The 111067-nt window shown below is 50.5% G+C and overlaps 3 protein-coding genes and 1 long non-coding RNA gene across 9 annotated transcripts; 1 reads left to right on the plus strand and 3 right to left on the minus strand.

Moving 5' to 3' along the window:
- The first annotated feature begins 1529 nt into the window (after positions 1-1529).
- Positions 1530-19516, plus strand: STYX (serine/threonine/tyrosine interacting protein). Of its 2 annotated transcripts, XM_086750049.1 has the most exons (11): positions 1530-1760; positions 11957-11989; positions 12789-12842; positions 13952-14049; positions 14771-14831; positions 16183-16219; positions 16790-16829; positions 16910-16960; positions 17406-17478; positions 18297-18390; positions 19007-19516. In XM_086750049.1, the coding sequence occupies exons 1-11, from the start codon at positions 1704-1706 to the stop codon at positions 19078-19080; spliced, it is 672 nt and encodes a 223-aa protein (XP_086606175.1). In that variant the 5' UTR covers positions 1530-1703; the 3' UTR covers positions 19081-19516. The 2 variants fall into 2 exon arrangements, with proteins under 2 accessions (XP_086606175.1, XP_086606176.1); XM_086750050.1 differs by lacking the exons at positions 11957-11989; positions 12789-12842.
- Positions 19517-23158: 3642 nt separating this feature from the next.
- GNPNAT1 (glucosamine-phosphate N-acetyltransferase 1) lies at positions 23159-29666 on the minus strand. 2 transcript variants are annotated; one of them, XM_086750051.1, is made up of 6 exons: positions 29596-29666; positions 27144-27331; positions 26383-26445; positions 25578-25705; positions 25005-25066; positions 23159-24624 (listed from the first exon to the last, which is right to left on the minus strand). In XM_086750051.1, exons 2-6 carry the CDS (start codon positions 27313-27315, stop codon positions 24477-24479), a joined length of 573 nt encoding a protein of 190 aa, XP_086606177.1. In that variant the 5' UTR covers positions 27316-27331; positions 29596-29666; the 3' UTR covers positions 23159-24476. The 2 variants fall into 2 exon arrangements, with proteins under 2 accessions (XP_086606177.1, XP_086606178.1); XM_086750052.1 differs by lacking the exons at positions 26383-26445; positions 29596-29666 and having other exon boundaries at positions 27144-28790.
- A 15251-nt stretch (positions 29667-44917) lies between these two features.
- On the minus strand, positions 44918-94953 carry FERMT2 (FERM domain containing kindlin 2). 4 transcript variants are annotated; one of them, XM_086748330.1, is made up of 16 exons: positions 94632-94953; positions 75580-75813; positions 62925-63059; positions 59328-59360; positions 58641-58866; positions 58407-58509; positions 57983-58090; positions 55926-56060; positions 53919-53968; positions 52302-52426; positions 51227-51333; positions 50649-50870; positions 48902-48922; positions 48266-48390; positions 47405-47546; positions 44918-46303 (listed from the first exon to the last, which is right to left on the minus strand). In XM_086748330.1, the coding sequence occupies exons 1-16, from the start codon at positions 94786-94788 to the stop codon at positions 46130-46132; spliced, it is 2097 nt and encodes a 698-aa protein (XP_086604456.1). In that variant the 5' UTR covers positions 94789-94953; the 3' UTR covers positions 44918-46129. The 4 variants fall into 4 exon arrangements, with proteins under 4 accessions (XP_086604456.1, XP_086604457.1, XP_086604459.1 ...); XM_086748331.1 differs by lacking the exon at positions 48902-48922; XM_086748333.1 differs by lacking the exon at positions 59328-59360 and having other exon boundaries at positions 94632-94951.
- On the minus strand, positions 89716-92688 carry LOC147600433 (uncharacterized). Its single transcript, XR_015258629.1, has 2 exons — positions 91028-92688; positions 89716-90584 (listed from the first exon to the last, which is right to left on the minus strand). It is a non-coding gene; the product is annotated as an uncharacterized LOC147600433 (long non-coding RNA).
- Positions 94954-111067: the final 16114 nt, after the last annotated feature.

Genomic DNA, 111067 nt, shown 5'->3' on the forward strand with positions numbered 1-111067 from the left:
CCTTTTCACTGGTTAGTATAAAAACTTCTTACCGTGATTGTGATAGGAGTGTGAAGATGCAAATCTCTGTTTCAATTTAGTGCAACGCCCTTTTGAGCACAGCTTGTATAGAGCTGCCAGGTCTGGGTGCTACAGCCGCTGTGCTTGGAATATTTAAAAATGCAATAGAAGTCAGGTTCTGAGCGCTACAGTGATGTAAACAGTGAGCTGAGCTTCTGGCATTACCTTGGAGAAGGGTAAAAGATGGCACAGTGTTTCCTGAAGCCCTGGGGTGAGCACTCATTTTTGAAGTTTGGGCCGTAAGCAAAGGCTACTGACACCCATCCCGGTCCCTGTTTTCAATGCCAGCTGGAGGTGGGAGCTGCAGTTTTACTCTTGCTTTCTCCTTTGCTGTTTCATTTTTCGTCTTTCACTGAAAGGAAATTGTGGTACTGAAGGAACGGTTGCTGAAACGTGATTGTCAAAGGTTTCTCAAGGGGAGAAATGAGCAAATAAGCAAAATGTTTAAATAGTTTGGGGTGATAGCTTAGCGTCTAGCAGAGTATGTGACCAGGGAACTTCCAAAAGTGGAAAAATAGGTTCCTGCCCCAAGACTGGCATGTCACAAGGCATCTCCAGTGCGCAGAGAGGACTCGTTTGAAAACCATAGAGTAACAGACTGGTTTGGGTTGGAAGGGACCTCCAAAGCCCATCCAGTCCAACCCCCCTGCAAGGAGCAGGGACATCTCCAACCGGATCAGGTTGCTCAGAGCCCCGGCCAACCTGGCCTGGAATGTTTCCAGGGATGGGGCATCCACCGCCTCTCTGGGCAACCTGGGACAGTGCTCCACCACCCTCAGTGTAAAACATGTCTTTCTTCTGTCCGGTCTGAATCTACGTCCTTCTATTTTAAAACCATTAACCCTCATCCTATCACAACAGGCTCTGGTAAAAAGTTTGTCCCCATCTTTCCTGTAAGTCCCCTTAAAGTGTGGAAAGGCCACAATGATCCTGTTTACGGTGTCAGCTAAAATCTGAGGCAGGCAGCGTCTTTCAGATGGCTGATAAAACGCGCGCCTGCTCGCCAAATTGGAAGAGGTTTGATCAGCATGCGAGGAGGAAGAGACGGCGAGCAACGGCCGGGGCGAGGGGACGGCGACGAGACCGACGCTGTTGGGCGCGTTAATGGCCGCCATGGTGGGGTGCTGCGGCCGGCAGCGTCCACCCATGGAGCCGGACCTCGGCCGCCGCCAACCTGTGGCGGGAAAAGCGCCCGTTGGATACGTTGTAATTAGGGTAGCGAGGCGTTAATTAACGATTTTGGGGAGCGAACGGCGCTCCCCGACCCTCACGACGGGGCCCCTCAACGCGGGCCGCGCGGGCGCCGCTCGGCGGGAACGCGCCCATCCCCGGGGAGGGCGGGGCGGGGTGGGGGCGGCGCTGGAGCGGAGCCCGGGGGCGGGCGGAAGCGGGAGGGGGAGCGGCGGCGGCGGCGGCGGGAGGAGGAGGAGGAGGAGGGGGAGGAGGAGGAGGAGGAGGAGGAGGGAAGAGGCGGCAGCGGCAGCAGCAGCAACAGCATGGCGGCCGGGCGCGAGCGGCTGAGCGCGCCGCCGCCTCCTCCTCCGCCGCCTCCCGCCGCCGCCGCTCCCGAGCCGGAGCCCGCGGCCCCGCTGCCCAAATAGCCGCCCTGCCCGGTCCTGCCCCCGCCCGGAGAGCGCCCGGCCATGGAGCTCGCCAAGCCGGCCTTCCCCGCGCTGCCGCAGGCCAAAGAGGACTCTGAGGTGAGAGGCGAGTGGGGGGAAGCTGCTGGGGGGCCGCCGCTCCGGGCCCTGCTGAGGGGATGGTCCCGGCCTCCCCCCCGCCCCCCCCCCAGCCCCGGGCCCCGTTGCCCTGTTCCCGCCGTGGGCTGTCTCCGAGCCCCTTCCCCGTACCCCCCCCCCGCTCCCCGTGGCCGTGGGATCCCAGCGCAGGCCGCGCTGCCCGCCCCCGGGGGCGCATCCTCCGCTGCTGCCTCTTGTCCTCTGCTCCCTTGCCGCCTCCATTGCCCCCACAAGACCCCCCGCCCCGCTCCCTCCGTCCCTCCTGCCCCTTTCCCTGCGGGAACCTCCGGCCTTTCCCCGCCTGCCCGCCCCCGGGGCTGTCAGCGAGCCCTGCCTGCTCTCACAGACCCCCAGCCCCGCTCCATCTCGCCTGCCCGCCGCCCCCTTGCCTTTTAGCCCAGCGATGGTGGCCCCCTCTCGGCTTGCTGTCCCTTCCTTCTGGGCTCCAGTGTGTCACGGCCTGCCTGTTAGCCGCCCTTTTGCTTTCCACTGCCTGTTCCCCCTCCTTTGTACGGCCGCCGGTCCAGTCCTCCGTCTGCTGCTGGCTGCCTGCTTGTCCCTTTATTTATTTATTTATTTATTATTTTATTTTGTACGTGCAGAAAAGTAATGAGGTGCTAGCAGTGAGTACCTGCACCTTCCCTTCCAAACAGTTGGTGCCTACTAACTCTTAGCTACTCAAGCAACAATTTGGCGCTCTGGTGAGTCTATTGGGGAGGCATTTCTACGCTTGTTCAAGAGCCAAGACTTCTCTGCGAACTAAGACAGGTGGCAATAGCTGCTAAGACTAAACTGCACCCTGCCCGCTGTCGGAGGAGCCGGGTCGGTGTGGTGTCTGATTTCTGAACTTGGTTTGGCTTCTCAGCCCTGGCCCTGGATGCTGGTGCTGTGTTTTCATCTGTCACAAACAGCCCCGAGTGTCCCGCTTTGATAGCGTCAGATATTTAGTGCGAAATGTCACAGCGTTCGTGCGGGGAGTTGATAGTATCTGAGCTCCTCAGAGGCTTATAGATTGTGATATATTTCATAAACATCAGCAGTTATTTCTCTTTCAATGGAGTTATTGTTGAATGCTGTTGTGGTGGTAAGTTTCCTGGAATATGAAAGTTATTAAATTTTTTTTTTTTCTTTTAGTTTAGTTGTCAAGATTTAATACCCTCATCACTTCAGATCTATGGAGGTGTTGACAAGTCCTCTTGGTTGTTTTCAGAAAGTTGTAATCGTTTTTTATCTCAACACAGATTACATAGCACCCTGTGAGGTTTATAATTTGGTTGGTTTTAAGTATCTTTTTTTTTTCTTTGGAGAAACCAATCATACTATCTACAGTTACTTCTGAAAATGGTTAGCTAAGTTAGGCTGGATGACTTTTCTGGTTATAACTAGAATGGCTAAAAAGGACTGTGTGGTTAAAATAGTTTTAAAAGCAGAGGTCACTGCAAATCTGACAACCCTTAGCTGATGAAAACTGGAATTATAGTACGGTGTCCTTCAGAGTGGATTTTGTTTTCTGCTTTTTTTCACGCTCTATCTCTCAATAGTACAATGTATAGAATGTTAGAATTTCACGTGCTATGAGACCGTAGGGGAGAACTTCAAGGACTACTTTTAAAAACTGTAAGGTTTAATTTTTTTTTCCAACACCTTACATTTGTGTCTGACTTGATCTAAATACACTATAGTTGTAGTATTTGGGGGAAACAGATAAGTTAAAGCTAATGTGACACCGTCAAAGTTCTTGTAGAGCTAACTTCTTAAGCAGCGTAAGAGGCTTCAGCCTTGTGCCTTCAGCCCGATCCTTAACAAGATGCTTTGGAAAAACAGAGTAAGGAAACTGAAACTGTTCTGCCCACAAAATGTAGTTATTCATGGAAAGCTGAAGATCGTCTCTTGTGTGTTTGTGTGAGGAGGCTCTTTAATGAGGAGTGCTGTCTAATATTATTTCAGGAAGTTGCTTATGTATGGTTTAATGCTGTCTTGGTAGATTTGATTCCAAGATATTGTGGGGGAAGTGGAGGGGAGAGAACTTGGGGAATACCTACTTTATTTTCAGATATAGGCTGCTCAAGAGTAAGTGCAACTTTGTGGTCGTTTTAAGGCAATTTAATTGCCACCCCCCAGCTCTCCCTTCTCCTGGCTGACAGTAGTAACCATGTGACAGCTTAAATCATGATGATAATGTTTTTTAAAAAGCCAAATCGGTGAGCTGATCTGGTGGGCTGCACAGCTTCACGCTGCTTAGTGGCGGCACAAGGAGAAGTTGGGGAGTGGGTAAGGCTGTCTGTTGAGGGGGTGACAGCGGCCCGCGGTTGGATTGACTTAGGCAGGCTGCAGAAATGTACTCTGGATAAACAGGTCAGCTTTCTGGCCTGAAGATGGTTTGCAATGTCCCTCATCCATATGTAGTATTACAAATTGCTGGATTTTTAAACTACTTGGCTTTTGGTACTTTTAGGAGCTTGTGAAATGCTGCGTTAGGAAATGCTGGTGATGTTTACTTGCTGGAGAGAGTTATGCCTTCTTTGCATTCCTAATCTGATTCCGTTTCAGGGGCTGGCAGACCAGAAGTTTGTTCTTCTGAGTACCCTTAGTGACACGTGCCACTTGTTTTTTCCTTGCAGTTTGTGTGTACGTCAGGTTCACTCAGGTGGTGAAACCAACTTTGTTATAGGTTGAGCACAAAGAGGTATTCGCCAGCGTCTGCCGCGCTTCGCTACAAGCGCGTGTCAGCGCTGGCTTGTGGCACTTCCTCCGGTCCGCTCTCGCGTGCTGGCTGCAGTCTGGGTGAATCGTCCAGTTCTGCAAGGTGAGCTAGCGAGGTGTGGGATCCGCCAGCTTCCGTCTTTCACTGGTGAGTCTACGGCTCCTGCCAGCTGAGCTCCTTTTTACAGGTCTTTTATGCCATCTGAGTGTTTTCTACTTTTAACTTTTGGATATTCAACATGTAACTCATCATTCCTGCAAAGCTTTTCTGGTCTGTGCCATGAATATCTGTAAACTGTGCCTGTGCTTTTGCAGGTTGGCGATACTGAATATGTCAAAGTCTTATGAGTAATAGTGATCCTACGTGGCATGGAAATAGCTTCTAAGCTTAGATTTGTATGTCTTCTTCTAAAATTGGCACATTTGCCAAGTTGAGGTTTCAAACTTTCTTAAATTTGTGAAGTGCTGGGTTGTTTTTTTTTTTTTTTCCCCCCGATATAAACAAACCTGCCTATAGATCTGTTAAAAGAGGCTCAGGTTAATAACAGTTGCTGGCATATTAGTACTGAGACACCTTAACACTCTGAAAAGATGGTGAACAAGAGATAATTCGGGGAATTTAATGGAAATTATTTTCCTATTAAAATTTAAACAAGCAAAAAGAATACTGATAGGATATATGTAATGGGAACACAGCGATAACTATCAGTTCATTTCTTTGCTGAAACAGCATTTTTGCTCGTAAGCAGACGAGTAAACGAATATTCATGATGTATTTAGAATTTTTTTAGGACTCTCCATGGTTTTTGTAATGGAATTACCAGCTTATTGACTAAGCCTTTTTATTATGCGTGTAAAAACTGAGCTCTCTGTAGCACATAGTTTTTGAGGGAATGTACATTTTTTTGACAGTGCTAATATATTTTTGACTGCTTTTTAAACTATGTGGTAGTGCAGCCCACCTAAACAGAAGTCTTCAGCTTTTTTTTACTTTTTTTTCATAGGAAACACAAATCACCCCCTTAACAAACACAAAGTGATTCTTCTTCTCTGCAGACTCTTTAAAATAACTAGGAAGCCTGTATTATAATATTTATTTTACCTGCCCACAGAGTAGAGCAAAAGAAATTTAGAACCGATGCTGGGAAATGTGAATCGGGTGACGGATTTTGATCCTAACTCCTGTGGGATATTACCAGACTAGTTTGCGTTTATCAAAAGCGCGCTGTGGCAGCTGAAGTTGAGCAGCCTTGTCAGTCGTGATTAACTCACGCCTGGCGTCCGTGGGAAACCTGTTGAAGTGGGAGCAGTTTGTAGAAGTTGGGACTTAAAGCCTGTTTATTTTTACCTCAATGAGGATTGTAAAGGGACCTGTGCAGTTCTTGGCTGTCTCGATATAGACCAACTCGCTTGGCTGTAGTAAAAAAAAAAAAAAAGCATGTAAAAGACTATATTTACACCATTATAAACATTTCTAATAATAATCTGAATACATACCTTAACTGATTACCAGTAGAACTTGTTCATTAGTGCTCATTCTGCAGATTCTTCGTAAAAAGTGAATCATCCAGACCTTTTCTTGTGGTGGGTAGAATCGCCGCGAGGTGGATGCAGGAGAAACGCTACTAGAAAAAATTCAGATGACTCTCAGCTTCTGTGCAAGTCTATTTTAAAAGAAAGTAATTCAAGAAGTGTGGCGGTCCTGCCGCTTGGCTGTGTGCTTCATATAAGGTGAAGAATTCTGCCTTCACTGCTTTATTGTGCTTTAGTGAAAGCCAGTGCTGATCCTGTGTGCTAATGGGTATTTAACAAGCTAATAGAGGTCTCTTTTTGGACCAGAGGTACAGAATGGAACCAAAACGAAACATTTGTTTCTTATCTGTATTATGTTTCTACTTTCCGCTTAGTTGCCTTAGTCTACCTTTTGTCCTTTTCCATGGCTTGTATTTCTCTTTGCCAAAATAACCTTTATTTTCCTGTTGTACGCTTCATCCTTCCTCTGTGTGCTCTGTCGCTGCCACCTGCTACTGTTTTTCCTCTCCGCCTTCCTGCTTTTGTATTCCTTTGTATTTTCAAAAGCAAAAATGTTTGTATGATCAGGACTTCCCGTTGTCCATGGGCTCTTTACAGACACACGGAAAACCCTGTTAAACGCCACTTCCCAGCCCGTGTTTGCCGTTATCGAGACCCAAGTGGGATCTGTGACCCGGGGGCGGACTTGCCGTTGCAGCAAAGCCCGTGTAATAGCTGGTTTTTCTAAAAAGTGGCTTTACGCACCCTCCCAGCCATCCAGGGTTGTCGCCGGCTTTGTCCCGGTGCTTGTCAGACCTGTGGTGACCTGGAGCAGGGAGCTTACTTGGTAGACAACCAGCTTTGCTAAAAAAGCTGTTAGTTTTGGGCTATTATAGTTTCCTGAGAGCGGTGACCATAGAATTAAGACAACTGTGCAAGGCTGGGAATGCAACCTCACCCTTTAGCCAGCTGCTGCTTTGGATTAGCAGGGCTGTCGCAGCTTCCTCAGCCCTGTTAGAACAGCTCCGTTCTTCCTAACGGCGTGCCCGTAGCTTGAGTGAACGAAAAGAGCGCGTTTCATTTTTCGTATTTTATATACTTGCATTAGGACTTGTACCTGAAAAAAAAATAATTTGAGTGGTTGTTGTAGGTCTCTTCCAACTGCAATAATTCTGAGATATAGAGAGATATTTGTGTTTCTAAGTGGAATAACTGTCCAAGAACATGAAACGTGACTGAAACTGAAGATGCAGCCTTTCATTTCGGTCTTGTTTGTAGCTGATTTTGAGGCCCTTGGAGTAGCGTGCTTCACAGTGATGGACATGACAGGTTTCAGTAATCCGCAAATATTTTTATTGAATTTGTTTTCAGTACTTCATATAATTTGTATCTTTTCTTATTAAAAGATGGCAAATGAGTATGCTCTATTGCTACTTTAATATTTAATGATTTCTTTTGGCAATTGTTTGTTCCATTTTACAAAGTCCATTGGTGTGGCTAGCTTTATTTTTTTTGTGCAGGTCTTTAATGATAACATCTCCCCTCTCCCTGCCTTTTTTTTTTTTTTTTTTTTTTTTTTTTTTTTTTTTTTTTTTTTTTTTTTTGGACTGTATCAGCTGCAAGGTTTTCTCTTTCAAAATATTGTCCAAAATACTTTCAAAGCCAAGGTGTGATCTCATTTCATTGCGTAAATTAGACTTAAAACTGCCTCAGAATTAAGCATAAAGCTTTTGTGTGAAGGTAATTGTTCAGGGATTAGGACCCATCCACAATCCACGCTGTAGCCCCGTAAGGGGAGGTGATAGTGGTGTTGGCCGTTACTGGAATCCTGCCCTCAGTCTGTTCTGGTGTAACACTGTTTAGGTGTAATTTTAATTTCCTGTACAGAGCAGTACAAAGGTACAGCCAAGGGATCAGCCAGCCAGAGCAGAAGGAACTGAAGCAGGTCAGCAGAATGTGTGGCTGTCATTGCCCTAACAGTTGTCTTCAGCTTTGATTTCACAGCTTGGGGAAGAATGTTGTACCGGGTTTAGTGGAGAAACTTTGAGCGTTAAAGCTTGGATGAGTATTCCACTAGATAGGGAAACAAACTTAGGCAAGAGGATTCTGACAGCCCTAGATTTTTGAAGTACGTGAGGAACGATCAATCATGCAGAAGTCTTGCTGTGGTGAATTGCGATGGGGAGAGAAGTCTGTACAGAGGGGTAAATGATGCTTTTAATCAACAGCAAAAGAGCTGCCTGAGTGTTAGAAAAGGGTCAGAAACCTGGAGTGGCCAGGAAGGTTTTACTGGGAGTTGCGTGCAGCTTTTCAAAAGGACCCGAGTTGGTCTTTAAAGCAGGAAAAGAGTCGTTGCAGGCGGTGGCTGATCCCCAGTAATCTGAGCAGATAAGGGGCAGCAGCTAAAATCCAGAAAAGAAACTTCTTGATATTGGATTCTCCTTCTCTAAACTACTGATTTGATTTATTTTACTGGTGTTTTTTTCAGGACATTTGAGAGCTTCTTCCTTCGTCTAAGGGAGTTCATGGTTTGCGGGCTCTGCTAATTGTAAGGCAGCAGGAGTTCAACCGTAGTAATGAAAGCACAGTACTGCGGATTACCTTTCGACCAAAGCTGAGCTTGAGCACAGGCCAGCTAGGATATGCCTTTTACATACACTTTCTTGACCATAGCCTCAGTGTGAGGGCTGTTAAACTAATTAAAAAATTCATAATACGAATTTTATATTAAGTCCTAGTCACTCTTTCAGGAAAAGTCCACACGTACGTGTATTTGCACATGTCAGTGTAAAGTATCAGGTTTTTTTGCCATTAGGCTGTTCTTCTGAGGGATGACAGGTATAGCTATGGCAAAATATTAGCAAAATAACCGTAACTGTTGGCAGAGTACCTCTTAATGTAGTCTGGATGTTGGTTACCAAGAAGGTCTTTGTAGTGTAGACAAGGCTTGCCTGTTCATTTGTGTCTTCAGTTATTTCAGTTAGAGATTTGCTGTAGGTCGGGAAGGGAACTCTTTGAAATCTGTTCTGTTCCCTTTTCTTCACTAGTCCCTTCGTTGTGGGAGGGTGGTTGGAGTGCTTAGAAGGTCCCTGCCATTTCATTTGCGCAAATCCGAAATACAGCAGATAAGTGCTGTGAACACCCTCAGCGAGGCAGCTGAGAGATCTTTTAAACTTGTCCGGCAGTGAGTTGCAGTCTAATTTGGGAAGACCTGTCAGAGGTGAGTGGCTCCTCTTTAAAATTTTGGGATTGTAGGAGGGGCGGGGGGAAGGTTTGCGTTGCCTCTTTACTTTTGTCTTGGGAGTATTGAAGATCGCCTCTTCCAGCGAGTTGTCACTTATTCTGTAGAACCTCGCAAATACTTAGCAGCAAGAAGTGCTTGTCCTCTGTCCAGTGGTTTTCTTAGCAAAATCATTGCGTTTAGTCTCATAAAAAAAGAGAAACTTGGCTGTTATTTGTCTGCTGAGTGCTTCAAAGAATGTGGAAGTCATGGCTGATGAATGAATTCCTTAGAATGAGACCCCTGCTTGGGTTCAGTCCACATTAATAGGTTGGGGTTTTTGCATAACTTTGCATTACATTTGAATAATCTTGCATTGTTAGTCTGAAAAGCCTTGAAGGGCTGTCAGGAAATCACCAGAATCACTCTTTCAGTAGTTTGCGTACTTGTCTCAGATTAAATGTTTTCTTTATACATCATCTTCCAGATACTTATTTTGAAGACTAAATCCTGCTGGAATCTGTACCTTTTTGGCTTCTTGAAGAACATGGAAGACCGATATTCGGAGCCAATACTGACATTTTTTTTCTTGTTCAGAACATCTGTGGCATCTGTTGTCTTTTGGCTTCTGGCTTCCTTTGGACTGTATATTGCTAAATTCTTGCCTATTTATTTTGCACAGCTTACAGCTGCTGGGACTAACACAATTTCCTGCTTCTAATGCATTTGAAAGGAATATTTACAGTATTGTTAAGTTCCCTTGACCGAAGTGCTGATGAATTTGTGTTTTCATTATGCTCCAGATCAAGGCTTTTAAATTCTACAAGTATATAAATGGAGTAGTAAACCCACCTAAGTGCTTGTATACTCCTGGACTATAGTTTAAGCTTTTCAGAGTTTATTATTCACAATATGAATTTTATACTTGGAGAAAACTATGTTTTTCTTGCCTTTTGATGAGTGAATTATGCCTTTGTGTACGCAGTGAGACAACAGGATTAGACTAAAACACTCTTAGGTCAACCTTCAAAGGATACAGCTCCATAAATATAATTCTTTTGTCACAGGATTTCTACTTTCTGCTACCAGGAGCTTTTATTATTACAGCTGGAACATGCAGAAATAATTTAACTGCCTCCCTGTGTAGCAAAGACCATTTCAGTGCATTTTATTTCCCTGTTTATACTACCATTTTAGGTAGTATTCAAAGAATTGTTTTGAGAGGCTTACTGCTCGTTTGCTTTTGCAGAAATGCTGTCCCAGATTCAATTCAAGTGGTTTCCAGAATAACTTTACTGATACTAAAATCCTTTCTAATTCCAATAACTAGAGTTAGTAAAATCTCACTACGTAACTGTGCGTGTGTTTGGGGGAGGCACTGGATTTTTCTTGTGTGTCTTAGAAGTAAAAAGGGAGTTAACGTGAAACAGACGCTACCAGTACAACTGCAGGTGCCAAGGTGGACAGTGCTGCGTTTCAAGGGCCTGGATCCTACTTGGTGTAATCCTGACCTCGCTTCAGAGGTGGAATATTTAGAGTTTAACTTTCTCATCGTTTTGAGGAGATTGGAACGTAACAAGAATGACATATGGCAAAGTTTTTTCTTAGCTGCTGGTGTGTGTGAAGCAAACAACAAAGTTATGTAAATAAATTTATGCAGACTATTTGATTCAATATGTTTGACTATTCTTTTTTTTTTTTTCTTTTTTTTTCTTTCCTCCTCTCCAGCTGGTAACTGTGATCTCAGATACAACTCCTTCATGTGTGAGGGTCAAAGAATGAGTAAGAGCCTGTTAATAGAGGACAGTGGGAGTTGTAAAGAAGGAAAGACAGGAATAGAGTCTGCCTGAGCATTTTTCTGTTCAGCTTTGGCAGTTCTGTAAAATGGAGCAAAGGATGAAAATGCTGATCCTGGCATTTGCTCTGGACTGTTCTGATAGACTGAGTTGGATGATAGTAAACAGTCAGCTGGGAAAGCGTGGTTCCAGAGGGGTGAATCTTCCCAAACTTGTGAGTCTGAGATTTATGGAAGGGTGCGATGTGTTAGCTGTCGATTAACGGACGAGGAGTATCCTGTCCTTGTGCCTTTACTGTGCAAGGATCCTTGCCAGTGTAACTATCTAGGATGGAGAGAAGTGGAAATTCACTCTAATGCTTGCTGTGTTCATGGAGACCGTAAGTTTCTAGAATTGTTAAAGCTAAATCCTGAATATTCAAAATGAATTTTGAATGTGTTAGGTGAGGCAGTGTGGATTTTAAGGGAGTTACCTGCTATACTTGTTATCTTCCAATTGTTTTCTCAGCGCCTGTAGGAATGTACCAGTCTAAGGAATTTTTTTTTTTTTTTTTTTGCTTCTGTGGCTAGTACAGAATGTTCTAAAGCTCTTTTTCTTTTCTGTCTCTCCCCACTCTAGCGGGAGGTTCCTAAGCAGAAAGCTGAGGTGTGGATGTACAACACAGTAGCTATTCTGCACAACCTTCATCGGTGATGTAGAGTACTTGAGGTTTCCTCACATTAGCTTCCAAAATAGCGTTCCCTGCACCTGAGTCTTACTGGTATTCGTGTGGAGAGTTAGCAGTCAGTGTAAGCAATGTGCCTGTTGCGTAGCAGGTAGCTCGTACAATCTGCAGAAAATAGATTTTGATTTGTTTTTTTTTTTCTATCTGAATTTTTTTTCCCTTTATGTGCCTATATAATTTTGTTTTGTTTGTTTATTTTAAGGATTGGACCTATCCCATGAGGAGAGAGATGCAGGTATGACACAATTTCATTTACCGTTCGAGCCAAAACCCATCGTGTGTTCGGTAAGAAAGAGAAAGTGCCCTACAGAAGAGCCGGTATCAAAATCAGTCTTTAGGGGTGAAGTGTCGGGCAGCACCATGGGAGAGAAAAAAAAGTAATCTTGTCCTTTACTTCAGAATCTCCAAAATACTGTATTTCTGTTTTCATTAATGTTTTTTTGGAGATCATTGCCAAAAATTTATTGGAGCCTTGCTTTTTAACTTAAATTTGGTTGAAAGTAAGCGTTCTCAGGTAGGAGCTCTGGACAACTAAAACTTTCCTGCAATGGTGTCAGCCAAATCTTATCACAAGAGAAAATCTACAGACCTAGATGTCTTTATTGGTGGGGAGATGAAGGATTAAAAATCGGTGTTTTCCTACTACTAGGGCAAAGCTAGAAGACTTACCATGTGTGTATCTTTTTCCATGAGAGCAATTTGGAATTAATTACAAGAAGCGATTCTATACAAAGTTAGAGTTCCCTTCGTTTGATGTGGGGCTGGGTAAGATGTAGTAATCAAACTGGAACTTGGTCCAAATAAAGGACTTGATTCCTGTTCCAAAACAAGATCTCCTCCACAAAGATCATGTTTCTTTTATTTTGCCAAACAATTTTTTTTTCCCCTTGTCCCGTCACAAGTGACACTTGATGACACATCTCTCACTAATCTGTAAATTACTTGTTTCCATGGGCATAGTCTAAGTTGAGTGCAATGTATGATTTCAAATAACTTTGAGTTGGTATTAAATGTCTGTTTTTCTGCCCCCCTAGGAAATTTTACCTGGGTTATTTTTAGGCCCATATTCTTCAGCTATGAAAAGCAAGGTACGATTTTCAGAACAGTATCTCGTAAGGAAACTTTGCTGTGATGATTTGTTACTGTGGCAGTATGTTCAAGTGTTATCTACATAAAGGTAAATTTGGTCGCAGTCCTGAACTGGAACACGAAAGGTGCCGCAGTAAAGTAATACGTGGTCTGTTTATGGGATGGTCCTTTTAGCCCGTGGGGTTGTCTGACTGGGACCAGTGTCGATGGCTTCGCTTGCCAGAGCAAGCCTGAACTGCTGCCTCAGCTGGGGCAGTTGACACTTACCAGACATCATTTTCCTGAACAGTCTTGTGAGCTAAGGGGTTCCTTCAGGGGAAAAAATGAAAAAAAAGAGCCCTGATTTAATTTTTTTGGTGTGGCTTGAAGTTCTGCGTGCATATGTTCATGTGCGTACTCTTCACTCCAGCTTTACCTACTCCTTACAAACCAGAGAAAAGTGCAAGTTTGAAGTGACTTGCACGCTAGTTGTAGTGAGTGTTCATGTGTGAGCTTTTTGTATTAAAATTTGAGTCTTACAGTTAAGCTTGAATATAATTTTTCTTAGAAAAAGGTAAACCATTTGAGACTCGCGTGTTGCCCATCGGGCAATCTATTTCCTTTGCTGAAGTGTTGCAACGCAAGTCAGGACTGGGAACTCACACGTGCAGTAAATAAAGTGAATTCCATCTGCAATGAAGCCAAGCACTGCTAAGACAAAGCTTGTACCTGCAAGCTTCCCTCAGAGTTTAAGTGATCGTACTTTCGATGGTCTGGTTCCAGCAAGGAATCCAACGCTAGCTGGAAATTACTAAGTCATGTAGTGGCTTGCAGTGTCAGGCAAAGTGAAAGGTGGGCAGAGACAAACAAGCTCATTGAATGCCTTCCTCACTACCTGTTCTTTTTGTCATTGTTAGGAATGCTTTTTCTTGCAGCTCCTAATGTTTGTGTTTTGTCTTTTTCAAAGGCAAAATTTTTCCCGCTATGCTTTGAATATTAGAAAACTAGCTCAAGTTTTCCTTGAGGACATGCTATAGCCCTGTTGTGTGTTGAAGTACTTTTTATTACTGTGCGATAGATGGATTCAGTAATTTTTTTTTTAAATATATATTTTTTTCTTTTTCCACAGCTACCTATACTTCAGAAACATGGAATAACCCATGTAATATGTATACGGCAAAACATTGAAGCAAACTTTATTAAACCAAACTTCCAACAGTTATTTAGGTGAGAAATTATTGTAAGACGCAGAACTGCAAACAGTGAAAAAATCTTGCTTTTAAATACCTTATTCTGTATTAATGAGAGGGGGGTTTTTTTGGTGTTAGTGTTCTTTCCAAATATTTTCACGTTGTCAAAAGTATTTGAAAAATGTGCTAAGGTGTAGGAAGAATCTTAAATCCAAACCGTGAAGTTTATTCATCCGTTCAACTCTAGACATAGATAACACCGCAAATGAGAAGGATCCATTCGTTCACAGTGAGCGTCTTCAGTTTTAAAGTTGTTAGTTCTGAGTACAGTTTGTCCTGCTAATAAGATGTTTGAAGCAACTTAATCAGCATCTGTGTACCTTTGCAAAAGTTTTGTAGTGCCCCAGGAGATAAGTGGCCCATATTTACAAACTGATGGGGAGCATGTGAGTCTGTAGTATGCTGCTTTCACAGTTGAGTCCCTTGTACCGTAGCACTTCTGAGTTTCTTCTGCTCTAAGAGGTGAGTTTGTCAGGCGATGTCGGAGAAGGTTCTTCACTTGCTTCCTCATAAGGACAGCTCCAGAGTTTCCTTGTTTGTAGATGTTCTGGAGCTTAGACCAGAAAGTAAAGCCAGGAGGGTAGTGCTGGCTTCCTTCTGCAGGGTTGAGTGCTGTAGCAGGGCTGAATCAGCTGTACGTGTACCCGTGGCAGCAACTCGGCGTTACTGTGTTCTCATAGCAACTGTTTTCGTTGTAGGTATTTAGTCTTGGATATTGCAGATAATCCAGTTGAGAATATAATACGATTTTTCCCTATGGTAAGTATTTGTGTGTTGATGTGAATGGATTGGGAATGGAGTTGCCCAGTAAGAGTTTTCTGAACTAACAGATACCAGTTTCAAATTTGGGATACCCAGCCTGAGGCACCTGGAAGGCCTGCAAACTCTTAAATTACCTTGTTATTGCCACTTTAGTAAGTGTAATTAACTGCTTTCTACAAGTACAGAAACTGAGGCAGAGTTTTAAGAGCTGTATATTATTATGGTCTCAAAAGAAGAAAAGAAAAGAAAAGAAAAAAAAAACAAAAAAACTGGGTCATGGGAGAATGCTGGTCTGTAGGAAACTTATTTTTTGAGCCTGAGAGTATTTACATCTCTTGTATCAAATACCAAACTCAACAGAAAATAGTAACTAGTTGGTGTGGCTACGTTTTTACAGCGCCTTGAAACATGTTTACTGTAGAGGAATTAAGTAGTAACTTGAAGTTAAACAGTACCCATTACATACTGATGTTTGGAAATAGAAACCCTTAGTTTTGAGCTGTGGTTTTACATCTTTGTTTTAGGTTAGTTTGCAACAGAGCAAAATCATTTTGTTCCTTCGGTCACACAAAAAATAAAACGAAGCCACCAAAAAGCTCCTCTGGCTTCCCTGCCCATGGCAGAGGTGGTCAGGTTTTTGCAGAAAAAGGTGGCGAATCAGTTGCCTTGTGGCTTTTCTGAAGTGTAATGCCGTTTGTTCAAACAACATCCTTTGCAAATATCACAGTTAGTGACATCTTACTAGCTCTGAGTTGGTGTATTTTTAAGAGTCTAGTCTGGGTTTTCCCCACAATAAATTATTCGGCTTTTGCTTTCCGTCTAACCCGGCAGTATTCCACCTACCCCGCTACGTCACGTCTCCCTTGTAGAGGGATTAGACCTACTTTTGTGACTGAAATTATCCGTGGAGAACTTCTAGGAAGCCACAAGTGTCAGCAGAGTGGCCCAGGCCACATCGCTGTTGATGTGTGTGGGTTTTGTTTGTGGTTTGGTTTTGTTGTTTGTTTTTTTTCCTTTCTAACTATTAAGCAAAGATGCTGGGAAGTTACTTTTTATTGTAGCGGTGTAGCATGTGACATAATGACTGGAAAAGGCAAACTTATTGGATTTTAATGCATTTTTGTTTCTGGCTTCACACTAGTTTTTTCAGTGACACTTTTATGGACAGTTACAAGTACAAGAGAAATACAAATGTCCCGTTGAAGTGGTGTCCAAGTCTGTATAAAGAGGGTGCATTATTGTCACTGTGTGTAGAGACAAAAATTCTAACAAATTTAAATGCAAGTAGCAGTAACATCTGAAATAATCTGAAACTTTGAGTCCTGTAACTTTTTTTTTTTCTCTTTAGACTAAAGAATTTATTGATGGAAGTTTACAAAGTGGAGGTAAAATCATACTAACTCTTTTCCTTTGTTTACTAATACCTTGTTGTTACAACTTTAAAAAGAACTTAGTGTTATGTATTAGAGGCTCTTAAGTAGAGGTTTTATTAAATTTGGGGTTTTATTGTGCTTTGCTCTCAGCTTGTACAATAGAGTTTGAGTCAAGTGTTCTCCTTTCCTTTTGCTTCTGACCAGAAAACAAACCTCTCTGTATATCTGAGTTGTTTGACTGGTTGTTTTTTTTCCACTTTAAACACAACTGTGTTCTGTGCCTGAGGGATTTTTGTCCCCTCTCTGATGTAGAGCCTTAAATCTGCATCATGGTCCTGGAGTACAGATTCTGTTACTGAAAATCCTCAGAAGAGCAGGAATCCCTGCTTCTGTATCCCGAGGCAGCAGTGAACAGAGCGCAGTTAGTAATCTAGAGTGCAGTAAGCCACACCTGTTATTCTTAGGATGTACCTTGCTGCTGTGTAGTTCTCTGTAACAAGGAAAAACTGCGTTGCAAAGAATTTTCTTCAGTCTATACAAGTATAGCTGGTTGGTTTTTTGTTGTTTCTTTTTCCTTCTCAGGAAAAGTTCTTGTCCATGGAAATGCAGGGATTTCTAGAAGGTAGGAAACTATCCATCCTGCTTCTTGATTTATTTTAAACAACGGAAATATATTTTACTATTTTATTCTTCTCTTTTCAGTGCTGCCTTAGTTATTGCATATATAATGGAAACATTTGGGGTGAAGTACAGGTAAGAACAGAGCGTGGTTGTGCAGTTTACCATTTGTCTGGGACGGCTGAAGTGAGAGAGTACTTTAGAGCAGATAACAAGTCCGGTATGTCTGTAGGTATTTTTAAAATTCAAGTAGTGTAAGTGAACAATAATTTTGGAGGGAACGTAAGCAGTTGTGTATTGATGCATAAGCCAGTTATTACCTACTGAGACTGAGTGAAGACTTTACGTGGGGCAGATGATTCCATTTTGCTCCACTGCAGGTGGAGGTGGGCAAATAATACGTTACAACTACTGCTTCCTGTTTTGCCCAGACAATTTCAGTTATATACACCAGTTCGGAGGAGTGTTTAGAGGCTGTGTATTTCCTAGGAACTGATAATCGGAAGAAAGACTCCTGAAACCAGAGACTTTTGTCACAGTCTGTTTTCCACTGAGGTATCTTCTCTCTCCTCTTTTTCAGGGATGCATTTACTTATGTTCAAGAGAGAAGATTCTGTATTAATCCTAATGCTGGATTTGTCCATCAACTTCAGGTGACTTTTTTTTTTTTCTTATTTCTCATCATAACTCAAAAGCCACTTGATGAATCATCTTCCTGCAAAACAGCTTTTTCTACTCAGGCTTAACATTTACTGTAAAAGTATGCTTCAAGTAAATGTCAGAAGCTGTAGCAGAGCTTGAGAGGAAGATGGGTGGATACCCTAGACTTAAGCTTTGCACAAAGCAAATCCAGGAATGGAGGAGAAATAAAAATCCTGTGTTGTACAGTGATTAAGAGGCTCTGAAACAGCTTGATTGGTGGCTAAGGAACTGCAAAGTGAGTGTTGTGGCACCTGTCAGTTGATGCTTCTTGACACTTGCATTCATAAGTGATGGGTTTTTTTGTTTGTTTGTTTTTGTTTTTTTTTAATTAACTCTGGTGAGAAGTTGTTGCCTATGTAGTACTGAAAGCACAACGGGTCACTAGAAGGCAACTTCAAGGCCTTGTATGGTTTGTCCTTGTAACAAATCACTGAAGTGACTGTGTTTTCAGTTTGGTTTGTTTCTGCTGTCTGAATTGCCTGCTGGGAAAAGCAATGAGTTCTCTGAACGTACTTACAGAATTTTTTAAATGAAAGAATTTTTAAATTTTTAAATGCCATTTCATGTCATCTTCAAGTATTTTTTGCTCGACCTTCCTGACAGTTTTTGTTGTTGTCAAAGCAACAAAGAACTCTCCTCCTCTAAAATCTCAGCCTTAGTGCAAGATCCTCTCTAGTCCATCCTAGTGAACTCTGAATTAGTCCTTCTCATCCTTACAGAGCATTATAGCAAATTAATAGCAGTATGTATTATTAATTTTTTTTTTCAGGAATATGAAGCCATCTATCTAGCAAAATTAACCATCCAGATGATGTCACCCCTGCAGTTGGAGAGATCCCTCTCAGTTCCACCCGGTACTACAGGTGAGAAGCCTCTCCTGTTGTGTGTGACTTCTTACCTGCTGTTGTGAGGTGATTTTTGCGCTCCCTAAGTAAACCTCCAGCAGCAGCGAATCCCAAACTTTTGGGAAGGGGATGGCTGCGGTTGGTGTGCAAGCTGTGTTCACACTTCAGTATCAGTACTTAAATATTCTGTTCTCCTGTGGCTGAACTTTCCTGTGGTGTTGTCTGCGCTTCCATGCCGTACTGGAGAAGGGCTCTGCCTCTCCCTGTCCTTCAAAAACCCCGAATTCCCTAGAGGAATCAAGAGTGACAGGTTGAATGAAGCAAATTACATAATTTTTGCTGTGCCTGTAAACGGATAACAGAGGATTAGGGCATGTAAAAAAAAAAAAAGTTACCTTAATCGTATAGAGATGGGCCAATAGCAGCCCCTGCTAAAGGTCGGTGAAAATGGAGTTTGGGAGATGCAAAAAATGGTGGATTCTAGGAAATTCCTCTTCCATGTGGAGAAGTGTGAGGCAGAAAGCTGAATGTCTTCAAGGGTAGAGTCCCTGCAAGAAGACAATAACAACTGCCCATAGTTCTGCTCACAGCTGTGTGTTGTTAGAGCTGTCCTCCTTCCTCTTGCCTTCTGCAGGGAGTTTGAAGCGAATGCACGAAGAGGATGAAGAACTTGGAACCATGCAAGTGGCAGCAGCACAGAACGGATGATATCCGAGGACAAGCACTGTTTGTATTGTGAATTCCTGCCAAGGAAGGTGAAGAAAACTAGGGAAAAAGAATTAATAATGCAAAATGATGAACACACACATAGCTTCTTTTCAATTACATGTTGCTTTCAGATGTAAATCTGCCTCTGCAACACACTAAGCATCATTTTTAAGATGTTGGACTTCTTGAATGAATAGATGGCACTGATTGTTTTACTCCTTTTTTACACTTTACAGTTTTATTCTAAACCAAGATTTTTGGACTTGCAAAGAGGTATTATTGCAATAATGCACTTTTCATACTTGAAATTTCTTTATTTGTATGATATAAAGTTATTACTTTAAACAAAATGCAAGCTGGGGGGGGTTTGTTTATAAAGTTATTTGTGTAATTTATAACAAGAGACTTTAGTAAAGAAAAAGTTTGCTAAAACTCACCTTGTTCTCCGTATGTATTCTGGTCATGCCTGCAGAAATGCGCTTTACCGTCTGCACTATGCACCGCTCCTGGCAGGTGAGCAACAGCGATGGTCTAATCAATATTTAACTCTTTACCTTGTTATAAAACCTCATTATATAGCAAATTATTTTGAAACGGAGACCAATTTAAGACAAAATACTGTTCTAAAAATCTCTACTTGTTTTATGCAAGTTAAATTTTAAGAGTACTGATTAATTACCTAATAAAATACTCGTGTGCTGAGTTAATATGGAGGGCAGCTACCGATTTTACGCATATCAAGACTGAATTATTTCAGCGAGCATTGTTAAATTTGTTATAGGTTGCTTGTTAAATTAGTTATAGGTTGATTAAACAGGTTGAACAAGCTGTCTGCTAGAGTAGTGTATTGTCAAACTGGTATTGAAGGAGTAGTTCTCCTTGTAAGACAAGAATTGCATCATTTGAGGTAAAAATTGGGTTGGTGTTTGAAAACTGAGGCCTGAAGTGCTGGCTGTAATATATTCAGACCTAAAGGAGTCACCTCAGCTCTTCTAAAGCTTTAGAGTCAATTAAGGGCACACACTTACCAGTGCTTTAAAGTTTTCAAATTGGGAATCGCCAAGGTGGTTTGTGCAGCTTTAACTCTTCTCCTTTCTCAGCGGCACGGTGAAAACCACTGGTTGTACGAAAGTGCAGTCTCGGTTCTGCATCACTGCTTTACTTGCCCATCAGTCTTGCGTAAAAGATAAGAATGAAATGATGGCTCCTTTAGAGCACTGAGGTGAGGGAGCAAATGACAAAGCTGTTAGAAGGACTTGTGTATTTGGGAAATCTGAGCTTGTAATTGGGCTGTATTTTAACAGGGAACGGCTGGGCTCGAGAGAGTTGAATCGATACGGAAGGCATTGGGAGATCTGAGCATCCAGCTGCCTCCCTGTGCTGCGACGGGGCTGTGTGCAAATGGCCAGTGTCCTCTGTCAGCCTCGGAAGGAGCAGCCTGCGCTGAGGGGGACTCTGAGAGCTCTCATCTTTGAATTTGAAGGCATGAATCCAAACAGTGAAGCCATTTTGTACAGTGAGGCTCTCTTCCGATGCTACCTCTTGCTGGAGGATCATCCAGCAGCTTGTTTACTCTGTAGGAGCCTGTTTACTTTGTAGGAGTTCTGCCTCGCTTTGTGTATTCGAGACAAGTTGACCACGCCTGTGACTCGCTGATCTTGGCTTAGTCACTGATCCTCTGCCCTCTTGCAGTTCCTGGGAAGGCTTGCTGAGGGGCAAGTCTGAGCTCCTGGCCTGTGCCAAGAGCCCCTACAAGCAGTTAGCAGATTCTGGTTTGAAAACTACTGCCTGGGTTAAGGTGCGCTGCTAGGACAGATGTTGGCGGCACCTGAGGAGGAAATCCTCCTGCAGGACGTCAGGGCTTTCGGCTGAACCCGGACGCCTTGGGTGAGGCTTTACAGCCTAACAACCTCTTCTGGGTGGAATGCGAAGGCCCTGGAGCTGAACCAGCATTCAGCAGCAATGAAGGGTGATTCACCCTTTACATCACCTGTGTCAGTGATGGATCTTTAGAAATGTATGATGCTTTAGGAAATCTTTGGCTCGAAAAAGGAAGTGTTACTGTTATCTCCTTAAGAACTCCAGCCTGGCAGTGTTCAGCTGACCGGCTCAGCACACAGTGCTGGTTTTGCAGTTGCAGGGCTGACGATGTGCTGTTAACTGACTCTCTCTAGAAGAATGCTTCTGAGGCTGTTGGGAAATCCATTCTGCGGTGTTTCACCACTTACCCCACGGCTGCAGTGGGGTCTGTGGACGTCTGTGCAAGGGGATCACCAAATGCTGCCAGCTATGAGCTTCTGATGAAACGAGGATGGGAACCAGAACTTCTGCATCAAATTGCTTTCTATTTCGGCTCCCTTGGGAAGTGGTAGAGCTGAACCACAGATGGAAGCACACTGTTGATTCATCTAACTCTCCCCTGCCAGAGAGGCTTGTTCATGTGTACTCTGGTTCTGCTGTCTCGCTGGGGTCCTGCTGCTTCCCTGAGGAGACTGTTTCACAAACAACTGACAAGCTTCACGACGAAGGATTTTCTACCAATCTTTTATTTTCATGCCTTCACCCCCTGCTGCCTTCTACAGTCATTCTGGTCTGTCTGCCTGCTGCCCTGCAGATAACAGCCTCTCAGATCCTAAGGGATTCTGAGATTAGTTTTCCTCATGTATCTATTATGAAGCCTTTTATTTAAAACTTCTTGACATCTGTCTCATTTAGGCAGGTATTTCAATTACTGTTTGTTTTCTGTGGCCTTAGAATTGCAGTAGAGGTCAAGGTTTTGTTTTGTTTTTTTTTTCCCCCCAGGTTTAGGCACAAAAAGCTGCAGTACCCAGATCCTGAGGGAGCCATAGCCCTGTGTTAAGGTGTTGAAGCTCTGCTTTCCAGCTTAGGGGAAGCAGAGTGAAGGAGCTGGGGATCTCTTCCTCATGGGAGGGGAGAGGTGTTACCCAAAAAATGAAATCCCAAGGAGGACATAACATTAAACATCTGGAGAAGCTGGCAGTTCTGGCTGACTTCTGACAAGATCCTGGGTTCCTTTGTTCCCTGGGGGAGGTCTTGCTCTCTTCTGTTGAGCCAACTGGACTGCAGATCAATGAACAGGGCTTCTTCAGTTTAGGAGATGCATAATGTATTTTAATACCACCTGTTCCTGTTAAATGCTGTTATTTGTGGCGTTTTCCTGGTTCCTGTGAACTGTGAGAGCTCTTGAAACATACACCTGTGTCCTAAGTGTTCTTCCAGCTGGCTGGGGCATCCCTGACACCACAGCAGCACTTCTAAGTCCCCAGTATCAGCTCTGCAGCATCTGCCTGCACTTTGCGGAGACATTCCCACTTTTCCAGGGCCGGCAGCGTGCTTAGTGCGTTTGCCAGCTGACCCTCTGCTGGTAACAGGCCAGTTTCTGCCCTGCAGCTCGCACCACAGCCCTTTCCTCAGGCAGGAGGAGTTCCTGGCAGCTGAGCAGGTAACCAGGTGTGACGCAGCAGGTGACAGTGCCCTTCCTCTCCACACCCAGCTGCTGTAGCTGCCAAAGTTGGGAATGTCACCTCCCCCGCACAACAAAGCAGCTCTTGGAAGCTGCAGGGCTGCTGGTGAGCTGGATTCTGCCCAGCAGGGCATTGTCATGCAGCCACAAAACCCAGCTTTCAACCCAATTCATTTGTTTTACAATGATCTAAGCTGGGTGCACAATCACCCGCTCCTCACTGGCACTAATCTTTTCATTAACTCTTAATGAGGGCCTGGAGCTGTTTAGATGGTGTAGATATCGTGGAATTCAAATCATCCACTTTATAGCAGTGGAAAGTCAGCATTAATTAAAACTGTGAGAGGCAAGAAAATCCAGCTCAGTCATCTGGTAGTAGCTGATTTTACACAATTAGTTCGGAGTCATATTTGTGAAAATGGAAGAGTGCATCAGACCCTTTACGTCAATATGGAATCTCAAGAAGTGTTCAACCTAGGGACAGGAAAACAAAGGTATTTGCAGCAGGTGGTACTGTTCCGAAAGACAAGTACGTGCTGACCCTGGATATCTACCGCTAGGCGCAACACAGCAATCTGAAAAGCAGATCAGAGATGTGGCAGTCTTCATTTATTCAGCTTAAACAAAGATTTAAAAAAAAAAAAAAAAAAATCAATAAATAAAACAGACATCCCCAAGGAAACACTATCTTGAGTGGAGTACCATCAGGACCATTAAATAGAACCCCCACCACAACTTAAAGTAGCTCTCCACGCCACAAAGAAAGAACGTTTTGTAAGGCCTAACTTCACAAACAAGACTGGCTGTTCTGTCCGAACCTTCGCGTGTCTATAATGCCCTATTCATCCACGCAGGATTTGTCACTCCCTTTGCACAAAACGCTGCTGTTGAAACCAGGGCTTTCTACGTTATTTGCTTGCCATCGATTGGCAAAAGTGCTAAAATCATTTATCCAATCTTACAGCAAGAGGGATGCTCCGAAGCAGCAACGATCCCTCGGGACCAGGACGAGGGCATTTCCGCGCTGAATGCATCACTGCCAATCCCAAATCCCGCTCCCACTAAGGACCAGGCAGAGCCCCACTCGAGCTGGGGTGTATTCTGTCTGGCAAACATTCCAGTTCCCCAGTTACCTTTGCCCTGTCGCAAACCATGGGATTATTCTGTCAGAAAACAAGTAATTATCCTGAAAACAAAGCGAGTTATCAGCTAAAGTGCAGGACCCCTGCAATGAGAAGCACGCATCCATTTTTAGACTTGGAACGTCAGCTTTAGCGGAGCCCGTCAGGGTTCTCCCCTACCTGCGCGAAGAGTAACGATTCAGAAAATACCGTTTCCGCTATTTGGGAAAACAGTGCCCGCAATACTTCAGGTACACTAACATCAACAGCACTGCAGTGAGCTTTCGTGGAAAGACCAGAACAATCGCCCGCTCTGAACCACTAATTCCGCACGAGAGAAGCGTCCCAGCCCGAGCTACGTCATCCTCCTGTGAAGTACGGACAGGAGCACGACCCCGCCAGCTGTACTTCAGCTACCGAGAAAAGAAGCGCAAACCTTTAGAAAAATACAATGCAAGAAAAAATTTTGACATAAAAATATATACCTTTGGTTAAAAACCTTCCCTTTAACGAGTCCTTTGTAACTCAGCTAGAACAAAAAAAGCTTCACTTAGACTGAACAGTAGTAAAAATTAGTTCTAAACGCTTATTTCCTAACCCAAAGGACCCTTCTAAGATGTCAGTTTTTTTTTTTTTTTGCAGGATTTACACATTTGATGTTCATTACTTATAGGGATCATGATATTTGCAGCGGTAAACTATATAAATTTTCCACGAAGAGAATGTCTGTAGCGCAAGCTCCTCCACCAACAGTCTTTAAGAAAAAAAAAACCAACCCAAACTAGAAGTTCTTAATTAAAGAACCGTTGAAACATGTAGTTCTCTTCAGATACCGAATAGCCAAACTTCTTATAGAAATCCACGTTCTTTGGCAGACACTCAAGTGTAATTTTGTAACAGTTCAGTCTCTTACTTAGCAACGTCAGGGTGGACGTTAATCTGAAAAAGACAGCAAACCAACAGTTAGATTGAAACCGCCCTGAAGGCTAGATGAATTAACATTTAATTAGCTACAGTTATCAGATCTCCAATACTGAAGTTTTACAGCACTCTGCATTTTCCTTCGCTACGGAGGATAGTTGCTACCCCAAGAAAAAAAAAAAAAAGAAGAAACAAAAGAAAAGAACTAAGGACCAGCCTCTTGCAGACAATTTTAGGTTACTGTTAGAAGAACCTCGGCTTGCACTCTGCCAGCTAGCGATACCTTCTGGCTAAACTCTTCTCCGGAGGATCCGCCCTGCAGCGAACCCACAGAGCTAAAACCCTGCTCCCCGGGGTCTGGCGAGCGCTGTTTGCTGGTAAGGTGGGGAAATACTTACAGCTTCCCAAGCTGCTTTCCTCTGCACTCCCCGCTTACTACGACATCTTCTATCCTTCCTCTCTGCGAAAACACAGGCAAGCGTTAGTCAAGCAGAACACGGTTTGGTTAGTTTCCCTACTGCTTTACATTTCATGCTTGGATTTTCCGCTGTCTGCTCAGATGCAGCTCTTCCAGTGGTCGACACACTTGTAACAGCCCTCCCAGCGCCCAGCAGGAGCGGCAGTCCCACCGCAGCCCTTCCCCGCCCAAGGGATTTGTCTCTCCAGCTCCCTGTTTTCGCGCGTCTAGCTGGGACTCCGCAGCAGCGAGATCCTCAGCCACCTGCTCCGTCAGAACCAAGTCTGACTAGCTCGAAAGCTTGCTGGGAGGGAGAACAGGACAGACGTCGATTTGCTCTTTCCTCAAGAAAAGCCAAAGCTTCCCTTTACTATTTAGCTGAGCGCCCAAGGATGGGAGATGATACTTTAAAAATGGCTTTGTGGCGGACTCAGCAGAAGGCACTTCACAGTAACACCATAAAGCAGGAACACGATCTTTTTCCTCACTTCACAGCTGCAGCGAGAGAACGTACCTTTGCACAGGAGTGAGTGAACTTATGTTCTATCACCAGCGTTGCTGTAGCAACAATCTGTCCCAGATTTGTGTCTTCTACGACAGTAACGTAGTAATCTCCAGATCTCTTCATGTGCTCAAAGGTTTCTGTGGGAGTAGACGCGCAGCAGATAAGGTACCGTTAATCTCAGATTAAATCGCTGCGAAGTCTAACGCTTGGCAACAGATTCCACACGCAGATCACTGCAGGGTTCAGGATCGCAAGGAAGATGCGCCCAAGAAACCAGAATCTGAAAAGCCTTGGAGTCAGACTAACCCAAAGACAGAGGGAGGAAAAAGCAGAAATTAAACAAACGCCTTTTCCTTAGCTGCCAGGAGAACCCTCCTGCCGCAGATGGGCACTACGACGAAGGTGGCAGCACCCCTCGGTTTTCTTACATCCCAGTTAAACCAGAGAAGCAAGCTCAGGACGCTGTTGAGCTACGATCAAAGGCAAGCCTCTGCCTCCCTACTGCTGCTGCAAAAAAAAAAAAGCAGCAAAATTCAGCCAAAACAACCCATCACTCAGTAGTCCAGGTATCTAAAGCTGGGTCTCAAAAGCAGGTATACAACTTAGGCCTGTCCCAGCCAAGCAGGCCTTTGGGATAGCTGCAGCTGGATCCAACGCTGAGCGCCAAAGGCTGCCTCGGGGGACCCGGACTAAGCAATCCCTCCGGCATCAGGCAGTCAGGAGCCTCACACCCAAGCAGATCTGCTGTCAGCATCAGTATCCTCTGGTTCCCAGCACCCTCTGCGGAAATGCCAAGAAATAACGACATACTCACTGATAAACTGCTCTGGACTCGCAACTCCAGTTTCAGTCAGCTGACCCAGAACCTTAAAAAAGCCTGTTATAAAAGAAGGGGGAAAAAACCCAAGCCTCAGTGAGGGGCAGACACACACAATCAGCTCCAAATAGCACAGAACAACCCGACACGGCTGTCTGGAGAGTTACCGTCCCCACGGCACCATCCAGTTCAAGCGTATGGAAAAGCCCGTGCTCTGCATATTCTAGAGCCAGACTGGAATCTTAAAATCCAACTCCCGCCTGGAGCGGTGCTGAAGGATCAGCTAATACACCGGCAGCAAACTGCAGCTTGAGTGCAGAAGGTGCATACGTTCAAGCAAGAAAAATATAAGCCTGGAATTACGCGATACTAAGCTTGTCCAACTTTCAGAACTGAAGAAGTCTGCAGGCACTAAGGAGAACGTGCTGCTTCACATCACTTTTATGTTACAGGGAACAGCACCAACAACTGCACTCCCTCTCTAAAGCCGTGGTGAGCAGGAAGCTGTGGATTATTTGAAAGACTGGACTTGAATTTTAAGATTGTTTTTGACGTTATTCAAACAGTAAAGCCAATTGTGGGGGTCACCCAACACAGCAGCACTCCATGGTGCCAAGTGCTCAAATTCCTTACTGATAAAAATGGCACAAATCTGATAAAATGAGCAATCCCCATCTATTGAGAGATAACGCAGAAATTTATACTCTCTAGCTCAGCGCCCAGCTTTCACTTGTGATGATCATTAAACCGGATTCTACCTCGATTTAAATCAGCTGTGCAAAGCGGTCTCAAAACCAGGCCGTCTCCTGGATCTAAAGGAGAAATAGCAGGAGAAAACGTCGTCGTGTTCTCGCTCCAGTCGAGTTCATGCAGAATACTCGGGTCAAACATCGGCGTGTCGTCGGGCATCACGGTTGCAACAGGCATCATGGCTGCGGCGGGTGTTCTGGAACAGAACGCACGCGGGTAAGGGGCGTTTTGGTTTGCTCTAGTTTGAATCTCTAAAGTATTTAGAGATTGCCCCCAGTTATATCACGCCACGTGATGTTCCTCGGGGATGCAAAGAAAGGTGAACGAAAGCAGGGCTGCTGTCCGCTCTGTCTGCAACTGAAGCTCCTCAGCCTTCACCGAACGAGGTCACAGGGGTTAAATAAAGAGCGCTCGCGCTGACACCGTGCACCTTATCTAAAGTCAACACTTGTGGCACTTTCCTGTTCGTCTGGGAAGGTTTTTTCTCTTGGGGGGGAAAAATAAAAAAAAAAAAAAAAAAACACAAACCCAAGGAAGACGGCGACTTGGATATTTAACCTTTACCGCCCTCAGAAAAGGCAAGCGTCTCACACTCTCAAGAAACCTCCCTAAAATACAGTTTAGTGAGTACAGAGATCGCTTGCATTAGTATTCCATTTAAAACCGCACGCTTGCAGCCCGCACCGCGTTCCTCGCGCAGCGCTGTTTGCTCGGTGTGTTTACAGAACCCAACGCCGCCTCAGCTGCGAAGCGCAGGACCGCCACGACGACGGTGAGACACCTGTTAATGATTAAAGAGAGATTTGGGAACGGCGGATTATCTGGAATTAGGGATAAGGGGAAGCAAAGGGATGTATTTTCCTGATTGCTAGATATAGGAATGTAATTCTTACTTTGTTACCCGGGGAATACTTGGCGTATGAACAGAGCCTATGATGGGAATTTCTCCTGAGACTAAGTTCTTTACATATCTTCAAATTAACTTAGCTGCACCATAAAAGACACGGTAGTCACACACTGTTGGACAGGCCAAATAAACATCAGAAAGAAAAACGCATTTGGGATGAACACTTCTCAAAATAAGACCTCTTACAGCCCTGTTAGGCTGCCCAGGGGAAGTACAGAGGATGTTAGCTACGGAGCAACTCGGAGTGACTGAAGCAGGCGAGCCTCAAAACTGAAGGTGGCTCTGAAAACCTAACTCAAAAAGCTTCTTTAAAAACAAACAAACCAAAAAAACCACGCAAACAAAAAAATGAAACAACCACAAAATCTCTTTTTATGCCACCTGTTGGCATACACTGGCCTTTAAATCCCCATCCTCATTTCAATCTGGCATATAAAAGCAAAAAGGAAATTGCGGTGATAGCAATACAAATCCTCATCCCGCGCGAATTTTCAAGACGAAAGAGCGGGAAAAATGAAGTGCAAAGAAAAAACACGTTGAGATGGGAGAGTCAGAAGCGAGAATTCAGGAGTCCCGGCCCTGAGCTTTAGCGATCAGACCACGCCGATACACGCACAGCACTGCAAGCCCATCACCGGCGTATTAATTACGCCGCCGCTAACGAAACTGAAGCCTCCAGCAATCCATTTGGCACCTCTGGTCCTAGACCTCGGTTACTCTAACGTTGCTGTTACCCCATCCCATTACAAAGCCTTCCTAGAACTCACGAGTGTTCATAACAACGTTCGGCGTCCTGGACAGAATAAAATAAATCTTATTCATTTCAGCTGGGGGGTTGCAGAATACCAAGCACACAAAGCAACAGAAAGCCACGTGAAGGAAATAAAAATTTTGATACTTTTCAAGCAGTTAGCAGTCTTCTAAAACAAACTGACAAACTCAAGAGTTATTTTTTCAAAGTACGCCCAGCACAGCTGGAGCAGGAAGAAGTTTGAAGCTTCCCGCATTTCCTGGAGTCAGGAATATGACTTACTCAACAGGGATGCGTTGGCAAATTTAAAAAAAAAATAAAAAATGAATGTATGGTGAGGAAGAAGACCTCTGGCCTTTTTTCCACGGGTCTCTCAGGCCTGCTGGGCCACGCCAGCCCCCCCGGGCCACGCCTGGCCCCCCTCTCCCGTCCCACCTCACCCCGGCTCGGCTCGGCTCGGCTCCGCTCCGGGGCGGCAGCGCCGGACACCGGGGGTCTCCCCAGCCGCCTGCCCCAGGGGGTGTCCCCCCCCCATCGCGGGTGGGGGGGGCGGTGGGTGCGCGGCCTGCTCTCTCCCGGCCCCTCAGCGGCGGGGGACCGGCCACAGCGCCCCAGCCCCGCCCCGGGGGGGCGGCGGACGGTCCCGCACGGCCCCTCGGTGGGGTCCCCGCCTGGAGCAGCCCCCGGGAAGGGGGGGGGGGTGGCTGGGCACACCCCAAGGGGACCCCTCACCCCACACCCAGCCCCTCGGGGGGGGGGGGGGGGGAGTGTCCCCGCTCCCAGCCCCCCCGCCCGCACTCACCCGCGCACGAGGCCGCGGCGCCAAACGCCGCTCGGACCGGCTCCGCCGCACGGACGTGGCACGGCGGTGAGGGGGCGGGGCCCGGCACGCACGCACGGCGGCGCGCAGCCAATCACCGCCGGCGCCGGCCCGGCGACCTCCGCTAACGGCTCCGCCCCCCCCGCGCGTGGATTGGGCGATGAGACGTGTGGCCACGCCCCCTGCCGATCGGAGGCTCCGCCCCTCCCCTCACGGAGCCGGGACAAGATGGCGGCCGCTGCCGTGGGGTCGGTGCCCCGGCGGGGCCCGGCCGCCCCTCCGGCGGAGCTCTCCCCTCGCCCCTCCCCGGCCGTGAGGGCCGTTTCACCGCGGCAGGGGCCTCGGTGGGCTCGGCGGGAGGAGGTCAGCGAGGCCGGTTGGGCTCCAGGGTTGATACTGAAATAAATAAGAGTCCGTTAAAAAGTTTAAATTCTTTATTGCGGCGCTGGACACGCGTGGGGGTGGCTCCGCCCAAATGTGCGTGTCTTTGTCCGAAAACAAAGACTATTTTGAGAGGTTATATATACGTATTCATTAGTTTTCCAAGAAATCCTTAGTATACTCCTCTCATTTCCTGGAACTGTTTATCATATTTAAAACGTCCTTTCTGCGGGTGTAATGAAATGGGCGGGCGGTCCCCGAAAATCGGTCTCCTTTACTTGGACTCTTCACTGGCGTGTGCTCGATACAGATCCTAAGCCTGTTGCCAGGTACCTACTGGCCCAAACTGGTTCAAAACCACCATCTTCCTTGCTCAGGCCTCGAGAAGAAGCTACTTATCTAAAAAAAAATATTGTTATCTAGCTAAGTTCAGCAAGTATTTAACTTATCATTGCGCTGCCCTTGCAGGGAGCCAGCATCTGTGGAAGTCTGGTGTCCGTCCCTCCTTCTCCTTTGAGGGCTCACGGCTTTCAGCTGCGATCCTCACTCTAGATTAATTAGAACAAAATTGGGAACGGCAGCGACAGCGTTGAATCGTTACGGAGGCAGTAACGCGCATGGCGACAACAAATCTCGTCAACAGAAATAGTTTCTTTAGCCAGCCCCTGTCGGGGAACCGTGTGAGGGTACCAGTGTTTCACGGTGGCTCCGTTTCTTGGTGAAGGTAGGCCACCAAACCTTTCTTTCGCGTCCCATTCTGCAGCTCAGGCTAACGAGAAGACTGACACGAACAGGAAGCGGGATTCCAATCAACGGCCACCTTTGATCTTGTCGAGACCGGGGCGTGTGAGCACAAATCCGACACTCTGTTCTGTTCAGGATTCTGGTAATATTTAGTAAGACTTCTCTACGGGCGTTGCTTTCCCACGTTTGGGAAGCTCTGTTTAAGGTTGAGGAGCAAAATTGCTTTAATCAGCCTGACTTTTTATCTTTAACCTTATCGGAGCTTTCTCTTCGGTGATCCACGGAGCAGGAACTTTCTTGCCCCTTGAAAAATGAATTCCTGGTCCTTTTCCTTCCAATTTAGTTGCACTATACGTAGTCACCAGAATTTGGAACGGACCTGTCTGGTTTTTTTTTGAAGTGATTCTGAAGTCCAGGACTTGACGTATACCCAGCCTCCCGGCTGGAACAGAGCTGGAGAATCAAGTCCCAAAGATTTATTCCAGACCATATATTCATTCGTTGTGTGTAAAACCTTTCCTAATGATATAAAATATTTCCTTTCGGCACTTCCTCCCTGTGCGTGCGCCTCCCCAGGCAGACCAGGCGCTTGATGTGGTCGCCCGTACGGGAGTTCATACGGACTGAGGTGCTGTCTGCCTCGAGGTTCTACTCTGATCCTCAGCAAAGCCAACGGTAGCGCCTGTGCTTGTGTAATTTAACTTTCTTGACACAATTTACCTAATTGGGTAATTCCTTCTTTCCACCCTACCGCTTGCTTGTGGATCGTAGGGTGTATGTAGAATTAATTCCTAATAATTTGTTTACTTGATAAACCACGATAGCTGTAAAATGGTGGCCTCTGTCTGATGATGTTCCCAAACGTATTCCAAATCTCGAGGTTATTTCCTTCAGTAGTATTTTTACTATTTCTCTAGCTTTATTGGTGCGACATGGAGAGGCTTCTTGGCCATCGATGGCTTTTATGGCCATCCCATAAAAGTGTCAACTAGAACCAGCAAATACTTCAGCCCTCCTTTTCTTGGGAATTCAGTAAAATCAATTTGCCAGTACTCTGCAGGTGATTGACCTTCCTTAGTTACAGAATCACGGAATGGTTTGGGTGGGAAGGGACCTTCAAAGCCCATCCAGTCCAACCCCCCTGCAAGAAGCAGGGACATCTCCAACCAGATCAGGTTGCTCAGAGCCCCGGCCAACCTGGCCTGGAATGTTTCCAGGGATGGGAACCTCTCTGGGCAACCTGTTAGTTATTCCAAATTGAATTCTATTTCGTGTTTTGGGGTTGTTTTTACAACACATCTCACGCCTTTCAGTAATCAATCCAATAATTTCAACCGTATTTCGACTGGTCGCTGACTTCCGTAAACGTTTTAGTAAGTTCTCCATTCCCCGATGCGCATTGCGATGTTCTTTCTTTCCTAAGCCATTCCCGAGAGAACAGGGCACCACCACCTGTCCTAAAGAGGCAACTGCCCCACCGTTTTTTGTGCTGAGGTCTTTGGCAGGTGAAGCCTTCGCTTCTATCAGTAGTTACTGTGTATCCCGACGCTCGCTTTGCGTCTTCCGTGAAACCGCGTACAGTTCCCGCTCTGGATCCTCTAAAGGAATATCCTTCAGACCTGATCAACCTCAACAACGTTCTCGATGGTCTGCAGGCAGTCGTGTTCAGGCTTCCCTGCTCCCTGCCGAGTCGAGAGGAGCACCGCAGGGTTTACAATAGTGGTTGTTTTCAGTCATATCGTCCCGCTCCAGTAGTACGTCCTGACATTTCAGCGTCCTGCTCGGAGACAGCCGGTGCCCTCCCTTTTGCTCCGACACCGTGACTGCCGTACACGGGACACAGGCTGTTATCTTCTGTCCCAGGGCGAGCTTTCGACCTTCCTGCGTTAACAACACAGTTGCTGCCACTGCCCTCAAATATCCAGGCGGATTTTAGCCTCCAGTTCCGAGGGATATTGTTTTAGTCTTACTGGTGCTGATCCTGGTTTAAGGTCTATTCTCACCGGTTCAGCATTTCTTGATTTTCCAGGTGCTTCCTCTGCCCGTACGGTAGGAATTACCGCGCCCTTGCTCATCCTTGAGCAAGAAGCTACGCACCGAAAGAAACATTCTGTTATCTAGCGAAGTTCGGCGACTGTTTAACTCACATCTGCGCCGCCCTTGCAGAGAAGGAGTAGCTGTCAACAATTTGCTCTTGTAGTCTGGTATCAGCTGAGGCGTTTGTGGTTCCCTGACAAGGTTTTGGCACCAGGAAGAAAAAAATGCCTCCATCTCACCTGTCCCCCCGCGAGCGAGGCGGCTGGCAGGGGAGCGGGCAGTGTCCCTCAGCATGGGAAAGCGATTTCTCCTTTGGCGGGATTTGGGGAGTCCTGCTCCTCGCGACGAGGGGATGTTTGCTGGATCACACCTTCCTCTCATCTGTGCCTGCTTTCTCCTTGCAGCTTGGCGGGGTTTTTTTTTTTTTTTCCACCAGATGCATTTCCCATAAGGATTTTGTTATTTGTTTTGACTTCTGGAGGAGAGGTAAAGCCGAGGCCCAGACCGCGTGAGGTCAGTGAAGGTCCGTGCGATGCTTCTCAGAAGCAACAGCTCACTAGGCAGGTGGCAGGGATAATCGCTTGCTGCTCTGCCTGCTTTTCCCTGCTTTTTCACTGGGATCTGGCCTCCGGAGTTCCTCCGGGAAGCTGCTTGGTGGCTTTGGAGGGCTGCTCTCCAATCCAGAGCTGGCCGCAGCTCAAGAGGAGCTCGCGGGTGGCTGCAGAGAGATGGCACAGATGAAAGGGCTGCACAACGGTTCCTCTTTCTCCTGAGGAATCGCAGGTGGCAGCGGCTTTCATCATGAAAGCGTCGCTCCCTTTGATGATTTTCATCCTTGGGGGGTTGTTTTTGGAAGCTCCGTCACTCCCCCTGGACAAGACCTGCTGTCCTGTGCTGGGACGGGCTTTGTTCAACCTCCAAGGCTGGCAGGGGGCACGAATGAGGGTTTTTTCTTCCTTTTCAATAATAAGAAGAAAAGATATCATCTTGAGAGACTGTTTTAGGAGTAGCTGAAGCCAAGGCACGCATGTAGCACGGCGCAGGAGGCCTGCTGAACGAGATAATTCTACGACGCGCTTCCGAGACGTGATTTTCATTTTCCGTGTTTTTTCCCCCGTTTTCTTTACCCTCAGAGTGAATCACTCTCCGTTACCGTGGAAACAATCAACATTACTTAGTTTATTTTACTTCTTCGGGCCCGGAGTGACCAGATGACACATACCAACCTCCCTGGGCTCAGGCACACCCCAAATCTGGGGGCGATGCTCGCCCCGAGCGTGTTGGCTGGGGGCTGCAGGGGTGAGTCACCGTGACCGTTAACCTTTCGGCACGAGGGAGAGGCGCGAACTGGGGGTGAGCTGTCCCCCTCCCCTGTTCCTTCTCTATTTCCTTTGTTTTGAGGGATAAAGAGGAGCGGAAATGTCCCATCCATGCTAAAAAATGAACATTTCCTTCTTCCACGCAGAAAAAGGAGCGGGGAAGTGCTGGTTTGGCTGGTTAAATGGGGAAACTGGGAGCGCGGACACGTTTCCACTGCGTGAAAAATGGCAGACGGGGGGGTTTAGCTTAACTCCCTCCTTGGTGCCTTTTCCTTGATGGAAAGATTTTACAGATGTGAGGTAGATTTTGCATCTTATCCAAGTAATTGTGAAAAGTCTTGGCTTTTTAAAACCAAAATCGTGCCGTATGAAAGCCGTGACCACATGGGGTCAGCCCAGCTCTCCCCAGCGAGGCTCGGAGCGGAGATCCTGGACCCGCACGAGGAACACGGCGGGTTTTGGCCAAGCCTTATCCAGACACATCCTCCCAGTTTCCTGCAATCGGCCCTGGAGGGACATCCTGACCCAGAAGGTACATCCGTCCCGTGGCGTTTAACAGCTGGACGGTGCTGTCTCAGCTTCTGACCTCCCGAGCTCCTGCGCCGCAGCCTCACGTTACAAAATGAGGAAAAAATCCTTTAGTTTGGTTAAACCTCTTGACCTGCCCCAGCAGGACCGTTTTCTGTTAATCCTAGAAACCAGTCCTGTCCTATTTACTGCCACAAGCACTGACTTCAGCTTGGCTTGGGGACAGAAACCTTTCTGCACCTGGGTTTTGTAGCAGCGTGTGTCTAAACCAGAGCAGGGAAATGATCTGGATGGAAAAAAAACCTTTCCAAGGAAAGGTGAATTTGCCAGGCTGTGGGTGGAGGTGGGAACGGACCCTCTTCAACTGGGTTTGCAAGCTGAGAGCAAAGAAACCTCTCACAAAGGTTTGCTCCTTACCACCCTCCCAGAGCCCATCCAAAACTCCCCGTCCAAACCTGGGCCGGCCGCACCGGCAGGGCAGAACGGGGCCAGCTGGTTTTCAGCCACCTCCCACCCCGTGCAGTGAGTTTTAAGCTTTTTCTCTAATTTTAACCCCATCAGAAGGAGATGGTGGTGTTCTTTTGGACTTTTAAAGAAGAGGTGGCCAGCAAGGAGGGACTGGCTGAGTGTACCCCGCGAGGGAAAACTGGATGAGGGCTCAGCAACTTTGCGAAGGCTCTGGAGAGCCCGTGCGTGGAATGGGCTTCGCTTCCTACCCAAAGCTTGGCGAAAGGCATGTGGTCGCTGGTGAGCTCTCACATCTCCTTGAGACATCTCCAGGTCCCAGCCGGTGGCTTTTTAAAGGTCAAGGGCCACAAAGATGCTGAGAGGGCTGGAGCAGCTCTGCTGTGAGGCCAGGCTGAGAGAGCTGGGGCTGTTCAGCCTGGAGAAGAGGAGGCTCCGGGGAGACCTGAGAGCGGCTCCCAGTGCCCAAAGGGGGCTGCAGGAAAGGTGGGGAGAGACTCTTCAGCAGGGCCTGGTGTGACAGGACGAGGGGTCATGGTTTTAAAGTGGAAGAGGGTAGGTTTAGATTAGACATTAGGAAGATTTTTTTTACACTGAGGGTGGTGGAACACTGTCCCAGGTTGCCCAGAGAGGCGGTGGATGCCCCATCCCTGGAAACATTCCAGGCCAGGTTGGCCGGGGCTGTGAGCAACCTGATCTGGTTGGAGATGTCCCTGTTCCTTGCAGGGGGGTTGAGCTGGGTGACCCTTGAGGGTCCCTTCCCACCCAAACCATTCCGTGATTCTATGATTCACAGCAGCCAACAGCTAAATCTCCCCGGTACCTCCGAGGCCAAGATTTGGTTGCTGAAGAGCAAGGGGAAAGTTGAGATGACACATTTCCTCTTGTGTCACAGATGTGTTCATCTCCTCGTTGCTGAGGAAAAACAAAAAACCAAACCAGCAAAGCGATCTCCTCGGGCTGCTCCGTGCTTGCCGGTGCTGGAACAAGGTGGTCACAAGGCAGGGAAATGGCAAATCTGTGACTGCGGGAGAGTCGGAAAGATGGGAAAGGAGCCATGCACTTGTTGGATGTAAATGTCGGAGTCTGAAACACGCCCTGCTTTATGAGGAGAGAAAAGCGCTCTCCTTTCCTTCGGCCGTATGACACAAGTCAGGAAGAACGAATAAATCCTTGCCGCAATAAAGCTGTTTGCGTTCTGTTTTGGAAACAGATGCTCAGGGCTCGGTATATCCAGGGACCAACCTCTTCGATTCTTTTTAACCTCTCGTAGGCTGTATCCAGCCACCAGTAAATCCCGAGCAGTGGAAATGTCGGCATAACCCAGCTCTGGGCACCTGGATTTTGCAGAAGACCAAGCTTAACTCCCATCTCTCTGCCAGAGGAAAGAAAGATGCTGCCCTGTCTGCCCAAATATTACCCGTGGATGGAGAGCGAGAAACTAAACACCTGCTCGAACTCGAGAAAGTCGTAGGGGAAGCCTGGCAGTCCTCAGCAAAGTTCTGCCGTCATCCAAATGGCCGCCTGGGACCTGGGAAACGGAATTTCTTTGGGGTTTCTGGTAGCGTCAGTTCTGAAAGGAGAGGTGCGTCTGGTGTCTACCTCGCTGGAAATAATTATCCCAGGGGTTAAAAAACATGTGAGCGCAGCGCCAGCATCGCCCTCCTTTGGATGTCATCAGCTCACCCCGAAAAACTGGAGCTGGGATCAGATCAGGCTCAGATCCAGCCTTGAGCTGAGACATGGGGAACCCAGCCTCAATGGTACCTCTGCTCCCAAAGGTAACCCCAGAGATTTACCGTCCCCGCGGGGAAATGGGTGTTTTCTCACCAGCACTTGGCTGGCAGATCTCCCCAGGCGTCCCGTACGAAATGAGTGCCCTGTGGATTCGATAAGTCATCTTCTCTGGGTGGATTAGGGAGTAAATAACAGCTTTTACCTTCTTCCCTTCCACTAAATACAGGTTGGTGGCACCGTGATAGCGTTTATCTAGTGGCTGTCCCTGCAAAGGTGCTGTCTCGCCCGACGTCCCATCAGTGGGCCAGTCAAGAAGGACCTTCCTGTATTTCCCGAAGATAGGCATGATTAAATTCAGGATCGAAGCTTCTTCAAAGGAAATACAGCCCTGGTCTCTTGTCCTCCCCTTCCACGGATGCTGGGGGACATTTAAGGGACCAAACTGGTTTCTCTGCAGCCATGGGGCACCTGGGGTTTGGGCATGGGTAAGCGTCCAGCCGGCACCGTCGGGTCATCCGAAACATGAAGGCAAAATCACCGCCCCGGCAGGATGAGCGGTGGAGAGGAGCCGTTCGGGAGGGAGCTCTCGCACCCTGGTTGTACGTGAGTCCCAGCACGGCGGCTCTGCTCGTGCCCGCCCCGGCTGAAGGCTCGGCAGCAACCCCCCGGCAGAAAAAGCCTTGACGCGTCCCTCCGCAGCCGGCTGCCGGGACAAAGTGTGCAACAGTTTGGAAGTAAGTGGTTAACAACCGGCGGAGCTGGGAGCAAGGGGAGGCTCTGCCCGGCCGCTGGACCCTGCACCGTGCCGGGGAACGTGGGGCCTGGGAAGAAGCCCGCCCCGAATCCGGGCAGCCGAGGACGATATTGCCACGTGAGCCCTTGGCGGGCTTGGTCTCTGTTTATCCATTGCGGTGGAAATGCTTTATCTTCCGCCCGGGCCGCCCTGTGCGAGCGGTGATAAGAGGCGGTTGTTAAACAGACGCCGAAGCTGATGTTCCCTTGATCTCTGATTTCCAAGGTTAGAGAGAAGAAAAAAAAAAAAACAAAACAGCGGCTGATTCCCGTGCCCAGAGCCAGTGCGGTGTGGGCAGGGGTCCTGCGGGAAGGGGTCTGGGAAGGGTGGGAGGAGAAAACGCAGGGGGTTTCTTGGAATTGCACAGCAGTGAACGACTGGGCACCTGCTCACACCTGGAGAGGATCAGCATGGCCACGAAAACGTCAAGAGTTTGCTCAGGTCTCTGCCATGCTCACACCTTCCCTGCCTGGGGTGATGGTCCTCCTGGACACCAACCAGACCTGGTGGCAGTTGGTGAACAGTGGAAAAGGTACCACAGTTTGTACCAGTGGCTTCACCCCATCCATCCATCCGTCCTTCCATCCGTCCTTTCATCCCTCCACCCATCCATCCTTCCATCCTTTCATCCCTCCACCCATCCATCCTTCCATCCTTTCATCCCTCCACCCATCCATCCTTCCATCCTTTCACCCATCCACCCACCCATGCCTGGGTGTACTTCCATCATCCATCCCTGACCACTTTTGTGCTGAGGTTCAGCCAGATGCAGCCAGGAGCGGGGAGAGCAGCCCCAAATTTCCCTCCCGAGGAATCTCCCACCCATCGCACGGGGTGGGGAGACTATGGCCAACCCACCCCCAGCTCTGGTGGGGTCGGTCCTGGCTGGAGATGGGCAGAGGGTCTGGATGGGGCAACAAGCACTTCCCAGCTTTTTTGACCAAACTGAGATGGATCTGCTGCTGAAAAGAAGAGAAATGAAAGAGAGCCACTTGCGTGGTCCATCTGGAGAGATGTCCGCATGCTGGGAAGAGCCGGGGAGGAGTGAAACTCCAGATGTCAACCAGAAAATAACGAATGCCCTGAGTGAAGAACTGGGATGGAATGGCCACGAATGTTGGGTGTGAGACCAGTGAGTGACGACGGCTGGTCCTGGGGTGGAAAGGGACAGCTGTGCTTGCGGATCCGAGCCGGCTGCGGGCTCACTGAGCACTGATGGTGGCTGATACACCCATGGGACCCAGCATCGTGCCACCGCCACAGCGAGTGATGCCCACTGTGGTGTCCCTGGGCCACCTGCAGCAGGGTGGCAATCTCTCCTTGATTTCCCGTGGCCCATCTCGCTCGTCCGTCCCTTTTCCCTCTAGATGGAGTTATTACACATCGCATTTCCATGTCCCTGCCGCCCTGCTTGCATCCTCATCGCCTGGGCGCTTCCCGGGAATTTAATGACTTGAGTTTAACAAAGCCCAGCCTATCCTGAGGGCCTGGCGCCTGCGTGTTGCGTGCGTGGGACAGGAAGGATGAGCTGTGCTTTGGGTGCGCGTGGGCAGGGGAAGAACGGGGGTCGCTCCAGATGAAGCGAGAGCGATGAGGCGGGGACGTGCCGCGGGCTCTGCGGAGCGTCATCCCTTAATTCTGCTGTACGAGCTTCTCCTCCTTCCTCTTACCTTGGTGGGGAGGGAGGGGGGGCAGGAAATCCTGCGGGGCTATTTTTGTGCTCTGGGTTAATTAACGGCGGCGTTAAGGGACTGGGATTGGCTTGGCCGCAGAGGGCCTGAAGGACAATTTGGGAGCTGAGGGTTCCAGATGTGCTCGTTCCCAGGCCGCGTGGACATCTGAGATAGCGCCGAGTTTGGCTGCGGGCGCCGGGGGAGCGGTCGGGGCCGATTCTGCACTGCGCACCACGCTGCGTCCGGGGCCAGGACCATCCTCGGGGCGGCGTCACCCTTCATCTCCACGGTGTGCTGCAGGGCTGGGAGCGTCGGTCCACTCATCTTTTAGGTGATTGAAAGAATTTTCTTCTTTTTTTTTGCAACTCTGCATGAAAGAAGAACACTCAAAGTGCTGGCCTGGTGCTCTCCCTGGTGCTCAGCTCGTTCCACGACGTTCCCTGCTCTCAGCATCTCTTCCAGGATCCGGCCCCTCCGTTGCTTTTGAAGATTTAACACCCCTCTCCCTCCCCCTCCGTCATTTCCCCTTCGGTCTCAAGACGTGTTCCCATCCGCTCCTCCTGTTTATGGGAAGGGAAAAAAAAAACATCCAGGAGACAAAACAGCCGCCCCCGGCCGTCACCCGGACCCCGCGGCGGGGCGGAGTTCAAGGGGAGCCCCTCGGCTGTAAGGCCGTGTCCTTTGAAGTGCCTGACACTTGATTTTTCAGCTGCGGGAAGATGGGAATCAGATGTGGTCCCTCCAGATGGCCACCTGGGACGGGGCACAGCGCGGAGAGGGGCTGGAGGTGGCCTCGGGGCAGCTCTGGGCGGGCAGGGATGGGGGTCTGGGCTGGCCGAGGGTGTTTTTACCCTGTGTTTGTTTTGGGGGGACATCTTGGGGTGTGTGTCACATGGGGGGACAGCCTAGTCTCATCAGCAGGCCAGGACCCAAGTTCTAGGAAGGGACATCTCTAAATATTGTAGAATCATGGAATCACGGGATGGTTTGGGTGGGAAGGGACCTCCAAAGCCCACCCAGTCCAACCCCCCTGCAAGGAGCAGGGACATCTCCAACCAGATCAGGTTGCTCAGAGCCCCGGCCAACCTGGCCTGGAATGTTCCCAGGGATGGGGCATCCACCACCTCTCTGGGCACCCTGGGACAGTGTCCCACCATCCTGTTGCAGTGGCCTCCTCCTCCGGCTTTGCCTGAGCCTCTGCATGGCCCAAGCTCCCAGCATTACGCGGATTGCGTTCGGCATGCTCACCCCCTCTCCCGCTGGCGTGCTGGTGGGGTAGAGCTAACGGCTGAGCTCGGCCGCAGAGCTCTGCCCCGGGATTAAGGAATTGCACGAGAAGGACAACAAAGCCACCGTTGTCCCCTCCCGTGAGCCCTGACTGGTGCAAGCCCAGTTTGGAGGGCATGCGGTGCCTCTCCCTGGGCAGACTGGGACCAGTGGGCTTTCTTCCTCCTTCGCGGCCCCTTATGCTCATCCCGGAGCGGATCCGGTGCCTCCCTCTGGGCTGTTCCCTGGGCAAGGGGAGCGATTCCCAGCCGGGCTCTCCGACCTGAGTCAAATTTCTAACCCAGCTCCTCTCCCATTTCTTTTACGCCCCCTTTCCCAGGGAGGAAATCAAAGCCCGGCTTGCTCATTCAGGGCTGACCAGCTGCTGACCGAAAGCCAAAAAAAAAAAAAAAAAACCAAAAAAAGAAAAAACCCAACTGCAGAGCAAATGCTTTATTTGCTCAAACCGCTCCTTTCTCAGGAGGGGGAGTGGGAGTTGTCCAGCCGGAGGCTTCCCACCAGCCCGGGATCTGCGGCTTCGCCCGCAGCCGACAGCGCAGGGGAGCTCCGCTTCCAGGTCTTTGTCCGACCTGTGGATCAAAGGGAGAATTTTCTGAATGATTTCGGTGTCTGACAGGTTCTCGCATATTTGAGTGGCTGTAAAACATGGAGTTGGCCTTTCCCAGTCGCTTGGGCTCCAGGAAAATATTTGGATGCTCCTGTGTCCGCCTAAAAAAAGAAACCCCTCGGTGTGCAGACACTGTGGCCTCCGACTCCGCCAGCTTTTTCGGGGCGAATTTGGCACGTTGGGTTTTCAAATTCTTCTTAAACCGGTGTTTCCCATCCCCTCCCTCCCCAGCCCGGTGGCACTGCAGCTCCTGGGTGAGTTTTCACCTCCCTTGGTGGGGAAGGTCCAGATTTGCACCCCCGGGGCCTCGCAGACCTGCGGCCTCCGTAACCCCCTGGGAGAAGGCCCCGTTTGCCATCTGCGGTTATGAAAACCAGACGGGGGAGCTTAAGAGAAACCGAAGGAGCGGTTCCTGGGGCCTGAAATATGTGGAACAGCTGGAGGGACGCAGGGGATTTCAAAGGGAAGGCCGGGATGCCGGTGGAAACGGGAGCAGGCGCGAGGCCGCGCTGCCCGGACCGCATCGCTCTGCTGCTTACGGGAAAAGATGCGAGCGGGAAGGCAATTTTTTACTGTTTTTTTTTTTTAAATCTATAACACCCAGCCTGTATTTATAGATCTTTTATCTCTTTAGTGCCTCGGTGCCGTGAATAAAAGCACACAGTGCTTTTATGATACTTAAAGCAAACAAATAAAAACCCCCCCGCTGGTTCCCAGAAAGGGTTTGAGCCGAGCGAGCATGGCCACCGATCAGTCTGAATTTAATTAGGCCGACGAAACCGCTCCTGCCGCCCGAGTTGCCGCCGCCGCCGAGGCCTTTGGCTCTTCACCATCCTCTCCGGCGTCGCGGGCGGGGGTTGGTGACACCCCTGGGAACACGCCCGGGAAAGCGAGGGTTTCTCGGCAGCCGGACCGAAGCGGGCGGCTCACGTCCTCGTGCGGTTTGGTCTCCGGGCTGGATCCCGGCTGGCGCTGGCGACGCCTGGCCTGGGGTTCCAGCGTCCCCGCTCAGCGCTGGGTGAATCCCGGCTGGTCCCGCGGGGTTGCGCAGGGCCCCTCTGCTCCGGCCCGCACGGGGCAGGTCAGGATGAAGGGTGCTGCTGGTCCCGGGCTCGCTGGGCTCCCTGCTCCCATCCTTGGCCAAGCGAGGGGCTGGGAGGGGCCTGACAAGGCAAGGGATGCACCCCCATCCCCTCTTCTTCCCCCCTGGCTGCACGGCCCTGTTTGGAGATTTTTCTTTTTTCCCTTTGTTTTAAAACCTCCCTGGGCCTGTGAATCTCTCCCCCGTACAAAATTCTGCCACTCCTGCTTTCAGACCGCTGTGTGACCGGCCCATCTGCGTCGCATTAACTAGCTCGGGGCTTACAACCCCGTACGAATCCCAGCCGGCCCCCGGGCCCAACACCGGCCTCAGGCAGGCGTGCGAATCCCCTGCGTGCATGAAGCGGAGTGGGTTGGGGTTTTGTTTTTTTTTTGTCTCCACCCTGGCAGCCGGTTTGCATCAGAACCTGTCAGTGCAGTGATTTATTTTTTTCCTTTCCTCCCCCAGGTTCCTCCAGCAGGGTCAGCAGAGGAGGAGCAGCCATCCCTCGGCCCTGCCTGCCGTTGTAGGGCTGGACTGATCCTCTCCTGAGGCACTGTTTTAGTTAAACTGGGGTTTAAGCCGCCCTGTTGGCTCTGAACCGCCCTCCTCATCAAGTGCTTATCAAAATACTTGGCCATATATTTTTTTTTTTTCCTCCCAGGGCAGCCACCCGTTTCTGGACGCCAGACGGTTACTGCTCTTCCTCGCCGAGGCTGAGTCACCCCAGCGGGCTGCGGCCGCCCACGGGCTGCTTTCTCTTTGGTTTTGGTTTTGTTTTTAGTTTGGTTTACTTCTGTATTTACCCAAAAGTGCCAACCACGGCCAGATTTCACTGCATCAGCACAAAAACCTCCGCATCTCCCTTCAGCGCTGGTGCTGTGGGAACTGGGATTTGCATTGCCTCGGCTTGCCAAGACCCTCCTCATCCTCCGTTGTCGGCTTTAATGCCCAAACACCCCCGAACCCGCCCAGATTTGCTGGAAACCCTCTGCACCCACCCCATCCTGGCTTCCCCCTTGACTCAGCATCACCCCCCAGTGATGTCTGGTGCCCACGGGATGAGCAGCGGAGCCAGCGCCTGCGCTCCTCCTCGCCCTCGGTGCCGCCTGTCCCTGGGGTGGCTCAGCCGTCCCCTCCCAGGGCTCCAGCTCTCACCACCTCCCTCCCCAAACCATCTTGCAACGCACTCCCTCCTCACCCCTGCGTCCCCCCTCGGCAGTTCCCATCCGTGCCGGCCCGCCCGGCGCTGGAGATCGGCTTCGTGCTCTGTTTTATCTGGTGTTTCTCCAGACTTTAGGTAAACCATAGATTTTTTAATTTTTTTTTTAATTTCCCCACCCTCTCCACTCCAACAGCTCATTTTCTTTTATTTTTTCATCCAAGGAGAAAGGAAAGACTTCCTAGAAAATTCATCAGCCTCCTTTGGGTACCCCAACACCCCTTGCGACCCCCTCGCTCCTTCCCAGCCTCCCGCACCGCTCCCCGCTTCCCACCCAGCTTCTCCCAGCTCCCGTCCTCGGGAGGGGACGAGGCTGCGCTCGGCAGCAGCCTCTGCCTTCCCATGCCCCTTCCCTGACCTCCTCTGCTTTTCTGCTCAGCGTTTCCTGCCTCACTGCCTCCCCCAGCTGCAAAATTGGGCCCCGGTTCGGCGTAGCAGAGCCCTGCAGAGATGGCTGGGGATGGACGGACGGACGGATGGACAGGACGCATCTTCTCCCCCCTTTCCTCTCCACGTCACACCTCCTACACTCAGGCTGTGAAAGAGGAAAGAAATATTTTTCAGTGAGCCATCCCCACCGCACGCCCAGCTTCCGTGCTGTTCCAGGCCAGGCACGTTTTTATTGCCGTGCCTCGCCCGTTCCCGCATCCAGCCAAAATCCCGGTGCCGCCTGCCAGGAACGTGCCCGCCGCTCCTCCGTTCGCGTGCCTCCCGGGGCCGCCTGGACTTGCCGGGGAGCTGGGAGCTGCCAGCACCCGAAAAACCAAGCCGGCGGCTTGGGCAGGGCTGGGAGCATCCCCAGCACCATCGAGCCACCCCTTCTTTTTTTTTTTTTGGGATGGAGCAAGGATGCAACCTGTCCAAGAGCAGACGGTGGAAAAAAATTAAGAGGATTGCCGCAGAAACGCAGCAGCGACGGGGAAACGTGTTATTTCCTCCAGGCACCCGCCTGCAAAGGAGCAAATTCAGCTCGTGCCCGGGGAAGATGCTGCAGGCGTTGCTGTCGCCTGTCCCTCTCAACCCAGGGGTGCAGGGGGGCAGCCCCCTCGTCCTGGCACCCCTTTCCCGTCCCTCCTCACTCTCCTCCGGTCCTGCTGCCGCTCGGGATAACCGGAGGCTGGGAGCTGGACCAGCTGTGGCCACGCAGTGTCCCTGACCGCTCCCTCGAGGTGTTTTTGGGCACGGAGCTCTTCTGGCAGGCAGCGCGTGGGTGAAAATACAACATTTTAAGCCCAGCTTACACACAGATCGATTTTCCTTCTTGCCACTGTAACCGAGCGCTGTGTGCTGGCGCTTTTTTTTTTTTTTTTCACCCCCAGTCATCAACAGCCTTCAACCGAGGCGACGGCACGGTACCGACCGCACGTGGTGTCCGGAGCAGCGTCCTTCCCCCCATCCCCCCCGCAAAAAGCAGGAGCGGCAGCTGAATGTTAAATAAAAGATTTGACTTTTATTTAAAATAAAATGCATTTGTACATAAGTCTTGAAACCACAGACCACAGGAACGCAACACTGGTTATTCCTCGGCGCTAGGCGGGGCGGGAGATCGCTCACCGTTAGCGTTGACGCCGCGTTGGCTTAACGAACGGGGAGGTCCCGGCCCCAGGAATCGGTTAGCGAGGGCGTTGTGGCGCAGCTCTGAAATCCCATTTAACTTAGATACAAATTCACTAGGCTGAAATTGGTTTTTTGGGGTTTTTTTTTTTTCGTGTGTTTCTTGGTTATTCCCCATCCTCCTCACAGGCATGCTATAGTTAATGCTGATACACCGGATCTATGCAATTATTCTAGCTGGCTTGTGAGACTAGTTTAAAAAAAAACTGTACAATTTTATAAAATTTGTGTTTTTTACATTAGTTACACAAAACCTATACTTCATAGACCTTTTACTTCATATTGTAATGAAAAAGTTTGCATATCATAGGCAGAACAGTGACTATGCTGGTGAATACTACAAGTGTCGTAATACAATACGGTGTAAAAATAAAATAAAATTTAAAAAAAAAAAGACAATATAAATGATTATCAAAAGGCAAGTTAACAAAGAAAACCGAGCTCTAACAGACTAACAGAAGATCATCTCCGAGGCCACGCGCAACTATATCTTCAAAAGTCATGTCAGGCACCCGTAGCAGCCCCGGCGCTTGTAGTGTGAAAGGAGAGATGGCAGCTCTACTTACGGGAAGGACGACTTCGAAACAGGTCAAATGTACAGAATAAAAAAAAAAAAAACACACAAAAAAAAAGAAAGAAAACACTCATGCATTAAACATGATAAATAGACTTCATATAGGTTAAGCCCTGGATGGCTTTACAAGAGGATGGCTTAGAGTTCTCGCAGAAAATCGGCTGGTTCAGGTCAGTCAACTCTTATCCTGATCTGCCCATCGGATTCTGTAGCGAAGGGCCGGCGGCGGGATCGCCCGGCCCGGGCACGGGCTGGTTATAGCAAATTAACAGAAGTGCTCATTAGTGCACACAGAGTAACTGGTCTGGTAATGCAAAAATTTTCATGATTAAAAAAAAAAAAAAAGATACATTTCAAGCTTACTTTATTAAGCAGCATATTTCAAAGAACAGCTTTTTAAAGTTAAATATTAATATGGCCATGGGGTTTCCTCTCGGCGTACAGTACGTGGCACTCACACCCAACCACTGGTCAGTTTGTAGAACATCTCTTCATCTAAACTCTCGTTCTGGTCTTTCGCTCGCGTCGACAAGAAGATGTAGCCGCCGATGAACTCGTGAACCACTTTGCAATCCACTTCCGTGCAAATGAAGGACACCCGAACGTCGTCCGCGAACTCCACCGTCACCTGGAGGGCAAAACACAGGGGTCAGCCCCACCGCCGCTCTTCCTCTCTCATCTTTCTTTTCTGTTACACCGCGCACCTTTTTCTGCTGCCCAAGCAAAAACCAGCGATGGGAATGATGATTTGGACTCCACGATCCTTACGGCTTCCTTCCAACTGGAGATATTTTATGATTCTCTGATGCAACCATCATTGCTCAAATTGAATTTTCTATTTATCTATTTATTTACCTACTGCCTGGAATTTCTTCCCAGTTTTCCCTGCGAGTGTATTCTGGTTTTACGTCAAAGTTTGGCTGCAGAAATGCTTTACGGGGGCTGGGGGAGCTCGTTTTGCAGTGACGGAGTAGCCCGTGCATTTATTGATGCCCATTATTTTTTTCGTTCCCCCCCCAGCAGTGACAGCTCTGCGGGAGGGAGCGGGATTCTCAGCGGAGTATCTGAGCTGGATAACCGGGATATTGGGTCAACTGGGTCAAAACAAAGACTCTGAGGCAGAGGGGAAGCTGAATCATTTCTCCAATAACTCTTAAGGAGCCACAAACCGCAGAACAGCCCTCACAATTTTCATCGGTGTTGTGCTGAAAAGAAGCATCCGAACGTAACGGGTGGGGAACAGCCCACCTCGCAGCCCAGGGAAGGGTCTGCCGTTGCTTTTCATTACTTACAGGAAAGTCAGAGCTGTACTGCCAATAAAGTGAATTTTAGGGTGGAGAAGGCCCAGTACGTTTCTGTTGCTGGTTCGGATCAAGCCCAAGCCTTGGGTCTGAAATTTGATTTTATTTTGCTGCCTTTCGAGGGTGTTCGGACCGGAGAAAATCGTTACGCGTTACGTGTGTAACCGGCTGTGTTAGAGATTTGGGTTCATTTTCTTACTTTTAAGGGTCACACTTGACTCCACCAGCAGTTAGGAGAACCTCTGCTAGATCTCCAAGGAGGGTGGAGAAGGGAGGAGGAGAAGCTGTATCACATTAACAGGGCCGGATGGGACAGGCTTTGGGCGACAGTGACGTGAAAACCTGACTTTTTCAAAGCCAACTTAAAAAAACCCTGAGAGCAGGGTCCGTCTCATGTAACGCGGCCGAGGTGTGAAACACCGGCTCACCATTTTAATCTCCCAGTTGACGTTCCACTGCTTCATGTTGCTGAACCGCCAGGTTTTGACGGCGTCGCCCGTGCTGGCGTCCATCCGTATCAGGCGGTTGTAGGCGATGCCGATCAGCTCCTCCTTCTTGCCCCCCTGGAACCTGCGACATGGCGAGGGATTCAGAAATTCACACCCACGATACGCGGCTGCGCGCGTTAAATTCAGCAGCTAACGGATAAAATCGGGTTTGTAAGTCGATGCAATTAACGCTTTCAACTTCAGTTCCAGTGCAATCTCCATCGCTAAGGACGCGCTGTGTATTTCATAGTATCATGGAATGGTTTGGGTTGGAAGGGATCTTCAAAGCCCACCCAGCCCAACCCCCCTGCAAGGAGCAGGGACATCTCCAACCAGATCAGGTTGCTCACAGCCCCGGCCAACCTGGCCTGGAATGTTTCCAGGGATGGGGCATCCGCCACCTCTCTGGGAAACCTGGGCCAGTGTTCCACCACCCTCAGTGTAAAAAATGTCTTCCTTAATGTCTCATCTGAACCTACCTCCCTCTATTTTAAACCCATGACCCCTCGTTCTGTCACACCAGGCCCTGCTGAAGAGTTTCTCCCCACCTTCCCTGCAGCCCCCTTTGGGCACTGGGAGCCGCTCTCAGCTCTCCCCGGAGCCTCCTCTTCTCCAGGCTGAGCAGCCCCAGCTCTCTCAGCCTGGCCTCACAGCAGAGCTGCTCCAGCCCTCTCAGCATCTGCGTGGCCTCCTCTGGACCCTCTCCAACAGCTCCACGGCCTTCTGATGGTGGGGGTATTTAACATATTCTACTTATTTATTCACAAAATTCCCCCTTTTCTGCCCAGCAGACCCACCGACCTTGCAATGAAATGCGTGATGCCGAACTCCGGCAGCGACTGCCAGGCTTGGATAAACCGCATCTTCGCCTCGATGAGACTCATCTGCGCCACGTTCTGGTGGGCTTCCAGGATGCGCGCCGTGATCTGCGGGCGGCGAGACACACCGGCTTTAGGCGAGGGGGCTCGTTAGCGGCACCGTGACTCCCACGCGAACGGGTAACGGCTCGGGAGGCGTTTGGGGAGGCAGCGCGTTCACGAACAACGCGGGCAATCGATAATTTCTACCCCGAGGCCTTAGTTCAGCTCAAAGCCTGCGACCACGGCTGATAAACGTGGAGCTGCTTGTGCTTCCTATCTCCAGACACGTAAAAGCAAATACAGATCTGAGCTGTCTGGAGGCAAAGAGCTGCTCAGGCTCGGTTCGTTTAAGACGCAGGATGTGAGCGAACGGCGAGGCGAGCTTCTGGTGTAGGGTTTCCAGTTTCGCAGCATAAATCACTGGGGACCATTATAAAAATCAAACGGGGCCCAGGTTTCTCAGGGAGGGTGTAGGTTTTGTTAGTCTTTTCATTGCTGCTCTCCACACCAAAGGGGTTCTAGACTATTTTAAGTTTTATCTTAAATTTATCTTAATTTTATTGTTGCTGTCACTTACCAAGTCTCTTACATAGCCTGGCTGTAGATGGCAAGGCGAAAACAAAAAAAAAAAAAAAAAAAAAAAAGAGAAAAGGAGGCAGAAAGAAAAAAAAGCAATCAGAAATATGGCAACAAAGCAAAGAAAAAAGTGTAAATTAACTGCAAACCAAAGTTCAAGCAAAAAAACCACGTGCACAATCTCTTAGGCAGAAAAGCAGCCAGAGTGAACGGAAGGACGGAGAGGGGACAAGCGAGCAGAGGTCTGCCCCTCGCGCCAGCCCTGCCTGAGCACCGCCGCGGTCCTGGCTGGCCGGCACCGCCTTGGGACGCTTTTGGTCCCGACGTAGCTTTGGCGAAGCAGCCGGCTCGGAGGAGAATTCGTGTCCTCACCACCCCAGCGGGTCCGGGGCCGGAGCGGGACCAAGCCCCTCCATAAATCCTCCGGCGAGGCCCGCTGCCAGTTCCCCTTTCGGCACCGTCTGTGGGCTGCATGGCCTCCTCCTCCTCCTCCTCACCCCACGCCGGGTGGCGGAGGGACCCTCGCAGCCGAATTCCTTGCATTCCCACAGCCTCCGGCCCTCCGTCCCTCCCAGCCGTGCCGCTGGGCCTAAAGGAAAAGCCTGAATCTGCCGTTTAGCCGGCGTCCGTAGGGGACCCGGCGTTTGCACGGAGGGCTCGTGCCCGTCCCCGTTCAACGGAGGCGACTTTTAACAACGATACCTGCACGGTAAGCGAATTCTGCGAGCTAATATTTTTCCAGGTGCCTCCATTTTACAGAGTTCAAGCCCAGGAGGTATTCCATACATTTAAACGATATATTTACGCAGCCTCTCCTCCATCCAAGTGGATATAAAGGCTTATTCAGAAGAATAATAAGGGCTATATAAAATGTAACTCCGCTGCCAGGAAATCATCGTGCTGTGCCAATAAAAAGTTATATTTTTCCTGCTTCTCTGACTTGCAGCCTTCTTCCAGGTTTGAAGGAATCGTCTCAAGCCGCAGCCAGCCTGAAAGCACACAGGCTGCGAAGCTACAGCCGAAACTTTAAGTCACTGAAAGGCCACGGAGCAATGCCTTCCTTATTTTGCCACCGTACTGACATAGGATGTCTCTCAGAAAGTCATGCGTTTATTTCCAGCGCAGAACAGCTCAGCCCTGTCATGCACGGATCGAATGCAGCGTGGAGTACAAGCACAAGTCACAGCAACTCAAAAATGAAGCGACGTTTTGAGGGCTGGCGTTTGGAAGTAGCGGAAAAGCAAAGAGAGAAAATACGCAAACCGCGTTACAGCCAAGTCTGGATAAAGCTCTGCAAGCAACTGCAACTCCGCTGATCCTGAGGATTTCTGCACGGACTCCGGGCAAGGGAAGGGGTTTTAATCCCAGCGCCGGGGACTGATTTAATCTCGTTGCTGGGAGAGATAGGGGCAGCTGACCTGTGCTCTGCTGCACTGCACCGTCGCTCGGTATCAGCAGGGGCAAAAACCATTCCCAAAAAGGACTTAAACTAAGTGTAAATAAATGTTAAGTGTATTTAAAATAAACGCTTCTCCGCTGCCGAGGCTGTGTACATGCACCATCGCGTTATGTGTGGTGTAATTAAGGTCACGGGTGCCATCCCGGGGTGCCGGATCGAAACCACACGTTTCAGTCTCATTTTAGTAACCGCGTGCATCCCGTTGAGTGACAACACCCAAAACCAGCGCGTGATCAGCCCGGTCCACACCAACACCAACACCGCGCCAGGAGGGTGGGCCAGCACGTACCTGCTTGTTCTTGTATTTTTTCAGGTAGCGAGGAGAAACCAGACACTCCGGATTAATGTCGGTGGTGATCTGTTCCGGGATCACCTGCGGGTCCGGGTTCAAATGCTGCATCTTCAGGAAGGAGAGGATGTTCTGCACTTCCATGCCGTAGGAGCTGTCGGCCATCGTCTTGCCCTTGGAGGCCAGGCGGCAGGCGGCCATCCAGCTGGCGTACTGCGTCTCCTGCGCCCCAAAACAGACATCCGTGCCCATCAGAGCGGTGAGGATGCCACTTTCCCCCCCTAAATAAAATTCCAAGGAGTTTTTCTTTCCCTTCCAGCCCCAGGATACTCAAGCATGCACAAAGACGGGCAGAAACCCAGCCAAGGTGTAGACTATAACCGTGCGACAAAGCCAAGGAAGAGCAGGGGCTGATCCTCTACTCCAAATCCACACGTGTGCTCCGAACATCGAGATCAGACAACTGTGAGCGCATTTTCTATTTTTTTTTCAATTAACGCCAGCTACACGGCGCATCCTAACATGAGCTGATGGCGGGCAAAGGGCGAAGAGACAGCCGGTCCCAGCGATGCACTTACGTTGTCACAGCGAAGCCAGATCTCATTCATTCCCTCCGCCACCGGAATCAGAAGTTTGATGTTAAACTTCTGACCGGAGATGTTCACATCAGGGGTAACTTCACATCCTGCAATGGGGGAGACGGTGTTTAACAGGAGTGTGAAGAAGTAAGCTTTAAAAAGAGGAAAAAAAAAAAAAAAGAGAAGAAAAAGCAAAGCACTCCAACTAAAGGGTGTCGACGGCTGGCAAACACCCTGTGTCCTGAAAATTTTCACGAAAGGGTAGGAAAAGGTGGCTGGACGGGTGCTGACTCTCACCCTGAAACCCCTATACATTATTTCGGTGCCGCTACAGTCAGCGGTGAGGTGCGAGCATCCCGCTTCCGGTGTCCGGAGAGAACTACAGGCAGTTTTACAAACACCGGGGGGTGATGAACCGAACCAGCCAAGTCAGCCCGGGCGCCGCTTCAACGCCGCCTCCGAGATTTTTTACAAATGCCGTCACAGCAGATCTGTCAAAAGCTCCCAAAAAGGTCCTGCGGGCCGGGCTTCGCTCTGACTGCAGCCTGCGGTCGCTTGGCATCACATCTGCTCCTGCCTCCACGGGGAAAAAAAAAAATGAGCTCGCTGGAGTTTGGTGGCTGCCGGAGCGGGAATGTTTAACTTGACATGAGAAAGGGCGGCAGCTGTAGGAATTTAAAAACTCGCAGCGAGCGCTTGAGCGAGGCTGCTCAGAACCAGCACCGGGGAGAGGAGGAAAAAAAAATTTAATGGCAGCGGAGGAAGAGAATGGTCTGTTCTCTCCGGCGCAGCGTGTGCTCAAAGTTATTCTCTGCTGTTGGAGTTAGTTCAATTCTTTTGGATAGCCGCCAAAAAAAAGGCGAACGGCAAGTTGTCTCCCCGTGTTACTGGAGAGCTTCCCCTTGGGGTCACAGGTACCACGTACTCACTTTCTAGAAGTCCAAGTATACGCCACGCTGTCAAACCCAGTCACCCCCAGTCCTTCAAATGTATTTACCCAACGGCCAAGGAGACAAATCAGTGGGAAAACAAGATTCAAGAGGAGCAGCCTGTTACTGGAATAAAACACTCTTACCTCTCAGGTTCATCTGGTGTGCAGGAGTCCCGTTGGATTCCTCTTTGCTTTTGTAGCAGGAGATGGAGGTATCTTTGAAGGTGCACCAATACGGCTTGTAGCCTTTCAACGTCAGCTTCTTGGGCCTGCCAGACAGGCGGAGGGACACTGCATTTGGTTTAAGCTCCTAAATCAAGCTGCTGCAGCGGGAAACTCATTTCACCCTTCAAAACTGGGCGTCAGCAGCCTGGGGTATGCCCACCCCCGGGGTGGTCCCTGCCTGGGAGGCTCCTGCCTTTGCTTTTCCTCCTCAATGAAGTGTGACAAGAGGCACGTCCAAAGCCAGGCCGGCTCCTAACATCACATTGTTGGGTTTCTGGCAGTAAAATACCACCTGGCCCTCATTTTTTTTAGGAGCAAATGGCAATTCTGTGCTTCCCCACCATGGCGGGACAGCCTCAAAACCCAGTCCCAGGGTTCAGAGCTCGCACCGGGCGAGGAACTGGCAGTTTCTCGCTGCTCCATCTCCTGTTCCACCAACTGGCGCTCCAATTTGCAAGCAATTAGCTCCCTGAGTTGTGCCTAATTTTATTGGCAAATAAGCACATCAAAGGAAAGAGCCAGTTTTTTGCCTGTTTATTTGTTCAAGGAGGGGAAAAAACACCCTGTCAGATGCAGGGCACAGGCTGCAGCCCTGAAACTTTGCCCCAGTTAAGACAGATTGCGAGCCCAGACGGACGCGGAGACTTTATTAATCTGCCTTTGGAGAGGGAGAAAGAGTTTTTCAGAGCAGAAGTGGCAGGTTCTGGCTCCAGAAGCAAACAATTAATAAAATAAAGGCTTGTTCCAGAGCTATTTCGCTGCCTACAGCTTTTCTTCTCTATCCTATAGCTATGCTGTGAAATCTCATCATTATTTCCAGAACGTTCACCATAACCCTCGCTGCAGCAGGCAATAAATTGCAAAAGACCATGGCGGCTGCCAAAATGTTACTCAAAGTCCAGACGCCGCTGTTCCCCGCTTCCACATACCGCCGTCCAAGTCAAAGCCAAATTAAAATAACCCTTAAATCCTGAGTGAGCTGGAAGAGGAGCGGAGTCAGCTTAACCTGCTCCTTTTGGCAAGGAGAAGGCAGACAGACCGGGATCCCGGCTGTTTAGAATTCATCCAGCCTCTTGCAAACCAGGAGAAGTATTTAAGCAAGGTTTCTGAGCTTCGCTCCTCATTTTAGGATGGTTTGGTTATCTCCTGGCATTAATGGTGTTCGAGAAATATCCCAGCACGCGCTGCTGGGTATGGGATGCAGCAAGCTCTCCCGGAGCGATGCGTACCTGCCAGGGCGGAATAGTGGGAAAACATCCCGTGTTTTATATTTAAGATGAACTTATCAAATGGGTTGGTTTGGAAGGGTGTGAAATACTTGGTGACTGCGCCACGTGCAGGAGAAAGAAGTAAAATGTTTGAATAGCAGGAAAGCGCAGATGGTCTCAGCTGTTCTGCGGCTTTTCACTAACGTAGCGGTGCGCAGCAAGATCTCAAGCCAGGAGATTTAAAAAAAAATGGATATTAGGTGGTAGGACCATTAATTATTCAGAGACATTACCAGTTTCGCAAGCACCTCTTCCCATCAGCACTTACTTGAAGACTTTAATGTAGTCGGCGAGCTCCGGGATGGAAGTGATGTCACCCTGAAAAGAAACGATGATCCCGTTCACCCGCCTGCTCGAGCGGAGCCGGGGCGGTGGCTCTGGGAGGGACGGGACGCCGCGCACGGGGAGGACGCTGGCGGCAGCTTCACCGCCCAGCGTCGGGAGCTCAGGGGTCAGGAAAACGCTCCTGAGAAAACCCCATCCGCTTCACGGGAGAAGCAAGCGGAGAAAAATCTATCGCACAGAAGTGCTGGTAGGGAACCAGAGGACAAGGTTTTATTTGTCTTTGAGGAATTCCTGCTGCTGCTGGAGCCAGTTCCCACCCGCCAGGTCACCGGCGGTCACATCGGCTCGTGTTCGCACGGGGATTTTTCTCCTCCCTTAGTTTTTCCTTATGCTCCAAACAAAAGGAAAAAGTGCTGCTCTGCACCTTCAGGGAGGACAATCTAGAAAGGTTTTTTTTTCCCTCCAGCTTTTTTAACATTGAATTTATCGTCACGTTTCGCACGTGTGAAATAGAGCGAGTGGCACTTTCAATTCCCACAAGCTGGAAGGAAAGGGTTTTGGAAGGACAGAAAAAGCAAAGATCGCTCCAACAGCTCCCAGTAGCAGGACAGTTTACTTTCTGTCTGCAATGTTTACAGATACCACGGGATAAAAAATGCAGAACCTAAACAAACAATTCAGTAATTGCCCATTATCCGTATCCAATTACTCGAATGCATCTGGAAATGGCTACCGCCAGCAACCCCCGCGGAAGGGGATGGGGTTTTTTGATGAATCACTGTCATCTTCACTCCCTATCTGGCAGGGACTGTTCCTTCGCACTGCGTTTCAAATCTGGTTTTGCAAAGAAATTATAAAAGATCTCTCGGCAATGAAAATTTGTCATTATTTCTGTGGCAACCGAGCAGCGCTGCAGCAACCGGTTAAAATTCCAAAGCTCTGCTGTTATTAATGATGGCCAAGCAGGCTAAGTATGGATGTTAACTTCAAAAAAGCCCTTCGTAAACGCTTAAAAAAAAATTATATGAAGTGCAAGACTGGAAAATGTCAAGGATTTCAGGGTTTGAAAGAACTTGAAACGAAACTCAGGGATGGTATAAATGTGCGAAGTGCCTGGAAAAGCTGCGCTGTGGCAAGTGTGACCGGATCGACTCCCTTTTCAGCAGCTTAGTTTTTGGGTTTTACATTTTTAAAGGTGGAAAAGCAGCATTAAACGAGTATATCAGAAAAAAAAAACCCATGAAACTCGCTGAAATACAGTCATAGCCCACTCCAGGTTGAAATCCAGTCGAATAAAAATAGGGTTTCATAAGCAGAAGTTATCTCTGAACATCACGGCAGCTGTTGAAGGTACTGTCAGACTTTGCCATGAATTAGGAACGGTGGAAGAGAAACCTCAGCGTGAAGAATTCAGTATTTTGGAAAGTTGGTAGTGAGAACAGAAACCAAATTAATTTTGGTGTCGTTTTCCGTGAATTCACCAGGAAGGTGCAAGAGGGGGTTTCAGTAAGATCCCAGCTCCTCCAAGATTTCTCCAACACTGTTTCATCTTACGGTCCCAGCGGGAAAAAAGCGATGTTGCACTTGACTTCTGCAGCAACACAGAGCTGGGCACGCGGGATGGGCTGAGCTCTCCCTGCTAAATTAACTGCAAGCTCCCAAAAACCAGAAGACAGAGGTTTTTATGCCACGGTCAGGCTCAGAGCAGAGCTCGGCGTTGGGCCCGCACCGGACGCTGCCCGGGGTCCCCTGCCACCAAAATTACCCCTCAGTATTTTAAAAAAATCTATTTTAACAAAATAGTCTGTGTTCTGCATTGCTCCACTGGGCTGTGGGCAACTTTCTCATTCTGTAAGAGCAGAAATTAAAAAAAAGGAGAAGGAAATAAAAAAGTTTGGATGCTTGGATAAATCCCCAGCTCGGGATGATTATTCCTGCCTCGCGTAGGTGAGGAGGGATGCGCAAGCCACCCTGCCGCTGTAATCCTTACCAGGATCGTCGACGTTTTGCCACCCTCCAAAGTAATTTCCAGATCCGAGAGCGCAGCATCCACCTCATCCACCTCCTTGTCGCTGTTGTTCAGGTGGTTTTCCGAGGACATGATGGACAGCTTGTTGATGTGATACTGAAAGGCAAGGGACAGCGTTTCACTGGGATGCCGGGTGACCTGCCGGGCGCCGCGGGTTCATCACGACACAGCCGCAACGTTTGGAGAGCGGTGCGGAAAATCGCAGCTCCCAGCAAGCGCTGAGACCTGAGCGCAGTTGAGTCAGGAATGACCGGCTCGGCTGTTTTCAGCCCAAGCAGTCAGTGGTATGAACCCTGAAGGACCGCTCTGGACCTCGCAGGGCAGAGCTACTCTTTTCAGAGCATCACAGGCTGGCTGAGGTTGGAAGGCACCACTGGAGGTCATCTGGTCCTGCCCCCTGCTCAAGCAGGGCCACCTACAGCTGTAGTCCATGACCACATCCAGAGGGCTTTTGAGTATCTCCAAGGATGGAGACTCCACAACCTCTTTGGGCAACCTGTGCCAGAGCTTGGTCACCCTCATGGTAAAATAACGTTTCCTGATGTTCAGAGGGAACCTCCTGTGTTTCAGTTTGTGCTCATTGCCCCTGGTCCTGTCACTGGGCACCACCGAGAAGAGCCTGGCTCCATCTCCTTGACACCTCCCACCAGCTATTTATACACAGCAGTAAAACCCTCCTGAACCTTCTCTTCTCCAGGCTGAACAGTCCCAGCTCCCTCAGCTTTTCCTCATAGGAGAGATGCTCCAGAACCTTCATTGGATTCTCTCCAGTCTGTCCATGTCTCTCTTGCACTGAGGAGCCCAGAATTGGACCCAGTACTCCAAGGTGTGGCCTCACCAGTGCTGAGCAGTAGGGAAGGATCATCTCCCTCGACCTGCTGGCCATGCTTTGCCCAATGCAGCCCAGGACACCATCCACTTTCTTTGCTCCATGCCCTTCTTTGCTGGCTGATGTTCAACTTGGTGTCCACCAGCACTCTCAGGTCTTTTTTTATGAAGCTGCTTCCCAGCTGGGTGGCCCCCAAAACATACTGGTCCATGGGGTTGCTCCTCCCCAGGGGCAGGACTTTGCACTTCACTTTGTTGAACTTCATGAGGTTCATGTTGGCCCATTTCTCCAGCCTGCTGACGTCCCTCTGGATGGCAGCACGACCCTCCGGCATATCAGCCGCACCTCCCAATTTGGGAGGATGCATTGCATCTGTTTTTACCCCAGAAAACCAAAATAGCAACCTGATCTGGTTGGAGATGTCCCTGCTCCTTGCAGGGGGGTTGGACTAGATGACCTTTGAAGGTCTTTTCCAACCCAAACCATTCTATGATTCTACGCTTCTAAACCAAAATGCCCATAAAACCCCACACTAAGGACCATGCCCAACCAACTCTGGATTGCTCAGAGAGGTAAACTGAGCCTTTATATTTATTTTCATTCTTTTTTTCCCTAGGAGGGGCCCTAGGAGCAAACAGCCCTGCTCTTGATGGGGCTATCTCTGCATCCTGCAGCGACGAGGCGCGCCAGACCACACGTAGTAAATGGCCCGCCATCCGTCTTACAGAAGTCAATAGTAGGTGCAGTATTTATGCCAAATCACGACGAGTATTTCATAAAACAGATAAATAAACAGTTCTGGGAAACCCACAGATTATCACCAGCTGTTTGGGGGGCAGCGTGCCAGAAGCGCACAGTTCAGTAACCCAGCGTACTTACTGGGGTTTTTTAGGAAGGGCAAAACGACAAGGAAAGATCGACATAAACACGTTCGGCCAAGTTCCTTTTCGTGAGAAGTCAGCAGCAGCAAATATTTAAATTACCTAATAAACACAAGTGAGGATGAGGAGAGGGGAAACAATCCAGCTCCTACCAACATGAGAAGTCCAAGCTCCCACCAAAGACAAGGTGAGGCTTGAAACACCAGTTACAGCAGATTCCCCTTATCGTGTTAATCAGCATTAATCAATAAAGAAGTCCACAAAGCTACAAAATCAAGCTTAACCCAAATTGTAAGGCCGTCTCCTACCTGCAGTGCCGCAAACATCATCATTTCTTCCTCCGTGCACTCGATCTCCTCCAGCAGAATGGCCCACTTGGACTGCTCGTACAGCTGGTTGATCCTGATGGCGTCGTACTACGGCACAGCGCAAAACCACGTTAAGGTTGCAAAACGTACGAGACCAGCTCGAGAACAAACCACTTTGTCTTTTATTTCAGTGCAATGCTTCACTCCGAGACTGAGAAGCCTCTGCCACCGCAGCAGCGTTGCGTAGAGCATCTCTGGCAATACCGAACCGGTACGTGGGAGCACGCAAAGCCAGGTTTGATGCCTCCAAGACCGATTTTCAAAGCGGTGGAGGATTTACCAACACAACAGCAGATTAGAGACAGAGGTATCCTTTGCTCAAAGCCTTCCCTGTATGATGCAACTGAAATAGACAGCTCTGTACCTTTGGATTCAGGTCAAAAAAGCTGTAGTACTTGAACCGGAGCAGCAAAGCTTCGTTTTCTTTCACCTCCTGCTCCATGAGAGATCGAGACGAATCCAGCCATCTGTAAATTGTCAACACAAAAAGCTCCGCTGAAGTCGCGATGACGCTTGCAAGAACACAATTTAAAACCCCATATTGAAAAAAAAAAAAAAAAAAAGAATAAAAGAGCAGAAAACCAAATCCTCAACTCACCCTTGGTTGATTTTGGCTTTATCGAGCAGCGCCTGCGGCTTGTACATTTTTGCTAAGGACTCCGGGGAGGTGACGGGCTGGCTCACGGCCAGGATGCCCGGGTTCCCCTCCGACAAGGCGCTGTCACCGAACCAGGCTGAAGTAGGTGACAGGGGACTGCCGTCGTGAGCGTCGTAGGTCGGCGTCATCGTTTTGCTATACAGTCCTGGGCTGGAATATATGTTTCCTACCGGTAAGAGGAATAAAAGCCGGGAGTTAGCTCACGGCCAAGCCCTGCCTGCTCCCAACCAAGCCAACTCCGATACAAACCCGAAGCCAGCGGATAAAAAACCTTCCCTTTTTTAACCTCTTTTTTTTTTTTCCGCAATGGGAAAACACTGCGCTGCTTGTTTTCCCATGAAAAGCTGCCCCGTTCTCTCTCTCCGCTCTTCTCCGAGAGCAAAACTGATGGAAAACTCATTCCAGCCCAAATCCATGGGAAAAGGCGCAGGTCTCCTACGCCGGGAAACTCCTGCCCCCTGCGTTTCCGTGGCACCTGGGACACGAACGGCCCCCGACTTACCAGCATTACCTGTTGCTTAAAGATTTTGGAAGTCAAAAGTTTTAGGAGGAGCAGGAAAATAAACTAAGGACGTAGTCAAAGAGACCAGAGGCAGAACACAAAAGTCCTACTGAGGTGGAGCTCACCTTTGACGGGGCCGATGTAAAGAATATCGGTGCCTATAGAGAGGGAAAGAAAGGAGGGAAGTGAGAAGGCGAGAGAAAGTCACTGGGAGAGTTGGAAAGGACAGAAGCTGAAAACAGGCATTTTTGGAAGAAGGCAGAACAGCACGGGTGAGGTTCAACCACCCAAATGGAGTGTTCGCAGCAGCGCCGGTGGGCTTGGCAGGCAAAGTGACCAAAGTGACTCCACGGTTATTTTATTCACGTGACGGGAAACAGCCGGGCGCGGAAACGCGGCATTTCACGGACGGAAAAGCTCGCTGAGACGGCCAAACAGATCTGGTATTAATATGCCGAGCAAGTGGTGCGATTTGGTGCAAAACTGATCCCAAAGCACACGTTACTCCCAGGCCTTTTGAAGCTTTCCGGCTCGTACGGACTCAAAGCACACAAAAAAAATTACAAACGTGAGGAGAAGAAAGCGGACCCAGCTTGGTATCTCGCCCCCCAAACCAGCTGAGAGCTAACCAGTCCCTACTCATCTCGCAGGAGCATAGATTTTTAGGTTAAGAATATAAAACGTGGATTTTTCAAAATCAGGGAGGTTCAACGACCATGTCCTAATGTCAGTAATTCCACTGCGTGTCTACACCAGGCAGTGAGCTCAGCACCAGTTGCTGGGTGTAAATCTGCGCGCCAGTATCAAGAAGGACCAACGCCCAACTTTTTTTTGGGAAAGAGTTGCATCCTTTTTAAATCACGAGCCTTAAATCATTAAGGGTGTTGAAGGGGCGTGTGGCAGGGTTGAGATGCCAGAATTAAGGTCTTCTGTGCCGTCTCCTGCTGCTGCCCTCGGGCCACCCTTCAGCTCCTCACTCCAAACAAACCCTCCTCCCTGAATGCCCAAGAAATGACAGAAAGCTGAGCTAAACATCTGGAACAGTCTAGAAAAACCTTTCCAAACTCTCATTTTTGGCGATGGGTATCTCAAGTAGCAGCACAAACGGTTCGGATCAGCAGCATCACACCAACGACAGCCAACATCGTGGTCAGGAAAATTAAACAATACAGAAACATGATTTTAAACTGCTGGATAGGATGGAAAATAGAAGCGAAAACTGTCCGTCGCCCTCAAATAAGAAAACCACCAGGATGCTTTTAATGCTCCTGCTCGTTTTGCTGGCATCGCGGTCTGGACTCATGTTTTGACAAAAAGCCTGGGGGACCAGTAAGCACTGTGGGAACCAGCCACCGAGAAAGAGCCAGCAAACTGGGTGGCAGCAAAAAACCTGCAGAAATGATGAAGGGATGGAGATATTCACCTTCAGGCTTCATGCTTGCAAGGAGAAGGCTGGGGGTGACTTGCCAGGGACTCGTACCGGACACTTATACTTTGGGAGCTGAACTTGATGATCTTTATGGTCCCTTCCAACTGGAGATAGTCTATGATTCTACGATCATCAAAGCAGTAGAAAGGTGCTCTCCTCATGGCCCACGGAGCAGACCAGCCCAACAAGAACCAGCAATAAACCACCATCACCATCCATAAACTGCATCCCGAAAGATGCTCTCGCCTCCTCCCCATCCGCTCTCGCAAGCGCGTCAGCCTCACCCTTCACGTGGCTCAAGCAGACAGGGCTGAGCATTAACCAACAAAAGAAAAACCCACTTCTTGCCCCAAATCAGGCAGGTTTTCCCATGGACATCCCTCTGTTCCAGTGTCTGCTCCAGAGGAGCAAAGCTTTCCCTTGGATGTTCTCCTCATCCCCTTCCAAACGTCTGAAACATCTCAGAAGAGGCTTCCCTTAAAAAATTTGCCCGAGGTAGGCAACGTCACGGAAAATTCCAGCTGAAATAGCTTGGCTAACTTATAAACAAGCGAATACAGGTCTGCTAACGGAAAGCGTTGGGCAACGCTGACGGTGGGTGTATTGACAGCTCTGCCTGCGGTGATTTAAACAGTTTCTCCGCCAGGTACGGGGCGCTCGGTGACAAAACACGCCCAGTAAATCCACAGGCACTGAAATAAGCAGAACCAGAAGGACGAACTCATTTTACAGAAGCATTCAGCACACGAACTGATGTTGGAACAACGCTAGAAACCGTTTATTCGGGTCAAAACCAGGACTTAGAACTGATGGGACCTAAACTTCACAGGGAGCTGCAGTAATTAAACCTGCAGCCAAAGTCATCTCCTTCACAAGGGGGGTTTGTTCAAAGTGACTCTCTGAAAGCTCAATAAATAATTAAAATTTTAAAATATCTTTTCCATACATTTCCCCCAAAGCGGGCCAAGCATTTCCTATTCATCTAACAGAGATGCTCTCCGCGAACACTGACTTTTGGAAAGGCTGGTTACAGACTTTCAGGATGAAAAAGACAAGTGAAAATGAAAATTGACTGGAGCCTTGCCTGCTGCAGGGAGAACTCCCTGAGCCAGGAGTGGGAGGGGATTAGCCCAGGAATATTTTCAAGTAACTGAGAGGAGAAAGAGAGAGACCAGAGCCAAAGAAGGATTACTTTTCCCTCGCTACAGACCCGTGCTGAGGGTTTGCTGCGGAGCCCGTGGTGCGCATCACTTTGGCACGGCAGCTTCACGGCATCGTCACCTTCGCCTGTGCCCTGCGCAGCCGAAACCTGTCTGTCTGCAAGCCCAGAGCCACCAGCGACACCAACCACGTTGCGCGACCTTCACTTGTACTTCAGTTAATTTAAGACCAATGAATAAGAGTTCACTGAATTCCAAGATTTTTTTTTTTTTAATTAAAGCTGCCCTGCTTCCCTCTCGTCACTGGATGTAAAACCAAGAGCTCTGGCAGCCAGACACGTCTCACCGCCCAGGAGCGCGCATCTCAGCGGCTTTCTCCCCAGGTCCATTTGGGCTGAAGTGCTCCCGCTTGACCCTCTTCATCATTTAACCTCCTGCCATTTGCCTTCCAACAGCAGATCTCCAGCAGCTGTGGAGCAGAGCCCTTTGCTTGCAGACACTTCCCTGCATCAATTTTGCTGCCTGTGGCAAGAGACGCTCCTCCATCAGCGATGCTACTCCGTTAGCGATGTTACTCCGTCAGCAATTCTCCTAGCAATGCTGCTCAGGTTCTGTAAGCCAGACTGGCAAATTACCCTCCCAGCAATAAAAGAGGTTTTATTTTTCAGCGTTACAATCTATAGCTCTGCCCTTAACATAAGGGAACACTAACGCAATTAATAAAACCCTGGGTTTGCTGGGCTATAAATAAGGAGTAGAATGGTGGTACTGCCTAAACCACACCTGGAATTTGACATTAGGAACGATTTTCCATTTAACTCCTTTCTTAATAGGGTAAGAAAAGCTTTCAGTAACCCAATCTGAGTGTTAAAGTGGTCACACTTGGTTTCTGATTTATTTTACACAGTCTGGTGTTGTTCCGCTCCTCTATATGCGTGACAGCTTCAGGCATGCATCTGTGCGACCGCGACCGAGTGCTGCAGCCCTGGATGATTTGTGGAATTTATTTGGGGTCCGTTTGTTGCACAGACCTTAAGGAATTAGGTCAGACCCACACCATTTTCCCCTCCCATTTTCTTCTCTGTCTGCCTCCCACCAACAAGCCCGTCCTCACAAAGCAAGCCCCGGCTCACCGGACCCCGGCGTGATCAGCGGACCCTCCAGCTCGAAGGCATCGTCTTCGCATTGATCATCCAACTTCTTCTTTTTTTTCTTGGATGGATCTCTGGGTTTCCTCAAAAGGGAGAGCTCTTCTGGATGCCTGATGTCTGGGGAGAAAATAAACCGCTTTTACAAAGGCAGGACGGAAAAAAAGAATATATCCTTCCTTTAGCAAGGTGCAATATCTCCCTTGGCTGATTTTCCTGCGTTGCAGTGGTTAAAAATCAAGTTGAGAACATTTTCCCTGCAAGCCTGCTGGAAACAAGCACGGTCCTCGGCTGGAGAGGTACCACAGCATTCGGGAAAAACGCAGAATTTCCCAGGCACAGCCGCTCAGATGCAAATACAAGCACTGCTAGACCTTCTGACAGAGCCTGGTACCATTCCCACCCATTATCTTAAATGTAAATATTTTAAAATTACATATATTAATCACCCTGTAAAGCCCCAGTTAGGCACCTAGGTAAGAGGCCAGTTACGCTCACTTCCACGGGAGCAATCCAAGAGTCAAGCTACTTATTTACATATCAGACTGGAAATTTTCGAGCCTACATTTAAGAAATCCACTTTTTAAAGAGATCTTGGCCAAAGTGTTTCCTTTTCAGAGCAAATCTCTCCCATTTCCCTGACCAGAACCAGCCTGAATAATTTTAAAACTGTATTATTTAAAATGAAGAGCATCACAGCGTGTTTGTCTTTTAAGCCACGGGAGTATCACTGATTTTACTCATTTCTCTAAGGAATACGGGAATTTCAGGGCTATTTCCCACTAAAGCGGTACTCTGGATTTCCTTATGCCCGCTGCAGTCGCTTCCAAGTGGGAAGAAGCTTCCTGGGAAAGCGGAGCCCACCATCCATGGTACCACGGAAACCACCGAGGGACGGGAGGGGAGCCGTGAGTCCCTCGCCGGAGCTGCAAAAACCAAGAGGGGAGAACGAACCCTCTACCTACTCAAAACTGTTCTCAGTGGATATGGGGGAACCGACCTGGAAAAGCATTCACCTGGGCACAAAGCCATCCCACCGCGATGACGAAAGACTGCAAAAAGGTTGGAGAGCTCCGAAATACAGCTTGGATGAGAAACAAGGAGATGATGGGTCACGCCTGAGCCTGGAAGGAGGAGTTTCAGAGCTCTCCTCCGCAGCTGGTTGTCTGTGTTCAAGCCCTTGTGACGTTTCTAGTTCTGGTTTTCGCACGTATCTCCCGAAAATGCTCAGCTGCACAGTGACATGCCAAGCTTTGCCCTTCGGGATGCCGTAGGGAAAGCAGCCCCCGGCCAGGAGACAGAGGAGAGGGAGCTGGTTGCGTCGCACCCAGGCTGTGTTTTCCCACCAGGAGGAACGCGGAACCAGACCAATCAGTCGTTACTCTAACGAGGAGAAGTTACAGGGTTCGTATCTCCCCACCGCGCTGGCAGCAGTGGGAGTTTGCTGTACACTCCCAGGCAGGGGATTATAATTAAAACTGGAATCTGGTCCCCAGCACTTGACCCGAGCGGGACGCGTCCCCACGGGCGATGGATGCGTCTGCCCCAGCTCACGCCTGGCGCCCGGGCTGTCCCCTCCTGGGGTGGGGACACCACGACAGCCTCCCTGCGACGCTATTTTAAACAACAACCTGTGCTCTGCCCTTTTCCCCCCACTGCTGCTATTTTAACTGACAGCCTGGGCACCACCACCACCCCTGCCGTGCCCGGCACATCTGGGGGATTTGATCTGAGGCGACTTCCAGGGACGGATCCCGAGGCGTTTGAATCCAGAGGTGCGGCACCTCTGGATTTAACCCCCTCTTGTATCACGGGTCTCCCCTCCCAAACCACCATCTGGCACAGCTTTAATTTTAGTTCTTTACTTATAGATATTTATTTCTATTTTATATATAAAGCTTTACTTAATTTAAGCTTTAACTTAACACTGATTTACTATTATTTCATTCACGTTATCATGCTAAACTCCTTCCCTGCACCCCCTAACCAACAGCTGGTTTCCCCACACAACTTTTTGACCATTTCTAGCAATAAATACCCAGCGTACGAATCCAGCCAGCTCTTCCCCTTCCCATTTACCGCAGCCAGCTTACCTCCCGGAGAAAAAATCCGCTGGGACAACCAGGGTCAGGCGCAAGGGACAACACGCGGCGCAGCCCAAAATGAGGAGTTCCCCTGGTATTTTTGCTAGCAAGGTTTATACTCCGCTGTTTATTTATGGTGCGTTAGTAACTGATACAGCCTCTCAGCTGAAACCATTCAGAGAGGCCAAGAGAAGGGCCGCGGGCCAAGCGCGGCTCCTGAAAGCAATCTGTTGGAGCCGGCCCAAAGCTTGACCATCTGATTCCGAAACGACTTTTTTATAGTCCCTCAGTTGCTCACCGAGGGTTACAAAGGATACGGGCAAGTTTTCGGCAAGCCCTGCGCGGCCACGGGGCAGGGCGAAGGCAGCGGCATCCTTGCGACGCCGGGGCGTCCCTGCTCCCCCGCAGCCCAGCACGTTTCCCACCCATAAACCCCAAATTTCTCCCATACCATCATCCCCGAGACTCTACAAACCCACTGAAGCCAGCTGAGGGTTGCAGGGGACGTTAAAAATAAAGCCCACCGTGCTAAAAAGCAGTGAGCAGAAAAGTGGCAAGAGAGCGACGTTGTTTTTATTTCCCACCCCGGAATTCAGGGAAAAAGTGAGAAGCAACTTTGCACATTTTCCAGCCGCACGTTTAAATTTTTCAGTAAACTGCTGGTGAAAAAAAACGTTTGCTGCTGCTTATGATTGCTAAGTGGACAAAGGGTCTGAAAGTGCGTTTTGAACAGAGCTGGGCTTGACAAACACGGTGTGTAGTTACCGTAGCTAAAGCAGAGCCCATCCCAGGGCGTAAGGGCTTCCAGCTTAACTGGAAATTGGGACAAGGAACCGCTCCAGAGCCCCAGCTCCTGTTTTCTGGCCATAAAAGCAAGAGAAAGATCCTTAAAGTATCCAAGTGGAGCAAAAATATTCAAGTCCTTTCTATAAGTTTGGGCTTTTCACCAAGACCACTGGCTGGAGTTGTTCCCCTGGGGTAAAACATCTCCCCAGGGTTTGACTTCAGCCCCAAATTCCCACTGGAAACCCTCCGTTAACTATTTCATCCATGTTTTCCAGTTGAAACCAAGCTGCTCCTGCCCAAGGAGGAAAAAGGAAGGAAAAAGGGTCAGTGGGATGTGGGTGGACCGGGAGAAGTGACCTTCGGAACAAGGCTGATGCGTTGACTCTTCAACGGACGCGCTGGTGTGGGCTGTGCTCGCTTTAAAAGAGACTTCTTGTCTGTACGCACCAGACAGATGGCAGTGGCAACATCCGCTAGAAATTACTGGAAATGATCCTTTTAGCATTTTATTTCTATTTATTGCGTAAGCGTGTGAAAACCCAGCCATCCAGCCTCTTACTGAGCGTCCCGGTGTCGCTGGTGGCTGCTGTTAGCAGAAACCATCTACAACAACATGTGGTGTGCTCCGTACGGAGGGAAGAGCTCCGACCAAAATCTGGTCTGAAACCATTTTTCAGCTGGATCTGACTGGGAACTGTTCGTATCTTGACATCTCCTCCAGCCCACGCTGGACCAGCTGCAGTTGTGGCTGAGCCCTGACGTACCTGCAGCTCCACATCCATGTCCCAGCAGAAGGTCAAGCTTAGAGGATTTGTTGCCCAGAGAGGCGGTGGATGCCCCATCCCTGGAAACATTCCAGGCCAGGTTGGCCGGGGCTCTGAGCAATCTGATCCAGTTGGAGATGTCCCTGCTTTTTGCAGGGGGGTTGGACTGGGTGGGCTTTAAAGATCCCCTGCAAGAGCCTACTTGTGCCTGTGCTGTGTCCCGCTGAAGACAAATCCATGGCGCTTTTTTCCCTGTGTAATCCCTCATTCCTCACCCAGCCCCTGCACAGCTCCTCCAGCCCGGCTGTGCCCATTTATCTCCCACTCAGAGCCAAACAGCAGAGCTGGGATGAAATCCTCCTTTTCCATAGGACACCACACCCACTGCCCCTAGAAAACTGGCTTTAAAGAAAAAATATCCACCTTGCAGGGTGGAAAATTCACAATTTCTGACCTTTTTCACCAAATCCACCAAGAAAATCTTGCAGCTGCTGCATCTTTAACCACCAACGTGTATTGCAATGGATTTCAGAGACGGCAACGAAATCCACGTGTCTCGGCGTGGAGGAAGGGGTGATTGTGCTGCTTTGTCCCCACCTAAGATGCAGGGTCCCCAGACCCCACCGAGGCAAGGGCAGGGGGGACACACAGGGACGATTTGGGTGCTGCGAGGGATGGGCTCTCCGTCCCGCGAGGAATCAGGTCTGTGGTTTTCCTGCATACGCAACACAGCATCATCGACTGGCAGCGCTGTCCGAGTACCTCCCAACTTCCTCAAAATTTAAAATTACTGCAGTCATATTCACTTCAATATTCAGTTTTGATAGATACGAAAAAATAATTCTCCGCAGAAGCTCTTAGCGTCCGTTTTGCCACCCGATTTCCGTCTCCCTTAAAAGAGCTGGTTCGCCTGGTCAGCTCTTGAAGCATAAAAACTCCGTAATTTTACTTGTAGCACAGACAGCACTTAGGGGAAATCCTCTGTTTAATGCTGACCTGGTCGCCCTCCATTAGGAAATGTGTTTGGAAGTGGGATATTTCTGCACTGGGTCACCCTTGTCTCGAAGCAATGACTCACAAAAATTACAGCCTCTGCACGACGACATGATGATTCTTAGAAAAATGAGACCTCAAACCCCATTTCTCTCCCATTTCAGACTTAAAAAAAAACCTCAAAAACATATTTTTCCTTGGAATGAGTGAATTCTATGGAGGCTGTTTCCTGAATTTCCAGAATTTCTGCGTTTACAGAATTAAGCATCTGACTTATCTTCAACATGAATTCACTCGAGATAAAGTTTTACAAAACAGACCAGAGGCAAAAAAAAAAAAAAAAAAAAAAAAAAAAAAAAAAAGACTTAAGTAACTTTTGAAGTGCTTGGAGATAAGACCATGGCTGTACCGGCCGCTGGGCAGTATCTGACGGTGGAGCAGGTCCTCATCCCCTCAGCAGAGGTTACCAGGTTCGTACACCCGCCTACATTCAGAACATTTTATTATGGGTTCTTCAGCTGCCCGGCTGCTTAAATACTTATTTGGGTAAAAGCCAAATTCTCCACTTGCTGCCCCAGGCTCCACAGCAGGACATCCCTCAAAGCCTCCTGAGATGCCCAAGGAGTGCCGCGGGCGTGGATCTAACTGGGGCTGACCCTGGCAGGGGCTTTGCCAGAGCTTTCCCAAATTCAGTGTGGAAAAGCCAAGCGCCTCTTGACTTGCAGGGTCACCGCCACCGCAAAACCACCCAAAAAACTGAGGTCAGCGGGGTCTGCAGCGACGCGATTGCTGCTCACAAACGCCAACGTGAGCGGTGTTCAGAGCCGAAACCAGGCACCGTTGTCCGGAAGGGACCCAGGAGGAGGACGAGGAGGCAGCCAGCGGCGATGGAACCAGGCTTTACTACAAGGCTAATAAAAAGAGCAGTCGGAGAGATGGAGTCAACAAACGCTGAATGTTTGGATGGTTTTTTCTGCAAGCGGGACGAAATCCCCAGGCTCCAGTTATCCGGATGCCTCTCAGAGCACAGACAGCACTTTGAGCCCTGCCCCTGAACTGCAGCGAAAGTCAAATGGAACTCAATTAAATTAAGCGCCGCAAACAAGAGGAAAAAATCCACTTACACCCTCTCCATCAGCCCATAAAGAGCAACCGGAATAATCTGAAGGAAGGCGGTGACACCGGGTTTGCCAGCATCTCCTAACGTCTTCAGGATGAAAGTCTATTTAAAGGGTCTCTGTCAACAGCAGAGTAAGGGTGAAAAAATTCACTGACTCACGCGGTGACATACAACCCGACGCTGCTCCACAGACACAACGGGGACCGGGGTGGGGAGAAAGTGGAATATTTTTTTTTTCCATTTCAGTCACTTCGCAATTAAATCTCGTTATTTCCCTCACAGTCTAGTTTCTGGTGTCCGTCTGGGTCCTACACGACAGCTGCAGCTGAATATAGGCAAGCAATAAAACAGGAAAAGAGTGAAATGAAGAAGTTGGCAGCGGGAACGCTCAGGCCTTGCAATTTAAAAAGCTGAGTACATTGCAATTTGGCCGACTCTCTAAATGGTAAGATTTCCTTCCACACCCATCCCCTAGACATATTTAGAAATCGCTGCGCTACTGCCAAACCTCTCTGCTCGCGGCGGCAAAAGGCAGCAAACCCTTCCTCGGTACTTCTCCAGGTTTGTCTCCGCGCCGGTACGCGAACGCCATCTCCGAGCATCTCCGTGGTGCCACTGACCACCCGGAGAGCGTACCATGAGATGCTGGCGTTGACCCCAAAAACCCGACAAGATGCTCACGTGCATCTACCAGGACTCCAGTGCCACTATTTTAGGAAAAATCATAGATTCACAGAATGGGTTGGGTGGGAAGGGACCTTCAAAGCCCACCCAGCCCAACCCCCCCTGCCAGGAGCAGGGACATCTCCAACCAGATCAGGTTGCTCAGAGCCCCGGCCAACCTGGCCTGGAATGTTTCCAGGGATGGGGCATCCGCCACCTCTCTGGGCAACCTGGGCCAGGGTTCCACCACCCTCAGGGTAAAAAATTTTCCTAATATCTAATCTAAATCTGCCTCCCTCTATTTTGAAACCATCACCCCTCGTCCTGTCACACCAGGCCCTGCTGAAGAGTCTCTCCCCACCTTTCCTGTAGCCCCCTTTAGTGGAAGACCACTAAAAATGCTACTTTATTTCCCAGCAGGGCATGAATGAAGGAAAAAAAAAAAAGAAAAAGAAAAAAAGAAAAGGTTTAAAGAGGTTTGCAATGGTGAGGAGTAACTCCAGACAGCTTTGCCTCCTGGAAAGCAACAGGGCTGTGGCTCCAGATGTTAACGGACGTGGGTAAAGCCCTGGGAACGCTGCGCATCTCGGAGCAGCAAAGGATTTCAGTTTTGCAAAAAAACAAAACAAAAACAAAACCCAAAAACAAACAAAAAAAACCCCACAACAAAAAACTAAACCAGTAGCTTTTTATAGAAGTATTTTTGGCAGCGGAGGGCGTGGAAATATTACGAATACTTCAGAAGTCAGAGGACGTTCTGTACTGAAGTGGAGACCGTTTATAAAAAAAAAAAAAAAGGTAGGGTCACATTTGGCGTCTAGACTGCTGGACGGTGTCGTCTTGCTCAGGCTGGGCTTGCATCACGCTGCTGCTCCCAAATGCCACCGTCACCTCGTCTCAGGTTGCATTTAGCGGCTGGAGGCTGAAGCAAGGAAGACTGGCTATCGCCCTCCCATCAGTCACCCAGCCTCGGGCACCCTGCTATTTTGGGACAGGAGAGGCCAGGGGAAGCAGTTCCTCACCCTCACGGGATTTCTCTGCATCCCGTCCCTCCTCCCTCGGCCCCACACGCTCCCCGGGACGGGACCACCCTTACCCTATGGAAGGGGGGATCCCAATTCCCCAGCATCCCTCGCCCTCGGGGAGCTGGGGACCAGAGGGAGACGGGATGCGGGCACGGAAACCGCTGCCGCTCGACACAGGATGCTCTGTAGACTTCGTTTTCCAAAACAGGTGATTAATTCACAAAAAGCTCTTTGAGGATCACGAGGCAGGAGTTGGGTGTGATGCCCTACCAGCCTCTGGGGAAAAAAAAAAAAGACCCTAAGGGAATTTCTTCGTCTTGCTCAGTCAGGGCGGGTAAGGATGGAAGCAGTCATGAATTCTGGAGAGCTTCCTCTCAGAGCTGCCTCCTCCCAGCTCTGGCACCACGTCCTCCTCCCAGTGCTCTCAGCTCCCACCAGCACCAACCGGAATGATCTCTGCTCAGGCTGGAGAGCAGCGTAGGTTCCAAGTCTTCACAGCCAGAAGAAGAGTGGATGCCCCATCCCTGGAAACGTTCAAGGCCAGGTTGGATGAGGCTCTGAGCAACCTGATCCGGTTGGAGATGTCCCTGCTGCTTGCAGGGGGGTTGGACTGGATGACCTTTGAAGATCCCTTCCAACCCAAACCATTCTGTGATTCTAAGAGGAGAAGGATGCAAGCTTTTACCCCACCACAGCATCTCCCCTCTCCTGCGGCTCTGCGACACGCCGTTTCCCCCTGAGAGGCAGCATCACTGGAGCAGGAAACGCCGAGGCATGGGAAAAATCCTTCACACTTGCATCTCACTCTTTGCTTTTCCTCTCCCACGTGCCCACATAGCCGCAGCGGATCCTGCCTGGAGTCCCTCACTGCTCCCAGGACACATGGAAAAAAAAAAAAAAATACAGGCAGCAGCAGGAAAAAGGGGAGGCTGCAGAGAAGCAGCTTAAGGGCATGAGCAGACACAAGGCGTCTGCTCTCCCGGAATCAAATGAAGCCGTTGTGGAGGGAAAGAGGATTTTTCCGCTCATAGGATGCCGGGTTAGCGGGAGCTCCGCAATGGAACCATTGTGGAGGAAAAGAGGATTTTTCTGTTTGTTGTTACGTAGTACGATGGGTTAAGCGGGAGCTCTGCAATGCAGCCGCATCTCCTGCCTGCCCAAATCCTACTTTCCAGTGAGGATATTCCCACCCACCCCAATAAAGCGTCGACTGCAGCCCCACCAAATTGCATCTGCGTATTTGACGGGCTGTCTGCTGGGCAGAAATATCTCCCCAGCAGGACGATGATCGGAGAGGGGCACGTGAGAGCCCCCCATGCCAATCTCTGTGCCCCGCTGCCCGTCAGGCAGGCAGCACAAACCCCTGCTGCTCCAAAAAAATTTAAATAAATAAAAAAAATTAAAAAGTGAAGTTTTACTTTCTCTTTCTCTGGTCTTTAATCGCAGATCAAAGCTGGCCCTTCAGGCCGGCGTCGCCTGCCAGCAGCTGCTCCCGGGCAGGCTTCCAGGCCGCCCTTCGGGCAACAGCTGCCCATCCCCGGGATCCTCTCCTCCTGCCTCCTCCTGCAGCAGGCAGGGTCGATCCCTGCCGTTAACTGGTTGCTGTGGGAATGGAGGGGCTGTAATCCCAGTGACTGGGAATGAGATCGCCTTTTTTTCCGGCTTCGCATGACCTCCGAGAAAGCGAGGGATGTGCGAGCGGCTCCAGCATCTTCCCACAGCCACCTCCCGGGAGCTGCGACCCGGCCGGCGGCGAGACCTGTCCTTTGCAGTAATTTCTGCACAAGAATAGAGATCTTTCTTTAAAAAGCAACCACACACTGCACTGGTGGCACCTCTGGGTACAATTTAAAGAGAATATAAGAAAAGGCACGACCCTAAATAATTCACTCAAGTGCATTCCTGCTTGCGTACGGAGGATTTTATAAATGCAACCAGCTAGGGTCCTGGCGACATGAGGAATTACTTAAATTACTCATTAATCATGCCATACGCTAAAATTACTGAAGTGCGTAATTAAATCCTCCGGGGGGCAAAGACAGCAAACGCTTATTACCAAAATACGAGCGACTCGCAAGCACGGTTCCGTCCGGACCACACCGGACCCTAATTTCAGAAATGAAGTGATCTGCAGAGGGAAGAGCTACGCTGTCAGAGCAGGGACTACTTCTTTCCCCTTCCACCTTGGAATATCTACTCAGTTCTCCTCGGGGAGACCACGAGCATGAGATGCTGCGGAGGGCAGGAAAAGGTAACGGAGGAAAACAAGGCGGCACAAGGACTGATCTGTGGGGTGAAGGAATAAAGACGGAAACAGGCGGCTTGGGAGAGCATCACAGCACAGCCTGCAACCCTGTGCGGGCGAAAAAGCAAACGCCAGCTCCCCAAGTCAGGATGACCCCACCACCCTACAATTTTTGACCAGCCGCGGTGGGCACCGAGGTCCGGGCAGATCTCCCCCACGCCTTCCAGGAATAAAACGCCCTGTGCAAATTCAGCGTGACCCCCCCCGGGATGATTTTTGCCCCTCTTGCCCGGTAAGCGCGTGACCTCCCGGCAGAGATTAGCTCCTGCCTCCATTGTCAGCACTTGGCTCCGGCACCCGGCGCTCGGGGACGCGTGTGACCCACGGCACGGCACCAAGGTCACGCACAGAGGAAGAAAGGACGGGCAGCGACCCGGGTTTGCAGGGAGTGGTTTGGTGTTTGCCCCAAGGAGCTTTTGGATGTATATGAACCGAGACACCCTTGGGGCAAAGACCAAACCATATCTATGTCGTACAGGATCACAAGATGGTTTGGGTTGGAAGGGACCTTCAAAGCCCACCCAGCCCAACCCCCCTGCAAGGAGCAGGGACATCTCCAACCAGATCAGGTTGCCCAGAGCTCCGGCCAACCTGGCCTGGAATGTTTCCAGGGATGGGGCATCCACCACCTCTCTGGGCAACCTGGGCCAGTGCTCCACCACCCTCAGTGTAAGAAAATTTCTCCCTTATATCCAGTTTGGATCTGCTTCTCTCTATTTTGAAACCATTACCCCTCGTCCTGTCACAACAGCTCTGGGAAGCTCTTCCCTGGACCACAGAAGCATTTGGACACCTGTATATTTTTTATATATATATATAAAAATAGCAGTATTTGGACATCTATTATATATATAAATATACATAAAATATACCTATATATTATATATATTAAATATATGTTAAAATATAGCCAATATTATATTATATATACATAAAAATAGTGGCATTTGGACATCTATACAATAAACAGGTATATATTATATAGGTGTCCAAATACCTCTCTGGTCCAGGGAGGAGCATCCCAGCCCTTCCAGCTCCACTACTGCCACCTCCCCACATCCTCATCCCCTCTTCCCTCAGATCAATGTGCCCGTCTTCCCCGCAGCTCCGCCGAACACCTGGCTCCCAGCAAGATTTAATCGCGGCGTTCGGCCACGTGGTTTCCGCCAGTCCTCAAACAGCTCGGCCTGGTAACAGTCACTAAAAGGAGAGTGAAGTTTCCAGCAAAAACCCCACTTTCCCCAAAACCGGGAACATTTATTCTAGCACGTCGGATGCCACGGAAGGAAAGTCAGAACCGCTCTCGATGGATGCGTCCCCCCCGCCTGCCGCGGAGAGCTCCCACCACAGCTGGGCTGCAGCTACCCGAGCGGCTTCTTCCCCGTCCACGTCTTCAAATATTAGCGTTATTCTGCTGGTTTGTTCCTAAATACACCGAGAGCCCTGGAGCCGAATCAATAGCTGCTTCAGGCCCATGTAAGGTTCTGACTGCTCAGCGGCGGCGGCGAAAGATCTCTCGTTACGTGATTAAGCGTATCAGAATTTCCTGAGGTGACTCACTGCTAGAAAGATTCGTCGGCAACCACGCAGATGCCTCTGACCTCTCCGTCTAGCACGGCATTAAAAAAGGCAACGGGAGATGGGAGGAGGGGGAGCAAAACGGACTGGGAAATAACGCTGGCTAAGCCTTTTCTATTTTAAGGAGAAATTGCCCAATATTTGTATTTAAAAAACCCCAACAAACAGGAAAGAAATAGCAAAGATTCATAATCAGCTATATATACCGACCTAACCACAGATGTGCTGGCCGCCACGCCACAACACCGCACGTACGGCTGAGCTCTTCCTGCCTCACGAAAGAACTGGGTCAGCCAAGAGTAACCCTGGCTGCTTTTTGAGAGCAGAAATAGATTTACTACGGTCGAGGTCGGGTTGCAGGCTCCTTTCAGAGGGGAGCAACGGGGAAGGACACCGACACCGAGCCCACTTCGAGGGTGTATTTGAGTTCCTTGGAGCAAAGTTATCATCTCCTGGGATTTTTGCGGGGGGGACAAAGATCAGCCTGGGACAAGCCCTGTGCATCTGGCAGGAAAACACCCATTAGATTAGATATTAGGAAAAAATTTTTTATGCTGACGCTGGTGGAGCACTGGCCCAGGTTGCCCAGAGAGGTGGTGGATGCCCCATCCCTGGAAACATTCCAGGCCAGGTTGGCCGGGGCTGTGAGCAACCTGATCTGGTTGGAGATGTCCCTGCTCCTTGCAGGGGGGTTGGACTGGGTGGCCTTGAAAGGTCCCTTCCAACCCTAATCATTCTATGATTCCACCCTTTCTTCTGGGGCTTCTTCTCAACAAAAGAGATCGTGAAGAGGAGTTGGGGAGGAGAGAGGGAGTCTCGGTTCCTTCCCTCCACCAGACAGTTTTACAGTGAAGCACCATCACTTAATCTCTAATATGATTTTCCACTGGAAAGAGAACCCATGGAGCTGGCAGGTTTCCTATTTCAGGGTTTGTTTTTCATCTAGCACATAAATTTGCAGGAAAAAAAAAAAAAATGACAACCCAACACCAGCAGCTTGCTTTAACACAAAGCAGGGCTGCTACTGCCTCGCCTAAGATAAAACCGGAACAGGCTTGCTATGAAACAGAATTTAGCATAGAAAATGTATTTCTTCTTACATTTGTGGTACGATCAGTCCCCTTATTTAAGTATTTGCACACAAAAGATTAGATTTGCACGGGAAAAACAGCAGACGTCCAGGCTTCTTGATGCCCAGGTCACTTGGGTGTTGGAAGGTGGAAAATCCCAGCAATTTACTAAATTGACGAGACGAGCACACGTTTAGGAGCTGAACCAAACGACAACCTGCCCACCGGCGGCTCTGAGCCCTCGCTACTTACTGAACGTTTTGCAGATGTCAGAAACGGCCTTGAAGACCCTGTCCGAGAAGTTGACTTTCACCTTGACGTACTTCATGTTGGGCAGCTGAAGGCGCAGCAGCTTGTGCTGAGGTGTGAACTGGAGCTTGGCATCAGCCTGTATCCCGTATTTGTCCAACGTCCAGTGCGTTTTAAGGAGCCAAGTTTTCTTCTTTTCCCACCACAGCGCGTGATCTGACCAGTCTTTCTTGACATCTACAACAGAGAAACCATTTTACCAGTTAAAACCGGGACCAGAATCGGCCTTCAAAAGACAGAAGTAGAAGTTTAAATGCGTTTAACTGAGAAGTGACTATCGATCCAAAAACGCTGACAGCCCTTCCCAGATACAAATAATTCCTTGTACTCAATAGCACCTAGAAGCCACCACGGAGATAAAAGTAGGGAAGAACCCAAGAGGAATAAGGATGAGACACAACGTGCCTGTGCATCACTCAGCCTGGCAGCGATGAGGCTGGAGCATGAAGCCAAGGGGGTCATGAACGACCGGACACCTTCCCCAGGAGGGATTTTGGTTTTTTAGGCTAACTAGCAATCCTTGGGTTTCCCCATCCCCACCACCTAGGACACCTGAGCTACCCGAAGGTGAGTCCAGCCACCTGGGCACACATGGAAAGCAGAAATAGGAGGAGGTCTACATAAATTCAACAATGTGTCTTCTCCAGTTCTTTACTTTCTACAAACAAAACTGAGAAATTCCCAAATGGAATGAAAAGTTACTTCCCAAAGGAACAACAGTGCAAAACCCAACAGCCACATCTCTTTCCACAGGCTCTTTGAAGGTCACAGCCAACCTGGGAAGCCTTTGGGGAACCAAAGCATGGTGCTAACTCAAAAAGACAACCACTGTGCAGTATTTTCCTTAACACCTGGAATATTTTTTGCCAACACCTGCCCTGCTCTCCCTGCATTCCCCTGGCATTCCTGTGGAGCATCTCCCAGTCTGACAACCACTGACCGGTGTTAATGGTGCCATGTCCCACCACCACAGCAGACAAAGGGAAGGAGATGGGGAGGGAACAACCCAGGCGCTGCAGCTGCATTTTGCAAAACTCTGCTTAGCCTAAACCCTCCGTCTCCAAAAATACCGACCAGGGGGTGTATCAGCATCGACGGTGACAGCAACGTGGACAGCCAGAGCTCTTGTTCCAAAGGAAAAATCAAGTGTTTCCTCAGGATGTCATCTGGGCAAGCACAGGAGAACCTCAAAAGGCTGCAGGACAAGTTACAGGGACACTTCTGCAGTCGATATTGCAAATGATAGAGTTACCAGCAAGTTCTGAGTTTATGGACTTTGAATGAGGATTATTTTAATTTTCATAATAAAAAAGAAGCTTGAAAGCATGGCACTTCCCAGATTAAGGCGTCAGTAATAAAATAATTCAGTTTTCAGCTCCAGCTCCTCCTCAGATCCCAGAATCCCAACGGGAAACATCACTTTAACCCAAATTACAACCGCTCCTCCCTCCACCCTCCAGCAGATGCTTGCGCACAGCGCGGCACCAGCCAGAAAGCCAAGGGCAAACCCAGCGGAGCCCAGGGGTGAAGCCCCAGGAGACACACCACCCAACAGGCTGAAGGTACCAAACAGCTCACTCCAGGGCTGACATCATGAAGATTATCTCCACAAGTCACATCTGAACTCACTCGAGACGAGAACAACGGGACAAACGAACTTTTTCTGTCCCTATCTGAAAACCTGGATCTCAAGCTCAGGGTTATGGAGAAAACCCAGCAGAAGCTTTTTTTTCTTCTTTGAACTCCTGGTCTAATGGCATAATCATGCAGCAGGAAAGTGGAAATGTTCAGCTAGGCTTTTCAACAGCTTTGTACAATCAAATTAAACAAAACCAAATATAGAAAAGCACGCAAACTTGCACAAGCCTTGGCTACTCTCAAAAAAATCTGAGAGATCATTACAATGGACTTTGGTAATGAAGTCCAACTTCTGCCCTACTGAAAGCTGAATAAATTGGCACTGAAAGTCCGGGGGGAGGAAAAAAAAGGCATTTTGAATCACTAACACTTAGGGCTAACAGAAGGGATTTGGGTTTACGCTGCAGATTAACCTTTCAGGCCGTGGCACGAATACGCACAGCATCGTCTTTCGGCCTGAGAGCAATTAACGCTTTGAATTAACGGTGAGATGCTGGCTACGGCCAGCAAGGTAAAGGTCTGTGGCTGCCCCATGGGGTAGTTACATATAAAAGAGCTTGGCAAATGTTTAGCAGCTGACTTGTGGGGCTGAGTTTAACACTCACACGTCGACAAGAAAAACTCTGGTGCTTCGCAAGGCAGCAGGCTCGATGCAGGGCTCGGAGCAATCCTTACACACCAGGGAACGGCAACCGCCCGGTTAAACCTGACCAAAGGTTTATAAACCGTCACCAGGGTCCCAGTTCACGAGTTACCGATTTGTCGGGGTTACAGCTTTACGACAAGGCTTATTATTCCAGCTCAGTCTCTTCCCATTTACTAGGGTCAGTCGCGGGACTGGCCGATTCGTATTTACGGAAAGCAAGCCGAGAGCCCGCGTAGCTCTCCGAGCACCGCAAACGCATTTCAGACATCCCAAACCTCAAATTCAAAAGGTTACTACAGGTCCAAAAGCAGGCTGCAAATCTCAGCAGAGGTGTTTGCAGATCCAGAAGCTCCTCTGAGCTGTTAAATCCTCCCTGCGCATCCCTGAGCTGCTATCTCCAGCCAGGAGGTCTACCAGCCTTACGGCAACGCTGTGGTGCAAAGCAGCAGAAACGGTCAAGGTCGGCAAGCGTTCATCAGCACCTTGATCAAAGCAAACAGGAAAAGAAACAGAATTGTTTGGTGAGGTGGGAAAATCCACCCGTATTAGTCTAAATCGGGCCGATTCCCAGCTACGGCACGGCAGGGAGAGAAGAATGCCAAAGCCACCAGGATTTAGGTGTCCTCAGCGCAGTAAAACAGCATCCTCCCACCACGGTCACCTCGGGCGAAGGAGAGCACGGAGAGATCCCTGGACAAGCTGCATTTGCTAGGGTCACACAGCGAATCGTTGCCACCGACGCTCCCCTGCCAGACAAGGAACCTGCCAGGTGAAGGCTGCGGAGACGCGGAGGGTGGAGCCGTCAGTGGTGGAGGGGACGGCGAGCTCCAGGAGCCAGCGGGAAAGGGAAGCACAGCGCTTCCTTCCCGGCATAAAAAATAATCCCCGCTCCCCGCTTCCTCCACCTCCCCGCGCAGCCTGAACCGAAACCTCGGCTGCTGGGAGCCTGGAGGACCCAGCTGTGAAATTTATTTATTTATTTATTTATTTATTTGGAGGAAAAACCTGATTTTTGTTTGCCTCCCCAAACCATGCCAAGATGTGGCATAGGTGACGCCGAGGACATTTTGTGCCGCAAAACCCACAGAGCAAGCTTGCCGTTCACCTTGAAAAGCTGTTCAGACGGTCCCGCACACGTAAGAGGCATCCGAAATCGCCCAGACAGCTGCGGAGAGCTCTGCGAGGACAGAACCTTACGAGAAGAGGCGAAGGGCTGCTCAATAAAAGTATTTTAAACCTTAAACATCCTTAGCTGTCAATTCACGCCAGTGCCTCGCGGCAATTACACCACACCAGCTTGTCCAGCGCAATTACAGCCGCAGGTTTTTATTCCCACGGCTGCCACTGAATTCCCATCTAGAATTCAGGGAGCAGAAGATAAGTCTTAACTGAGACGCCTACAAAGTGTACGTGAATTTTAGGACTGCTGCTGCACAGATACAAGCATATACAATTATCGTTTAAGCAACAAACGCCGATCCGTGGATTTTAAAAGTGCCTTTTCTGCTCCAATTCTGCGGCAGCTACCGAAGCTCCTTTCTTCAGGAAGCATTACCGTCACTTGGCAGGCTCTCTGTGCGAGCTCATCACTTACTAGCAATAGTATACAAGTCTCCAGCGTTACATAAACACGGCATTTGCCTTGTTATTTCGGGATATCCCCTGCTGCAGATGGGTCCTCCTTCCGTGCACCGCTCCGGACAATAGAGCCCTGATACGACCAAATAAACCTTTTTTTTTTTTTTTCCCCCTTCCCCAGCACATGGTTAAACCCCACTAGATTGATATTTGGGTGTGGAGAGCAGGAAGCGGTGGGCTCCGTCTCTGGGAAACGCTCCCTGTGAGGTAGCGGCAACCCCTTTCACGCACACATCCCTGATTAAATCCACAGGACAGCGAAGAGCCCGCCATCGCCTCCACGTCGGAGGCAGACGATCAAAAACTTCCTGCAAAAAGCTTGGAGGGAACTTCTGCAAGCCTGCCTGGTTTGCACCATGGGTTTTTGTTTGATTTTTGGCAACAAAGATTTGTAGCTGAAGCTGCAAATGCTCCTCACCTCAGGAGAGACGGCGGACGCAAGCAGAGATTTCAGTTCATTTCTTAATTACAAGCGACGGCTTTTAGAGCAACGGATTCAAGACTTCAGCCCTCCTGGGGGAATAATACGGAAGGATCATCCTCCACCGGTACAAAACAGGGCAGAGCCAAAGCCCGTCCATCCCACTGGTTGTTTTTCCAGAGGAGCAGAATTCGCACAGCAGCCCGCCCCGGTCCTGGCCCTTCCCCAAGGGTGGGTGTGCACCATGGGGGCCTTTAACGATGATTATTCCTGCTCTGGTCTAGGCACGCTTGGAAGTTGAGGTAGGAAAATACCTTGCCGTTACCCACGCAATACCTCAGATTGCTCCACGTACAGATATATAAAAATATATTATCTATATAAACGTATATATACACACTTACATCATATATACACATCTGGCCCTGTTCAACATCTCTGTGGGCGCCATGGGCAGTGGGACAGCGCGCACCCTCAGCAAGTTCACCGACGGCACCGAGCTGTGTGGTGCTGTCGACACGCTGGAGGGGAGGGATGGCATCCAGAGGGACCTGGGCAGGCTGGAGAGGTGGGCCCGTGCCAACCTCATGGAGTCCAACCAGGCCAAGGGCAAGGTCCTGCACCTGGGTCGGGGCAATCCCGGCACAAATCCAGGCTGGGGGAGAACGGATGGAGAGCAGCCCTGAGGAGAAGGACTTGGGGGTGATGGTGGACGAAAAGCTCAACATGAGCTGGCAACGTGTGCTTGCAGCCCAGAAACCAACGGCACCCTGGGCTGCATCCCCAGCAGCGTGGGCAGCAGGGCGAGGGAGGGGATTCTGCCCCTCTGCTCCGCTCTGGTGAGACCCCCCTGCAGCGCTGCGTCCAGCTCTGGAGCCCCCAACAGCAGAAGTATGTGAACCTGTTGGAGTGGGTCCAGAGGAGGCCACGGAGATGATGAGAGGGCTGGAGCAGCTCTGCTGTGAGGCCAGGCTGAGAGAGAACAGGCTCTCCTGCTCAGCCGGGAGAAGAGGAGGCTCCAGGGAGACCTGGGAGCGGCTCCCAGTGCCTCAAGGGGGCTGCAGGAAAGACGGGGAGACTCTTCAGCAGGGCCTGGTGTGACAGGACGAGGGGTCATGGTTTAAAATAGAGAGAGGTAGATTCAGACTGGATAGAAGGAAAAAGTTTTTTATGCTGCGGGTGGTGGAACCCTGTCCCAGGTTGCCCAGAGAGGCGGTGGATGCCCCATCCCTGGAAACATTCCAGGCCAGGTTGGCCGGGGCTCTGAGCAACCTGATCTGGTTGGAGATGTCCCTGCTCCTTGCAGGGGGGTTGGGCTGGGTGACCCTTGAGGGTCCCTTCCAACCCAACCCATTCTGTGATCTATGATATATTAAAAATATATGCATATACAGCATATATACACACACGTGTCATATACATACACATCTATACGCACACGCATGTATAAATACTAGATACATATATAAGACATGGTGCAAGGACTGAAACCAACTCACAAGCTAAGCATTTCCTCTTGCAAACAGTGGGTTTTGTACTTGGTAATCTACAGAGAAAAAAAAAAAAACCAACAAAAATAAAACTTTCCAGCATTTCAATGGGTATGGGACAGATGGGCTGAAATTGGTGGAGGGTTTTTATAAGGATGGAAGAAAAAAAAAAAACATGGGCTGCATTATTTTTAAAAAATATGCAATACGCATTCTACTGGAAAAAAAAAATACAGATGCGGACAGCACAGCATGTTTAAAACCCCAACTGCAGGCAGCAGACGGCTCGAGAGGCGGCTGGGGGATTAAAGTACCTTGAAGCTGAAATACCTGCTGATAAGGCATTAATCCCGCGCTCGCGAGCCCGAGGAGCGGCCAGGGGCTCTCCAAGCCAGAGGCTGGGTGTTGGCTGGTTCCACACCCCTCTTGGGAAGCTGACAGGGAAGAAAAACTCCTTCAAAGGAGAAGAGACCTCCGGCAATAAATAGCTGGGGAGTGCCCGGCGTGTCCTGCGTGAGCGCGCCGGGAGGGGATGCAATCTTCTCCGCGCCCTTCTGTCCCATCCGGATGCATTGCACGGTCACTATGCGTGGAAAGCAAGGCAGAAGTATCGAGAAAACTTGAAAAGGAGAGCAACTGAAGACTAAAAGTAAAAGAGAGGGGATGAAAAAAAACCAAAAAAACAAAAAAACCACAAAATATCACAAAAAAAACCTCATTGCACGTAACCTCATGTGGTTGCTTTGGTAGGCTTTCCTTTTCCACGTACTATCAAGCGGTGCGTGTCAATGAGGTACATCTTCACGTCGCTAAAAAAAAAAATCAGAGAATGTGGCTAACATTCCCAAAACATTCAGAAGTACCAAAAAACGGTGAATCGAGCGCGTGGAGCAGGACAGAGGTACTGGGGTAGGGCAAGAATAAAGAAAAATTTTACAGCCAAGAGCGCTGCTGAAGGTCTCGCTCCAGCCAGCGCCTGCTCTCGTGGTCATTAATATTATTTACTTTGCAGAAACTCCTGATACAACCGTTAAATACCGCTGCGTTTCCTTCTCCCGCCTGCGGACGCTGGTGCAGGGTTGAGCTCCTGCGTCCGCGGATCGGATCCGGCGAATTTGCTGGGGACGGCTGCAAGACCATCGCTTGCTTTTGAGAAGTCCTCCCAGTTGCTGTGGGGATTGGGATTTAGAATCATAGCATCACAGAATGGTTTGGGTGGGAAGGGACCTTCAAAGCCCATCCAGTCCGACCCCCCTGCAAGGAGCAGGGACATCTCCAACCAGATCAGGTTGCTCACAGCCTCATCCAACCTGGCCTGGAATGCTCCCAGGGATGGGGCATCCACCACCTCTCTGGGCAACCTGGGACAGGGTTCCACCACCCTCAGAGTAAAAAAGTTTTTCCTTCTATCCAGTCTGAATCTGCTTCCTTCTACTTTAAAACCATGACCTCTCATCCTGTCACACCAGGCCCTGCTGAAGAGTCTCTCCCCACCTTCCCTGCAGCCCCCTTTGGGCACTGGGAGCCGCTCTCAGGTCTCCCCGGAGCCTCCTCTTCTCCAGGCTGAGCAGCCCCAGCTCTCTCAGCCTGGCCTCACAGCAGAGCTGCTCCAGCCCTCTCAGCATCTGCGTGGCCTCCTCTGGACCCTCTCCAACAGCTCCACGTCCTTCTGATGTTGGGGGCTCCAGAGCTGGACCCAGTACTCATGAGAGGGATGAGCCCAGGCTGCGACGACACACACACACACACATAGCTGTACCCTTATTTTATGGGTATATACGTACACACACGTGTATCTACAGAGCCGAACCCATCGCTCCCTCCGGGAGGGACGGGACATCGACTCCTCGCTGCTCATGTTGACCTCTTTACACCCAGATTCCTTCAAGCATGCCAAAGCCACTCCTTCCAGGACAATTATGGAAAAAAAAAAATAAAATAAAAACAGAGTTGTTTTCATTTATCTTGAGTCCAACAGAAAGGCTGATGTGTTTTGCTGGGTGGCATGGTCGCTGTCTTGGGGCAAAAAAAAAAAAAAAAAAAAAAAAATCTATTTTTTAGTGCGGATTTGAGTCTTTTGGGGTATGGCGTGCGCTGGCATAGACTCCTCTCCACCCCCCCCAACGGGGATTTAATCGCAGAGCAAAGTCCAAAATGGAACAAAAACCCTTCCAGCCTCCAGCCATGACACTTGAAAAATTAAACTTTGACATGCAGAGATAAATACCCTATGAAATTATTATCAGACCGCTGCAACGAAGCCGTAGCCAGGACAATCTGATGCTCTTGGTACTAATGAGATTTAATAAGGAGTTTTAATTGCGTGCCCTGTATGTTTTTAACCCAGGCTACGAAAAATACAGCGTACAGCAGCCACTCTGCAGCAGCCACCTGAGGAGTGGCTTTTACCACCGGTGAATGCACAGCGGTACCTTGAATTCTTCCCTATTTACCACCTCGGGCAACCACCACCACTATTTTACCCTATTTTGTTTCCAGGAGAACAAATGTTCAGGAGAACATCTACACACACCCACGGAGGTCTCCAAAACAGGGCGGACCTGTGCTGGAATTTAAATCTAAGAACATTTCTTGCATGAAAAATAGTTTCGGTTGTTTAAAAAAAAAAAAAAAAAAAAGAAAAGCACAAAATATGGACAAAAGCAGCCTTGTTCCCAACGCTGTGATTCCCGCGACCACGACGGAGCGCAGGAGCCCTCCCTCTCGTCCCGGCGTGCCAGGGGACACGCTCGTGGTTCAGCGCCGCGAAATCCTGACGTCAAAGCACGCCGTGCAGTCGCAGAGAGCTAGTCAAGAGCAATGAAAAAAAAAAAGGGAAGAGTTAAAAAAAAAACCAAAACCACAAAGCAAGCCTGTGGAGGACACTGAGCACATCAGGACGCAATGTTGAATGCAGATGTTCAACGTGTCCTTGCTCAGAAAAATTACGGAATGTCTTCTGCTAATGAGGGAACACGCTGCTGCGCTGCTGGGGTAAAACTGCGCTTTTATTGGGTTCGTAAGTGAGGATTACAAGGGCAAGGCTACGTCTCGACGGGGCAGGGATGGTAACCGAAGTGCCAAAAAGGTGACAAAAAAAAAAAAAAAAAGCATTGATTAATCTTTTTGTTGCTCAAAACCAGGCCCTGCTCCTGAAGAGCCCCACCACGTACGCGGCCCAGCGACGAGGCGCGGCGAAAGCCCCCGGGGAAATTTTACCGGTATTGTTTTATAATCTGTGCGCAGAGCAGGGATGCGGTGCGAGCCCACGCCGTCGACGAGCACCTCTGCAAAAGCAGGAAGCTGACACCTTGCGTCCAAACGCCCCCCAAAACGCTGCTCCCCGCCCCGCGGGATGCTGAGCCTTCCAGCATCTCTGCCGGAGCCGGGCCCGCGCGGAGGCTTTGAGAAGAGCAAATCCTGACAAGCCTGAAAGTGATTTTGTTGGGTTTTTTTTTTTTGGAAAGTAAACTCTAGGAAGGAAGCTCTTTTCAGCGTTAATAGGATTACTCAACTAGCACTTGGAAATTTAATTCATCACGACGCCACAGCAGTATCTACCGCTCGTACCGAAACACAGCACAGGGTGTTTGCCCTAGAGGCACCCGCACACTTTTATTATGTTTTTATGCATAAATTCACTATAAATAAATACACGTATATAACAAAATCTATTTTCTTTCTCAGCGTCTGTTGCAGCAGGAGGTCTCTGGGTTTCTCCGAGCTGCTCACCTGCTCAGCGCAGCCCCGCCCCGGGCAGGGAGAGCGGGTTTGCGGACCCAGGAACGTCGAGAAACTTTCTGGAGGAGCCGAAAGCCGGGGCCACCTCGGCCCCCCAGCACCCCTCACGCTAACGAGCCCCGAGCAGCTCAGGAAGGTCTTTGCAAACGCCGTGTAGCTTTGCTTTAAATCCTTGCACCAGCACTCCCGACCCATTTGGCTTGCTCATTTTTCTACAGGAGGGAATAAAGGAAAACAAGGGTGGATTTTTTTTTTTAAAAAAAAAAACCCAAGATCTTTACAACCTGATTTTGCTGAGTGTTTCCCCCCAGCCATCAAGCATCCCTCCAGAGAGGCTTTCACCGGCTGCTGCTCCCTGCCTCGCATGGAATCGTGAGAAATGGCAGAAAACTCGATTAAGGAGCGTGGTTTCCATGATTCACCCAGCACCAAATAGGAAGCGTCAGACCGAAGGACAGCAGCAGAGGAAGGAAGGAAGGAAAACCACTTCTCCAGGGAGCACTCAACTGCCTTGACTACCAGCCCTCACCCTCCAGCCCCGCAGCGCGCTTCCCTCACCGAAAAGGAAAAGCGACGGTGCCAGCAGCTTGCAGCCCTGACTCATCCCCAACGAACGTGCAAGGCATAAGGGAGCCGGTCCCTGCCAAAAAGACATCATACCCGATACCGAAGCCAGAGGACGTTCGGCGGGACGGATGCCATACGGCGGATAAAGGAGGACCGAACAGGCAAACCGAATTCCCAGCTTCTCATCCGAAACATCAGTCTCCCCAGGCAATTCCCTGAGCGTGCCTCAGCGACGGTTATTCTCCAGCAAAAGCTCAGCCCACCAGAAAGCGAGGGTTGCAACTGTCCCCCCACACCAAAAATGTGAGCCAGCGCTGGTCCCTCTCTCGTAGACCATTTGGGATGCCGCTCTGCAGGAGAGGGACACCAAACCTTCCAGGAGAGGGACACCAAACCTTCCAGGAGAGGGACACCAAACCTTCCACGTTTCGCCCAAAGCGCATCCCCTCCGGGGCAGAGCAAAAGGGAAAGGAGTGTCACCCCTCCTCGGCAGCCACGGCGGCCTCGAGCTTGGCTCCACCTCACCCATCGCACAACCAAGCAAAAGACGGCTCTCGAGCCAGACCTCATGTGGAGCAAAGCTCTGTGTGTTATCAGCGAGGAAGACAGCGATACAGCTCTCTCCAGGCAATTTCATAAAACGCTGACTTTCTAATTGCATTGGGAGTTTTGGCAATTAATCCTTCTGAAAGTATGCATAGAATCACAGACTGGTTTGGGCTGGAAGGGACCTTCAAAGCCCACCCAGTCCAACCCCCCTGCAAGGAGCAGGGACATCCCCGACTAGATCAGCTCATGCCTGCAGGGAGGAGGGGGAAGAAAGAAAACAGTCACCAAACACGTATAATCGGCTGGTAAGAGATTTAAAATGTAATAATTGGCAAGATGAATTTTTGCTTGCTGCCTAGTTGTTTTGCAAGCTAAAAATCACCTGTTCGCCTACAGACATCCCCTTCCCAACGCCATTCCCAACCTGCCATCCAAATTCTCCACCGCTCTGGTGAGACTCCCCCTGCAGTGTTGCGTCCACCTCTGGAGCCCCCAACATCAGAAGGACGTGGAGCTGCTGGAGAGGGTCCAGAGGAGGCCACGCAGATGCTAAGAGGGCTGGAGCAGCTCTGCTGTGAGGCCAGGCTGAGAGAGCTGGGGCTGTTCAGCCTGGAGAAGAGGAGGCTCCGGGGAGACCTTAGAGCGGCTCTCAGTGCCCAAAGGGGGCTGCAGGGAAGGTGGGGAGAGACTCTTCAGCAGGGCCTGGTGTGATAGGACAAGGGGTCATGGGTTTAAACTGAAAGAGGGTAGGTTTAGATTAGATATAAGGAAGACATTTTTTACACTGAGGGTGGTGGAACCCTCGCCCAGGTTGCCCAGAGAGGTGGTGGGTGCCCCATCCCAGGAAACATTCCAGGCCAGGTTGGCCGGGGCTCTGAGCAACCTGATCTGGTTGGAGATGTCCCTGCTCTGTGCAGGGGGGTTGGGCTGGATGGGCTTTGAAGGTCCCTTCCAACCCAAACCGTTCTATGATTCTAAATTCAGCCACTTTTTACTAAAAATCGGCAGTCTCCAAGGTCCCACCTGGTCTGCAGAAGAGGGACCACTGCAGGCTCATGGATGTGCCACGCGCACAGCTCCTGACCAAGGTTCGTATTTGAACGGGCATGGAGTGCGAGATGGACCCAGAGCTGCTGCAAACTCGCTGGAAAACAGGCGAGTGCAAGAAAAACCGAGGAGCACAGTTCTCCGAAAATCAAAAAGAAAATAAAGAAGCTTTCCTCTGGTTTGCTGAGCTCTTCTCCTTCCCCGTCACTTCTACCTGGTAGAAGCTCCAGCCTGGACAACCGAAAGCAGAGCAACGTGCAAAAGCAAACCTGGGCAAGAAAACGAAATTACTACAGCTCTGCTCAAACTCGTTATTTCTCCATCCAGCAGGAATTTGAGGCTCTCGGTATTTTTCCAAATTACGACCACTGGAAAACCCTGAAAGCCACCGAGAACATTCAGAACCAAACCCCACCAGCTGAGAAGTTCTGTTTCTCTGCCCCTTTCTAAGCTATTGGTTAATTCACATTTCAGGACGAGAACAAAGAAATGCGTCTTCTTTGGGATGTTTTAACACTACGAAGCTTTTTGCCCCAAGCACGCCCAAAGCTGGACGCCGGGCTGAAGTCAGCGTGCCAAGAGCTCCTTCCTTCCCCTTGTCTGTAAGAAAAAAATCACCATAAAAAAAAATAAATTTCCCCCAAACACCCAAAATAGGCGCTCGCAGTAGCAGTGTCACCGGTGATGTTGAAACAACCGAGGTTTGCAGTGCAAACACTCCCTCTGCTCTTTCCCAACTCGGTAAACAGTCCCCACATCCACAATTCCACGCAGTTATCCGCTCTCCTTTCCGCTCTCCCCCTCCCCTCACAATCCGAGACCGAGGGTTAAAATCCAGGTTCCTGCCTTGCTTTTTACAATATCCCACAGCAGGGCTGCAAGAAGTTGCTCATCAGCTTGCAGACCGCTGCGGGTTTCAGACTGACAATCACCAAATGCCAGTTTTCCACCCCAAAAATGAGGTGGGGTACGATTTTACCCCGGTACCCAGAGGAGGACGGTGCCTGCTTTGAATGCAACCATTGCACGCGTAACAGCACAGAACGAGGATTCAAAAATCCCTGCCAGGGGACACCTGGAGGCATTTGGCTTCTAGAGAGAAAATTTAAACTATTTTGAGTACAATTTGTTTGGGTTTTTATACGGTTGAGAGAAACTCGGCCAGACGCCTGGGTGAAATGCAAGCCCTGATGGAGAAGGGTGGGGAAAATAAAAGTCGCTATGGGGGCAAAAAAAAAAAAAGGGAAAAAAAAAAAAGAGGGAAATATGTGAGTGTGACGATTTCTATCATTTTAGCTCCTTTGGAGTGATGCGAGTGCGGCAAATGCAGCTCCCCACGCGGGCTTCCCCACGCGCCTTACGTCAAATCGAAACCTGAGGGAGCTGGAAGAGGAAACTACTGATTTGGGCTGGGTGGGAGCAGCAAACCCAACAATTTCCTGTCTGTGGTACGACAAACCCAGGCTCTAGTATCCGCGGGAACGTCGCCGCCGCCTCCTGCCCTGCTGTCTTCCTCCTCGGACCGGGATCTGTGTCATCAGCCGGGCTTTTTTGAGCCAAAGCAGATGGCTTGTAGTGAAAGAATTAAAAAAAAAAAATTAAAATTTAATTTTTTTTTTTTTTGGCTTACAAAGAGTCATTGCCACTCTGTGTGGAAATATTAATTGCTGTGATCGCAGCTTGGAGCTGCTTGCATATGGCTTTTACCTACCCCCGTCCCAAATTCCTCTGGCCACTGGCAGTTCAGATGGATATTCCACTCACGCTAACAAAGAGGACATTATTTGAGCCACAATCCTTGTAATTTGGTGTGGGCCCACGTAGAAACTTGCTGGAGTCAAAAGCTGGATGTAAAATAAAGAGCCAGCCCGGCACGGATCAATGAGCGTGGCCAGAGAGCATCGGTGTTAACAGGCACTTGCATATTGTCACTAAAATGCCACTAAAAAATGTGTTATTCAAGGGAGAAGTATTCAAAGATATTAACCAAGTGGCGATACGTAAATGCAGGGTGCATCAGCAGCTCCCCTGGTCTCCTTGAAGATGCTGCTGAAGGGGCAGCATCTCTGCCGGGCAGCCTCCAGGGTACCATTTTCACCTCAAAATGGCCCAAAACCACCGCCTGTTTCTGGAGCGGGAGGACTCCTGCGCTCAGCGGCATGCCAGCTTCCCCCAGCCTCTGCGCTCGCCATCCCACCTCTCGCTGGCTGCGGAAGTCGAGGAAGACGAGGAGAAAAACCTGGGCTCAGAGGGAGCATCACAGGAGTCCCGCCCGCCCAAACCGCGGCGGCCCACGCCGCCCTCGGCAGCAAACACCGCCACCGTTTATCGCGTTATTCGAGACAACCACTCCCCACCCCACCTCACAGGGAACACAAACAGCTTCTCGCGAGCCTCCCGGCGTAGTCAACGGCACTCGAGAGCGCTCTCGTGAACGCCACGTGCTTGAAAAGCAACACTGAGGAGCGACCGAGCGCCCGTTTGGAAGCAAAACATCCTTCTGGTCTCGACCGAGAACTGACGGCCAGATAAGCATCCGCAGATCTCGCAAATGAAGATGCTCAGCTGCCATCCTGGCGGCACGGACCGGAGAAACTCCCCGACCGTACTCCAGGCGCCAAGCACTGATGCTCGGATACGTATTTTCGGAAAGCGTGGCTACAGTAAAATCCTTCCTTTATTTCTCTTTAGCCTCCAGCTGTTCCTCTCGCCTCTCCTAACGGCAAAGCACACGTGGCCACGCAGTGAGCCCCTACCCAAGTTCTCCTTGGAGAACTCCAAAGCAAAAGGAGCAAATCACCCGCAAGACAGCACTGCAGACTCATCCTGCCTCGTGCTTCCACCAGAAATGGGCTGGGGCGAGGACTCTGCATTTCTCTGACGTAGCTTGAAGCTGTTTCCAAGAGTTCATTCCAGTTTCAAGGCAAGGAATTTCCCCAGCGAGACTCAGGATGGCTCGGAGCATTTACAAGCACTGCAAAACCTCAAACACAAACCTGGGGAAACGGATGACGCTGCACTTTTTTTGGTGTTTTATTCATAACCCTTTAAAGGGTCCATTAAGAAAAAGACTTTACGGGGAGAACATTAATATTTTCAATCGATCTTCTTAAAGAGCACAGCTGAAGTCATTGGCAGCGTCCATTCCGTGGCGGACTGGGCCCCTGGGGTGAATCCCGGACACATTTGCAGGCTAGATGTGCTACTTCACCTTAAACAAAACACTTTGCATGGGACAACTCCTGTGCCAGTCCTCAGGTGACATCCCCACCTCTCCCAAGCGATGGGAAGGAGATAGTGGAGGAGCTGCCAAGGGAACAATAGAGTTCAAACCAGTTGCCCAAACCCTTATCGAAGAGGTGATTGACAAAAAAAACCCCACGGCCTCAGATGTCATCACCGCCCGCCGTTATCGGCCGCTCTCTACCGAGGGCAGGGGGCTCGCTCTGACATTTATCCCCGCCGCAGCCTGCGCGCCCACCCTGGCCCCGTAAAACGGCGATGCCACCACGCACCTCAAGCCACCCGCCCGCCTTGGCCGGGTGATGCAGCAAGCACAAACGCCCTTCCGTCCAGGACTATCGTCATTCCAAACCCTGATTTTTATTTATTTATTTTTTTTCTTTCACTTATCTGTTTTCTTCAGGTACAAACCCCTAAAGGTGCTCAGTCCTCCACCAGTGCTCCCAGCGAGCTGGAGCCGGCTGCCACGCGTATACTGCCTGTACAAGAAACCCAGGGAGAAATCTGCATTTCCACCGCAAAACTTTTATCCGCAGACTTTCAGAGCCCGTTCAGTGCACATTTAGGTCATCTGTCTTAAACCATTCCTCTGCCAGCCGCCATTTGTCCCTCCTTCCCCGTTGCCGTCAGCTGTTCTTCGATTCCCACTCCCATACAGAGCATCCCCCGAACGCAACCCCGCGTTTAACGGCCACCCCACAAAGCTCACCCAAGCGTATTTCAAAAAAAAAAAAAAAAAAAAGTGGGTTTTTTTTTCCACGCATGTGTTTAAAACAGCCTTAAGCTGACAACAACAATAACCTGCGTTCACTTCCTTCCTTCCTCTGCTCCCAGTGATTTTAAGCCTTATTTTTTTTTGTTTGTAAGTCAATAGTGGCAAAATTCCTAAAAAACCCTGCATGAGCACCAGGAGTTTCCAGTGCAGACCCCAACTAAATACTACAGCTCTTAAAACCCCAGTAGGTGGTTTGTTTTTTTTTTTGCCCATTTTTTCAGAGATGACTCCGGCAAGCACAGGGCACGGCTCAATTAACGAAGTGGCTTAATCCAGCGGGGTGATAAATAACAGGGGAGCGAACAGGTCGTTGCAATTCACTTGATTAACCAGAATCCCTCTCCGCCGCTTGGGTTTCCTCCAATCCTCGCCTGCATTAGTGACAGATTTTAATTGCTTATTCCCAAACGGTCCGACCGCAGCCGCTCCGCGCAGGCGAGGACAGAGTCAACAAGATTTACCGATACCCGCAGCCTCGCAATTAGGGGAGGAGAGACTTTCCCGCGTTCCTGCTCCGAGCGCAGCACCCCAACGCGCATCCCACCCCTCTCCGAGGTAAAAGGCTACGTGCCGCCATCGTTTTCTCCTACAAAAATCAGAAAATACTAACGTAAATCTCGATTTTTTCCCTTTTCCAAGCTCCCCTTGCTGCTGGGAGGAGGGAAGGCTTTCCCCCCCACCCCCCCACTGCTCACCAGCGGAGCATCCTACAGCGGGGTCGGTCTGCCGCAAATTCACAGCGATCCCCAAAACTTTAGTGAAACTCCGAGCAGGTCACAAAAAAAATCCGCTTTCTGTGGCAGCACGAAGCCTACGGGAGGTTTGTCCCCAGGGATGGAGCTGGGAAACCCCTGCCCAAGGCACAGACCCCTTTCTTTCCTTCTACCATGATGTTCAAGGCCATAGGAGATCCTGGCGCTGCAAGATGACTTTATTTTTAAGATATTTCCTTAAAGTTCCGGGCAAAAAAATCTGCTTTGCAAAAGATGAATTATTTTTTTTTAATGCTGGGGGTTGTTAAAGGGAAACGGACACCGGCAGCGACAGAGGAACGACAGGGAGGGATAGGTTAAAAACGCAGGGAAAGGGTTTTGACGCGGAAAAATTGCAAAATTAATCCATCTGGAGACGAAGCAGCAGCAGGGGCTGGATGAAGGAGGGCATTGAGGAGGGCGAGAAGAGAGTCCCGTCCCACCCCGCCCCGCTAAACCCGACCCCGATCAACTGGCAGGGGCTCAAAGAGGAGCCATAAAAATAATGAGAGGGCTGGAAGAGCTGACACGCAGGAAGATTAAAAGGAACTCAATACGTACAGCTTGGCTTGGCGACAAAAGCCAAGGGGAAAGGGAAGGCAACAGCCGGAGATTTCCGCGGGTCTTGACCGTCCCGGGGGGGGCAGGCGCTGGGGCTGAGCCCCCCGGGAGCACCATCCCCGCTCCCTCGGCCGCCGCATTCCTTCCCTCTAATACAATCCCTAATTTAACAAGCGGAGAGGAACCGGGCAAACACATTTCGGGAGGGGGGGGGTGGAGGAAGGCATTACGTCAGGCGCTAATTTAGGTCCTCGCAGGGCTTCGGCCCCCGTGCACGCGCCCGGCTTTCGGCACACGAGTCGGCCCCGGCTCTGCTTCGGCATCTCCCAGCGCAGCTGGAAAGCGAGGCGAGCATCGCTTCTTCGTTCGTGATCGACGGGGTTTTTTAACAGTTTCTAGAAAGCTGGGTTTTTTAGTTTTTTTCCCCCCCCCCCTAGTCACTGAGTGTCCAACTTCAGCAAATCTTTCTGCAGCTCCAGCATAAAAATAACCAAAAAAAAAAAAAAATCAAGTTTTCAGAGAGTCAAGGCTATCTCCAGCACGAGACCCTTTGATGCAGGCACTTGCTTCCTTTCGGAACAAGCGTATTTATATCCGTCCCTTCCTTCCTTTGACTTCAGATAATTAATAAATCAAAACCTAAGCATGGTGGAAGACGGCATTTTTAAAGCTGCATTGAAACGGGACCCACGGCTGACAGCTCCGCTACTCCCACAGCCGCAGGCACGCGCGGGGACCTGGCAATTAATATTTTATTTGCGTAATTACAGTCACCAGCCCGGACTGTACCGCTGAGTAAACACACCCGAGCCATAAAGAGCTGATAAAAAGACAAGAGGGAGGTTTGGCGGGGCACAGCTCCCCGCGGCCGGCGCGTCGGGGCTCTGGCTTTCGGCGGGGAGCTGAGCCCGAGCTGGCTCCTCCGCCAAAAAGCCGTCCCGGTGGCTTCGGCCGCCCGTTCCCACGCGTCCCAGACAAACGGGCTCTTTGTCCGGGTGCGCACCCAAAGCCACCGGACACCGCGGCGTCCCCGGGTCTCCCAAGTTCCCCCCACTTGTCCACGCCACCCCGTTAATCACCCCGTGCTCGCCAAGGGCCCTCGGAGGCGCGTTCCTTGGCCAAAGCAGCGCGGAGCCAGCTACAACCTCAGCGTTAAATTGTCCTGTTAACTGGAGAGCACCCACAAAAATCCCCCCAGCACCCCATAAATGAAGCCGTTTCCCAGCTCTGGGTAAAATCCCACGTGCAAAGCAGGCGGCGGATGGGGGCTGAGGCCCCACCACTGGCCCTGGGATGTAAAAATTTGGGGGTAGGGTCTTAGGGCAGGCACGGTGCTGAGTGTCAGGGCAAGGTGCTGAGCAGAGTGCTGGGAGCTAAAGCACTGCACGGGGGAAGGGTCCTGGGTGCCATGGCAGGGTCCTGGGTGCCCAAACACAGCACTGGGGCAGGGTCCTGGGAGCAAAAGCACATACCGGGGCAGGGTCCTGGGAGCCAGGGCAGGGTCCTGGGTGCTGGATGCTCACGCACAGCACTGGGGTTGAGTCCTGGGTGCCGGGGTAGGGTCCTGGGAAGCCCAAGCACAGCACCCGGGCAGGATGCTGGGTGCCCAAACACAGCACCGGGGCAGGGTCCCGGGTCCAGGATGCTCAAGTACAGCACCGGGGCAGGGTCCTGGGAGCCGGGGCAGGGTGCTGGGGCAGGGTCCTGGGTGCCGGGGCAGCGTGCTGGGAGCCCAGGCACAGCACCGGGGCAGGGTCCTGGGTGCCGGGGCAGGGTGCTGGGAGCCCAGGCACAGCACCAGGGCAGGGTCCTGGGTGCCGGGGCAGGGTGCTGGGAGCCCAGGCACAGCACCGGGGCAGGGTCCGGTCGCTGGGAGGACGCCGGGACAGGGTGCCGGGCCGGGTGGGGGGGGTGCCGGGGGACTCACCGAGCTTCTCGACCAGCCGCAGCATGACGCCGCCGATGTGGATCTCGCCGGTGACCCGCAGGGTGACGTCGCGGCCCAGGTCGGTGACATGGACGCTCAGCTCCCACGTCCCATCGGCGTAGCAGCCGTCCGGCATGCGGATCCCGTCCAGCGCCATGGCCCCGGCCTCCTGCACCGCCAGCCGCGCCTCACCGCCCGCCCGCCCGCCGGCTCGGCCCGGCCCGCCGAGGCGGGGAGGGTGCGGGGCGGGGGGGTGGTGCGGGATGGGGGCGCGGTGGGGCGGGATCGGGGCTGTGCAGCGTTGCCCCGCCGCCCCCCAGCCGCTGCCTGCGGGGCCGCCGCGGGAGGAGAAGGGGCGGGCGGGCAGAGGAGGCGGAGGGAGGAGGAGGAGGAGGAGGAGGAGGAGGAGGAGGAGGAGGGGGATAATAATTAAAGGAAAAACGCGCCCCGCGCCGCCGGGCCCCTTGGCCTTTTATGGAAGCGAAGGACGGAGCGAGCGGGGCCGCTCCAACATCCGGGACTCGCCGGGGGGCGGCTCGGCTCGGCTCGGCTCGGCTCGGCTCGGCTCGGCTCGGCTCGGCTCGGCTCGGCTCGGTCTGGTCAAACTGGGCTCGGCTCGGCCCGACCCGACCCGATCAAGTTCGGCTCGGCTCGGTTGGGTCAAACTGGGCTCGGCTCGGCTCGGCCCGGTCCGATCGGGCTCGGCTCGGCTCAGCTCGGCAAACTCATGAGCCAGCCTCTAAAGCCCGTGGAAACTGTGTCCCAAACACGTGTGGATGCTTTAAGCCCCTTTCCGTGGCAGCCCTACCCGCTCTGCTGCTTCTACTTTTTTCTTTCTTTGTTTTTTTTTTTTTTTTTTAGTTTTTTTCCCATTTTTTTTAATTTTAATTTTTTTTAACACTGGCCATTTAAAAGCCCCTAATTCCTAAGCAAAATATTTCTCGTTAGGCCCTTACCTTCACATCGCAGTCCGCGGCCCGCGCCGTGCCCGCGCCGGGGCTGGGCGATGCGCTGGTTCCCTCCATCCGTATCCTCTGCCCAATCTAGGAAATGGGAACTGTCTTTAAATAATAGAGTCTGAACCGGCACACATAGAGGAAAAAAAAAAAAAATTATCCGCTTCCTGCCGCTCTCCACCCAACGGTACATACATCCCGCCAAGGCAAGCGGGCTTCCTGAAAAAGCGTCACGCGGAAGGAGCTGCGTTTCGAGGTCCGGCGCGGTGGTCGGTGGCGGCGGGAAGGATGCGTCCCGTGCCGGGCGATGGGAAACCGCATTCCGACCAAACCGCGCCGTTCGCATCTCCCGCGGGAGCTTCGCCGTCGTGAAGGTGACGAAAACCCCTCAGTGGGGACGATAAGGTCTCACCACCTTCTCACTTTCGCTGTTGCGGCGGAGATACTGATAAACCTCCGCTCCATTTCCCCCCCCCCCCCCCCAAAATATGGAAGCTGGGGTATGATTTCCAGGGTGACGGCTTGGGAGGGCAGGGGAAAGCCGGTTTGTGAGAATAAAGCTTTCGCAGATTGTGTAAAACACCAGGGCGATAAACAGAAAGGGTTACTCTCGACCCGAGCGCTCTGGACGCGGTTCCCAGCTGATGCAATTCAACACGGCTCCGCTGGAGCCAGCAACCCTTCCGTACAGCCGATCGCACGCCGTGCTGCTTCCCTGAGCTCTTAAAACCATTTGCGGAGTTTCTCTTTCCCCGAGGACGGGGAAAGCCGCTCTCTCTGCCCTCTCCGTCCCCCCCGGACCCTCCTTTCCTCCCAGCGCTGGGTGGTGGGTGTGCGAAGAGGCGGGCGGCGCGATGGCCAATGCTCAACCGAGACACAAAGCAAGGTCAAAAATGCACCGGCGAGGAGGCTCTTGCGTCAGAGGCAGCCAAGCATCCCCGGGGCTCTTCCCACTGTTTGCAAGAGGTCCTCGCTCCGTCCGAGCGGCAATCGCCAAATAAGGCGCCGAAACGCACGGCCGGGACAGGGATGATACCTACCAGATCTGCCGGCAGCGCGGCTCCCGGCCCGCCACTCCTTCTGCCTCCGCTCCGCAGAAACTGGGATGCTTTTCCAACGAAACGACTCAACGGGCATCTTTGGGAAATCAGCGATGAAGCCGAGTGGCTCCTTCCCTGTCGCGGGTTTTTTATTCGTTATCGTTTGTGATTGTTTTTTCTTGGTTTTTTTTTTTTTTTAAACTTTTATGTGCGGTTGTTGAAACCAGCTGGCTGTCCTGCCTGGCTGCTCCGGGGGACGGGCAAGCCGGTCAGACTGGCTCTTTCCAGGGTGACCGGCCGCGGAAATCTGCCGGGTGCATTTGGGTGCCTCGGCTGGGTGACTGGAGCAGGAAAAGCAGCGTGACCGAATGCCCGGCCCGTTTCCATATACAGAGGCAGAGAAATTCCCCAAAACCTCCATGTAAACAAAAGCTCCGTTTCCTCGAATGCTCCAGTGTGGCTGAGCGCGATGTGCTCTGAGCTGGCGCCAGGCAGCCCCTGCTCAGCCCCCGTCACCTCTCCGGTTCACCCAGATCTCGGTATTCCCCTTCTTCCTTAACAAGGGCGAAGTTTCAAAAGAAAATCCAAAAAAGGAGAAATGCAGACACTTGGTTTTCCCCGGCACTTTTTGGGTCTAACACCTCCCTGCCTGTGTGCTCCTTTACAACCCGCTGCCGCTGGTACCGTTCCTCGTCACACGGGGTTTGATGGAGGGTTGGAGAGGGACTTTTGACGAGGGCATGGAGGGATAGGACAAGGGGTGATGGTTTTCAACTGGAAGAGGGTAGGTTTAGATCAGACATAAGGAAGAAATTCTTTGCTGAGAGGGTGGTGGAACACTGGCCCAGGTTGCCCAGAGAGGCGGTGGATGCCCCATCCCTGGGAACATTCCAGGCCAGGTTGGATGAGGCTCTGAGCAACCTGATCTGGTTGGAGATGTCCCTGCTCCTGGCAGGGGGGTTGGACTGGGTGGGCTTTGAAGATCCCTTCCCACCCAAACCACTCTATGATTCCATAAGAGAGTTTCAAACCACCTGGGTGGTTTTCTCCATGTGTCTCTTCATCTCCTTCCACCTCTAAGTGTCTTTTGGACGTAGCCAGGGTTCACTTTTCACAGATGACCACTTCCCAGCAGAAAGCTACGCTCCTAGCAAAGGAAGCGTGCTGGGTAACTCCGCTTCCTTGTTTATTCCCAGCCACATTAGTTCTTCCCTGATGTTGTCATTTTGGAAAAGTCCATGTCATTTGGCTTTTTTATTTTTCTGAATGTACATGCAGTGTAATGAAGCTATGTGTTACACAAATACGTGGCCAGCAGGAGCAGGGCAGTGATCGTCCTCCTGTACTCCGCTCTGGTGAGGCCGCACCTCAAATCCTGTGTGCAGTTTTGGGCCCCTCAGTACAAGGAGAACGTTGAGGTGCTGGAGCACGTCTAGAGAAGGGCAACGAAGCTGGCGAGGGTTCTGGAGCACCAGTCTGATGAGGAGCATCTGAGGGAACTGGGGTTGTGTAGTCTGGAGGAGGGGAGACCTCATTGCTCTCTCCAACTGCCTGAAAGGAGGTTGTGATGAGGTGGGTGTTGGTCTCATCTCCCAAGTAACTTGTGATAGGACAAGAGGAAATGGTCCCAAGTTACGTTAGGGGAGGTTTAGATTGGACATCAGGAAAAATTTCTTCACCTAAAGGGTTATCAAGCATTGGAACAGACTGCCCAGGGAAGTGGTGGGGTCACCATCCCTGGAGGGATTTAAAAGAAGTGTAGACGTGGCACTTAGCAACATGGTTTAGTGGGGGACTTGGCAGTGCTAGGTTAACAGCTGGACTTGATGATTGTAAAGGTCTTTTCCAACATAAATGAGTCTATGAATCACCTGATGTATGCACAGCATCCTTGTAATGAAAGGATAGATAATGTTTGGGATTAAGGTCTTGAAGAGGCACTTGAGATGTGGAGGCTTAGTCTTTCTAGACTGTAGTAATTCCCTCTTGTGATCTTGCAAATATTATTTAGCGTCTCCATACCTCACTGCCCAGCAGGACAATAATACTTCCTTAAGTCCCTTCAGACAGAACTCCAGCAATGCAATCCCACTGCTTTGCTCATGTGCTTCCACCAGGCTCTTCATCTCAGCTGGACCTCAGGAGCAAAAGAAATGAGGTCCTTGGCACTCTTCTCTGGGCGGGTTTGTAGCTGGTGTGGTGTCTTTGGGTTTTCCCACCAGTTGTGGGGGAGAAAGGAGATGGAGGAGTATGTGGAGCTCAGGGTTGAACACACAAGGTAACACTGAGTATCTTCACAGAGTTTGAGGGCCAGGAAGGGCTTGTAGGTCTGTAGACTCAAGTCCTCGTGCCATCGGGATTGGGATGTTTGTCCTGGTTACCCCAAGGGAAGCTGGGGCCACCTGATGTGGAAATGCAGCTGGGTGCTCTGGGCAAGGAGTGCTAATGCCAAGCTAAGAGTCCTTACCTAAAATGAGAGCCATCGACCTTAGGAGGGCCATGTGGCCAAGGACACAGGGGATGAAGCCAGGGACCAAGGTCTGAGACAATCCCAACCATCCAGCTTGGTCCTTCATGCCCAAAGTTTACAAACCACATCCCCTGCAGCTGGAATCAACCCGAGCTTGCAAGAGATAGCTACGCTCAGATAAGAGACACGGAGCTGGAGGGAGCTGCCTCCTCCCTTGACAAGTCAAGCCCAGGTTTCATTTCCCTGCAGCTACACAATCACATCTCATCTCCATGCTGCACGAGCCTAACATCAGCCACGGCGCACTGAAGCCTGCTAGGCTGGTGCCACAGGACAAACCCCGCCGCGGGGCTCTTCTCTGTCCTCTCTTCACCTTCTTTCCAGGAATCGAGGTCAATTAAGCTCTTGAAGCCCCGGGCTGGGAGGTTTGTTTCCCAGCCTCTTCCTCTGCAATCGGCTCTTCATAACAAATATTTCCTCTGCTCGCTCTCCTGACTCGGCGTGTGTCAGGTATTAGCTTCCTGTTGATGTTAATCCCAGTCCTGTCGTTTCTCTTTTATCCTTTTTCTATCACGTAGTTGTGTCCTTCTGATGTTTCCAGCCGCCAGGAGTGACCTCCACCAAGCATGACTCTTGCCTTGGCCCAGAAAGGAGGCAACGTGCCCCAAATCCTGCTCCAGTCGACCCCAGGGCCAGAATGGTCCTTGAACTTTGTGTCTGAAAGGTCAAGAGGGTTCTGGAGCACCCTCTTGACATCTCCTTTAGCCAGAGGGATTTGTTAGCAGAAGACTTGAGTCCATGTGATGGAGAATTTGGATAGATCTCGGTCAAATTCTCCGAAAAGTTGATTCATCTCAGGGCTGAAAATGTCCTTCCAGCTCCCTGCCCCGTGCCTATCAGTCTTTCAGCCAGCCCCAGGACCCCCAGTGATGTTGGAACATTGGCTCCATCCGGCCCACCGCCAAGGTTTCCAAATTCTTTCGGCAAATCCTGTCCCAAACGTAGCTTGCCCTGGTCGCTCTCGGAGGGTGCTCGCCTGCGGCTGCTGGAGATGCTTTGCATGGTGCTATCAGCAATCGGTTGGTGTAACTCATTTTCTAGGAACCCAGGATGGAAATGCTGTGTTTTGATGAGGTAATCCAAGAACACAAACAGTCTGTAGAATTTTTTTGGCTAAAAGTGACTTCAAAGGGTACTTTACCGCACTACTGATTTCCACTCGTCCAAGACAGAGGGGGTAACTCCAGCCCAAAGGTTCAAATATCCAGCACCCTCCTCTTCTCCTGCAATATACAACATATTACACCACTTTCTGTTGTCCATCAGATTTTTTGAGCCTTTGCCACTCCCGTTCTGGCTCTTCTCCACCTCCACAAGCCCTCCGTATTCATTTGCCTTTACAAACACAAAGTACAGGCTGGAAGGCTGAATTTCTCCCACGGAGCTGGGGCTCAAAGAAAACCCAGATGTCACGCCGCGCTCGATCACCGTCCCTGGAGCTGGTGACTCTGGGGTGTTAGGAGAAACAGCCGCCGTCATTTATCCACTGCTAGCCAGCAAGAAGAAAAACCCAAAATCCCAAATAATAAACCCCACCCCGAGCCCTGGCACTGATGCTTCCCGTTATCTCTCCAGCCCCAGCTCTCCCCTCCCCAACGGTCTGGAGAAACTGGCTCTCAGCCCGCGGGTTTCCCCTCTATCAGCACCGCGAGCGGCGAGGTGAAGCTCGTCCGTCGCGCTTCGTTAGGGAGCCGGAGGGCTGCGGAGGCGTAGGGCGTCCCAGAGATGTGCCGGATCGTTCCCATCCCTATGGATGAGCTCTGGAGTGGGGTCAAATTCCATTCAAGATGTGTGGAGGTCAAAGATGAAGCCTAGCAGGAGCAGATCCGTGTCCTGCCCAGGCCTGGGGTTTCACCACCCTGATTTTTCTTTGCTTGAATCCCCTCAACCCTGTGCCACTGTCCTGGTCCCCACCCCACAGCCCCAAAAAGATGCTCTGAGGTGGGTTTATTCTTCAGCAAGGGGGTGAATGGGGACACCCAGACACCCCCACGATGGGAAGAGCAAACACCAGTGGGCAGCTGGGACGCTCTCATGGACCAATTACCCCCCCAAATCTCGTCCCTCCCCTTCATGCGGCATCCTGAGAGGAGCTACGTGGCCTTGGGCTTCCTGGGGAGGAGCTGCTCGCCACCCCCAAGCCCAGCCAGAAGGAAGAAGAAGCTGGCACGCGATGGCCCTACGGAAACACTGCTACTTTGTTCCTATCGCCCAGTCCTAAGAGCATCCAAATCCTCCAGCATAAGGGACTCGGAGCCAGCCACGCCGGCGCAGGGAGTCGGGAGTTCCCCGAGGCTGCAGAGCCCCAAAAGCCAAACAAGAAGAGCGGCAGCTCCATAAATCAGATCCATCTTATAAATCACACCCTCCCGATAAATCCCAGCCCTGCTGCGGGAAGCTGCGAAGGCTGGAGGAGGAGGAGGAGGCGTTTGGCCACCTTTGCTCGTGTGCCGCCAGAGAACAAGAAGCTCTGAACGAGGGTTTTTATCGAAACGCACGTCAGAGCTCTGTGAAAGCTGGGCTGATAACGGGCACCGCAGCAAAGGCACCGATGTGATGTGGGCACCGGGGGCACCTGCGGCACAGCGGGAGATTCGGCTGCGCAGCCCTGGTGGAGCCATCACGCAGGGCACTTTTGCCCTGCACGAATCACAGAATCACAGAATGGTTTGGGTGGGAAAGGACCTTCAAAGCCCATCCAGTCCAACCCCCCTGCCAGGAGCAGGGACATCTCCAACCGGATCAGGTTGCTCAGAGCCCCGGCCAACCTGGCCTGGAATGTTTCCAGGGATGGGGCATCCACCACCTCTCTGGGCAACCTGGGCCAGCGTTCTGGAACATCACCCAGATTTGACCCAGACCCCAGGCTGCAGGTTCACGGGGAGTGACCCAACATCATCCCTTACGATCGCTTCACTTGACCATCCATGGGGCTCCCCACAGCCCCACAAACTGCTCTTCTGTCTTGTTTTTAACCATACACAAGCACGTGCTGGCTCTTCTCGCTGAGTTTGGGGTGTTTGTGAGCAGCCTCGCTGGGCACAGGTCACCCAAATTCCCCAGTCAAATCCAGGTAGGAATGGCTGCAGCCAAGGAAATTGTGCCAATTTTTCTCCCCATTTTACAGACGGAGACATTGAGGCTGCAGGCAGGGCGGTGACCGACAACCCCTGAGGACACAGGTCCTCGTTGGAGCCGGGATCGTGCCGCCCCATGTAGCTGCAGCGGCTGAGCGCATTCGGGACCCTGTTGCACCGGGGAAAGTTGGAGATGGATGATGCCCACACAGCTGGATGGTTTTCTGCTTTTTCGGCTTCGTTCTTCACCGGAAAGGTGAGATGCAAGCGGGGTGGTAACGCAGTTAGGGCTGGAAAAATAGAGACAGAGCAGAGCAGAGCGGTTTAATACGGTAGATGAGATTGAATCAGCTGGGTGGGATGAACTTCACCTCCAAGCAGAGCAATCTGAGCGATAGGCAGCTGTCATAGGAAGGAGGGGTGGGCTCTCAGCCGGCCAAGGATGGGCAATGTGGGGAGATTTTGGGAATCTCCAAAATCCCACCAAAGCATGAAATTGCGGTGACTGGCAGGCTCCTAGAAGACACGCAACAGTCTGCGGCCAAGGGTGCTGTCGTGCACCTACGGTTTCTGGTACAGCCCCACGTCCCCTGCAAAGTGGGGATGGGCAGGGTCAACGAGATCCCCGCCGGGGAACCCCCGTTTATTGGCAGTTGGTGGCGAGACAGGATGGTGACGGATGAGGAAAGGTTAAAAGAATTCAGGCTGTTTACCTTAGAGAAAGAAAGACAGGCGATAACATCTTCAGGGAGATAAAAGAGGGTTTATCTGAAGAGGGAGGGATGGAAGAGGGAGGAAATGCTCTGTTCCCCCGTTTCCACAATGGACAGGGAAAAAGGAATGGGCAAATCTCCCGGAGAAAGGTTCAGGTCAGCTCTTCGGGGAGACTGTTTAGGTGTGAGGGAGCAAAGGATTGCAGCGGGAGGGGAATCGCCATCGTCAGAGGTTAAAGCTGAGCCAGAAAACACGCGTCCCTGATGGTCTATGTGCCTGCTTGGAGACAGTGGGGCTCTCCCACCTTCTCTGATTGATAAGAGATTTTGGTGGCTCATTGCTTAAACCAGAGGATGTTGAGGCTGCTCCCTGATCTAAAGACCAACAGGTTCACTCTCTCCAAAGACGGGCTTGAAATTAGTGCCATGCACAGACTTGGTCCAGTCTCTGCTTACACGTAAATCTCTGCCCTCCACTGCGTGCTGCATCCAGCACTGAGGATGCCCCAACCCCACCATATGCCAGAAGGATGGCTGTCCACTCACGTCCTTGCAGCCATGAGGTCTTAGCTGCTAGACTGTCCTGTGGGCCAACAAAAATGCCAGCGAGCCAGCCCAGGTGGAAGTGGAGAGGTGGCGAGCGCTGAGGGACCGGGAGTCTTCATCCCTGCTGCTGGCTAATGCCGTAGGAAGCCGGTCTAGGGTGGCTCCCGAGGTGTGGTGGGATGACACCCGTGGGATGTGCAATGATGGCAGAAGGTCAGTCACATCTCGGACCCGCTGCTCCCCGGGGAAGGGAGAGGCTGGGTTGCGTTGGGTGTTTTGTGGCTCGGTTAAAGCCGCAGCTCTCGTGCAGCAGGCGTGGCGCAGGTGCTCGGTGCGAAGAGTCAAGCCCAGTCAGTAGGGCAAGAAACTGCAGAAACCGTCTGGGGCTTGGAAAAGAACAAAAAAAACCAGCCAGGAAAGAAAATAACTCGCTGCACCGAAAGCCGTCTGTAAGCGACAGTTGTTTAAACACGGCAGAGTATCGGAGCGCTCGAGGAGCTGGATGCGTGTACGAGAGGAAGGTAGCTGGAGGTGGGTGCCAGCATTTTTTTTGGCAGCGTTGGGTTGGAAATATCCTTCAGCTCCTTAGATAGCAAGCCGGAGATTACGATGGGAAGGAATGCGCCACAAGCCGCTGCTGCACACAGCCGTGGGAGGGTGGGAGGAGAAGCCAAGCCCCATGGCAGCGTGATAGGAAACAGCCTGGAGATGCACGGGGAAGAGGAGAAAATCAGGTCAACTCTCTGAAGTGGCTTAACAGGCCATGGGGAAGTTCTTGGGAAGGACATCAGTGCAGGGGCAAGTGTGTTGATTGAGAGGAGGTCTCCAGGGCAGAGAGATCATAGGATCACGGAATGGTTTGGGTGGGAAGGGATCTTCAAAGCCCACCCAGCCCAACCCCCCTGTAAGGAGCAGGGACATCTCCAACCAGATCAGGTTGCTCACAGCCCCAGCCAACCTGGCCTGGAATGTTTCCAGGGATGGGGCATCCACCACCTCTCTGGGCAACCTGGGACAGGGTTCCACCACCCTCATTGCAAAAAATGTCTTCCTTCTGTCCAGTCTGAATCTACCTCCCTCTATTTTAAAACCATCACCCCTCGTCCTGTCACAGCAGGCCCTGCTGAACAGTCTCTCCCCGTCTTTCCTGCAGCCCCCTTTGGGCACTGGGAGCCGCTCTCAGGTCTCCCTGGAGCCTCCTCTTCTCCAGGCTGAGCAGCCCCAGCTCTCTCAGCCTGGCCTCACAGCAGAGCTGCTCCAGCCCTCTGAGCATCTCCGTGGCCTCCTCTGGACCCTCTCCAACAGCTCCACGTCCTGCTGATGTTGGGGGCTCCAGAGCTGGATGCAGTGCTGCAGGGGGGTCTCACCAGAGCGGAGCAGAGGGGCAGAATCCCCTCCCTCGCCCTGCTGCCCACGCTGCTGGGGGTGCAGCCCAGGGTGCCGTTGGCCTTCTGGGCTGCAAGGGTGCATTGCCGGCTCATGTTGAGCTTCTCATCTACCAGTCCCTCTCCTCAGGGCTGGTCTCCATCCATTCTCTGTCCAGCCTGGATTTGTGCCTGGGATTGCCCCGACCCAGGTGCAGGACCTTGCCCTTGGCCTGGTTGAACTCCATGAGGTTGCCACGGGCCCACCTCTCCAGGTCCCTCTGGATGCCATCCCTCCCCTCCAGCGTGCTGACCTGCACGCAGACCTGGGTTCGCCATGAGCCCCCTTACGCAGAGGTGCCACGCTCACGTGGCATGGAGGAGCCCAAGAAGGCATTTATGGCTTCGTTTGGCTCCCCAACGCTCTCTGCGCTGAGCACTGGCTGCTTCTGGGGAACCCCACCTCCAGCCAACAGCCCAAATCCTGACACATCTGCCCCGTGCTGCCCAGCCCCTCGGAGGCCCGTGGCACCCTGCGCCCAGCACTGTCCTCCGTGCTGGTGGCCGCGCGGACGGGGAAGGGCAAGGCCCGAACGCTTCTCCTTGGCAGGGACCGGCGGGAAGGGAGGTCCTACAGGAAAATATCTGCGTGTTTGAGTGCACAGCTGGCAAATAGATATTCCCAAGACCTCACTCATTTTCCCAACTACACGGAAACATGGCAGTGGAGAGGAGGAGAGACCTATTTTGGCCGGCTAATGTGCTTTTCCTCCCCAGAGGGCTTTAGCTGAGGTCCTGAGAAGCCACTGCTGTTCACACTGACCTTGCAGCCACCAGCTCTGTATTTCACTCTGTTTTAAATAACACGAATGTTGGGCTCCATCAGTTCCTTTGGGAGATTCCTCTTTTTTTAAAGGCCGAGAGTCCAGGAGGTTTTGCTGCCAGGGTATTTCTTTCCGAGCATCAAGTCCCCTGTCCCTCCATGCAGGGCCGTGGGGTGGCCAGGCCTTGCTCGTGTCTCTCCCCTGTGTTTTGGGCACTGGAGACATCGCAGTCACAGCGCCAGGCCAGGAAAAAACAGCGGAAGAGTAAGAAGGAAAAATACCCACAGCAAAAACTCCAAAGTTCCATCAAACCGCATGGAAATTAGGCACCATCTTGGATCTCAAAGGTGAGGTTACCAAGGCCACGTGGACAATCGGCCTGCGGAGGCTGGTTGTAAGTGATGTGTCCTCCCCAGAAGGAACCCCAGCGTGAACGTGGGACCTGCTGTCTGATGGAGCCAGCCCCTTCTTAACGAGAGCCTGAGTCCCAGGAGCAGGGATGGCATCTCGGGTGGCTTTGGCGCCTGACAACTGCCACCTCCTGTGCCCAAATGGCTTGGTGATGGCCGGTCGTCTCCGTGCGACATCGCAAGGGGCGCAGGGAAGAGTGGCTCTCAGGCTTTGAGAAGGGGCAGGGAGGATCTGACTCCCAGTTCCCTTTCCCTGGGAGAGGCGGGTGCCAGGATCAGGCACGACCACCCTGCAATGCGCTTAATGTCAACCCAACACCCAGGGACACGCGGCCGGAGAGCCGCTCGGCTGGAATCACTTTCTCCGTAGCATCACACCAGCGGAGCGGCTGCTGGGAAAAACTCCCAGCGTGGATATGTCCGAAGTTAACTTTCCAGGCAAAGCCGTAGGAAACGAGAAGAGGGGAGAGAGCAAAGGCTGGCGTGATCCCGCGGCCCAGAAAGTCAAACGGATGGGGATTGTCCTATGGAAAAAAAAAAAAAGGAGATGCTTCTTTGCAGAATAGCTGCTCCAGAGATGACGGGTGACATTTCCAGCAAGGCATGCTACACGGCCACGTCCCAGCTAACACAAGGAACACACGGGCTCGTTTCCAAGCTCTCTGGCCTTGGGCCAGCCGCTTAACTCTCGGCGTCGCGGTTCCTGTAGCTGGAAAAGTGGTGAGCTCTTCTTCCCGGCCTCTCTGGGGCTGTGAGGAATTTGGGAGGTGAGGATGGGGTGTAGGCCGCAGTAAGTTGTGGGGATTAGGGTGCGATGGGCGCTGGTTTTTGGGAACCCGGCCCCACGCTCGCAGGTGCAAGGCTGTTTTCAGGAAGCGTCGTTTGAATGATTTATTGTCGGCTTTTTTTGGGGAGCCGTTTCCTTCTGTGGGCCAAGCGCTGGAAGCTGCCCGCTAAGGACAGGACGCTGGGAGCACAGGGCTGGCTCGGACAAAACCCCCGTGCTCCTAACTTGCCCTCTCTGAGGAAATTCGGCATCAGCGGTGAAGGTCACTGCTCCGAGAGCTCTGGTGCTGCAAGAGGAGGCCTGGAAGCAGTGCCTGAAAAAAAGGCAGGAAGGGACATGTCTGTCCGTCCGTCCCTCCAAGCTATTTTTCAACCAGCATCTCTCTTCCTTAACTCACATTGATTCTAAAACCATCGCCTCACAAACAGACAAAATGCCGTGTTCACCTGATCCAGATCTTGGGCTTTTCCTAGGCACAACGATCCGCAGGGAGGATGCGAAGGGCACCGGAGCGGGACTGCCCGGCCTCTGGAAAGCCGTTCCTGCGGCAGGAGAGCTGCCAAAAACGCGAAGAACCCAAGAACCAGGTAAGCATGGGGCTGTTCCCGCTGCTCTCCGGGACATCCGTCCTCTCATCCCCGGAGCTGGGATGTTTTAGAGCTCGCAGAGGCCGTTCACACAGCTCACTGCAAACTCGAAAACCTTCTGTCAGGAAGAAGGCGCAAAGCATCCGAACATCCGAACCAGAAACATATTTGGGGAGTGAGTCAGTGGGGGGGATGGAGAGCAAAACAGAAAGTTGCACCCTTTTTACTTGATGAAAAAAGCATATGGCAACAGCCACTCTTGTGAACAACGTTCCCCGCTCCGGCAGCCCAGCCAGAAAGAAAACTCATGACTCAACCGTTGTGTTCCGTCCAAATCTAAAGATTAATTAACTAAATTGTGTGAGGAGGGTAAAATTCTTTTCCAGAAGCTTTCAGGCTCGTTTTAAAGCCCTGATTTAAAGGCAGCTTAGACTGTGGAGAAATGAGCGCGCTCTGCAGATGTATGTAATGCACGGAATATATGCATCCGTGCTCATCCATGCTCACGCTTTCTCCAGATCCCGTGGAATAAAGCTGGGAGGACCTTAACGCTCGCACAGAAACAGCTCGCACGCAGAGCTCCTGCTTCCCCCGGGAACTGTACATCCAAGCGGGCCGAGAATGCCATCGTGATTGTGAAATACAACCAGAAATTGGCAAAAAATCCTCACACCTTGGATTTTTCTTTGGGGAGCTAGAATGAAAGAACAGGACACGCTGCAGAACGTAGGGCCAACGCCGTCTGTGGATATATTCGGGCACCGTCACTTGCTAAAGCTGTTTGGAATCAAAATTCTCTGCAGTCTGGAGCAGCCAGTCCTCAACATTTTTTTTTTCTCCTGGACTTTGCGGTTGGAGATCTCAAAGTTGCGATGCTCGGTCAGCCCAGTGACTTGGGAAAGAAAGAGAATAATCCCTAGAAAGCGGCTGGGGGAATGCTGGATGGGGAGCTATCACCTGCGGGAGGTCAGAGAAGATGCATTGGTCCCTCCTGGCTTAAGCCATCCATCAGGGTCCCAGTTTTGGGGGCTCTGGGCAAGGAGGTGAAGGTTCGTGTTGCCCCGGCATGGAACTGCTCCTTAGAAGCTGCCCACTGAAAATGGGCTGGAGACCAGAGACCAGGACGGGGACAGGCTCAGAAAGGGGTTTCAGTTCCCCTGGAGACACACGTGTATGCCCTGGGCTCCCTGCTCCTGTTCTGGGAGGTCCCACCGAACCGGCTGGCAGGGCCGTCCCCGGGCTGAGCGCAGTCGCTGGAGCAATTAAATTGAGGTGAGCAGAGGCTGAGAGAGCTGGGGCTGCTCAGCCTGGAGAAGAGGAGGCTCCGGGGAGACCTGAGAGCGGCTCCCAGTGCCCAAAGGGGGCTGCAGGGAAGGTGGGGAGAGACTCTTCAGCAGGGCCTGGTGCAATAGGACAAGGGGTCATGGGTTTAAACTGAAAGAGGGTAGGTTTAGATTAGATATAAGGAAGAAACTTTTTACACTGAGGGTGGTGGAACCCTGGCCCAGGTTGCCCAGAGAGGCGGTGGATGCCCCATCCCTGGAAACATCCCAGGCCAGGTTGTCCGGGCCTGTGAGCAACCTGATCTGGTTGGAGATGCCCCTGCTCCTTGCAGGGGGGTTGGACTGGATGGGCTTTGAAGGTCCCTTCCCACCCAAACCAGTCTGTGAAATACCATCAGGAGAAGCCTTGCCATAGTGATATTTGGGGTGAGCAGCAGAACCTTAGTTCAGCTGTGCTCATGGCGAGTAGGAAGGGCTCACTCAACCGCAAAGAACAAGAGGGTGCTGGGGCCTGCACAGAATCAAGCCCCTCATGGGAGGAAAAGGCCATAGCTCTTGTCCCACTCGCTGCCGCCCGCCTTGCGCCCACGTCTGCTGAGGGGAGCATCAGGCTACAACATCTGTTGGCCACGTGCTGGCTGATCCGCATCAGGCTGTTCCACAACACCGCCAAGCTCTGCCTGGATTTAATCAGCGCTTCTCCTGCCTATTTTTTCTTCCCCCTCCTTCCCCCCCACCGAATGCAGATGTGGCCTTTCCAACACGAAGGAGATCACAGGTTTCTTCCGTGACAGCACAGCATGCATCCTTGGAAGGAACATTTCTCCTCCCTTCCCTTTTCTGCAACCACCACAAAGCGACCTCACCTCCCTCCCTTCCCCCCGCTGATTTTTAATACTCCGGTTCATATGAAAATTAAAAAACCCCACACTCAATCGCATGCAAGGGGCAGTCTGGTGAGCATAAAGGAGAAACCCTGAGGAGCGTGCCAAGAGACGCAACTGTCCCATTTGCAAACACAGAATATTCCGCTGTTTTTTCAGCAAAGCCCTTCCTGCAAACGCACACAAGATTAACCACCAGCGCCGCATCCGAGCTGTTTAACGATTCCTTTTCCAACTTTGGATTGACTGGAGGACCCTTCACAGTCCAGCAGCCGTAGAACTTGTTGGGGAAACAGCGGCGAACGATAGCGACGGCATTGCTGGAACGCACGCCGGTGAGACACCATCCGGGAGATAACGGGGTTTGTTTTGGAAGTGGTCTCTGCAAATAGGTCCGGCCGTTTCCTTACTGAAAGCACACCTAGCAGTGCTGAAAGTAGACCAAGTTATTTTTAAAAGTAAGCATTGGTTATTTAAAAGTAATTATGAATGTGAAAATGATTTCTGCCCAATCCCGCAGTATTAAACATTCTGGAAAGTCATCAGAGCAAGATGTCGGCATTTTCAGACTCCAAAGCGCGCGCTCCTCACTTGGCCCTTCAGCACAACACAACGGGAGCGGGATGGAAAGCTGGAAAGAGCAAATGTTTGCGCACATTTTGGAGAGTTCTCTTTGTCTTGCGGAGATTTTTTCCCTTTTGCATTGCCACGTCGATTCACACCGGGAAACGCCTCACCCAGGAGCCCGTTCCTGCCCAGGTGGGCTCCCAGGGACAAAGCGCAGGGCTTGCGGCAGCCCCACGGCAAACGCCGGCTTCCGCAGCACTGGCCAACATGGCGCCCAGATTTCATGAGCACCATCGCCCCGAGACCGTGGCCAGTTACACCAGCTCAGCCTTTGCCCACGCCCATCATTCACAATTGCCTTTTCCACTGTTGAGGGTCAATTGAAATTGTCTCCATCCCCAACCTGCTGGGTTCTAACCCTGCAAAACCTCAACATTTGGAGTCCAAAAACCGTGGTGCGCGTAGTGACTCAGTTCTGAAAACACAAGCTGTGAAAATACACCAGATGATGTGGTCCGTCAGTTTCTTTCTGGTGGTAGCACAACTCATTTCCAGTTTTGGGTAGGTGTGAGAGACAGCAGTGTATGGAAAGATACCACAAATTCAAAATCAGCAGAGCTGCTCTGCTTTCCACCTTCGGTTTCCTTCTGGGCTTTGCAGGCAGAAGGACATGAACCACACCACAGAAAACCAGAATTCAACGACAGTGTCATTTCTCTGTTCAAGAAATTCAAGGATTCGGTGCTGGCCAACTGGCAACCTAAATGCCAAAGCCTTTTACTCCCCGACAATCCATATTATACATATTCACCCAAGAAAAGGCAGGAAGAGGAACAAGGACTGAAGGCACTCGGGATATGATCCCAAC

Source organism: Chlamydotis macqueenii, chromosome 5 (genome assembly GCF_036417535.1).
Source record: "Chlamydotis macqueenii isolate bChlMac1 chromosome 5, bChlMac1.mat, whole genome shotgun sequence".
Taxonomy (NCBI): domain Eukaryota; kingdom Metazoa; phylum Chordata; class Aves; order Otidiformes; family Otididae; genus Chlamydotis; species Chlamydotis macqueenii.

Excerpts from the sequence above, each read along its gene's own strand:
- STYX (XM_086750049.1), top strand. The coding sequence starts at position 1,704 with ATGGAGCTCGCCAAGCCGGCCTTCCCCGCGCTGCCGCAGGCCAAAGAG. Across the intron at positions 16,220-16,789 it reads TGGAAGTTTACAAAGTGGAG|GAAAAGTTCTTGTCCATGGA; the intron begins GTAAAATCATAC and ends TTTCCTTCTCAG. Across the intron at positions 16,961-17,405 it reads ACATTTGGGGTGAAGTACAG|GGATGCATTTACTTATGTTC; the intron begins GTAAGAACAGAG and ends CCTCTTTTTCAG.
- GNPNAT1 (XM_086750051.1), bottom strand. The coding sequence starts at position 27,315 with ATGATGCCTGTTGCAACCGTGATGCCCGACGACACGCCGATGTTTGAC. Across the intron at positions 25,706-26,382 it reads GAGTCCAGAGCAGTTTATCA|AAACCTTTGAGCACATGAAG; the intron begins GTGAGTATGTCG and ends CTACTCCCACAG. Across the intron at positions 24,625-25,004 it reads GGAAAGCAGCTTGGGAAGCT|ATTAACGTCCACCCTGACGT; the intron begins GTAAGTATTTCC and ends TGTCTTTTTCAG.
- FERMT2 (XM_086748330.1), bottom strand. The coding sequence starts at position 94,788 with ATGGCGCTGGACGGGATCCGCATGCCGGACGGCTGCTACGCCGATGGG. Across the intron at positions 75,814-94,631 it reads GCGGCTGGTCGAGAAGCTCG|ATGTCAAGAAAGACTGGTCA; the intron begins GTGAGTCCCCCG and ends TCTCTGTTGTAG. Across the intron at positions 48,391-48,901 it reads CAGGCTATGTAAGAGACTTG|ATCACGGCGCGCATCCTGGA; the intron begins GTAAGTGACAGC and ends CGCCGCCCGCAG.